We start from the raw sequence: 121,896 nt of genomic DNA, 5'->3' as shown, positions 1-121,896 counted from the left end.
GAGAAACCGGGTTGCCAAGCGATTGCATCATTTCACATGACTCGACCACGCCCTTTTTTTGTCTTTTGACTGCATCACTTCCTTCACACCCGAGCGACGGAGCCACCAAAGTAAACGCCCACCTCCATCCCTTCCAGACTCCTTCGTCCACTCCATTGGATATCACTAAGCGAAATCGCGTTCTAATCGGCCTCTCAATGGTCAACTTACTTGTCTATCATAGCTCTCGATACTAGGTTGATTTTTTTTGCCCCCGCCCCCCTCTAACAGTCTCGAGCATTAAGTTAGGTTGATCCGAGTATATATTCAGCGCCGGGAATTTCCGACCCTCATCTGTGTCTTAACTCAACGATGTTTAACATGAAAGATATCTGCTCTCCAAAAAATAGAAACACCGTGAAGCCCAGGCAGTTGAGAAAGCGTCTAAGTAAACGAAAGAGGGTAAGTCTTATTTCTAGTGAGCTGTTTTATTAATGTATTAATTTATAATTAGCCCTGTCAAAAGCACCGGCACGTCTTGAAATAAATCAATAATTCTACTCGGGGTTGAGGTAAAAATGTTACTGTACGTATTCTGTTATCTTAAAGACGTCTTGGTTTTTATTTTTTTTATTAGTATGTTTTCTTTATGCAGGGTATTGGTTTTAGCTTTTTCGTCCTCAGCTTCTCTGTCCGAAGAATTTATTGACAGCCACCCATGTTACGCACAGTTGAACAAATCAGTGTTTGTATAACGATAGTCTGCTTTTCATTGATATAAAAGTAATATTACAGTAAAATGTTACCTTTGTTTTAAAAAAAGAAACAACTACATGCGTTTTATATCTGAATATACTTCTATTTTGTTTTTGTTTTTGATTGTGACTGTACAGCTAAAGTCGACATTTTGATATTTGAAGCGTCAGTCCTGTCAGCTTCGTACGCGCTGCGTGACAGGAAGTTTATATTATTCTTTGTTGTGTTCCTCAAGTCATTAATGTACGCAAAGGAGTATCACAAATAAAACACGTATTTATGTAAATTGTTATATGTAACCTAGTGATTTTGTTTTTAAGTATGTGCAGTAAGTCATTTTAAATGCCACTGCCTTTGCATTCTTCGTATTACTTAGTACCACTTTGTGTTTACGTGTAGTGCTGAAAAAAATAAATAAATACGATCACAGCAGCATTTGAGCACCCTTGTTATCTGCCATTAACTCGAGTAGCATCGGAAATAGGATTGACCCGATTGACTCGATTTCCCCGGAAAATATTAGATTTACTAGCGTGTAATGTCTGCAAGACGCCTGTAGGGAGCGTCGGGTTTTTACAGCGAGGCCACTGACCTACATTTCACAGTTAATTAAACCGACAGACGGGTATAACTTGTATTGAGCAGGTTATAAAACAAAACATTGCTCATTTGTGCATTTTATGCGCGCATGCATTTTCTGGTTCACAGCTATGTACTTGAAGGACTGATGGGTCTGGCTGTAGACATGCCTTACTTACGTGTACTATGTTCTATGCATTCCCTTAGTATACTATAATACTATGCAAGATTACTCTACAAAACTCAGCCAATACACCTCAGTGGTTTTATCGGGACTACTAAATTGAGCCCATTGTGTTGGCTTGTGACCAATTTTTAACGTGGATTCGAACCCAGGACAGATAGTTAGCATCCACAGTGCCACCTAGCCTCAAACAGTTTCTGCTCAGACATCCAGCTGAGTTAGTGACGAGGTCATGTCCAAAGAGAACAGATGCAGCCGACAGACCCTACTAACGGGTATTAACGCGATTTCCCTTTTTTTGAATCTTCTAGATTTGTAGGGGCAAGCTGCCGACTCATCGCCAGACGTGATAATCAGCAGGTGAGTTGTTCCTCATCTGAACCAACCGCACAGTCATGATGTGGGCTAGAGAGAGCATGAATCCGACTTTAAGCGGGCAAGAGCTTGTATGAGTTTGTAAGTCCGCCACTGCCGCTGCTAACGTCTTACTTTCAGGGTTACAGAAAATCTAAGTGCACTCTTCACGCTAGCCTGTGACCTATGATGGCTGTCATTTTGGGGGTCATGTTTAGATTTCAAGATGATAAAGACCTAGCACGTCGAGATACTGGCTACAAATCAGTTTTGTGTTGTGTGTTTTTTTTTTTGTTTTTTTTTCCTTGGTCGAGTTGGTGTCATGGAAGAAAAACAATTACAACCTTTTGTGTTTTGCCGTCGCCTGTGTCAGAACATCATATCTCAAAGTGTGTTGCTTCCGATTATTATTGATTTCTTAGCAGACTCCCTTATCCAGGGCGACTTACAATTATTACAAGATGTCGCTATTTTTTACATACAATTACCCATTTATACAGTTGGGTTTTTACTGGAGCAATCTAGGTAAAGTACCTTGCTCAAGGGTACAGCAGCAGTGTCCCCCACCTGGGATTGAACCCACGACCCTCCGGTCAAGAGTCCAGAGCCCTAACCACTACTCCACACTGCTGATCTAACATGGCTGACCTATTGAGATCATGTGTATTTATTTTTCTTCAGTACACTGGAGATTGTCAATGATTATTGCATCAGCTGTATTTATTACTTTTTTACTGCCCTGTTTTTAACTTGTCCCGTTCTCTCCTCCAGTGGGACAATGACCGCAGAGTCGATAGCATTCCCCTCATACCCCCCGGGGCAGGGGCCTCTGTACGGGGCTGAGCTGGAGGCCTGGTACGAGGACCTGCAGGACATCCTGTACTCTGACACCTTCAAGTGCAGCCCACTGCCGGAATGCACACAGGTCAGTGAGAACATTTCAGAGTAGTTTTTATTTATTTTGAAGTATTGAATTTCTTTAATTATGTAAATGATTCAAGCAAAGAATTGTGTATGAGAGAACTAAATACAAAATACATATATATAATATAAATTTTATAACTTGTTGGTAATAAATAAATTCACAAATTGTTCTGCAGAAGGAGCCAGAATTCCTAGATGTCCTGGAAACCTGCTCCCTCTCCTGGCTGTCCGGCGGTGGGGAGGATGCTGGTACGGAGGTGGCAGATTTCAGTGTGGAGGCCCCCAAACAGCAGAGCGTGCTGGGCGATCTCTTCCTGCCTGAATTCTACGAGCTGCTGGGTGCGGATGGGGAGGACCACCAGCAGCAAGAACCAGAGCCAGAGAGCAGCTTCACTGTGTCCTCCAGCGAAGAAGAGGCCTGGACTGCTGAATCTGCCCCCAGCAGCCCTTTCAAACCCAGCCACCATCCGAGCCCCGGCAACGAATTGATGAGCTCCGTCCCGAGCCAGGGGACGAAACGCAAGAAGAGCGGAAGCCCAGCCAGGAACGAGGAGAGCAGCTGCAAGAAGAGCAGGAAGTACAAGGATCTGGAGAACGAGAAGAAGGTAACAGAGCTGAGAGAGCAGAACGAGAGGCTGAAGAAGGAGATCGACAGGCTGAGCGAAGAGGTGCAGAGGACCCGGAGAGCACTAATCGACAAACTTGTGAACGTGAAAAAATCCTGAATTAAAAAATGTACAAAGGTTTACTGAAGCCTCTTAGGGAGGTTTGTATTGGCCCCTTTGCTAGCATTATCGGCTACTGTTCTAGCAGTTGTGTCCCTGTAAGGACAATAGCCTGTTCAATGCCTGCAACCGTCTGTCCCGACTATTTGATTAGCTTGTGGGCAATGCGATCTGTGTGGTCACTGCAGTCAGAATTCAAATGTGCAGTAGCACTTAATAGGTCTGTGGTAGTGGCTTGCAAACTAGATTGCATTTTTGCCCAGATCTTTTTTTTAAATCCAGGATTTTGAATACAGTAAAACTTCTTTTAACGTGAATCTAAAATTATTTGACAGAATTTGCTTTCGTTCACATAGCCAATGTAACATCAAAGGCTGGTTTCCCAGACCCTGATTAGCACCAATCTTGGACTACCTGATATTATAGGTCCAGTAATCTTGAGTGTTTTGAGTTCCCAAAGCTTTAGTAAAGGAAGTTTTACTGTATCAGTGTTTACTCCTTTGTGCCCTATTGATCCAAGCGATATTGACAGGTCCAAGCACAGCTCCACTCAAATCATTTGACTGGTCAGGAGTAGGTTATGAAATGGAAGGGGAAATGGAATTTAAAAACTAGAAGGTTGTGAAAGGTTACTGGGTGGTATGATAATAAATCATATATGTACATAGACGTGTATTGCTATAAAGTTTACTTAAGCCATATTGAATTTTCTAGAAGACGTCCAGTTCACATTCTTCCCAATGTGGAACTGCTGTTTCACACTTGAATTGTTTCTTCAATTTTGAGTTGAAGAACTTTAATGGAATTTAATTCTAGATGTCTAGATTGTGGCCTTGCAGTGCTCCCATTTCTCCAGTAGGGGGTGCCAGTAAGCCACAATTGTAGGCTTCCACCACATCATTCTAAATCATGGTATACAGTCCTGAATAATGGCTTTCAATTGTTAGTCCTAAAATATGAATCCTTTATTGGCTAATTTAATAGTTGAATTTTTTATTTTTTTTTACTGCATGCAAAGTGTAACGTACTGTACACACCAACGATGTTTAGTGTATTTTATTATGTAAAGGTAACGTTGGTATTTTAATCTATTTTAATCTCTTTATGTATGCATGCATATATTGTGTTCTAGTTTGGTATACACTGTAACATGCTTGTTTATTTTAATAAAAATATGTTTGACAGTCTTTAAAATGTGTTCACATTAATCTATGAATAATCAAAACAGATCTACAGCGGTTGAAGCCAAAAATGCAGTTTTGCTGAAAGAAACTAGACAGAATTAAAGACAATGGACTTTATTTTAAATGCTTACTAGTGTACCGTTTACATTTTTTTTTTTAACCCTGTACTGTCCAACTATTTCTATATAACTCTACCCCATTCCTTAACCCAAACACACAATCCTACATCCCACTGTCAACCCAATGTATTGTGAATAAAAATGTAGGCTTCAGAAAGTATTCTATAAAAGTATTTTAAATAATGATGGACACAGTAAGGTATTGGATACACAGGGTGATTAGAAAGTAAGTTTACCACATCAACGCACCATATCATTGACGTTACTTTCCAATCACCCTGTAGTTGGAGAACAATGAAGATGTAGTTTCTCTTTTACACACTTTCATGATTATCTTAAATCATGTTTTAACTTTCACGCCAAGAAACAGTTTGGCAGTCTCTGAAATAGACTTTTATTGATCGCACTCAAATGTCACAACGCTACAACCCATCACATACACACACACACACAGAAAGAGGTTCGTGTTTCAGCAGAGCGGGGCTGTTCTCGCTGCGGTACTGATGTTTAAAATCTTGAAGCCGGGAGAGTCTGGCTCTCACTTCTTCTTTTTCCCTTTCTGTGCTGGGGCTTCGGGGGTCTTTCCTTCAACCAGGACCAGCTGCTTCTTCAGCTCCAGCAGTTTGGTCACCGCAGCCCCAATCACTGCCTTCTCCGCCTTCTGTGCCTTTAGCTGGCGCACCACCTCCCCCTGGAACACCAGCCAAATTATTATTACGAATGAATTATCCACCCGAAGGACGGAGCACAAGGAGGTTCAGTGACTTGCTCAGGGTCCCACACAGTGAGTCAGTGTCTGAGCCGGGAAACTCCTGGTATCAAGCTCTTTAACCACAACCGAGCCTCTGTGGATCTCATACAACAAGAAATGTATCTAGTATATACAGGGATGGAAACAAGACTCATTGCACAGCAGTTTGATCCATTCCTGTTTTTACTATGAGTTTAATAAGACTCACTGTAGCTAATCAGGCTTGTAGTAAAATCTGGAATAGGTGAAACTGCTATGCAATAAGAGTTCCATCCCTGTATCAACACCATACATATCTCACCAGTAAATGCAACGTTAGCGCAATCTGGGTTGTTAAAAAGTATATATGTCCTGATATTCTGATAATCTTAACTGAATAAAAATGGCCGTACAAAGTTTAATAAGAATTGGATAAATGGTAATTTAGATATATGCAACATGTAAGGATTATTTATGTATCTACAGTAAGTTTATACAGACGTATTAAGAGGTAACTTTTTTAGATTGTAGTTATTCTCTGTGGTTCTTACAGCAGTTTCTCAAATACAGAAGCTGCTCTTCTAATTGCCTGCCATAGACATACGTAATGAAGGCTAGATCTGTGTATCTTTATAGAACTAGGAGCCAGCGCCATCTAGTGTTCTGCCACTTTGGCTCAAGTTTCCGTTTGCTTTGCTCTGACTCGCCTGTTTCGTCACTTCCTCTGCCAGCTGCTTCGCTCTCTGTGGATCTGCGTCTTTCCCAGCATCCTCAGCGACAGCAGCTTTCGTCTCAGCGGCTGGCTTGGCTTCAGTCTTTGACTAAATACAAGAAGAAAAAACAACTGTCAGAAACATACATCCCCGCCACGTCTGTAAAATCAAAATTAGAGCGAACAGTATGAAGCTGAGGGCCATATCATCAGTATGAACAGAATAAGAAGTATGCAGTGAATAGCTGAAAGCTGAAGAAGTGATATTAAGAGCTAAATGTAATTAGGCATCATGGGAAAGGTATTTAAAATGACTGATTTACAGTCTGTGGAATAGCTATGCATGCAGGATACATTTAAAAATGTAAGTATGACATACAGACGGACAGACACCTTCATATATAATCACGATCCGATACCATTTAGCTTGACCATTGATAGCAAGTTTTGTCACAATTTTAAAAAGTTGTTTTTCCAGATATCTGGAAATATTTTTAAATGTTAATACCACGACTGATCACAATTCAATAAGCAGTACTGCAGACACATGCAAAATCAGAACACACACACACAAAAGTTAATAGTGTTTAGCGTTAATTGGCCAATCCAAAAACAGAGCAAAGGACAGGCAATAAGAACACAGTGTAGGACCGAGCAGTTTACCTGGTTTGCAGAGCCTTCATCTGGCTAGAAACAGAGCAGAGAAAGAGGAGGGTGAGAGGAACAGTACTGGGGCAGCTCAAGAGAATTGTGTAGCCTCTTTACAAAGAACTGCAGGGAAACAAAGCAGGCGTATCCCATAAAAACGAAACAAGAGCTGCTTTACCTGCTGCCCTCCAAAACGCTTCCTCCAAGACTCAATCTGGTCTGTCTCCAGCTTTTGGAACAGAGGGCTAACCTGCGAAGTGAACGGGAGAAATTCAAACAAACAAATCTTCAAAAAAAACCCCAAAAAACGAGGCTTTCGAAATGCATCGGAAAGCAAGCGCGCCACTCACCGCTCCGATCTGGTGCCCGCTGGGCAGGATGCACACAAACTCCTCCGTCAGCACGTTGCACTGCGGCGGTGCCAGCAGCTGCTCCTGGATTGAGGCGCTGACGCTGGGCATGTAGGGCTGCAGCATGATGGACAGCAGGCACGCCATGTTCACTGCCAAGCCAGTCACCGTGCCCGCTCGCTTCCTGTGATTGGAGAACACGGGCATCAGCGCGGCTCAACAATGCCCTGACCGAGTTTCGGCCGCCAGACGCGCTTTACTAGATGCAAGCAAACATTTTAAAAGTAGTGACATCACAGCATAACCGCAACTCTCAATAAACTTTGTACCCACAAGTAGAGACAGTCATTTTTCATTATTACAGGGTGTACCATTAATCATACATCACTGACAATATAATATCACACTCTGATTAGGAGAACTGACCAAGGAATTGCAGCAGTAACAGACTTGTCGAGACATTAAGTATTTAATTACCCAGTTACAGTAGATTCAGCTAAATGATTGATGGGGTATCTAACACCCCCAGGGAATCCATACTTCTGCATACACGGTACACACCCCTTTTGAAATGCATTATGTATTTAGGTAGTTCGTGTCTATTTAACCAGATTCAAATTATTTCGAGAGCCGTCCACAGATCCTCATACCCAAACAGAGGGGTAATCAAGGGCCAGCCTGTTGATGTGCAAATTCCACTTGCCTGTCCGCGTCGGTCCCTTTGATCCGTTTCCAGGGCTCGTTGGCCTGGATGTACTGGTTGCCATGGCGAGAGATGTTCAGGATGCACTTGAGAGCATCGCGGATTCTGAAAACACACGCGAGCGACAGACAGCGCAAGTTTTATTTCATGCCAAAATCAGTTAAAGGAGTTGATCTCGATTTGGATTTCCAAAAAACCATGCCATGTTACCTGAAAATTGTGCTCAAAAGCCCTGCTTGACAACTCCTGGTCTAGTGTCTCTCCTGCCCTGCCTCTTACCTGACTTTCTCCAGCAACTGCAGGTATTGTCTCAGCTCCCAGGTGGCTTGAGCCAGCAGCCTTTTATCATCATCGTTGAGCTCCATCTCGGGGACTCGACCCTCAAAGAATTTGCACACAAACATCCCAGCCCTGGAGAGACACAGAGAGGGAACAAAAGACATCATCCTGATGGAGATTTCAATCCCAAACCTCACGGACCGTCTCAACCAATCATAGTTCCCAGGTCATTATGTATCTTGAAACTTCATCTCAGGACATCCAACTGTGCCTGCAGACCACGACATCAGACACTAATCTTCCTATGTAACTGCTACATGAAAATTGTTAGTATCTTGCATATTTCAGCTGTTATATTTAAACAGAATTGGAAACAATTCCAAGATTAGCTTACTTATATAACGTAGGACCTCATTAAAATACTGCCCAGCACCAAGTCTAGCTCCGGTGCCCCCAGCTCTGTACCTGTTGATAAAGTTGCCCAGGTTGTTGAGCAGCTCCGAGTTGTTCTTCAGCAGCAGGTCGCTCCAGGAGAACGAGCTGTCCTGCCCCTCCGGGCGGATGAACAGCAGGTAGAAGCGCCAGATATCAGCCGGGATCCCCGTCTCCTTCGCCATGTCTCCAAACACACCCACACCGCGGCTCTTTGAGAACTTCCCATCCTCGTAGTTCAGGTATTCTACAAAGCAGAGCAGACACAGAGTCTTGCAATCAGGGGGCTGCACACTGAGGCAGAGCAGACAAACGTTTAGGACTGCGCCTGCTTCAGTGTCAACTCCTAGTATCATCCACTGCCTGGCCATTGTTAGGAACCGGCAATCCGATTGGATTAGAGACTGCGCTGATCACTGGAGCCCTGCAGCACTGGGAGCAGCATAAGAAACTAAAAGACATGAAACACAAGGCAAAACCCGCTGCATGAAGTTTGAGTCTCATTGCTGACGCGGTTGTACCTGTGGCTATGAGGTGGTTGACCAGGGTGTAGTTATCCTCAGCTCCCAGCAGTGAACAGGGGAAGACCACGCTGTGGAATGGGACATTGTCCTTCGCCATGAAGTTATACAGCTGCACCTGTGGAGCAGAGGAACACACACACTCAGTACAGCGCAGACAGAGGCAGGTCAAACTCCAGGGCAGGTACGCATCTCACACACACACACTGGCATGTAGCTTCTCTCTCACCTGCTCGGGGTTTTTCCACCATCTCTCCCATTGGTCGGTGTAGTTGGCAGTGATGGACAGGTACCCGATTGGGGCGTCAAACCAGACATAAAACACCTGGAGCAGAAAGTAAAGAAGGCATTTGATTTCACAGGGAGCGCTGCACTTGGATCTAGCGCTCCCAGGGGTTGGGGGAAGCACAATTGTCAGGGACCCTACTGGCCATGTGCCCAGAGAGCTCAAGAGGACACCTGCAGGGCTTAGTTTGATCTTAAACGGCAACGAAGAGCCCTAGTCAGGTGACCTCAAGGGTATGCACCGGGTTTGGGAGAGCCATTGTGTGCAGTTCCACTGAGCGGATTAATAGAGGCGTACTTTATCCTTGAATTCCTCCAGGGGCACAGGGATGCCCCACTTGAGGTCTCGGGTGATGCAGCGTGGCTTGAGGCCGTCACGGATCCACGAGCGAGCGATGAAGCGAGCGTTGGGGGTCCAGTTGCCAGAGACCATGGAGTCCTCCAGCCACTTCACCAAGCGGGCTTCCAACTGTGGAGGGGAAGCAGATATTACCATCAGGGATGTCAATAGTTTAACATCACAGTGTAGCATCTCACCCTGATTGGTGGCTTTTCATCAAGACTTTTTGAATGGATTTGCAATATGTTAGATGTTTAGGAAATCAAACAGAAGCCAACATCCCTAGTTACCCTCAGCCCTCAAACCACACAGAGAGGTTCGGACACAACGCTGCATCAGGCGTTTTGCCCGGTGTACCTTTGGTAGGTCAAGGAAGAGATGCTTGGAGGATTTGACAACAGGAGTTCCTTTGCAGATCTTGCACTGAGGATTCTGCGGAAGAAAAGAAAAACAAAAATAGTTGCTAAACAAACACACCATTTCTTCATTCAAGAAGCATTTCTTGAAACGTATCAGAGCACCCCATTGCTTCTGTATCAGAACACCCCATTGCTTCTGTATCAGAACACCCCATTGCTTCTGTATCAGAACACCCCATTGCTTCTGTATTAGAACACCCCATTGCTTCTGTATCAGAACACCCCATTGCTTCTGTATCAGAACACCCCATTGCTTCTGTATCAGAACACCCCATTGCTTCTGTATCAGAACACCCCATTGCTTCTGTGTTAGAACACCCCATTGCTTCTGTATTAGAACACCCCATTGCTTCTGTATCAGAACACCCCATTGCTTCTGTGTTAGAACACCCCATTGCTTCTGTATTAGAACACCCCATTGCTTCTGTATCAGAACACCCCATTGCTTCTGTGTTAGAACACCCCATTGCTTCTGTATTAGAACACCCCATTGCTTCTGTATCAGAACACCCCATTGCTTCTGTGTTAGAATACCCCATTGCTTCTGTATCAGAACACCCCATTGCTTCTGTATTAGAACACCCCATTGCTTCTGTAGTTTTGATTTGTGGTGCGTATGAAATCAAACCACTGGAACTGAAACTCTTGGAAAATTGTCAAAATAGGCAAATTGGTGATGGTCTAATTTAGACTTCAGTAAGCCACACATGCAATTAATTTAACACAGTAAGAGAAAAGGAACACAGAGCCACACATGGTAAAATGCATGAGACTTTTCAGAAGTTGTTTAAGATGCCTAATTAAAAGCACAGAGCGGTCGAACATTTTCACACGTTTCTATATCAGATTTTGAAATACATGCTTCCAAGTACGATACAGTATCTCATGTAAAGATGACAATGGAAAACGGGAGGGATTTGAAAGCCCTACCTTGAGCTCAGTGGCGTTGATGAGTTTGCCACACTTGTCACACTGGTCTCCGCGCGCCTCCTCATAGTTACAGAAGGGACAGGTTCCCTCCACGAAGCGGTCAGCCAGGAACTTCTGACAGCTTTCACACCGCAGCTGCTCCACTGTGTCCTGCAGCAGGAAGTCCCTGTCCAGCAACCTCCGGAAGATATCCTGAGAGATCCTGAACACAAACACCCCGGTCAGGGCATGGCTTTTACAGGGGCTGCATTTTGTAGGGTCCTCCTTCCAAACAATGGGCACCCTGATGCACAGATCATGCCTGTCTATCTGTCACATACTACAGGGATGGAAATAAGACTCCTATTGCATAGCTTGATTAGCCAGTGTATAGGTAACCAGCTCAGGTGTCTCTTAATAAACTTGGAAAGGATCAAACTGCTAGGCAATGGGAGTGTTCCCTGAATCATGATCCGATATATTAGATAAGTAAGAATTTCACTTCTAAAAGAGGGCTCCCCGAATTAAACCGGGCACCAGGTTTGGGACCCCCTCTGGTGCAGCCCCTCCTCACTCTGTCTGCCGCTGGGTGGTGGTCCTGCCAAAGTGGTCGAAAGAGATGCCGAACCACTGGTAGATGTGCGCGTGGACGGCGTGGTACTTGTCACAGATCTGCTGGGGGCTCAGCCCCTCCTCCAGGGCCTTGGTCTCTGTGGCAGTGCCGTACTCGTCCGTGCCGCACACAAACAGCGTGGTCCAGTTCCGCAGCCGACAGAACCTGCGGAGCAACAGACAGACAGACAGACAGACAGCTCTGTGAAGAAACCAGCCACTGCTTCACCAGCGTCAGCACCCAATACTGTTCATGAACAGGACCTGGGTGGTACCAGCGTTCAAGTCAATGTCAAGTTATGATTGGCTTAGCAGTTGAAAAACAAGGTTTAGGGTTTTCGTAGGCTTTTGATTATTGTATAGACTGGCATTGCACCTATCCAGATCTATCCATAACTTTAAACACAGATTCTAATGAAAATGAAGCCGAGATACAGCACTGGAGAGTCCCCCTGGATTGCATCAACCACCTATCCATGGATACCCCCGGGATTAGTCGGAAAAATAAGTCTTTGATGCAATCCAATGCTGGAGTGTTTCACCCTGCAGGTGCCCTAGGGTGTGCAACACTACCTAAAAAGCATTTCTTGAAGTTTTGTAAAATAAGAATATGTGTTTCTTTCAAAACTCCACATCTGAGCCCTCTACGGACGGCAGTAAGAGCTGTGGGATGATCAGGGCAGGGTCCCCACCTTGCGAAGACGTCGGCACTCAGCACGCAGCCGATGATGTTCCCCAGGTGAGGCACGTTGTTGACGTAGGGCAGGGCACTGGTGATCAGAACGTTCTTCTCGTTGGGCTGAGGGAGGCTGGAGGCAAAACCAGCAGGTCAGGCTTAGACACCAAAGCACACTAAGAACTAGAGCTGCAAGAAGAGACTATTCAAATCAAGCTCTCCACAGGTGAGGGTCGCCGGTGTGGACTGGGCTAATTTACCATTCCAAGTGAAACGGAGAAACAGCTGCTTGGGTTTGTGTGGATCGCTGTTCTCCACAGAGTCTAAGAAAAGCAGCGATCGCCACAGATTCCTGCAGCCGTTTCTTCACTCTAAAAGGTAAATCAGTCACATCCACACCCGAGTCCCTCACCTGACTGTCAGCGCCTGATTTCTTTGAATAATCGGTTTAGTTAAAACAGTGTTTTCATTTGAAAACAGCGTCCAAATAGACAGACAGACAGACAGACAGACTCACACAGGGTGCTCGATTGGTTTGGGCTTGGGCCAGGCAGACAGTCCTTTACTCCAGGATTCAGCGGCAGCTCCAATCTCCTCTTCGGTCAGGACTCTATCCGCTGACTCACCCCCCTGGCAGACAAAACACAAGGGGGCGCTCTTGTTAATGCTCTAGAAGGAAGTACCCCCCTGACACAATGCAATCCTTTTCCGTTAGCTAGTAAGAGCTAAAGGCAGGGGGGTAGCATTGGTTGGCCCTCCTCTATCTCTGGACTGGCTCAGTCTGCATTGCGGTGTTGCTGGCTATGGTCCGGCAGTACCTCTGGCTCGTTGCTGGCTGGTGTTTCTGCTCTTTGGGAGGGGGCTGGCTGTTTCTGGAGGTACGGTTTCAAAGCCTGCAGCCCTTTCCCCTTCAGGATTAACTCCACTGCTTTCCTGCAGGCTGCCACTGCACACACACGCTCAAACCAGCTCCTGAGCGCCTTCAGATCTCCTGAAACCACAGAGACACAGGGCTGCCAGGCAAGAGGACAACTAAGGACTGCAGTAATTATCCAGAGGTGGAAAGAAGACTCCCACTGCATAGCAGTTTGATCCGTTCCTGGTTTTACTATGAGTTTAATAATAAGACTAATAATTGGAATTTTAAAAAGGAATTGGAATTGAAAAAAACAGGATTTGATCCCCAACCCTGATCCTCTTACCAGGCAGGAAAGTAGAATCAGACAGGAGAGGATAGAGCGCCCCCCACAGGACAATGTCTGCAACTGTTATTGCATCCTGTAAGGAAACATAAAAGCGTTGACACAAACTGATTGGTGTAAAATGATCTAAATTCTGGGTTTATCGAATTTTTCGTAAATTTGTTTTTTTTTGTTTTTTTTTAACATTGTTGTGTGAACTCTATGGCGTTTGAGAAGTTGAAAAAAATCTAGGCATTATAAAATAGATACACAAAAAGGGAAAAATAAGAAAGTTAGCATCATTGCGGGGACACACATTATTATTATTATTTATTTCTTAGCAGACGTCCTTATCCAGGGCGACTTACAATTGTTACAAGATAACACATTATTTTTACATACAATTCCCCATTTATACAGTTGGGTTTTTACTGGAGCAATCTAGGTAAAGTACCTTGCTCAAGGGTACAGCAGCAGTGTCCCCCCCACCTGGGATTGAACCCACGACCCTCCGGTCAAGAGTCCAGAGCCCTAACCACTACTCCACACTGCTGCACACATGTGTCCCTTGTACCTTATTGGGTTGCAGGATAAAGACCAGTTTCTTTTTATTGATCAGAAGCTCAAATCAGAAACTCTTAATACATGTTAGTCGACTCACTGCAGCCAGGAAAGGGCATGATCTTTTCATCAAGCTCTGGTCGATGTAAGCACATTTTTTCTGAAGGGCGCCGGCAGCTTCTTCTCTCTTTCCCTGGACCACCGCCATGTACAGAGCCCCTGAGAGTGCAGTCTGGACAGGACACAGGACAACACATCAGGGCTGCATCGTACACCATGCAAACTAGCACCCAGAGCTCTGGTAACTGCAGCCACTAACCCAGCACTATTAGCACAGCATCTGCACTGTGCCTTGCAATAGATGCGGGACATGACCCACTTCTGCTTAACAAATGACCTTGTGAATGCTTTATAATTAACTACTGGGACTAAACAAGCACAGGGATGGGAAGCAGACTGTTAGTTAGTCGAGGAGCTGCAGTTTATTAAACTGGTATTTTAAAATGTTTTTAGTTGCTGCATCTCGGTATCCCAGGCAGCACTGTTGCAGAGGACTCCCTACCTGAAGTTCAGTTCCTTCCCATTCTAGCCACTGATTGGTTAAGTCGCTGGGTTCCTTTCCACGAAGGGTAAACAGGTACCTAAAAACACGTTATTAAAGATGAGTGTAATTCTAACCGACTTTGTGTACTGTACACTTCAACAACACGAATGAATGAAATGAATGAGCCCACGTTTGACAGCTCAAACTAAAGCAAGCGTGTGTTTTGCACAAAGCGAGTTACGGGTGTCTCATTTGGAAGCCTCTTCGGAGGGGTTGGTTGTGTTCAGCTGGGAGGGTAATCTGGTTTGACTTACTGACAGATGGCATTGGTTGAAAACAGGTAGTTCCCGTTGTCGAGTTGAAGACACGGCAGCTTTGAATGAGCGAGGAATGGCACAACTCGTTCTGTAAGTCAAAAAACAAAACAAAAACGTTTTTCATTTCAAGCTTTTAAGCTACTGGCAGCATCTTGTGGGGCTTCTTACTGGCTGTAGAACCTGTACTGGTAATAGGAAGCCCCAAATAGGCTACTGGTTTTCTACTGGTTCTAAGTTTACACCTACCTTCAAGACCGACAAACTGCAGTTCGCATCTGCTTCCCGTCAGCTCCACAGCAGCCACGACTTTCAAACAGTGAGGATTGCCCTCAGTCAAATACAACCTCATTTTAATATCAAACTGCGTAAAATACAAACACGATCCCAATTAAAAACACAAAACTAAAGAAAGTGCTTGAGCATGCAGCATGCCAGGAACCCACTTCGCTGATGCAATGAATACTCAACATCCTCTCTGCGGAGAGGATCGTGGGAGAGAGTTGTAGTTTTTAAAGTAGGGCTCGTTCGTGTATCCTAATGAAAACGTGACATGAATGGACTACAATTCCCATCACCCCATCTGTCAAGCGCCCAGCCGGTAAGGACGCGTCTGTTTTCATCGTGGACGCCGACAGGAACACAACCCTCGTCATGTGACAAGGGAGCAGCCTCTGTGTAAAAATATACACCCTGGTCACATGGTAGCAAAAGGTGACGTATTGGCCCTCGCTTGTAACCTAGCGGAGCAGCGGCACATAGCAAGCTGGCTCTATAGTAGCTGTGTCTGTGAGTAAGAGGCGCATCGCTGGAGCGTTATCTGGATAAATGAATTACAACCGAAAGCGTTTTAAACAGTAACCAAACTGAGGTGAGTTGCAAAACATACATTCGAGTTCTGTGTATTTTGCACGGGTTTAAATTGGAGAGTTTTCATTGAAAGTTGAGATTGCTGATTAAAACTTCCCCCCCTGGTGTGGCAAACGTAGCGCATTATCTATTTAATGCAAATTGAGGGTAACGTAATTCTTGGCTTCCAAGTGCAAGGGAAATGCATTCGCTAGGTGTGATATTATATTGCACAGCGCTGGCATCAGCAAAGAAATACAACGCGTTCTTTTATAATAATAATAAAAATAATAATAATAATAATAATAATAATAATAATATTGTTTACGTTTTATCCCAGTTCTGTATCTTTGTTGTAGTAGCAAGGTGCTAAAAAGTTCCACATGTTCATTTTTTAAAATAAATTATTTTAATACATGTGTTACGCTAAGTTCTAGAGGATGTTCAGCAGGTAGCTTTTTTTTATCGGGTTTTAATTTTAAATGTTTTATTTTGCTGATATTGCTGCTGTAGGGAGCATAATTGTCTGAATAAATTAAAACTTTTGTTTTACGTTTTGCATATCCAGGCATAATCTATGTACCCTGGACGTATGCTTGTAAAATATAGGCTAAATATCGAGGAAATGTTTTGTTTAATACGATACATTACATAGGCGTGCAGTTTACTATGTGTTTACAGCAGATACAGAATTTTGTAGGATAAAAGCGATATTTCTGGTAACTTAATCCGATGCAACCCGCACAGGGAAAAGGGAGGGAAGGTCTGCGAGGGGAGGGGAGGGGAGGGGAGGGGGGGGGGGGGGGGGGGGGGGGGGAAGTGTGCTGTTTTAAGATTTGCTGACAAATAATACTTTTTATTTTGCAGTACGGTAACATTTTTTAAGCACGAGTGGTTCTGTCATATAGATCATGCTGGCTACCATTGCTTGCGGGTTCAGCAGATCAGGGTGCAGTAACCATCATCAGCAACACAGCTAGTCAATGCAGTCTCGTATGGAAAAGAAGGCGGGTTCGAAAACGACACTTTATTAATTTATAGCTAGTAAGAGCAAATGTACACACATAGGTACCGGTAGTTTTTTTTTTTTTTTTTGCATCCAAAACACTGTAGTTTCTTTGCATGGTCCAGCTTTGCTGGGTGACGCACACTTTGCGGCTCGAATGAACTGAAGAAAGAAACGAAAAAAGAGACATTTACAAATAACAGTTCTCTGTATTCATTCTCTCTCATTCTCTCTCTCTCTCTCTCTCTCTCTCTCTCTCTCTCTCTCTCTCTCTCTCTCTCTCTCTCTCTCTCGTTTCTTTGAGCCTGCATGTTCACTGAGTGAAAGCCGGATGTGCAGTTGAAAGTTAATTTCATAATTTTCAATTAAGTGCTCGTTCGTTTTGTGGAGAGAATGGCATTGGGCAAACCTTTCACGAGTAAGAAACGAAAATATGAGGCTCTAAGCCAGACTGGGAGGAAGAGTTTGCTTTTCACTTTAAAACAGTGCAACAAATCGCTTGCACACTGTAGTCTGTACTACGGCGGCCCTGACGTGTAAAACACAAATGCAAATCAAAAACAGAAAATGCAAAAAGCCCACAACACAACGTCATTAGGAGGCTATGAGATATCCCAGCCACCTGTTACTGGAGACGCTGGAGCTGTAGAGCGCGCAAGCTGTGTCGTTACCTAGTTTGCCTTGGTATATTTTTCTGTCAGTGTTGTTGATCATTTCGTAGGCATCGAAGCCAAAGTTTTCATAAATTTAAATGAAATTATAGCTTTGCAGGACGAATTAAATGTAAAAAGTACACGATATTAGGGTTTACAGCTTTAAAGGCCTGTAACAAATATGGTTTAACAGGTGTTGCTATATATTGCAACGTAAAATGTACAGAATTATCACAAAATGCAAGAGACCGAGCTAGTACTTGATAAAGTTCAGTTAATGGTTACTTTTTACAATCGAAAACGACTATTTCTACGGCTACTAACAAGAATACTAATAATGAGCTTAGTTGTTAGTTCATGTCTTTGTGCACCAAAGCCAATGCGTTTAACGTTGTCAGTGTTTTTGCTTTGCTGTGGAGGGTGGCTCCTGCAGGAATCGTTTTAATATGTTTTATTTTCATTTTTGGTCGCGGTGACATTTAAGATTGTCGCTGCTTCAGCCACAATAGTATCGCCTTCTAAAAGCGTTCATTGTTCCATTCTTTAATTATCCAAGTTCTCTGTGTACTTCCTGCCACCGAACAGGGTGACCGTGTCCCTCTCCCACAGTCCTATTAAGTCTGTGATCTCACACATTTTGAAACCATGAAGAAACATTATTTTGGGTTCTCTAGATGCGGGAGCACCGGTTATTCCGGTCACAGTGACCGCGACTAAACTCTGTGCTCTATACAAAAAGGGAAGGGGTTTTTAAAAATAATTACAAAAATATGTCTTGTGGTGGTGAAATCAGAGTTGTTATAATATTTTGCTATATAATAACTGAATGTATGTTATTTATTTAACGTGCATATGTACAGTATAAACAAAACCACTGTACTGCACAGGGTTTAAGTGCAATTTTCCTTTATAATGTTTGAGCGAATTCAAAACAATGCTAGTATTTCATTTTTCACAGTATGTGTTTTGCGGCTCTCTCGCAGGGTCAGGGAGTTTGTCCACCCCTGTTATAGCCTATTGAATTTCACATTACCAAAATAACTAACTAGTTGCAAATCAATGGTTTTAATTACGACTGCATCCCCAGATTAATCTCAGCATTATAAATGTCCTAGATAATAAATTGTATTCCCGGTTTACGCCTACTTCTGTAATTGCCTCAATCCTGCATCTACTGTACTAGGAAATCTAAAGAGCTCCATACTGACCCCTACAGCTAAAGACCCGCCAGTGCACAACTTTGTTAAGAGGGTGTGCAGCAGATCAGACAACAATTCTGCAATTAGATTTAATTAAAACAGGCGAACAACAGCAAAGCATCCCTTTTTAATGACCTGAACGGTTTGTAAACACGAAATAGAACGGAAATGTGCAAAAGATCTGGATCATTGATCCCTCCAGAGGTTAAAAACAATGTGGCTGTGAAAAGGTACATTTTCTTCTGGACACTGTCTACACTGGAACATTATTGAGAGAATCATAGAATACAGCTTGTGAGGACGCTGGCTGAAAGCCAGTGGTCTGCAGCCATAATATGGTTAACGTAGTGTGGCACTGAAAAGGTTAACGTTCGCCTAATGAGAGAATCATAGAATGCTGCTGTGTACTGACTAACTACAAATACCCCATGTTGTGTGGTCTTTATCATTAAAAATAACACCGTGGGGATATCTTTGACTGGATGAGAAAGGGAACTAAGAAAACTATAGAATGCAACTGCATACAAACCATTAGAACAGCCACTCAATGTTATATCTCTGTACAGAAGAAAACAAAAAAAGTAGTCATGTGACCACAATAGGCCAGTACAGTAGCACGTTTTAACATGCAATTTAGATTTTTAGTGTTAGACCCAAGATGACTGTAGTTTGACTGCATTTTACAGTGGTAGAAACGATCAATCATTCACGCTTTACAATTACATTTGAGTCACAACCTGAGCTCTTTAGACATGGAGATTATAATGCTGTTTTGCGTTTTGGAGGAACACAGGCACACATCTCGCATAGCCCTTCATTACAGGGTTCATTAAAACGCAGAGCAGTGTTGCTAATTAAGATTTCACTGCCCATTTCCCTATTGAAACCATTATATAGCCTGTGGCGTGTCTGCGTTTTCTCATAACCCTGAAGCAGAGGCTTAGCACAGTACCAGAGAACCATTGTTCATGCTTACGCGGAGTCCTGCACTATGAGCTTGTCAGCGGTGTTGTTTTTACTAAGGGGTCCCTGGCTTCAGTTGGCCATGTACAGCTATGGCAGACAGTTTTGCATCACCTAGAATTACCCTATTTGAACATAATTACAATATTTTATTTCACATCATGTAATCAAAAAAACGACAAAATTATATCAAGTCTCCCATTTAAGTTTTGTACATTTCCCGTTAACTACAAAGCGACATGTAATTCAACATGTTAACGTAACATTATCCACTATAATGGAAACTAGTGACCAAGTGCAGTTCTATTTTAACACAGTAAGCAAGGCTTTTTTTGTATTTTAATCAATGCAATAGTGGAGTACGTCTTCTGTGTTTGTTAGACTACACTGTCTGGAACAGAGCAGTCTTTTCACTGGTAGAAAGTCACAGTTTCCAATGTCGTTGAAGAAGAGTACTGAAGCCAGAGCCTCTTCGAGTCGTTCTGCTCACACCCTGACCTTGCTAACAGACTCTTGCTTGCTATTTTTAAACCACGATGACTTTGCTATAAAGACATAAAGAGCAGATTTAGTTTGTGGATACATTTGAGATTTTTCTAGCTGAAGTCGTTTTGGATTGGTTTTTTTAAACCTCCCTGCTGCTGTGTTATGTTGCTATCATTCTGAGTGGCTCTAGGTTTTCACGTTCCAATATTGAGGCATCATTTGTCTCAAAATTTGCCTTTGTCTGTCTTTGAGCTGCTTTGAGCTTCACATGTCATTGTCTTAGTTCTTTTATGAGTGTGGTTCTTTCAGTGTTCAGGAGCTGCTATTTAGTTCTAGTTATTATTATTATTATTATTATTATTTATTTCTTAGCAGACGCCCTTATCCAGGGCGACTTACAGTTGTTACAAGATATCACATTATACAGATATCACATTATTTTTTTTACATACAATTACCATTTATACAGCTGGGTTTTTTACTGGAGCAATCTAGGTAAAGTACCTTGCTCAAGGGTACAACAGCAGTGTCCCCCACTGGGAACCCACAACCCTCCGGTCAAGAGTCCAGAGCCCTAACCACTACTCCACACTGCTGCCCCTACTATTAGTTGCATGGCACTGTAACCTAGGCTAGATCACGCTTTCTTTTCAGAGGAGACAGCGCCGTCTAGTGATCTGCCACTTGATACAAGTTTTTAGTTTACTGCTTGCAATACACTGCTGTGCACTAGATGGCGCTGGCACTTACTAGTATAAAGAAGCTCCAATTACAATAAGAATAATTGCAAACATCAAAGTAAGACAGAAAAAAAAAATAATTGAATGCTAATTACTGTACAGTATGGAAGTCTGTGTCTATTGTGGACCGCAATGCAGGTGTTGAAAGAGGTCAAATTCTGTAACAATAAGAATTCGCTGCTAGCATGTGCAGTCGTCGACTACTGAACATACCGCGGGTTTCTGCTTCCTGTTTACAGAAGTATTGCGCTCCAGTTTTCTGAGTTTAAAAGGACTTTTGACAGACCCATTGCCGATACAAGATAGACTCAGAGAGTCTAAATTGCTCAATCCTCCAGTTTTGATGTGACCTAGTCCCCTCCTCCAACCCCCACCCTACTTGGTGAGCTAAAGGTCCCTAAGCCAGTTTCGCATATAGCTCTGCGGCCTACATTTGAGGTGCTTTAAGACTGATTCTTAACAAGCAGCAACACGATCAAGTTCATTACAGATCCTGGGATTTTAATTGTGGCACCAGAGTCCTTATGTAACAGATTTTAAGAGGTACCAAATAGCAAAACAAAGAAGAGCAAATTCCTTTCTTTTCAGATTTACAGTGAAATCCATTGAAATTTGTTATTTAAAATACCAGTGAACATTTTTTTTTTCTGCACCATTTTTAGGATGAGTAGGATTTAACCCTAATTTAAAACATACAAGAATGTTTTATTCAGGGCTGTTCTTTCTCCTCTCTCTCTCTCTCTCTCTCTCTCTCTCTCTCTCTCTCTCTCTCTCGGCTGTTTAATCCAAGTAAGAAGGAAAAAAAAATACTTAAAACACAGTGTATCATTTTTTTTTTATAAATAGCACCCACAAAACTGAATTGAGGGAAAATGATTTGAATTCACCTCCCCCAATTGTGTTGGAATTGAGAATTTAGTTTTAAACAGCAAGGGAAGAACCGAGAAATAATTTGATGCGGGAGAACTAAAGTCACAAATAACTGATCACTATCTTGCATCAAAAGTTTTCAACAAGAAGCAGGATTTCCTGCAAAATACTCCTCGTCTGTATCTGAACTGGTCTTTTAAGATGCCTGTGTGTGTGAGTCAGAGAGAGAAAGCCCAGCTATCCTGTCTCTCCCCTTTATGTATGCTGCCCTTAAACCTGCAGAGTGTCACAATCATGTTCAAGTATTGCTAACAATTGCCCTGGGCATTTTTATTTATTTAATGTAGAGTGCCCAATTCTTTTACCCCTGACTTTCTCTCCAATTCAGAATGTCCATTTCCGTTCAGTTCGGAATGCCAACAGTTCAAAAGAACTGAAGGACAGTGGGTGTCCTCTGATCACACGACCAATGCCAATTCAAGTCCCAGGAACTTCAGAGCAGATGTCGGCGGACTGCCGGCCGCTTGAGCTCACCAGCCGCCTGGCCAGTAGGGTGCGCTGTTGTGTGATAAAAGAGAAACAGTCCCTGTCGGTTTTGCCTCCCTAACCCGCAGGTGCTCCAGAGCCAATGCTTCTTGTGGAATCCTCCACAAAGACTGGCAACTTCGCACAGTCAGGAACCTGCGCTCCCCTGACTATCTCCCCCTGCACACTGTGGTTGTGCCTTTACCAGTGGAGACACCTAGGGACTCTTTGGTAAGGACGTGGCTTAAACCCACTGGGCAGCAGTGTGGAGTAGTGGTTAGGGCTCTGGACTCTTGACTGGAGGGTTGTGGGTTCAATCCCCAGTGGGGACTCTGCTGCTGTACCCTTGAGCAAGGTACTTTACCTAGATTGCTCTAGTAAAAACCCAACTGTATAAATGGGGAATTGTATGTAAAAATAATGTGATATCTTGTAACAATTGTAAGTCGCCCTGGATAAGGGCGTCAGCTAAGAAATAAATAAATAATAATAATAATAATAATAATAATAATAATAATAATAATTTGTGAAGGTGTGCCGGAGGATAAATGGAGGCACCTGTCCGAGTGTCACATTGTTGAATACACCTGCTGTGGATAAAAAGCAAAATACTTTAACACCATAGTAAAACATCACCAGTTTTACTGAATATGATTGAGGGACACTGCAGCTCTGAGATTCAACAACATCCGTGGCAATATTCAGCAGTCCTCTGTACTGTTGAAAAATAAGTAAATGCTAATCGAATCGGTATAGCAAGGCTGTGGCTCTGGCTTGGTTTGCTGGTAGAGGTTAAAGGCAGCGGGGTGGAATGTGTTCCAGTTGACTGGTCCTGACAGTCAATAATCACCCGTCCGAAAAACCAATTACTAGTGCAGCTCGTTACTGGAGAAACATCGATATGAGGCACTACAGTTAATAGAACAGGGAGGAAAATGATGGTCTTTATCTGATACAATCATGTGGAACAAAATCTGTGCAGCTTACTGAGCATTCGAAACAAATGCTGTGTAAGAATGTGTTGCTCGCACAGGATTATACATTCTGTGGTATCTTAGTCCCCGAATATTGCTTTTATTAAACATTAAGGAAGTGTAGCAAAGCTTAGCGACAGCATGGCAAAGCGTCGGTAAGCATTGTAAAGCCGAGAGAGGCATGGTAAAACGTGGCAAACCATGGGACACTATGGGAAATAGATGGCATATGAGGTCTGTATATCATATTCTTGTCTTGGGCCCGTTAATGCTGTTTCTATCAACACAATTATATCATATTATAAAATTATATTAGACCTACATTGTGTTTCTACTGTCCTCTGACTGCCAGCCTGCTTGACTCGGGTGGCATTCGCTGAACCAGCACAAAATCACATGCCCTGCCACATCATCCTCTCTCTCTCTCTCTCTCTCTCTCTCTCTCTCTCTCTCTCTCTCTCTCTCTCTCTCTCTCTCTCTCTCTCTCTCTCTCTCTCGTAGTCTAGGCATGATGCAGTACCCTCCACTACTATCTGGACTACTGTACTGTTGCTAAGGTCAAGTTTGTGGGAGACCACCAATTGCTCGGCCCGACCGCCACTAACCCTTAGTTTACCTGTTTGTGATTGGCTCTGGCTGACATGCAGCTGTTTGTGATTGGCTCTGGCTGACATGCAGAGATGTCATTGGTTCTTCTGGGTTCCATGTAGGCAGGAGACTTTAAAACACAGCAGGGGGACCACTGTAGTGCCCTGCCCCGCTCTCATAAATCACCTGTTGACCGGAGTGTTTTACATAGACATACATTCTTTATGAAGCTTTTAAGAATGCATAACCAGGTTTGCCTTGAAGGTGCAAAGGTAAGGAGCTTTGGAGTTTGCTATTGCGATCACTGGTATTTAATGCAGTGATCACAATAGCAAAGTGAGGCACAAAAATGAAATATTTTCTATGGAAGTTGTTTTGCCTTTAATTGAACTACCATATGGTATATTTGCAGAAATGACTTTGCCACATTCTGTTTCTGTTCATGTGCATCAAATCCTATGCAAACCTACTTGTGCAAATTTGCTTATTTGCTTTGCATCCATTGTTTTATGTGCGTCCGCTCCTTTTAATATTTATATATAGTCAACATACTGATAGTTTAAAGATATCTTGAGCTAATTGTGATTCAACTTGGTGCATGTCTTTCTGTGCAGTACATACAGCACCAGTATGTCACACATACTCTATATTGCTATTTGTACTAGTGGGGAATGCATTAGAACTGTTGCTTGGTTATACAATAGAACATGTGCCATTTTATGCATTGGTTTTCAATTGCACATTATAGTTTTTGATACAATCATTTAAAAATTCAGGGACGTGACCAGATACAAATACATTTTCAAGCAGTGTTTATCCACATTTCTGAATGTTTGTCCTGCGGTAACACTGCAAATTATAAATTTTTAAAGCTAAAGGGACACATTTCTCCTCCTTGATTTTAGTGTATAAACAACACATACATCACCCTGCAGCCTTTAAATATAGACCTGTTAATTAAACCCCTGACTGGAAGATTAACTAGTGCTGTATGTTATTTTTATTGCTATTGAGCCAGTCCTTCAATTGCTGAGTACAGCATTTGAATGATATCCTGGCTGAAAGTAATGAGATATGTTCTACTGTACAGAAGTCTTCCTCTCCTTTCTTTATTATATATATATATATATATATATAATATATATTATTATATAAACATTTTTTTGTAATTGCATAAGGCAGCCATATTATTAGCAATGGGAAAAATATTGAATGCTGTTCAGAACTGATCAAGCCAAGAGGCTGGGATCTTCTTTGTGTGTTGAGTTGTAGATTAATGGCTTAGGAGCGTTTCTTATCCTGGGCTCGTCAGCCTGTGCCACAGAGCTCCACTGCTCAGGACTAGGCACCGATTCAAATCCCCCACTTCAAAACAAGTCCCTTTCCTGGCAAATTGGTGCCATCTGCTACTGCCATCCAGCGACTAATGCCGCTCTTAGGAACAATTTGAATGGAAAGCGCCAAGCACAGAGCTGAAACACTGGGCAATTTCAGAGCTCAGATCCAGGCTTCCTGCTGCCAAAGGCTTCTTCAGGGAGCTCGCTTACAGTAAACGAATCACCCCCTGTCCATTAAAAGTGGTTAGATGAAATATTGGGAGCAATTTAGTAATCTGAAATCTCTTAAAGGGGTTGCAGCAGCTCGTGATTGCGTAACTCGTGTGCTCTTTCGTTTGCTGTGTACTTCATTTCGAAATGTGCGGTTCCTGCTAGGTTGAAGAAAGATCTCGGTCCCTTGCTGGCTTGTAGGTAGTGTTTTCACTTCTGAGGTCATTTCGCCTTGGGCAGTCTCTTCAGTGGTCAAAGCACGTCAGTCGTTAGCGGAAGCAACTCATTGGTTAACTTTCCGTTTCCAAGGTGACCAAGGAAGTGCAAGACTACCTGAAATGTTATGAAACTTTAGCATTGGTATGGTACCAGTATGCCTAATATCTTTTAATTTTAAAAAAAGATCCCTATAACACCTTTCTTTTAAAACTGCACAGGAGATTTACAAAGCGAATGGAACTGCATATTTATGGATTATAATTTAATAATCGTATTTACTGATTAAGTACAGAGATTGATTATTAATAAATTTGTTCAATTAAGATGTTATAAACATGTATACCTCAATAGTTATAGTACGGAGTTCTTTATAAATCTACACGTTTGTTTCTGCATCATTTATACTGTTGTACCCATGCATACCTCATTTTAATAATGCCAATGAATTTGGAACAAATAATAAATATGACAGCGACCCTGATACTAAAGCACACTGTCGATCTGTATTTAGATAAAGAAACTTCAATTGAATGGCAATCGTTTCCTTGAAAGACTTCTAATTCTATTCACCTGAATTTAAATTTATTTTACCTTAAGCAATATTGAGTGTTTGAGAGTTATGGATGACGCTGCCGTCTGCTACTGATAAACTACTGTGATACTACAGTGAATTACCATCAGCGTGCATGGCTTTCTACCATCAACTCTATAATTCTTGCTAGAACACCAGTGGCATCATCCTAGCTTGTGCTATCATAGCGTCAAACCACTGCAATGCCATCGAGGCTAGTGCTGTAACAAGGTAGAACATTTTGCTGCAGTATAGATTGATTGATTAGATGATCAATCTGAAACTTTTAGTGCAAAAGTATTGGCAGAACTGAATTCACTAAACTGGAGTGGATGTGTCTCGTGGAGCCTGACCCTGTGCTGGGGGAGGTCATGGCTGTAAATCCCAGCTTAGTCTCTCAACAGGGGTGCTGATTCGCCACAGAGCTGACCCAAGCCCCCAGTGGGGGGCAACTGCACTGACACAATCACATATCAGAGCTGAGCTACCCTGCCAGCTGAGAGAGCCAAGCCAAAGACCAAGTCTTAAAACAGCGCTGAGCAGTGCTTTCAAGGAATACCTGCTGAATAGTTTCGGTTAATTGATCACCTGGCTTTTAGTTACTTTTGAGCTTGTCTGGAAAGTTTTAAGTGTCAGGATGTCATAGCCTTCCGGATTCCATTCCATTCCGGATTCCATGTGACAATGACTTTTCAACTCTGCTACTCTGTGTATATAGACAGAGAGAGTACAGTAGGAGGGGCTGACAGTTGGAAGGTTACACTGTCGTTGAACATTGAACCCAGAACCATTGCAAACACCATAAAACAGGAAGGAGAATACAAAAGGCAATTAAAATAAGATTTGAAGCCACTTCCTCTTGAAACTTTAAGCAAGGCAGAATTCCTGTAACGAGACCTGTAAAAAATGACCACAGAGACGCGCACCAATAATTCTGCCCACCCCCTGAAACAGTGAGTTTGTTAAACATTTGCAATGAAAAATATCTAACAAACTCACTGTTTCCGGGTGGAAGAAAATACAGGAGCTGACTACTGGTGGTCATTATTTTTTTTTTTATATACGCTGGGCTCATTCTACAATATTGCTCAGAGATACGCCAAATTTCCATGAGTCTAATATTTAATAAGAATCACGCGGTATGACTTGAAACACCATACAGATGTAATTTACTGTACTTGCGCTATAATATTGAATTATTAGAGCTGCAGAACACCAACTGGCTCAAATCCTGGCTTGTTTAGTGCATGTGAGCCGAGTCTGGTTCAATGTGTTGATTTCCTGTTTCATGCTCTGTTTCAGGAATCCGGAGACTCTTGGCCAGGAGGGACGCAATGACAGATGGTTGTTTTAGTCTCTTCTGGTTGGGTTGACTGGCCTTGGGGATTGCAGTGAGTTGCCAGTGGAAGATGGTGGGTGGTTGGTTTTTTTATTTTTTATTTTTGCATGTTTTACTAGCTGGAGGAGAAATGATTTTCGCTGAATTAATTAAATGTGACAGAGTCCGTGCTTATTGGTGAAAACTATCTTGATAAGTCATGCAGCGTGTTCATTGTGGGGCTATGCGTTAAGATTAATAAGCCTAAATTATTGGAATTTTCAAATGTTAAACTTGCATCTTGAGTGCACAAGACATTTTTCCCACATACATTATAAAAGACTTTACCATAATAACTTATTTCATTACCTAATGACATCTAGGTCTTCATCCCTTCACTGCCATTTCTTATTCTATACTATTCTGTACCTACTGGCGATTAAACATTGTGGTCATCAACGTTTTTGTGATACTGCTCTTGCTAGTTGCTGGTTTGCAAATTGGAGCCCAATGTGTTTTTCCAGAAAGGGTGCAGTTTTGTGTGCAAGCCTCAGCATTGCACCAGCAGTCAAGAGGTTAGTTCTGGGAGTGTCACTCTCTCCACTCTCTGCAGTCCCCCTTGTGTTGTCTGCTGACGCTGAGTTACATCACCCACACTATCTCAACAGGAACTCTTTTCTGTGTGGCCTGAGCAGTGGAAACAATGGGCTCCACAGCAGACAAACCTACACAGTGTGGAGATACTGTGATAACTCTGCTTCATCAGAACCCAGACGTTGTTAGCTGACTAGTTTGTTTACATCCCCCTAAGGTAGTTCATGGCTGCAGGAAACAATCTTCCTGCTGCCTTGAAGCCTACTGCCAGTGGTTCTGTTGGTCCAATATTGCGGTGTTGCCATTTTTCTCTAAACTTTCCCTTTATCTGGCTTTGAGCTTGTCCGGAGAATCCTAAGTGACTGAACAGCTTTCCTCACTCCATAAAACCATGTGACAAAGTTGTGAAGTCACATGATTTCAATGGAATGAAGAAGCTGGTTCTGTATGCAGCTTGAAGCCAGGTAAAGAACCACTCAAAAATAGCAAGGGGGGTTGGTGAATATGTAATTAGATCCGAAGCGGCTCTTACTGATTCGAAACGGATATTTAAAAGGAAAAGGTGACAAGTGGAAATTGTGAGCTTTGCATGGTCTTGTTGCGTTTGGTGAGACAGCGAGGATAGTTCGGTTAGCGCTGTGGTGTGACGTTCTGGAGGTTATTTCCTGTGGCAGGAAGTCGAACCTTCTCTCTCTGTCTGCTCGCTGCATGTTCTTTTGTTCTCCCTGCAGCTTTAACACTTTCAGTCCTGACGGGACCTCAAGGTGTTAACACTACCCGCTCACCCCCTAAGAGAAAGGGTGCTCCCTCCAGTCCAGGGCAGGCTTGAGGCATGGAGACTGAACTGCTCCCTCCCTCACCCCCTAAGAGAAAGGGTGCTTCCTCCAGTCCAGGGCAGGCTTGAGGCATGGAGACTGATCTGCTCCCTCACCCCCTATGAGAAAGGGTGCTCCCTTCAGTCCAGTCCAGGGCAGGCTTGAGGCATGATTACTAGAGCATAGCATACTGGAGATCTGTTTTATATTGAATATCTAGTTTCTATCCATGCACTCTGGATTAGTTTTGCAGACCTGTTGCTCGCATTTTGGATCAATGCATAGCGAGTAGCCATGGCACTAACTCAACCAAGCCATCGTAACCAGCTAATTACAGCTTTCATGAATTATCTGAGAAGTGCGATTTGTTCTTTTGTGTGGTCGTTATATAAACGGCAAGCTTGGTGCTGGGTGGCACTGCAGTAGATACTGAATAGGGAATAGTGTTAAACACTGTTTTCTTTGTTCTTGGTGAATCCGTTTCTGTTACAGTACCTTTTTAATGTGCTGGCTTATGCCCTCTGATAGGAGTATTTCTTAAAGGAGCTGCTCTACAAGGCTTGAACTCAATTTCCCTTCTCTTGTCTTATAAAGGTTTACTGTGGTGTACATGGTATCAAATCATAGCAATGGGTATTGGAGCTTAGTACAAGGACATGTGAAGTGTAGCAATCGATGACCGTGATATTCTGGTATGTGAATGGTTTGAATCAAAACTACATGTTTTATTTTTTTTTGTCATGGCACGGTGTGTCATACTACACTTTTTAGCTTGTCCCATCGTGTCTGTTGTGAATAGACCTTGTAGCTAAAAAGAATTGCCGCCTCTCTCTCACGGAACAGATCTGAAGTTGCATGGAAATAAAATGGGCATCAATAAATATTGACTTTTTTTTATATGCATTTTGTTATTCTATAACATTTAAAATAAAGATTAAAAGAAAGATACTCCCACATGCGAGCCATACAACCATTTTCTACAGTTACTGCACATTTTTAGATTTTAAAATGTCCCCGTTCTACCGTCGGTCAGTGATCTGCAGACCCATAAGTCAGGACAAAAGCAAACCACAAAACAGATTATTTGTAACACCCCTGTTCTTTAGCCATTCCATTTGCGTTGAGCATCAGCAAATTGCTTTAATTCAGCCCCCTCTATTGGGAGCGTGCCATGGCAGGGATTTATTTTAATAAGCCAACAAACAAACAGAAGATAAACCAGGGAGAAGACTGTGATTTAATACGAGTAAAAACATGAGTCAAGATAATTGATTATTGCCAGCCTTGTAAACCATAGTAAATGTTTAGTATAATCAAATTGGAATTACTGTGCAAAATGTACCATTACAAGTATTACAGCCAGCTGCCCCCTTTTCTTGCTCTAAAGATATTTCGTTTTTTTTCCTTTCTTAGAGTTTTGCAATGCAGTATTTCCAGTTTGATTGGCATGTTAACTAACTGTGTTACTGTGAAGAAATAACTCTGTGTGATTGATATCTGTGCTTTCAAACTAGTGAAGGTCGCTTGTGCAGTGTTTTGGTGTTGAACACTGTCTAGCGCTTTTGGGAAGTTAAATTAATAAAAAGCCTGAAGGAAAGAGCACGGTTTGTTAATTCTACACCGCTGGCAGTTATTGTTTCGTACAAGTCGTTGAGTTCAGTCAAAGATTTCCGGTCTTCGGTTAAAATATACCAGAATTGGCTGACATCCACAGCAACACGTCGGAGTGTGGTTTTACAAAAGAAAAAAGCACTACATTGATACACAGACACACAGACAGACACACTGACGGGTAGATACACAGACACGCACTCGCGCGCGCACACACACACACACAGTTTTAAAAAGAATGTGGTTTTAGAAAAACTAAAATAATAAGCTAGTTTGTAGAAATAGAATAATTAAACAGTATTAAACAAATGTAAATAATTTTTTTAAAAGGGAAAGGGGTCCGAGCGCATTGTGCGACACCCAAGATCGGTAACTTATAGGAAACCATAAGGCTACCGTTCCCCAATTTGTCATGCACGAAATATTGAATTTCCCCAGGCAACGCCAGGTACTCCAGCTAGTAAACTGTAGAACTCTAAAATGAATGCACATTTTTACACAACTGTACCCTTCCTGAAATAGACTAATTTATTTCCTATTTAAGACGGATCTTGGTTGCTCTCTCTAGTCCCTCACTCACACTAACGCACATTGGGATGATCTAATTTTGTCACTGGCCATTCTGTTTTTAAAAGGGACGCACGTAATTGCTGTCTCGCTGTGTGTGTGTGTGTGTGTGTGTGTGTGTGTGTGTGTGTGTGTGTGTGTGCGCATCTGACCCAATTACAGGTAGAGCCATCAAGAAGAACCTCAATCTATCTCTCTCTCTCTCTCTCTCTCTCTCTCTCTCTCTTTCTCAGTGAATATTTCCCATGTCTGGTCTAGTTGCCTTGCTGTCATTATGATGCCTGCTTGGTTATTTATCTTTTGCAAGAGAGCTCAGCTGTTTAGTTTGGAAGCTTGTGGTTCATTGGCTATGCGATAGGCAGCCTTAGACCGATGGTGAGATTCTTGTACTTTTGAGGTCATGAGAAATCAATTTTACCAACAAAAAAGCCCCAGGACAACTAAATCTAGGTCAAAGCTGGTTCTAGACTTCAGTGTGGAGAATGGTTAGTAAAGAATTGTCAGGGCAGGTTGAGTGAGCAAAAAACATCCCAGGTAAGAGATCAAACATATTTATAATTGTGTTTTATCTGTTATGTTAATAGCATATCACAGTGCTAGTATACAATAGGCAAGGTTCTCAAAGCTACAGTATTTACTCCTATTCGTCATTAGCACAATTTGTGTCAAAGGAAAAAAATAAATAAAATTCACAATTCTAAAATGAATAACAAAAAAATACTACCCACAAGACCACAAATTAAATGTCTGGTTTCATAAGTTCTTCAGTGTGTTTCAACTGTATGAAACATGGCTATTTACTCCAGATCATCATTAGAACAATTTTTATTTCGGAAAGGAAACGCCCAATAAAACCACCAAACCAGAAATAAACAAATCAAACATTTAATTTTAGGGGCTTGTAAACAGTCTCAGGTTATTCTCTGTTCGAATTGTAATCTCTCTCTCTCTCTCTCTCTTCCCCCCCCTCTCTCTCTTCCTCCTCTCCTTTCTCCCTCTCTCGCTCTCTCTCTCTCTTCCTCCTCTCTCTCTTCCTCCTTTCCTCTCCTTTCTCCCTCTCTCTCGCTCTCTCTTCTCCCTCTCCCTCCCTCTCTCTCTCTCCCTCTCCCTCTCCCTCTCTTCCCCTCTCTCTCGCTCTCTTCCTCCTTTCCTCTCCTTTCTCCCTCTCTCTCGCTCTCTCTCCCTCTCCCTCTCTTCCCCTCTCTCTCTCTCTCCCCTCTCTCTCGCTCTCTCTCTCTCTCCTCCCTCTCCCTCCCTCTCTCTCTCCCCTCTCTCTCGCTCTCTCTCTCTCTCCTCCCTCTCCCTCCCTCTCTCTCTCCTCTCTCTCTCTCTTCCTCCTCTCCTTTCTCCCCCTCCCCCTCTCCCTCTCCTCTCCTCTCCCCTCTCTCTCGCTCTCTCTCTTCTCCCTCTCCCTCCCTCCCTCTCTCTCAGTGTACGCCGGTGGACGGATCCTGCTTGCTGTGTGTGAGCCTCTCTGGCCGCTCCTCCCTCCCTGCCCGGCTCTGAGATGTTGTCAGGCAGTTGGCGGAAGGCTGCAGTCCCCCCAGCGGGCTCCAGGGGCAGCAGCGTGCTGGTGGAGGCTCAGTATGACTACGAGTACCGCGCCACGGACGGCAAGATGGTGTCGATCCGCGAGGGCGAGCGTTTTGTGCTCCTGTGCAAGTCCACTGAGGACTGGTGGCAGGTGCGACGCCTGGGGGACCCCCCCAAAGCGAAGCCCTTCTATGTGCCTGCTACCTACGTGACTGAGGTGGCTTCCACGGTCAAACTGGTGCCACGCACTACCCTCTCCCCCTGCTCACAGAGCCACTGCACAGGTGAGGGTGCCGTATACAATATCATGGGAGTCAATGAAGAGTAATCAGAAGGCTGGGGTCTGTTAGATGGAAATTTGGTCATAAAGTGAAATATTTACTATTTATTTCTCACCTTTAACAGATCGGCAAAGGTTCTTTATTTGCAAAAATTCTTTGTCTATTGCCACATTATTTTATCGTCTGTGTTGAATCCTGGGTGTGCCCACTTGTGCTCATTTTAGATCATTTTTGCTACTTTGTATCCATTTAACTTGAGCCCCAAGTTGCTATTCATGGCATAGCATGATGCCGAACCACATGCTGTTTGTATAAAGATGGTGCTCGCATTAGTCTGTGCAAGTCTGAATTCAGGTGTTTCATCTGAGTTCAGGAGCTGCTGTATCTGTGTAACCTAGGCTAGATCTGGCAAAGCATCTATAGAAGAGCCAGTCCCATCTAGTAAAGGTGCTGGCTCTTAACTCCTATAAAGACACTGGAAGTGAAAGCACCCTGAAATTCTAATTGGAATGTTGCTCCTCCTCCTCGCCCCGTTCAGGTTCTAAAGCATTCTGCCGTTCCATGGAGGATCTGAACTCCAACAGCACGTTCCGTAGCGGTGGTGGGGCTCGCTTCCCCACCCTGCCCCTTCAAGACCCCCACACGGGGCACCAGGGGGGCTCCTTCCTGCTGCTCCCCTCAAGAAGCGATGCCCCCATAACTCGCAGCAGGAGCTCCAGCGTGCTGCCCCAGAACCCCTACCGGGAGGTGACGGAACAGGGGCCCTGCCAGCCCAAGCAGAAGTCCTACTCTCAGGGAGATATTCTAAATGAAGAACCATCACAGAAACACATCCTGGAGGTAACGCTGCATGTTTTGCAAAACTGACCTATTTTGTTAGCTGCAATTCTGTTTAAACCCTCTCTGTTACTTCACACAGAACCCTTGTGCAGCACATTGGGAATTACACGATTTTAGCAAGTGTTTTCTCAAGGTTAAATTCTGAATCTTCGCACGGAAGGATCTGAATAAAGCATGTGCTGTCGCTTGCGCTCCCTGTAATGCCCTGGGTTCCACACAGAAGCGCAGGACTGCTGGTCTCGAGACCTTTTTGCTGCTTTAAGCTTTAAAGCAGGGATTAGGATTGGATTCAGGTCACAAGCTCTTGGTTGATCAAACCTGCAACAATGTGCTTTTTATTGAATTGGGGGCCGGGGGGCAGTGTGGAGCGGGAAGCTGTTCCCACGGCAGGGAGATTTCCAGCCGTTGTGCCCAAGCGCTCCTAGTGGCTAGTGAAGGTACTGCTGTAGAAATGCAGCATGAGTCATTTACTTTCTTAATTGGAGTTTATCCATTTTAGAATTAATCTTTAGACATCAGACAAGTTGCTAAACCTTTAACCGTTGTCAAATATGCAGGTCAGATGCAGGCTAATTTATTCCTGTACAGTGCAGGTGAATTTATTTCTCAGTATTTCTACTGTCGTTTCCATATCCCCTTGTATTGACGATTTTTTAAATGTAAATTTTTTAGAAGTTTTAAAACACTTTATGTAAACTCTATGGAGTTTAAGTTGCCCTGCCATAACTTTGAAAAAAACAAACATGCATGCATTATAAAAGAGATACATAGCTTGGAAACATAAGGCAGTACAATTATACAAGCAGGGACTGATGGGATATACTATTAAAAGCTACATACATAATCTTATACATAAATAGTCATTTACAAATAAAAAGAGATAGAGGGCTTCTTTTGTGATGGCTTTTCTGATTTTGGTTACAAACATTCCCAACTTAATCCCAAATGTGTCTTTATTTCAAGTCTGTCAAGGGGCTTCATCTGATTTACCTTATTAGTTATAGATGCCTGTCTACATCCGCACCATAGTCATATACAGCTGTGCATCACCCTATAGCATTACCTCATTTTGCTTCATAAAGTCGAATGAAACCTGCTGATAATGTCACGTTAACATATTGAATTACACACGGCTTTGTAGCTGTCCTACATACATAATGAAAAACTTAAATAAAAAATGGTGACATTTTGAAATCTAACATATACTGTACTGCTATATAATCATATAGGTTTGAGTAATTGAGTAGTAATAATAAAAAAAAAAAACGTGCGATTTTGCAAGCATCATATAAATGTCAGGGAAAAGTGAAAAAAAACAAAATGAACATGCCATCGGAAGTGACTCCTCTTTTCACATATTGATTCAGACTTTACCCTTCTTATCAAGCTGCTTAGAAAATCTGTCCTTTTTATCTTAGACTGTTTGCCCTGAGCAATACTGAAAGCCTGATAACCAACAATTCGTATCAATCCAGCCCACAACATTTCCTCTGAGCACAGCAGCCTGGTTCTATCTGCAGCCTTTTCTCCACACTGTGATCTTTATGAGCCTACAAAAAGCTGACATGGGGCTTTGAACTAGGCAATGCCACCATAGCATAAAACCAGCAAATTCGAACTACAGTCAAGCATGGGAAAGCACAGAAATAGCAGATCCAGTATCCTAGGAGTCTATGAAGACGTGGTTCATATCGAAGCTGCAGAAACTCACCCCATGTGATGTCACTCTAAACCACATGGGCCTATTAGAAGTTATGTCTGTTTTACAGTTAGGGTGTTGCCCTTACATTGCTTTTTATAGGAAATAGTGCTGAGGTACAGTACTGAAATGTTCTCATAAATGCTGAAGTACAGTATAGAATGCAGTTGGTTTGTGCGTTATGCATGGCAAGTTTTAATAGTACAAGTCATAAAAACGCTATTGTAAACACGGTGATTACTGGACTGTACAGTACTTGTATGTGGAGTTTTACAGTCATGCTTTTAGCATTGCAATGTAAAGTGTTGTACCTACTTTCATTAATCTTACTTGTCGTGAACTTCTATTCACTACCTAGCTCTCAAATGTGCAGTATTGAAAGAAACACATTACAGCAAACTTTTTTTTTTTTTCATCTGAAACGCTGGGTGCTCGCTGGGTAAGGCTAGTTACATTTGCCCTTCCTGCGTGGCACAGAAGGTTCATGAAATGATCTTGTTATCTACCATCCCCTCTATTTGTCTGATGTGTTTGTTGAACTGTGAGTCAACTTCCCGTTTTTTGCACAGTCCCTTTTTGAAGTGATATTAACAGAGCTGGCCTGCAGCAGCACTAACCGCCTTTCACGTGTCCTGCAGCTCTCGCACAACCTTCAACAAACTAGCGTTGCATTGCACGCGTTTATCATTGCATCCCACACGTGGGAGGATTTTATTTTCCATAATAAAGCCATGTCTGGAATTCATTGGTTTTAAAGCCATTCCCTTGTATTTGTCGGTGTGCGTCGACTGCTTGGCCCAGAATTTAGCTGCAAGTGGTAGATTGGAGTGTAGCTGAGACTGTTTATTACATAGTAACGACTCCAGATTCTCTTCCTAGTGGTTCTTTTAATAACGCAACTTCTCACACGCTATGTTTTATGGTAATTCTTTGCTGCTACGTCTGTCTTTTAGCAGTAAGAGCCAGTGCCAGCTAGTGATCTGCCACTTTGGATCAGGCTTCCTTTTGTTTTGCTAGCAGTGCTTACTGATATAAAGATAGTGATCAGGCCGGCCTGGTCTAATGCATTGCTCAAGCTGCTGTAGTGTGTTCAGTTTTAGCAGAAAAGGCTGCATGTTTGATTTTGAGTAAGATAAACCTCTGATGTGAAGAAAAATCACAACCACTCTTGACGAGAACTTTATTAGCATTTTTTTATAAAAAAAAAAAAAAGAAAAACACAGAAAAACAAGTTATTGTATGCATTCTTTTTCATACAATAACTTGTTCTCCAGCTGATACTGTAAGGAAGATTATATTCATCCATCATGGCAATGTGAGGATCCAGTTTGAGCTGCCAGGAGTGAATTAAAGCTGCCCTCTTGTGGTAACTGTAGGAACTCCTCGGTGTGTTTTCAGCATGGCATGTAATCCAGCTGGAATTCAATTCAGCCTCACATTAGGGAAAATTCTGTCTGCTCTCCCAATCAGCCTAAATACCCTAGAACAATCAGCTATGTTTTCACCTACTGTTTAATTATCAAAGTGGGAATTTGATTTACAGAACTGATATAAAAGCAATCTCATAGCTGTCAGAATTAGATATTAAATCAAATCGGGTTTATTACAAGTTTTAACAAGGGAGACAAAAACACATTAAAAACATTTAATGAACCGCCGACGGATAGTTTATGAACACGTAAGGACCTGAGCCGCTTCCTACATGTCTCTTCTGATTGATGCTGGTGTTAGTCATGATCGACAGTCAGCTTGTCTGCTTACCCTCTTCGATGCTCCCTGCTACCCTCGATACAGGCTGTGTCTCAGCTGGTCAGACGCAGCAATGAAGCATTCGGTGTATTTGCATGAAGCAGCAAAACATCTCCCTTTTACCACTAGCCTGCTGCACAGTTAGTCCGTATTGTGAGCTCCTGAAAAAAAATTAACACTGAGAACAAACACAACCCTCTTCATGCAAAATCCCAGCAAGAGTTGGGAATAGAAACCCACTTCTACTGGTTTCTTACTGGAAACCCAGCAGGGATAGAAAACCACAGCACCAAATTCCCCAATTGATGTTAACAGGATATACGCACAGTCACACATACACACACACAGAAGATATTGTGAAAGTTAAAACTGAATTTCGGAAAGTCTAAAAGCATTGCTCGATATCCTGTTTTGAACTCACAGGATGTGGACAGATGAGATGCAGAGCAATGGTGTTTGGGTGTAAACTGACAAAGAGACTACTTCTGAAAATATACTACATAAAAACCAGTAAAGACCATTGTGTGCCTTTTAGAACCCTGTTCGATTTGTATTCATCTCGCATTCAAGTGCAATTCCTTGGTGTCTGTTGTTTATTAGTCAAACCAGCTCAAGATCACTGTGTAGTAGACTGTGTACTGCACAAAACGAAATTTGACAAATGAACACTATGTACACTTGTAGTCAATGCAATACCTCGTACTGTAATTCTACTGCAAAAATAAGACATATTTGCTGTATCAGCCATTGTGTTTTAATGCTTTGCCTGGTGAACTTGCTTATTGTCACTGTTCTTGCTCAACCCTTCTGAAGTTCTATTGAAAGGGTTCAACATTTTCAATGGTTTTAGATATCGTACACTTTCCTACAAATCAGACAGTCTAGAACAATGCCATGAATAACCGTAGTCCACGTTGAGTTAAATCTTTTATGAACAGGGCCTCTCTCTCTTACAACTCCAAAGAAATATTAACCAAAACCTTTGCTAGTTGACTGGTTTTATTATAGATTCTATGCTTTCTGATTGTCTGTCATTTCAGCTGCTGAATAGTCTTTCTGTAACTCCTGATGGTAGAAAGCGTTTTAAGTGGCGACCGATATCACTTCCGACACTGAAAACGGATATTGGCAAAACCCTTTGCCCACTTGCCTGTAGTGTGTTGTTCTGTGGCGTTGTCGTTTCAGCTGGTGACTCAGTCCTACATCCCGCGCCATTCCCTGCAGGAATCCCCTCTCTACAGTAACCAGGAGAAGTTGAAACGCATGCAGACCCTGCCTCCCAGCCCCACACAGCGCCCCCTGCAGGTCCTGGATCTCTGGGAGCAGCACATGGACCCTGCCTCAGGACGCTGCTTCTACGTGAACAGCGTGACCCGCGAGCGGTCCTGGAAACCGCCGCGCCGAGCCCGAGACAGAACATCGGCCCGGGTGAGAACTGCAGACAAACCACAAACATTTAAACCTTTAAATGTCTAGGTCAGGGGTGTCAAACTGCAAGGCCGCAGGGTCTTCTGGTTTACACTACCTATAAAACATTGTGAGGTCTGGAAAGAAGTGTTACATGTGTCCAGATCATTTAAGTAATTAGACCAATGAAGTAATTGAGAGCTCGGGTGGAACGAAAGCCAGAAGACACTGCCTGGCCCTTCAGTTTGACACCGCTGGTCTAGGTGGTAACTAATATTAAAACGGGTTCCTGAGTAGCTTTTCTGTGTGGTGAACAAGGTGAGTCATACAGTCAGGGGTCCACAAGTTAGCATCCTGGCAGTTGCTTAACTTTGGGATTTCTCAGGGAACCCCTGTGAGTTCGGGAGAGCAAAATCACCAGGGACCGTTTCACACAGCGTACCCTGCTGGCCAGGTGTCTGGTGAGCTCAAAGCGGTCACCTGCAGGGCTGGCCTGCTTTCTGGGAAAAAAAAAGATGTTTCAAAATTAGCGTTAGTGATTTGTCTTGTTAAATGGTATTCATGCACACGCACACGCAAGGGAGTGAGAATGTGTTTCATGTGGTTTGCAGGCTGTTGAAATAGGAGAGGTGAAACAAGCGTGTGTCATCAGTGAAACCATCCTCCCTCACTGTAGACTAATTATCACCTGTTGATACTACTGAACTACATACAATCCTGACCTGTTTTGTCATCAACAACCAAGTACTTCAAACGGACTATAAAACACACTACTATTTAGAAGTACAATGACATACATTTGAAGTCTTCCTCTCTAAGCCCTGAGGAAAAAAAAATTTGTATTCAGTGCAAATGGAAACGAACACAGTGTGTATTGTAGGTATCTGTTGTGTCTTCTCATGTCAAGTGGATCTTGCAAAGCTGTAGATATTGCAATCATATTGCAACGATTTAGAAATGCTGATATAACCTTAAATTCAATGGCAAACATTTCAATGTCTTCCAAGGACTGTGGTATAGTGAGCACCTTGCAATGCTATCCTGGGTATATGATGTGCTCCTCGTGTTAACTGACTTAGTAAATATATCATATGTTCTACTATTCTGTATTGTATATGAAGTATAATTTGAGCTTTCTGCCACTGTATAGCTCCCATGCTTTCTTTTACAGTTGTGTGCAGTATACTGTAACAATTGCAATATGCAAAATAGTTCAGATGCAAATTCTCCCATTTTGATGCTGAAATTTGATGCTGTGTTGGCTACCAAATTCCTTCTGTAGTTGAAGTTGACAGGGGTTTCCAGTATTTTAATATTTATTTGTATTTATTTTTTAAATAAGATTCCTCAATGGTCTTCTTATTACTAAATTGAATGTAGTAACTTTAGATTTAGATTTGATAAAGCTGTTCTACCCAACAACATTACAGTTTTTTTTTTATAAAAAGCTAAAACTATCAAATAAATGAACTAAAAAGAGTTTAAAGCTATTTTTTGAGTACATTTTCAAAGTTTTTCCTCCTTCCAGTTAATTTTTATAAAAGTCAACATTAATGTTACAAAATGAGAAACAAACAACTCAAGCTTAAACCTTGAATGTTTTAACACAGACATTCGGTTCTAATTCGAATGTAAAATTGTAAAGTTTTTTGCTAATTAAAGGTAATTAGGCAGAAGGTTACAAACTGTGTTGTTCTCTGCTTTTAAAAATGCAGGACTTCTCAAATACTTGCGTTCAATTTCTAGTCTAGTATACCAAAAGCTTTCTTGTAAAGTGAGTCTCCCTACAGTTTTTATATGCAACGTGAAATTAATTCAAATTTATTTCTGAAGAGTTGTCCCCAGAGATGGTTATAAAGCGGAAAGAACCTTTTAGTAGTTAGTAATTAGTTCCTCTTTTGTTTAGATTTGTAAATGTTACTCAGAGTGGTGCTATCACCACTTCTCTGTCTGTATTATTAGGCCTGTTATTGTCCTGCTCTCAGTTCTGTCTTTTTAGTTTTTTTTTTTGTTTTTATCTGGTGGGGTTTAACAAACCCTGTATAAACAGTAAATGGCTTCTAGTCCGATCTGAACCACAGCCGTACAATTCTAGGGGTTTGTGGTCTAGCAGTATTAGCTCACAGCTAGGAAAGTCAGACCTATTTATTTCTTAGCGACTTCCAGTTTACAAAATATCACAATACAAAGGGCCTCATTTACGAAGCGTTTAATATACGCAAAACGTGATAATGGGTCGCAGTTCTGTCCCCGTCATATTTATTTACTATTCCCGTTTCCGTGCGGGAAATCTAGGATTTAGCGGTTGCACAACGAAAGGGGCGGAATAGCGCCGCCGCCTCGTTTGCATTGAATTAATGGTGTTTACGTATGCAAAGCAGCATGCTAAACACAGATAATGAGCTGCCATACATTCATGAGCAGTAGTTTTTTCCCGCAATGTGGAGCAGTGGTTAGGGCTCTGGACTGCTGACCGGAAGGTGGTGGGTTTAATACCAGGACACTGCTGTTTTATTTAAAATAACATATTATTATTATAAATAGTTCTGACGAAAAACCCGTCTGAGCCGACCTTTATTCATACCGTACCATAAATACCTGCCTTTTTTCATAAAACCGCCCGGAACACTCGGTTCCGAAGTTCCGTTTGGGATGAAAATGATGCACGTAATAAAACTAAGATAATATAATAACATAATACCACTGAAAAAACCTACCCAACCGACCTTTTAAATACCTTTATTGATCAAACAGAGTTGGAAGCAAATTTCAACTGTTTGACACAATGTTACAAGATTCACCACAGTTGTAATTAAACATAGTTACTAAAATTGTAACTAAACACAGTTACGATGTATGTATTTTCTGTAGGTTCTTTCTGGTTTTAACAAAGTTGGGAGGTTACGTTGTAACAAGGAATCATGATGAGTCTTTTAACATTGTGTCAAACAGTTGAATTGAGTTTAAATTCTAGTACCTATTTATACAGCTCTCTCTCTCTCTCTCTCTCTCTCTCTCTCTCTCTCTCTCTCTCTCTCTCTCTCAACAATTCCATGTTGTTTTTGTTTTATTTTTTGGTGAGGGATCTGTATTTCTTATTGGTTAGATCTTTCCAGTTTCACTCCTTCAATTTCAATCTGCTCATTTATTTATTCAAATAGTGTTGTTTTTTCAGTTTCAGAATTAAACAAATTAAGCAGTCATCTGAAACCAAGATTGTTGGTTCGTGTCAAAGTTTGTGCTTCATATTTCCAATGGAAACACCAACAATATTCTAGAAACAAAACAATCTGTAATACCACCCAAGTCCTTATTCTCATCAAATGCAATATTCTACTTCATGTGTCAAGGTACTGCACTTAATATAGCAAAGAATTAACAATAAAAAATATGATTTAACACATTATTAATGAGCATTTAAGTTTAAATACAGATACCTCTGTGGTTTACTGCATGAGTTTAAGTCACCCTTTTAATACAATTTTAAAAGGACCGAGTAAAAACGACAGCAAGCAGAGTTAATATCAGGAGTTCATCAATAACCAGGCAAAAAAAACCCATAAAACACAAGTTGGTACGACAAATAGATCTGTTTTGCTGTGTAACTCAAAATATACAGGAGTACCATGTAGTGTGCAGTAATGCCATGTCTTATCTTTGCTGGCTAATCGGCAGACTCAAAGTACAGTTAAATCAGTCAACATCTTGCTGTTGAGTCATTTCTACACCACACAGGTATGCTGGCATGCTGGTAGTCTCTCCAGGCAGTGATAAGTGGTGTAGAGAGAGGGGGAAGGGATTAGATGAACCACACTCAGAGCCTCGGGGAAGGCTGCAATTATTTACACACACAAACACAGCAGGAAGTGATAGCGTTCTTTCTCCTTTCCTCGTCTCGCTGGGACAGTCCAGCACTCGTCCAGGGAGAACGTTTCCTCGTGACACCAACAGCCTTTCACCCCTGTCCCCCAAGAGCAATGGAAACCTGCGCAAGGTAATGACAAATTGGCAAAAGAAAGTTTCTTTAGTAATTCTATTAATTGGTGTTTTTTTATTCTGATAGTTCAGCAACTTACAGAAAAGTACCAGAAAATAACAAAGTTTCAATGTCTTCTAGTGGAAAAATGTAATCTAGATGTATTGGTATATTGGATCAATTGGGTCTGTAGTTTTGAATGGAGTTCTCTTTCCTATACTACTAGAGCGCCCTGCAGTGTTGAGAGTGGAGTTCTCTTTCCTATACTGCTAGAGCGCTCTGCAGTGTTGAGAGTGGAGTTCTCTTTCCTATACTACTAGAGCGCTCTGCAGTGTTGAGAGTGGCGTTCTCTTTCCTATACTACTAGAGCGCTCTGCAGTGTTGAGAGTGGCGTTCTCTTTCCTATACTACTAGAGCGCTCTGCAGTGTTGAGAGTGGCGTTCTCTTTCCTATACTACTAGAGCGCTCTGCAGTGTTGAGAGTGGAGTTCTCTTTCCTATACTACTAGAGCGCTCCGCAGTGTTGAGAGTGGAGTTCTCTTTCCTATACTACTAGAGCGCTCTGCAGTGTTGAGAGTGGAGTTCTCTTTCCTATACTACTAGAGCGCTCTGCAGTGTTGAGAGGAGTTCTCTTTCCTATACTACTAGAGCGCTCTGCAGTGTTGAGAGGGGAGTTCTCTTTCCTATACTGCTAGAGCGCTCTGCAGTGTTGAGAGGAGTTCTCTTTCCTATACTACTAGAGCGCTCTGCAGTGTTGAGAGTGGAGTTCTTTTTCCTATACTACTAGAGCACTCTGCAGTGTTGAGGGGAGTTCTCTTTCCTATACTACTAGAGCGCTCTGCAGTGTTGAGAGTGGAGTTCTCTTTCCTATAATACTAGAGCGCTCTGCAGTGTTTAGAGTGGAGTTCTCTTTCCTGTACTACAGCGCAGTTTTGAGTTATCTTTCCTAGATGTGTGTACAGTTCTGCAGTGTGGATTTAAACTCTTCTGGCCACAGGGGTGCTTTAAACTTCTGAATTTGTGATGATTGAAACAGAAAATGACACCTCGTAAAGAACAAGAAAAATACAAGTGAAACCAGTTGTAATTATGCTGTGTGTGTGTGTGTGTGTGTGTGTGTGTGTGTATATACTAGTGTTGGAATGCTAGTGGTATGTATTGTTGAGATCATGGTTAATGGCGCTAGAGAGTGTCAAGGCAGTGGTTAAAAGATAATGGCATGTTAAGCAGTGCTTTATTTTTAGTCCGTCCCACATGTTAAAACTTGTAGTTTTCACTGTGCAGACCTGGGGTCAAACACAATGATGCTGCAGTAATTATAATTCCAGCTACACTAAAGTAGCATAAACAACAACACACATTTAACATGTTTACAGTTCAGTTATGCATTTGTCATTCAATCATTCTTATATTTTCAGCTACTTTTTTGGTGACCCCATTTGTCTGAAAAAAAAAGTTTAATATATTATGTTTGAACGTGTGATTTATTGCTGGGTTATTTAAAATAGAGTAAGCGTGTTAATGTGTGGAGCTGTTTGTTACTTTAGAGTAATTCATAATTGTAATTACTGCAGCATATTTCTAACTAATTGAACAAAATAGCATTGTAATTGCAATTTCAGCAAACAATGGTGTCATTGTAATTAGAATGATCATTTATATGAGATTCCTTCTTTCATTAACCTTCCTCACAAAAAAAAAAACAGGACCTGATCATGCAAAATCAATACAAAAAAAAAAAGCAATTCTGAAACAGCCTGGGCTTAAGGAAGGCTAAGAGTAATCCCTGATTTAATAAACACTCTGCATTGCAGTGCATTTAAAAAAGATGACTTCCCTCTGTGGAAACCCCAGGGTCTTCCACTGAGAGAAGTAAGCAGTGAATTGAAGGTCAGTGAAACTAAGGCAGATGAAGCAGAACCATCTTCATCACAGCTGAAAATGAATGGCCGGTGACACTGCGATACAGTAATCGCCCTCTCTCAAACAATGCATCTCGGTGTGAACTCACTAAAGCAAAACAACGCTTGTGTTTTCAATGTCTCTCCCTTCCTTGACGTGACTTCTGTTTTTCGTGCAGGATTGAAATTTGTTCACTAATTGCCAAGAAAAATACTATTACAAAACCCAATACTATAACGTGTGATAGTAATGCATATTGGGTAACAGCTGTTTTTTAAAATGGTTTTCTGTTGTCTTTCTGAATCGCAATAACGTACAGTAAAGACACGTGGGCAGATGCCTGTGTTACACAATGCCTGTGGCTGGTAACAAGAACCGAAGAGAGCAACAAGTCGGAGCATCTAAAACACAGGCTTCAAAGCACAGTGTTTGAATACTTGCAGACCCACCCGATGATTGCAAACATCATGTAAGTTTGGATACTGTAGTGTAAAACTGCACCGGATTGTCAGACGCTGCCTCTCTGTAGGAAGCTGTTTTTATCAGCTTCTGCATCTTGTTCATTTTGCTCAACTTCCTTAATTTTCAAAGACACCAACTATTTCACCAGTGCTGGTGTTGTGCAGTTGCTTCCTCGTTCTGTGAGGGGTAACGTGACTGTTTGAAACCTAGAGCTCTCCTGTGCAGCTACGAGCCTGAGAAATAAACTCGCCAGTGGAATGTATCCTCACTCCTTCACTGATTTTTAAATCTGTGCTGAAATACATGAACCAGTTCACCGTGAGTATCTGTTTCTTCTTTTCTGTTCCGTTTTATATCTTAATAAAGAGCTTATCAGAGAAAGACAGAAGTCCTCGGCTGGTGGGAGCACCCTTTCTCTTAAGAGGTGAGGGAGGGAGCAGTTCAATCTCCATGCCTCAAGCTTGCCCTGGACTGGAGGGAGCACCCTTTCTTTTAGGGTGTAAGGGAGGGAGCAGTACAGTCTCCATACCTCAAGCCTGCCAGCACCCTTTCTCTTAGGGGGTGAGGGAGCAGTTCAGTCTCCATGCCTCAAGCCTGCCCTGGACTGGTGGTAGCACCCTTTCTCTTAGGGGTGAGGGAGAGAGCAGTTCAGAGTCTATGGTCATATAAACACAACTGTTGCCCTTTACCCCTCTGTAGTCTATAAAAATGAAAGTCTTTTCATTTTAATTCGTTTCAACTGGCAGGAACACTAGAAGCTGCCAACTTGTTAATGTGAGAGGGAGAGAGAGGTGTGTGTGTGTGTGTGCTTGGTGTCGCAGTTTGCTGAATGTTATAAAGCTCTGAGTTTTAAACCGATTGCTGGTAACGCTTTCCTTTTGAGGATTTTCTTTGTGTGACCACAGTTGTGTACCTCTGTCATAGTGGAACATTGTGAAGTTATTCATACTGAAACCTTAAACAGTTTGAATGAGTAACAGCACATCGGAGGATGAATTCAGTTACAGGGCAGCATATTTTCACGCAGACCGCTGTCAGCAAAAGACCTAAATATACACACTTGTAACGGATATGCAAATCATACAAGCTGACATTTTATGCTCCTGAAAAAATTGGTGTTCTTTCCAATAGATCTAATTGGTGTTGGGTCTAAATATATGGACTTTGTCATTCAGCATCTCTAACAGTGTGTGGGAGTCTCAAGTCAATTGTATTGTCTTTTGAAAGGAAGTCAAATGCCCTATATATATATATATATATATATATATATATATAATGGTTTTAGATACTGTGATTACTGTGTATTAAATGAAATGCTCTCCTATATGCCTTATATCAAGTGTAATATAGTGTGGAGTAGTGGTTAGGGCTCTGGACTCTTGACCGGTGGGTCGCGGGTTCAATCCCAAGTGGGGGACACAGCTGCTGTACCCTTGAGCAAGGTACTTTACCTAGATTGCTCCAGTAAAAACCCAACTGTATAAATGGGTAATTGTATGTAAAAAAATAATGTAATTGTATGTAAAAAAAATAATGTGATATCTTGTAACAATTGTAAGTCGCCCTGTATAAGGGCGTCTGCTAAGAAATAATAATAATAATAATAATAATAATATAATGTGCCTATTCTTCCAGAATTCATCTGAAGCCAGTCCAGGGAGCTACATATACAGTGTGCATGATGGCGACTCAGCCTGGGAACTGATGCAGGTACGATTTCAATCCAAACCTCTCCGAAATTATCGATGGCATTGCAGTCAACATCCTGGTAGCATTGGTACAACGGTATCACAGTGGGAACCTACTACTGTATTCACAATGTTATTACAGTGCTATGGATAACCAATACACACGGTCTGGCTATGCGTTGTGGTACCCTATCAGCAGCAGACTGACTGTGTGCTGCTGTACCAAGAATACTGTCTGTACAGTCTTCCAAATCCCTATGTAGGATTGAAGCCAACGATGCTATTGAAACTGCGAAAAATGCATATGAATTGGTGCCTGTGATGGGAGTTTCAGCGCTGAATGATTGATATTTTGATACACTTCAGCTCAGTACAGGGGTACAGTCATAATGTTGTGGATATTAGTAAGAGGGATCAATTAAAATCTTGCTTACAATGCACAGTTCCAAGCTGTGAAAGTTCTAAATGTACATATTCAGATGATCCTATTAAAAGCTATCGCCAACATTTGTTTTTTAAATAAAAATAGTTTTTTGGTAGTAATTCTTCTATGTAGATCAACATGGCTTATCCAGAGATTTGAAAAGCCAATAAGAATAAAAAAGGTAATGAAGTCATTTATTAGTCAACTTTTAAGCCACAGCAAAAACAAACTCGATATACCATGCAGATCACATAGCACATGAATTGTTATAAGAGTTACGGTTTTCTCCTTATGTTTTTTAACTTCTTTCCTGTAACAGAATATCCAGCGCACTGCCTCCATTGACGGGCTCAATACAGCTCCTTTCAGTCCCAGCCAGGCCCAGATCAGAAACAGCAGCATTCTCCACAATGCAGACAGACTCAGCCACGCCAGATCCATGATCCTGACTGAGCTGAGCAACAAGGTACCCCGCTGCCACAGAAACTCGGTCGAGCTGAAAATTGTTCCGGCCTGTGCCTTGTTCAGCGTGCGGTCTTTTAGTACAGTCCTTCACTTCTCATTGTTTTACCTGACGTTACCACAGGACCATACGCCAAGCCCACATTTTATATGCAGTACGGTACTCCGCTTCGTTGACGTGCTAAAATAGTCACATTTCAATAAGGTGCTGCAGTAAATATTGCAATGATCTAATGTGTTGTGGTTTAGATTCACTTTGCATGCGATTTCAGCCTCCATAGAGCCCCTCAAACATGTCTTTTCACTCAGTTCAGCTACTGCATCACAGTATAACTATTTACCTGCCCCCTTGCAACATCATCCAGAGTTGATGTAAGAAACTCCACATTTGTCCTTTGTGTTTTCTCTTACTGATTGGGACACTGGGGGCTGCAGGGAGACAGTTAATGGTTACATTCTGGTGTACCAGCTGTACTTAGAGAGAGGGCATTCGTGGAAGCTTCATAAAAGCTACAGGAGAGTTGGCAGCTTTTAAAAAGTATCCTGGATATACAGTAATGATTGATACAGATCGATATACAGTACTGTGCAAAAGTTTTAGGCAGGTGTGAAAAAACGCTGTAAAGTAAGAATGCTTTCAAAAATAGACATGTTAATAGATTATATTTATCAATTAACTAAATGTAAAGTGAGTGAACAGAAGAAAAATCTACATCAAATCCATATTTGGTGTGACCACCCTTTGCCTTCAAAACAGCATCAATTCTTCTAGGTACACTTGCACAAAGTCATGGATTTTGTAGGCATATAGTCAGGTGTATGATTAAACAATTATACCAAACAGGTGCTAATGATCATCAATTCAATATGTAGGTTGAAACACAATCATTAACTGAAACAGAAACAGCTGTGTAGGAGGAATAAAACTGGGTGAGGAACAGCCAAACTCAGCTAACAAGGTGAGGTTGCTGAAGACAGTTTACTGTCAAAAGTCATACACCATGGCAAGACTGAGCACAGCAACAAGACACAAGGTAGTTATACTGCATCAGCAACGTCTCTCCCAGGCAGAAATTTCAAGGCAGACAGGGGTTTCCAGATGTGCTGTCCAAGCTCTTTTGAAGAAGCACAAAGAAACGGGCAACGTTGAGGACCGTAGATGCAGTGGTCGGCCAAGGAAACTTACTGCAGCAGATGAAAGACACATCATGCTTACTTCCCTTCGCAATCGGAAGATGTCCAGCAGTGCCATCAGCTCAGAATTGGCAGAAAACAGTGGGACCCTGGTACACCCATCTACTGTCCGGAGAAGTCTGGTCAGAAGTGGCCTTCATGGAAGACTTGCAGCCAAAAAGCCATACCTCCGACGTGGAAACAAGGCCAAGCGACTCAACTATGCACGAAAACACAGGAACTGGGGTACAGAAAAATGGCAGCAGGTGCTCTGGACTGATGAGTCAAAATTTGAAATATTAGGCTGTAGCAGAAGGCAGTTTGTTTGCCGAAGGGCTGGAGAGCGGTACACGAATGAGTGTCTGCAGGCAACAGTGAAGCATGGAGGAGGTTCCTTGCAAGTTTGGGGCTGCATTTCTGCAAATGGAGTTGGGGATTTGGTCAGAATTAATGGTCTCCTCAATGCTGTGAAGTACAGGCAGATACTTATCCATCATGCAATACCATCAGGGAGGCATCTGATTGGCCCCAAATTTATTCTGTAGTATGACAACGACCCCAAACATGCAGCGAAAGTCATTAAGAACTATCTTCAGCGTAAAGAAGAACAAGGAGTCCTGGAAGTGATGGTATGGCCCCCACAGAGCCCTGATCTCAACATCATCGAGTCTGTCTGGGATTACATGAAGAGAGAGAAGCAACTGAGGCTGCCTAAATCCACAGAAGAACTGTGGTTAGTTCTCCAAGATGTTTGGGCCATCCTACCTGCCGAGTTCCTTCAAAAACTGTGTGCAAGTGTACCTAGAAGAATTGATGCTGTTTTGAAGGCAAAGGGTGGTCACACCAAATCTTGATTTGATGTAGATTTTTCTTCTGTTCACTCACTTTGCATATTGTTAATTGATAAATATAAACTATTAACATGTCTATTTTTGAAAGCATTCTTACTTTACAGCATTTTTTCACACCTACCTAAAACTTTTGCACAGTACTGTACAACGAGAACATCACATCTGATCAGAGGACTGATATTCTTGACCAGTCCCAACGCCTGTCTTGTGCTTTTGTTTCCCCTGTTGAAGGTGATCCATCACCGGCGCAATATGTCCTATCACATCCCGAGCAGAGGCATGGAGTTGTCCTCTCCAAACGGCTCTGCTGACAGCTCTGAGAGCAGCACTCCAGTGAGTACCTCCAGTGTGTAGGATAGATCACCCGAGTCAGAGTGAAAATAAAGGAGTCTGGAGAAGGATTTTAAACACGCCATTACATTTTTTTTTTTAAGGAACTTGAAAAATGTGGCTTGCTGAACAAAACCAAAATAGCAGAAGGAGGGAGAAAGTTGAGGTGAGTTAGTTTTTGTCTCTGCCTCAATTGGGCAAGCTTACCAACTGGTCTCAATAACTGATTAATCAATGGAATTGGTGCGCATCTCCAGTATTTCGAGTGCCTGTTGGTTGCTTCACTGCTGTCTTAATCCCCCCGTAATGCTGTTCGTTGGTGTTGCAGGAAGAACTGGAACCCCTCCTGGGTGGTGCTGGTGGGAAACAGCTTGATGTTCTTCAAGGATCCCAAATCACAGACCCTCCAGAGCTGGGTAAGCAGGCGGGCGGGGTTCCCAGCTCGCGCACTGCAGCATTGAGGAGGGCGAGCTGGTGCAGACAGCAGACTTGTGCACTTGTCTGTTCCAGCTTTGCACCTCAATGGCTTCTCACCTGTTAAGTGAAAAGCTCAGTTTGACAAATACATCCTGGCTTTCAATATGTTTGACAATCGTCTTTGCTCAAAATGTATCATGCTGTTTTTCTGCAATGCAACTGTATTTGGTCCCCAGTGGACGTTAGTGTAATCCACATCACTGAGGTCAGGATTGACCTGGTCAGGAAGGAGGTGCACTGTGAAAATCTAGACTCGGCTTTCATTTGGTTTCAAGGGAATTGAATTAAAGGCAGAGCTTGGTACTGGGCAGGTGTCACCCGGCTTCCAAAGATTTAGTTTTGAGATGCCTTCCTTGCATAAAACAAAAATGAAATAATTGAGAAGCAAGTCGTTTATAAGGGGACTTAAATTGTACCATTACACCTTTAACATTTCACCTAAACTCAGTTCATTTGTGCCCCGTTGTGCGTTGAAGCCGCCTCGCCCCTCCGCAGTGCAGTGCAGCCCTGTCTCGGTGCTGTCACTGCTGTGTTGGTAACGCTGGCCTCTGTCTGTGTTTGTAGAAGCCGGGGAACAGTAAGCCGGAGAGCAGCGTGGATCTGAGAGGAGCCCAGCTGCGCTGGGCCAACGACATGTCCAGCAAGAAGAACGTCTTTCGAGTGAGTCTGAGACCACAGGAACGCTGCACAGTGGAAAGACACTGCAGAAGATCTGGGCAGGACAGCGGTTTTTGAAATCTGCAAGATCTAGACAAAGTCAGCATCATTGTAAAGCATGATTTCAAGGGCAAAATGTATTGACACAAGTCAGTGCTAAAGAGGTTGAATAACCCTGTTCGTCCACTTCACACGCAATGACCAAAATGATACTTTTGCAGCTACACTCCATGTCAATGACAAAGCATTTGAAATCTGTAAACCACAGCACATTAAATACATGAATACCAGAGTTTGTATTTAGATTTTAATGTGCAGTACCAGCTTTTTAATTTAGTATAATATGCTCTGATTTTAAGAATAGCATCTGTTCATTGGCTATCTCTAATCCATGTTAAGAGTGTGTTTCTCTTGCAGTCTTTCTGTGACTCTCTTTGCATACACTCTCAACATATTTACTTTTAAATCGGAGCTCTTCAAACACTTCGTCACTAAACTGCTGTGTGTCTCTGCACAGCTCCGGACAGTGACGGGCAATGAGTTTCTGCTGCAGTCTGACACAGACTCTGTGACCAGGGAGTGGTTCAACACCATCCACGATGTCATCGAGAAGCTGGTGAGTGCGATATTAGGATTGAGACATTTCAAGTAAGTAATGTATGCAAGAGGGCCTTATACTGTAACATAACTGATTTGGAAGAAAAGAACTCTTTCAGTACAATGCAGGTATGCAAAAAGGCAGCTCTGCTCTAAGTAATGAATAGTTCCATTCGGGACATTCTAATGATCTGAACCTACAGCTATGGCCAAAAGTTTTGCATCACCTAGAATTTGAGGATTGAGACATTTTAATTTTAGATATTTTAATTTAGTTTAATTTTAATTTAGATATTTTATTTAACAAAATGAACTACAAAATGATACAGCAAAAGTCTACTGGAAGCCGTATAGTAGTCCAGTATTTCTTGCTGGATTTCGAAATGTGTTTAACATTATTCAGCAGGTTTCATTCGCCTTTATGAAACGAAACGAGTTCATTCTATAGGGTGATGCAAAACATTTGCCCACAGCTGTATGAGCTGGGAGAAATCCTCCTAGATATGCACACTGAAGATGAAATAGCCTTGTACAGGGATGTCAATAGTTTAGAGCAGTGTAAGATTATTTCATGTTTATTGTTTCATATACACACAACAGGCAGAAAATTTTAATTGAACTCCTAAACAAGTACAAACTTTTAGTTTGAGAGACATGACCATTGCCTACAACCTGAGGAGACGACACTTGAAGCTAGTGTGTGTCTGTCTATCTATCTTGCTATCTATCATACAATGTTGTTAGTATTTTAGCTGATCCTATTAAATGTAGCCTTGTATATTTACAGGTTTTCTAGTGTTTGAATGTGGCTTGTGTGTTTCAGGACCGGGATAACCCTCTGGACAATGTCCTGCTCTACTCTCTGCGCCGCTCAGGAAGCATGGAGATGCTTGATGGGAGTGGAGACGAGGAGGAGGAGGAGGAAGAGGGGCGATCGGGAAGGAAGTCCTCCTGTAGGTTCCGCTCTGATGTCACAATTCGTCCGGAATCCTTGTCGTCGTTGTTGTTTTTCAGCTGTGAACAAATGCCGGTAAAGCTGCACTTTCTTTCTTTCTCCTCAGTGCCACGCTCGACCTCCAACGTAGAGAACTCTGAGAAGAAGAGAGTGAAGAGTCGCTTGAGAAAGCTGATTCAGAAGAGGCCTCCCCTGCAGACGCTGCAAGAGAAGGGGCTTATTAAAGGTGCGAGACAGAAAGATAGATGTACTTCAAATTCTAATAGCTGGTAATCTCGTAAACAAAAAGAAAGCCCCATTGTACAGCCTGCTGGTACACTGTGGTATTGACAGTGTGTCATACAGTACTGTAGAACCAATTTGTCTGTGTAGTCATATACTGTGAACCAACTGTATGATGATGATGGCTGACTCCCAGGACAGTTGGCCACACTGCTGCGTGTGTTTTTCTCTGTTGTTTATTACGGATGTGTTTGGTAAGCCAGTCTCTCCTCTCCCCAGATCAAGTGTTCGGCTGTCGCCTGGATGCTCTGTGCGAGCGGGAAAAGACCACGGTGCCCAAGTTTGTGCGTCTGTGCGTCGAGGCTGTGGAGAGGAGAGGTACGACCCTGAGGGATTCCCCTGGGTACCCTGCCGGAACATGGATTAGCCTGTTAATCTCACATACTCTTATAGGAAAGAGGCACACGCTGTGGTAAACGCATTGGATTTTGAGAGGTGTTTTTCATAGCTGTTGGTGTATAAAAAAAATTGCTGGATACCTTCTGTTTCCGTCACGAAGGAACACAGTTGGCGTGCAAGTTGCTTCTCCGTTTATTTTTTTTTATCGCGGTTCACCGTAGCAACCCCCCGGCGACTCGGGGAAACGGAGGCTGAAACACGCATCCTCTGAAACGTGTTCCTGCCAAGCCGTCATTTTTCACACTGCGGATCCACAGCGAAGCCACCAGACCCATAGTGCCGGAGGACAACACAGATCTGAATGGCTGCACTGCAGACCCGCAGGCGCCCTATCAGCCACAGCGTCTTTACTGGATGCGCCACTCGGGAGCCCCCTATTCAACGTATTTCTTTGCGTTTCCTTTGACTTTTTTCAGCATCACACATTAAGTAGCATTAAAATATCTGCAAGGAGCAATCAATACATTTTCTTCAATAATTGAAAAAATCTGCGTCACACAGTGTTGTCTTTCGTCTAGGAAAATGTGAGACTTACAAAGTAAGATTTAGTGGAATTATTTTGTTAGATGTACTTATGGAGAACAATCCTCTGGCTCTAAGCCCCTGGTTTAGTCCTGGCACACTCGCTGGTAATCTCCACCTGCTGTTGCTGAGATTTCACCCCTTGCGTTCCAGGCCTCGAGACAGATGGCATCTATCGAGTGAGTGGAAATCTGTCCGTCATTCAGAGACTGAGGTTCATCGTCGATCACGGTGAGTAAACGGTGTGTCTTGAAGGAGATTGTAGAAATCTTACCCTCATGTCAGCACTAGCACCTCCTCTTTTTTTTTTTTTTCTTCTGTTGAAGATCTTTTTGTTCTCTGCTCCTATTTTTATACTTTTGAATTTGGAGTGTGCAGGTACAACGCTATTGATAAAGTTGCTTCCTGGTACATAACCATGTGTTGTAGTTTAACCCTTTCAGTGCTGGCAGGATCTCAAGGTCCCGCCTTATTTTTCGCCGCGTAAATGTGGAATTGTATCCTTTTTTTAAATAATTAAAAACATGTTCTTTTAAAGACTGGAGGAATGGGCACTGGGTTAGTCCCCTGGAGGAATGGGCACTGGGTTAGTCCCCTGGAGGAATGGGCACTGGGTTAGTCCCCTGGAGGAATGGGCACTGGGTTAGTCCCCTGGAGGAATGGGCACTGGGTTAGTCCCCTGGAGGAATGGGCACTGGGTTAGTCCCCTGGAGGAATGGGCACTGGGTTAGTCCCCTGGAGGAATGGGCACTGGGTTAGTCCCCTGGAGGAATGGGCACTGGGTTAGTCCCCTGGAGGAATGGGCACTGGGTTAGTCCCCTGGAGGAATGGGCACTGGGTTAGTCCCCTGGAGGAATGGGCACTGGGTTAGTCCCCTGGAGGAATGGGCACTGGGTTAGTCCCCTGGAGGAATGGGCACTGGGTTAGTCCCCTGGAGGAATGGGCACTGGGTTAGTCCCCTGGAGGAATGGGCACTGGGTTAGTCCCCTGGAGGAATGGGCACTGGGTTAGTCCCCTGGAGGAATGGGCACTGGGTTCTCTTTTGTGGGCTGGGATTCCTTTGAGTGAACAGGCTGTCCTGTTGCATGGTGGAGGGTCATCAGCAGATACTAAGCTGTGTAAATGAATATTGCTTTTTCCAGAGAGAGCCGTGACAACCGATGGCCGTTATTTATTCCCTGAAGAGCTGGTTCAAGGTAGAAGAATGCAGAAACCTGCAGCGTGACGCAGCTTGAGCTCAGAGCCCTCTCTGCATAGCACTTTACCATAAGGATCCATGCATCTAGACATGCAGAAACCTGCAGCTTGAGCTCAGAGCCCTCTCTGCATAGCACTTTACCATAAGGATCCATGCATCTAGACATGCAATTAAACAACAAAAAAAGCAGTACCTTTTTAAGTAATATAATAATAAACAGTATAGCCAACATGATGTATAATCTTAACATGATCTAGTTTCTGATACAAACTGTCTGCTACAAAGACATTTCAAATGGCTGTATCACATCAATATCCTCTTACGTTCAATGGTACTGCATAAGCATGCAATATATGTCAGTGAAACAGGATATCCTCGGTTATATTCAGTGTTACTGCATAAGCCTTCAACCAGTGTTCATCAAATGGCTTAACACTGGGGTAGACACATCAGTAGTCCTTACACCAGACTGATCTGGTGAGCATCAAAAGATACCCCAATAATAAAATGAATCTCCAATTATTACAATAAGCAATGTGACGCTGTCGCTGTATTTTCCATGGGTACCATGGCATATATTCCCTGTACCTGGGTATTCTTCACTATTGTTTCCAACATGGTTTTGTGTAGGTTTAGTTTGATTTCTAATGGATCCTTAAAATAAAGTGCTATCTCTCCTTCTCTCTCTCTCTCTCTCTCTCTGTGCTCGGAGGCAGCATTGTGTTAACCAGCTTGCCAGCCTCGTCTCGGCCGTGTATGTCTATCTGTGGTTTATTTGAACAGAACTATCCTTCGTGTTAATTTAGGATGCAGTAAAGCAAACTCGGTCCTGGGGACCCCCTGTGTCGTCTGGTTTTCATTCCAGCTGAGCTCCCGATTACTTAACTGAACTAATAATTTGCTTAATTGGATCTTTTTAATTGTTTTCAGCTCTAAACAGTTGCAGAGTTCAAGTTAGTTTAAAATGTTATAGCTAACTTGAAATGTGCAACTGTTTAAGAGCTGAAAAGAAGTTAAAAGGTCCAATTAAGCAAATTATCAATTGGTTCAATTAAGAGTTAAGTTAAGTAATTGAGAGCTCAGCTGGAATGTAAACCAGCAGACACAGGGGGTCCCCAGGACCGAGGTTTGAGAAGCCCAGTGGTAAAGGATGTAGTAAATATTCATCAAGGAGTCCTGTAACAGTGTAAAATTGAACAGGATGGTGTGACACTTGCTGTAGGTTTAAAGTATTGCATCTGATTTATATTGTGCCTTTTTCACCCAAGGTAATGTGGTCCTGGTGGAGTTTTATTTGAACAACTGAGGTTTTTCTCGACAAATACAACGTGCTCTATGCTCTATACCAGGGGTCTCCAGCCCTGATCCTGGAGAGCCCCTATCCTGCAGGTCTTATAGGTGTCTTTACATCATCAGTGGCTAAAGATCTGGAACACCTGTTAATCCTGACTAATTAAGCCAATAATTAGCTCAATTAACTAACAGAGCTCGGCTGAAATGAAAACCAGCAGCCACAGTAGCTCTCCAGGACCAGGGTTGCAGACCCCTGCTCTATATTGTGCACGGAGTTTCTCACCACTGTACTAATTATTTGTAGTCTTTGTAGCCAGTTGTTTTTTGCAAGCTTCCTGCTCGTGTTTTGTCAAAATGTCTTTTTGCTTGACTAATAAATGTAAGTAAATAAAATGTATATATATATATATATATATATATATATATATATATATATATATATATATATATATATATATATATATATATATATATATATATAACAATACTATCTCCTACCACCCTCCCTCTGCATCTCCCCTCCATCTCTCTCCCTTCTCTACCTACTCTTGCTCTCTACCCTGCCTGCCTCCCTTCTCTCTCCATCTCTTCTCCCCTCTCTCTCTCCCTTCTCTCCCCTTTCTCTTGCGCTCTCTCTCGTGCTCTCTCCCTCCCTCCCTCCCTTCTCTCCTCTGCCTCCCCCTCGTTCGTTCTCTCTCTCTCTCCCCCTCCCTCCTTTCTCTCTCTCTCTCAGAGGAGAAGCTGAACCTGGATCACAGTCAGTGGGAGGATATCCACGTCATCACTGGGGCTCTCAAGTTGTTTTTCCGGGAGCTGCCTGAGCCCCTGGTCCCCTACAGCTTCTTTGACGAGTTTGTGGAGACTGTCAGTGAGTGTCTGTCCCTGCTTACTGTTAATGCCCACTGTGTGCCGTGCACTGCACTGCTGCACATTTATATTGAGCTCTTAACTGTGCAGAACAGACTACTGAAGGATTATTCAATGCAGTTTTGAGAGGAGTCGTAGACTTCTATATGTCTGCAGTGTTGAAAGACAATACTAAAAACCAATGCATACACTAATGTTGCTTCCTGTGGCTTTTCAGGGATGTTTTATCGACTTGATAACCAATACCTTCATCTATTTCCTTCCTTCACGATTATTTCAAGCACCACTGTACTGTAGCCACATTTTCTTGTTTCTTCCTGGTACCACATCACTTCCTGTGATAAAGAAGTGACCTCACTCACGCTTACTAAAATAACAAAAATCCATCCCAAGCCAGTGATAATGCTGTGCATGCTAAGAGGTCACAAACTGATTTTAAAGCCTTGGGTTTTTTTTTCTCATTTTTCCATTTGCTCGATTTCAGGTACCCTAGAATGAGGTAGTCTGCTTGACTTTTTTCTTGTGTCCTGCAGAAATGTCTGACAACGCAGAGAAAGTGGCCAAGCTGAAACTGTTGGTGGAGAATCTGCCCCCGGCTAACCATGATACCATGAAGTACATGTTCAGACACCTCAAAAGGCAAGTCAAGTACTGTTTAGGAAGAGTTCAAAAGGAGATGTGTTATTTTATTTGCCTTCAATGATGCAAATGAAAACTCTAAAGAATGCATCAACTCCACTTGACTGTGTGTCCTCTGGTCCTGGTTTCTGTGCTCTGCTAGTGGTTCGAGTTAACATCATAAGCCCCATTCCTTTGATTTGACTATATACCCCAGCATTCTGTTTGCCCAATATTTTGTACCATCTACATTTTCTTGTTCTGTTTTATTAATTTTTTTTTCATTTACTAATTGCTTGAAAAGACAAATCACTGCACAGTAAGGCTTGTATCTGAGATTTGACTCACTATGCTGTTCTGAACAATAGTTGCAGTATGATAAGACACACCTACTGCAGCTCTGATACGAATAAGGGATACTGCATTGATTCAACTTGCAGTTGACTTCAATCCGCAATACCAGCATTCCCCTGAAGGTGGCACTCTTGTTGTGAATTAGTCAAAATATCAGTACAAAGTGGTTGAGCATAAACAGAGACATGGCAGTGCTGTACTTGAAAACAGTTTACTTTTAAGTTCCCTATCTTATTACAGTCAACGCCAAAAGTGTAAACCGCGTCAAAACAATGTGACAGCTCCAGTGGGTTAGCTCTAATTGCATTTACTGGAACGGCTTTCTTTGTGTTTTAGAGTTTGAATTGAAGTTCATGTTAATTCCGTATTGTATAACACGCGTCGGGCACCATGAGCAAGGCCATATATAGGCTACACCCTCTTGACTATCTGCACCACACATGGATCTGAAATCACCCCTTTTTGATCGCATGCTTTGATTATTTATCAAAATAAATACAAATAAAACCTTAATATAGCCCAACCCTTTTAATCGCTCCGAAGGGACTGAGCAAGAATGACACTAAGCAGAGTGTCCACCCAGAGCCTGGCAAAATAACCATTAAAAATCTATACAACGAATCTGCCTATCTTGATGTGGAAATCACTGTACAGCGGCACTTTGTAGTGTTTTATTAATCAAATGTATTTGATTAATATCTATACTGTACAAGTACAGCACATGGTAATGGTGTAAAACATAAGCTGTAAATGTATACACTGTATGCTGTATTGTGTTCAACATATCGGTACTGTACAGCCATTTACTTCCATGTAAACTTTGTACTCGTGTGTTTTTCTTTAAGTGATATTAAGCAGGGAGGAAATCAGCTGTATGATGGATGTGAGTGATTTTGACCACAGTGCGACACTCAGTGAAGTGCTTAGGAGCTTGTCCATATTGACTTGCTATTGTATTCTGGCCAGGACATTTCAATGTAATTACATGAACAGGATGGCTCCATTTAATACAGTTTGCTATGATCCATGATCTGTATCGCACTTTACAATGCTTACCTATGCTTTACCATGCTGTCACTGTGCTTTATTACACTTTGCTATGTTTTTTTACTATGGCAAATTTAGGGATATTAAGCAGTTTTGACTGTATTTACATAGTGTTAAAAGGGAGGAAATCACTAGCTAACAGGGTTAGAAAGTTGCGATATATTTTTTTAGGCTCAATAATTCAGCTCGGTTGACTTGTGGCGTGTTTTTTTTTTTTTTTTTTTTTTTTGGATGAAAGTATCCCCCCTCCCCCTTTATGTGGAAGTTGTGAGTAATTGCTGGGTCTCTGTGGCTCTCGTCTTTTAGCGTCACATCTTTAACTGCTTCCTTCCGCACTTTAGTAATCTCAGTCTGCCCTGGACTGGACGGAGCAACCTTTCTCTTTGGGGGTGAGGGAGCAGTTCAGTCTCCATGCCTCAAGCCTGCCCTGGACTGGAGGGAGCACCCTTTCTCTTAGGGGGTGAGGGAGCAGTTCAGTCTCCATGCCTCAAGCCTGCCCTGGACTGGAGGGAGCACCCTTTCTCTTTGGGGGTGAGGGAGCATATTATAAATGAACATTTTATAAACCCCAAAAGCAGTGGAGCTACTGTAAGAGTTAAATAAAACGCTCTTCAGTATATTTTCCCAGGAGATCAGAAGAGCTTGTATTTAAAGCCTTGCCACATGTGTCTTCTCAGCTTTCTTCTCAGGGCTTTGTCGCCTCCAAGCCACACCCCGGCTTGGCAGCGCAGTCTAATGCAGTCCATGTGTCTGTGGGTTGGCATGGGTGCCAGTTCTGTGGTTGCAATGCTTGGGGGGGGGGGGGGGGCGGGGGGTGTCGCCAGAGTCGTCAGAATGGAGACAAGCAGCCTCACACACGTACCGCTTTTAAGAAGTGTGTGTGTTCATTCTTGAAAAATAACAAGTTTACTTTTCTTTATACACAGCTGAAACATCACAAAATATATAGATTTTTGTAATTCTTTAAATCTTTTGTGCACATCCAAATAAAAACCTTTTCAAACCTATACAGACAGAATTCAAAAGCAGTAAAGAACCTTCATCTGCCATCCTTCTAAAGGAGGAAACATTGCAGCTATTAATTAATTTTAGTTGTCTATCAATTCCTCTTCACCTTTTTTATATATGATTTTTATAGACCGTGAACATTCACAGAGTACTGTAGTTAGTCTGTTAATATAACACGTACAATGTATGTAAAAGAGCGTATGTTTAAATCTAAATTAAACAGCTGAATTCAGCTGAGATGCTTGCTCGCCCGGTCATTCTGTCATTGGATTTGAATGAATGCAAGACCGGTTCCAATATGATAGTAAAAAAATGATTCAATTCCAGATCTCTTAACACCTACAATATTGAAATGCATAGCACTGCAGTGGAATCATCTTTTGCTTTCTTAGTGAAACTAACCAGAAAAAGTTTCAATGTGTGTGTGGATGATGGCATTAGCTTGAAACATTAGTCTAATTGACAGTACAAAGCCAAAGTTTGGCGAGATCAACGGGTTAAAACTAACGGCTTAATTCCAGGTAGGAGGCTGTGGAGTACCTTTCAAAGTAACTCTTAACTTGGCTACATCCAGCAGTTTTTTTTATTGGAGCTGACTGTATCAAACCACTTGAAGCTGGAGACGGGAAAGAGGGTTGAAACCGTCACCTTGATCCTCTGTGAGGTCACCACCTCCAGCCCTGCCTACGCACAGGAACGGCGAATCACTGCTGAGGAATTCGGGTGAGGCCACCTTGCCTCAGTCTGGCAGGAAGCTGGCACTGTCGTCGTCAAATCTGGAAATAATTACCGACTTTGTTTGGTACCCTGAGCTGTCACATAACTAAGGCCTGCCACCTTTTGTAAAGCTAGATCCATTCATCTGTGTCCTAATGGGGGTTTCAGGCTTGCGTTGCTTGCCAGGAAAAGGCCTTAGAAGGTTTAAACTATTCTAAGTATTATTGCAGTGCCATATGGAATGGGCATGCTTCAACTTTATTTATACCAGCTGCATTTTCAGAATATTGTATTTGTTTAATAACCTGCTATGTGCATTTTGTAGAATTCTCTATTGCAGGGGTTTGCTTAGATTGTACTTGTTCAAGCACAGGCTTCTGAAAAGACTCCCCTTTTTTTAGATCATCTGCATCTTCCTAATCCGTTCCTTGTTTAAAATAGTTTTCAAATGACATTTTTTCTGATCCTTTACCGTTTCATGATGTTGACAATCAATCTGTGGTTCTTATTGCAATGATTTATTGTGTTGATATTGTCTGTCCAGTGCTTTGAACTGAGATGCTCTTCTGTTGACAGTTGCTTTTCCCAATGCAGAAATCTGTCCCCTTTTTTTTAAACGCGATGCCCATGTGTTTCCTTCCAGGGTGAATGAGCGATCGGATTTGAACCGCATGTCCCCTCAAAACATCAGCATTGTCTTCGGTCCCACCCTGATGAGACCCGAAAAGGATTTCGCCAACATCGCCATCAACATGGTCTACCAGAACCAGGTGGTGGAGGACATCCTGAGCGAATGTGACACCATCTTCGGGCAGGGCAGAGACTACCTCTGACCTTCCACAAGCTTACCTGAACACTGCACTCGACTGAGCCAGGGGGCATCTGAAACTGCTTCAAAAGAATCTATTCACCAACGACCAGAGGCATCAGAAACACAGCGGCTATACTATTGGGGTACCCATCCCAATACTGTCGGGTGGTGGGGGAGAAATACCTCAATGGATTTCTTTGGGAGGAAAACTCCTGATCTTTATTGTGTAATGTATATAAAGGCTACATCTTCCTTTGTCAGGATGGGCAAGACTTTACTGTATGGGTGGATGCTATCCCAGACTGCCATTCTGAAGACTTTGCTACAATACAATTTACCTGAGGGAATAATAAGCTGATAATCCATTGAGGGAATTGTCATGCATTCCTCCAGAACTCTTGTCACGTCGAATCAGTGCCATCCTAGCTGTGGTCCTACATTCTATTGACAGTGTTATCCAGCTCCTGTATGGTACTATATTTAAATGTTACTAATTCCTCTGGATGTTGGTTGGCGCTTTTTTTGTTAAAAACAAATTAACTTTTGAACTGAGTTAATAAGACGTCAAAAAATGCCAATGAAGGCTGCTTTGTAGTCATTTCTGCCACTGAATTTTTATTTATTTTCCCCCCCCAGAGGCAACCTACATTTTATTTTAAAGAAAAGCTACTTGACTTTTAGAAACAGAACAAGCATATAGACTCTTGTTTATAACCCTGATTCATCTATTTTCAGTACGCTGCAGCCCTATTCTGTTGAACAGGATGATGAAGACCCCAGCAATTTTATAAGTTGCTAACAATATAGTCAGGACACTGGTGGAATGAAAATTAAGTAAATACTTGCTTATACCTATTTCTTTGAAGCACTGGAGAATACAGCATCTCTTACTGTAGACAATTATATTTTTTTGTATTATGAATTGTGTGGCATTAGTTTGCCAGTATTGCAAAGTCTGTTTTTGCATGCTTTGGTCTTTGCTAAGGAAGGAACGCAGGCTTCATGACCAGGCTGTTACACCTGGAATATTGTCCAGCATGTATCAAGTATCCTTTTAAACCAATGCTAATCAAGCATTTTGAATCTCATTGTCTTGCCTCGTATGAGCTCCATTGTCACTTATTCCTGTGTTCTGATTGGCTGCTGGCATTCCAAAGCCATACGGGTACAAGCAGCGGTTCAGACCTCTCTTCATGTCATGCATTAAGATCATAGTGCATCTTGGTCAACAGGTTTTTAAAGTGAAATTCACCACCAGTACAGAGCTTCAGGCCACAGATATAAATCTTTTCTCCTAATTATTCGTCCGTCTAACGCTTAAGAAAATAAACAATCATACACGTTTTAAATGTCAATCAATCTCCTTCTCGGGTGGTACAATTTGGCCACACTCCTTCACTCGTGGAGAGAAGAGTGAGCTTGACCTGCATAACAGGAAGTAGTGTTGAAGCACCCGCATGCAACTTTTAAAACCATTTTCCAAACCATTTTCAGGTGTTGCTTAGCACTCCTAGAATCACATGCTACAGTGCCCATACATTCCAATATGAAGTTCTACTGAACATTTACAATTAGTTTCAATTGTGTCATAAAACAAAGTTCCCAGCAGGGAAAAGCACCTTGCATTCAGTATTGACGGTAAATAAAATCATAAAGGAAGTGACTAACAATATTAACACAACAATAATTGTTTTGAGTAGGGGTGTATCACTGATGGGCAGTAAATATTGGTCAGTAACATTGTCTGTATCCGGTCCGCAGTGTGGTGTTCCAGTTCCCCCGAGCTAGCTGCAAAATCTGCCAATTAAAAATCTAGACCATATTCCAAACAATTTGCACGCGCAAGGAAAAGCCTAATGAAGTGTCGTCCTTCCTTATTCTTGGAAATGGCTAACCCCAGTGTCGTTCTCCTGCAATGACAAAGTAAATGGCTGTATTGCTTTTATTGGGATCAGGAGGTAAATATTGACCCTGCGTTATCTCTACTGTCACAGATCTCCAAGAATCTGCTGGATGAAAACACACACTTTTTGTTTACACAGTTGAATTCTAATATGCCACGTGAAGCTATGAATATAAAAATGTAGGCTAGCTACAGCTGTCAGAATAATTTCTGGTGCCACTGTATAATTACCACATTCTCAGGGTGTTTTTCACCTTACTGTTTCTTTGCTTATTAAATTTAATATTCACTTAGTCTGTAAATAGTGATTGATTTTAACTGTATAGTGTTTTTTACATGCAAATACCTATCTAAAAAGCGTGCTTTACTTTTTAAACCTTTTTATTATTTTTTTTAGGCTAGTTCTTTTTGTTTTGAACAGTATCGGCCAAAACAAAAATGCATTTGGAGAATTATGATTTTTTTTTTTTTTTTTAAAGAACCCAAAAGGCAGCTATAGCTGGTTAACCAAGTCAAAAGTGAATTACTGGTGACCTAAACTCTTTTGATGGTCTGAACAGACCTCATTTCTGAATGCAGTAATGGTAATAAGAGGCATAATATAGGAATAAAGAGCGGTGATATATGGATCCGCCACTGTTTAGATCATTAAAATTGATCACCTAGACTATAAAGGTTTTCAGTTCAACACTTACTAAGAGTCAACTTAACGTTCTTTCTCTGCAACTAGCAAACTGATTAAAAAAAAACTTTAGGAAAGATTACATGAACGTATGTTTTGAGATGCATGTAACTTCAGAAATTCTTTTTTTGATAATGATAATGGCAAACACAGTGCATGTTCCAGAACCCTTGCGGCTTCGTAACTTTATATTGTGGGTTGGCTGAAGGGGAAGAATATATACATATATATATTTATTTTATTTTTTCCCCCAAAAAAAAATTTCTGGAGAGCATTTTGCGTTTGCGAAGTCACGAGTTCATCAAATGGAAAATATATGCTTTTTGTTCGGTTAACTAATCGAGATATCTCGCAATTAAAATGTCTGTAGAAAGTTAGACCGCTGACGCCACCACTGAAGCACAGCTTGTGTTTAATTTGGTTGTAAATAACCATTATGCCGATGTCTGTTTTCCAATGAAATGTGGAGAAGATTTTTTTTTTTTGTAGTTTTGGGGGGATTTCCTACTGCATTTAAAAACAATAAATTATTCTTGAATTAAACGCATTCATAAAATGGTCTTATTTTCAATATGTTTGTGTGCCAGATGTATGACTGTCATTTTTTTTATTCCCCATAATGACATACCACCCTAATCCTGTATGCCAAATTAAGTGTTTAGATTTTAGATGTAGTATGCAGCCAATATTTTATTTGATCCTCATTTCCAATTGTATGCCTTTGCTTTATTGTTGGATCAGTGGTTTAAGAGGATAACAGCAACTGTATGTAGCACATACTTGTGTCTTTAAACAGACTGTCCCTGCTGTGTTTATTCACCGCAGTGGATGAAATCCCTGGTAACAGGGATATAGTGGAGGTGTGCATCCATATGTTACACTTTATATTTTTATATAATGAGAGTCGGTCTGTACTGTCTCTGTCTCTGTCTATCTAGACTAAGTTAATCACATTCTTTTAAATTGCTTAAATTTGCTCACCTAGGTGTTTAAATAGCACTTATCCAATTTTCGTTAAACTATTGATTCATCATCTCTTCTATACTGTTCTGTACGGATACAAACCGAGGCAGGGTCATCAACTTTGACATACTGATTTTGAATTTACAGCGGGGGATGTACAGAATGCTGCTGACATGTTTGCTATGCCAATGGGATCCCGGTCAGTTTCAGTCAAGATGGGCAAGAGAGACGGACTGATAGAAGACTTGATTGGAACGCGGTTCTGTGTAAATGCTTAACTAAACAATTATACATTTATATAAAGATATAATTTATATAAAGATATAATCACGTGGGCTTGTAAGGTATATACTAAAAGGGCTTTTATTCACAGAACGCCTACCTTAACCAGAGCTTCTCAGTAAAGCGCATACATTACTGTCGATGATAAATTCCACAGCTGACCACCTCGCCGCGCCTATAACGTGTGTCACGCAGTTGCAAGGTATGTATCAACCGCTGGTCTAGAATAGCATTATCATTTCACCTCTAGATACAGAAGGAACAAATGTAGCCCCCCTCTTCGCTTTTGATAAAGGCTCCAGCCTTCCTCCCACCTCGTGGTTATCGTTTTTTTTTTTTTTTTTTAATAATGTCTCCTTTCATCTCTCGCTGGCTGGCGGTGGTGGTGTTTCAAGCTCTAGCTAGTTTTTTGACGTGCAGGAAATGATGTGGTCAAAGGTATGGCCTGAAGTGAAAATGTCGCTTGCTAACAGGATGCACCTTTTATAAAATCATTTTGTGTTAAGTGCTTGGTTGAGATCAACAGGTGAACTGTGAGCGTCCCGTCACGTCTTTAGTTTGCAGACCTAGCTTAGCTGTCTTGAAAGTTGCACGACTGCTGTAACAAACTGCACGGATCTGCAAGAATCTGTGACTAGATGGTTTATGATTTAGCCTACTAAACCATAATACACCATATAAAGAGATGTATATTCAAACGAAACTAAATCCTAGAAATATTCTTTGGTGTCACTGTACGATGAACATATTGTCTCATTCCTCTCATTGAAACAATTCATATTCACAGTCCATCTTCACTCTCAGTCCTTACCTGAAATCCACCTGCCTTCCATTCAGTCTTGGTCCTCTCTCAAGTGTGACTGGGCAGAACTGTGCCACAGAGCACTAGGCTGCAACCACTTGTGACCAGAGAAACCAGATTCAGCCTCCAGAGGTCAAAAGGTTGTGCTCCCCCCACCAAGCAATACATGTAAACTATTCAGCTGAAACTCTTGGGTGTGAAGTTTAAGGCACTGGCCAACTGAGCTGATAGTGGCAGCATGCGTGGCAAGAATCTTACACTGTTAACATCTCCTTTCATTTCTATTTCAAATGGCAAGCCAGGGTTTCTGTTGGAGGACTTGGAAGGTAATGTTACAGCGTGTTACATGACGTAAACATTGCGTACGGAACACAGCGGTCCTGATATGATAGGTTTCCAGACTGTTTGTTTGCCATTGTTGTGTCTGCGGCCACTTGTTATTAAAACCGCGCTTCTTGAAACGAGACGTGATTTAGATTTACAGAAACGAACGACCGCTTTAATTTTCAGCCACAATGTATTACGATGTATCTGTAGCTTTAAGTACTAGAAATCGTAGATCCTTCTATTACAAATGTATAAGGTACGTGCAGTTTTCTATTGTGTACAGTAAATATAAGGCCGTTATTTATTTTTGATTGACGTACTTTTAAATTTGCTGTGATTCTTCATTGAAAATCAGTAAATCTGTTGTTCAATATGTCTGTTGCTCAGCTAAATAATGCGACATCTTTAAGTTTCTCAACACCTGTAACCTCAGCGTTGCGACCAGGTATATGTGGGAAAAAAAAAGTTGTGTTTTTTTTTTTTTTTTTTTTTTAAGTTTTTAACGCCCGCCTTAGTTGACGTGTTTAGCGAATCAGAAAGTTGAAGACGCCCCCAGGACCCTTCCTATTGGATAGTTGGGCGACAGTGCGAATAATACAGATAAAACGGTAGTGAATTAAAACAATACCGAACATATAATACTGAAGTTAGGGATTTTAACTGTTTTTTTTTTTTGCATTTAACGCGAATCATATGTATAATAATTACACAGAATGAATAGCGTTACGCGAGGGCGTCATTTGATAGATGAATAATGTTTTAACTTTGGGTGTCTCCGGCCTTTACCCATGTGGAAAATTGCACACACGGTGCATGGGTGTTAGGAGAAAGTTTCGCAAAGACTTAGGTTACCCGAAAAGGTGAGTCGTTTTATTATGCTTAGATTTACACTGGAGAAAAAAAACGCCCTTAACAAAACTGTCTACTCCATTAACCTCGTGGAGTACTTCTGTTAATATTGGTGACCCCTGAAGTGAGTTAGGGAAATAAACACGCATTCTGTTTTTATAAACAAGTATCACACCTAGAACAGAACGAATAAATTAAATAACTGAATTCAGGAAAATGATTTCTTTATCTTTTGCATTTGCCTCGCGGCCTAATTTGGCACCCCACCCAGTCATTCTGTTGTTGGATTTCAATACAAGAACACTTCAAAAACTACGTTCGGTAAAACGTATTGATTGCCAATAAACTGTATGCTTGTGTAGCTGTTTCCCTCCATAACCAGTGCATCTCATCATAGTCTCAAGCATATCCTGCCCTAGGGTTACCAGAGTTCTAGAGTAATTTATTGCAGATCATAACAATTTATTGTTTTCCCTGTATTGTCATCTGACCAGAACAGCATGTTACAAAAAGCCAGATTTGATCTATCCATCTCTGTATATCCAGCATGTTTTTGTGCCCTCCAGTACTTAATCTCGGTGAATTGCTGACCCATATAAGGCAATTGTATATTGAAAAAGAGTCTGTAACGATTAAACAAATCCATAAAATTGTCTTATTTCTGAATGGTGTTAACACAACCAAATAAATTACTCAGCTGGTAACTTGCAGATCACACCACTATAGTTTTGTAATTAAAAAATAAATACATAAATAAAGGGAATTCAATAGCAAAACTAGGACAATGTAACAATTTTACTGTTTCTGACCAGGACAAAAACTTAAGGCTGAAAACGGGGACAATCCCATTCCAGGGACGTCTGGAAACCCTATATGACCCATTTTCTGAATGATTGACGTTTCCGTGGCATCTTAAAGGGGGCGCACTGTCATTACAAAAAAACAACAAAGGAAGTGAATATAACCAAAAGGGTGAGTGAGAGAAAATTATTTCATTCGAGGATTGTGACAGCACGACCTTTTACACCACCAGCCGAAGCCCCCATTCCACTTGATGACAGAGAGGCGCCGGAGGGGGGTTAGCTGCTGTTCTCATTTCGAAAGCACAGTGAAATTTCACTGAATCACTATGCAAATGAGGGATAAGCAGAAAGCCGGTGCGGGGAAAATCATAAACAAACGAGGCAATTTATGGTAAAGGAAATTGACTTAATAGTGAGTGTGTAATATTGCAAGAAGTGGTTCATTGAAAAGAAATCAAGCACAGTCTTACTAACAGTCTTGGTCATTTTTGGAGCAATTCTGGTTTCTTTACAGTTTATGTCGCTTCATGCTTTCATGTGTGTTTGTCCAGTGATAATGTAGGCAGTTCATTCATAACCATGTACCATACTAAAATTAGAACAGCCAGGATAACAATAAGCAGCCACTATGCACAATATAGGGCAGCAGTGTGGAGTAGTGGTTAGGGCTCTGGACTCTTGACTGGAGGGTCGTGGGTTCAATCCCAGGTGGGGGACACTGCTGCTGTACCCTTGAGCAAGGTACTTTACCTAGATTGCTCCAGTACAAACCTAGCTGTATAAATGGGTAATTGTATGTGAAAATAATCTTGTATCAATTGTATCTTGTATCTATCTTGTAACAATTGTAAGTCGCCTTGGATAAGGGCATCTGCTAAGAAATAAATAAGAGTTTCTAAAAACAAAAAATGGTGGGGTCTATGTTATAGACCAAGTACACACACACCTATGTTTCAATGGCAAGTGTTACTATGGTAACAAAGGGTGCTGTGCAATTAGATGAGGATGCCATTGGTATCCCAATGGAATGAGCAAACCAATGCACACTGTACATACACACTGTACTGCTACTATGATTTCCCAAGGCCATAGCCCGCTATGAGGCACAGGCCTCGGTTAAAAGCATACTAATAATTATTTGGGCTCTTTTACACGTTGCTTTGCTGCACCATAAAATGTGTTTCATCCCTCTTTGTGTGCATACATTAAAAGTCCAGCTTCTGCTCTTCAGAATCTTTTCTGTCATTACAGACTACAGCGACACCGGGTCAGTTCATAACACCTTAGCTGTTAGGTCAACATGTTCAAATAGCTTCAAAACAACCAAAGATTATTGGAGACTTTTTTCAAGGCGAGGCAAAGTAATAATGTTTATTATAAACAAGTACATTTCGGCCTAATAAGGAATAATAGGTGCATGATGTTAAATAAAAGATCAAAATGATGTTCATATAGTTTTATTGTTATGTCTCAATTGTGAAATTGTAGGTGATGGAAAACTTTGGCCATAGCTGTAGATATCGCTTCTTGTGATTGGAGATTTAATTTAGTTTTCTCAGGATAACAACATGCTGTTAATTTTTTTTTTACAGAAAATAATAACCAAAACTGCTGTTGGGATGCATATTTATTTTAATTTTTTTTTTTTTTTTTTAAGAAAGTTATTTACAAAAAATAGTTTGTTTTAAGAACTAAAATTACAAAACCTTTTTTTTTTCATATATATATAAAAAAAAACACAGAAAAAGTGACGTTATTGCATAATACATTATTTGGTCGTTAAAATAAAAATAACAATTTCAAAGTATCTTACAAAAAAAAATAGCTGGTCAAAAAGATATGAAGCAATAATATAAGTTAACTTTACATGCAGCTATAGTGTGCTTTTGAACAAGTATTTTAAGCCCTTCTGTGAATCGGAAGGGTTTAAAATGGAATTCTACTTCAATCTGCAACATGCTGCTATTTAAAAAACGCTATAGATGTGAATTTACTACTGCTTCCTGGTACCTATTCACTTTGTGTTGCAGTTCAAACTCAATAGCCTAGCGGCACTCAGACCATGTGACCTACAGCTACCAGGATGCTGAAGTTATTCTACAGCGTTGTAAACAGCTGCATAACAAAGACACTAGTCAAGGATCAAAAGGGGGAGCAGTTCAAACCTTGGATACCACTTCTTGGTGTAATAATTCAAGCGAACCACAGTATCTTAAAGAATCTTTGCAAAGAATGCCCCCGTGTGATATCAAACATTCAAAGAAATGTGAGGATTACCATACTTTGCAGAATGCAGAATCGTGTAGTTTTACTATGAGCTTGATCTGCATTTTATTTTTCACCCTTTGCTGACAGTAAAGGGAATTACAATAACAATGTATTAAACTTTGATGTGGGTACTAATATACATTGTAATTCATTCAAATATATTTTTAAATGGATAATAACTCATCAACACAACACTAGAAAAGCTAATGGCGGTCCCTTGACTACTGTGACAGGAACTTTTGGTTTGAGTAACCAACAATCAGATTATAAATCGAAGGCACCAAGTTTGTTCAATTAACAGTTAATACTTATTACACCTTTAAAGGTGTTATCTGGTTTGCGGAAATAGAGAGGGCCAGGTTGTTTTTACATCTTGTTGAGTTTCCTGTGAATTCAGTTTTGTATGCTTTTTATCAATTGATAGATCTATATTCTGTATCAGATTGGATGCACACTGGCTACTGTATAGTGGTTTATAAGGCTAGATTATGTAAGTACCCAGGGAGGCATTATTTAGTGCTTCCCCCCCCGCCACCTCCTGTCCTTATCACAGGCACTCAGTTCTATAAAAATATGTCTGGTCTCTACAGAGTGCTTTGCAAATAAGAACATTTGACAATCATACTGTTATAATACAAAAGCAATTGCACTTAAAAATTATATTGCAGTATTCTCAATTAAATGAAACAGAAAAATCAATAGTAACAAAGGAATTTATATATATATATATATATATATATATATATATATATATATATATATATATATATATATATAATATATATATATATATAAACGGTGTAAAGTATCCAGAATTTGGTCCACAGATTGAAAATAAATAAATAAATGAAACTTGTACTTGTTGAATAATCCAAGGGGGAGCAGTTCACTCTCCACGCCTCAAGCCTGCTCTAGACTGGAGGGAGCACCCTTACTCTTAGGGGGTGAGGGAGCAGTTCAGTCTCCATGCCTCAGTCTGCTCTAGACTGGAGGGAGCACCCTTTCTCTTAGGGGGTGAGGAAGCAGATCTACGCCACTCTAAGCCTTGTCCTCCCTTTGCCAATTGCTGAAATGTGTGTTTGTGTTGTAAGCTGGATATCCATAGATATAATGTGAATAAGCCACATGGATTGCTTACTTTTCTATGAAAAGCTTTGACTTTTAATTATGAAAAAAAAAATGGTCACATTCTATTAACCATACTGTGTAGCTTGAACGTATAGCACCAATATGCTTGGAGATAATTTATAATAATAAAAAAAAAACTAAAATCTCCTATAAATAAATTAAAACCAGTAAAATAAAACAATCAAATGTTCCTCCTCGGATATGCGTTTTATTTTATAGGAGGCAGTGGGTCTAGTGTTTGGAACAAAGGGATGAAAGCCCAAAAGATGCGAGGAGCATTGACCAACATTGACAAAATACTACTTTTCATAGTATCTGCAAGGAGCAGTTCTCACCAGCGTGATCAATGTGCAGTTTTATAATTTTATTTCATTAAACAGGATCTCGTGTGCAAGATCTTTTTTTACAGATGGTGATGCAACGTGAATGACTGGATGGCTCCTGAAAACTATCAGAGAGAGATCCAGGGGTGAAAGAAAGTTTCTGTTGACAGATACAGTCTTTACTTTTTTCTGTGATTGTGCCCCTAAGAGATTTAAAGAGACTCAACCCTATACATTTGTGTTACATTCTGGTTTAATGGTTTTAAACCCATTTTGAAAAGACACATGAACATGGAGGGAGGGCTTAGGTTGGCAGGGGAATCCACGGGGTAAAACATTGGCGTGGAACATTTTTGGACTGTCTTTTAATGCATCATAATGCCATTGTATCTGTAATGAAATAATTGGTAATATCTCCCCGTTTTATAGGGGTTAGTCTCCCTTCTTTAAGGAATATGTTTATAAATTCTGTGACACAGAAAGCCACTTTTAGGGATTTGGCAACTCGCTGTAGGAGACTTTTCCCGGGGCAACAGCATGAGATGAATGTGTATATCTTGACAATATCCCATTCAACAAGTTGCTTAACAGCTGCCAGCAATAGTTACCTGCTGAAGGCTCGGACTAGGATACCTTTTATACTGCTAATCAAACGTCGTGTGACACGTGAAATGTTTCTATGCCTGCCGTTTAACCAACTTGCTCGTAAGGCTTTGATGACTCAAGACCGTAGTTGTGGTCTTCAATTTGAGTTCCATTATATTTAGATCGGATAAATCCTAATCAGAATGACTATGCAGTATTGGGTATACTGCAGGAGAAGGCACTATTCCGTTATCTCTGCTGTATCGCCCTGCTCTTCTGTGGGGTCCTTCACATTGTGATCAAGCCTCTGGTCTGCGTCAGTATTGTCCGTTGGGATGCCCTCTTCATCATCCTCTCCACCTTCGTGGTTGTCCACTATGCCCGCTGGTTCATCGTGCTCTAGGTTATGACCGTTTCCCTCCCAATCCTCGCTCCTGAAGTCCCCGTCTTCCGTGTAGGAGGATTCATCAGTGGGGGTGGGCTCCTGCCTCAACTCGGCCCCTTCGGAGTTGGGGTCCAGGTCTTTCCTGCAGTAGGCGTAGCGGTGGTTCATGTGCTGGGAGTAGGATCCAGAGTGGGAGAAGCGCTTGCCACACTTGTCGCATTGGTAGGGTTTTTCTCCAGAGTGAAGGCGGGAGTGCTCGATCAAGTGGTGCTTGTGCTTGAAGGCTTTCTTGCAGATCTTGCACTGGTGCGGCCGTTTCCCTGGGGGGGAAAAAAATAAGAGCTATTTCAAATAGTGTCCTGGTTTTTCAATGGTGATGATTGGAAGTGAATAGATGCTGGGGGTCAGTTTTCCCACTGTGGGCAAATTGTACAGGTCATACATTTAACATGGCGTGGGCAATCCGCAGTGGAAAATATAGGCCCTTATACTTTCGTTTTACAGTGTATGTGATTGTGTTGGACCTGGGTCTAATGATTGGTTACAGGTGTTAGAAGTTACAAGGGTTTCTTTCCTACCTGTATGTTCGTACTTGTGGCGAAGGAGTGAGCTGCTCTTCTGGAATGTTTTATCACATAGGTCGCAGGCGTAAAGGCCATCTTCTGTCTTCCTGAGGCGCTTTCTTCCTGGGCCGCAATCCACATCTATCCCATCATCTAGCAAGGATAAGTAGTCTAGGCAACCTCTGTTTAGCACCTCTCCCTGTTTGTGACAAAACAAAAACGTTTCATGTCTTTAAGGGTGTCACAGATTCCATGTAATTCTACAGATGCATCAGCCGATATTAGAAAACATCAACGCAACTTAAATGATCTCCCTTCTACTCCCTTATTGAGTTTTTTTTACGGTTTTGGAATTTCCCATTTATCACCTTTTAAATAAATAGTTAAAAATAAATAAACAGTGAGAAGTCACACTTAAGATCCCACGATACACTAGGGAATACCCATATGGGTGATTATTTAATCAAGCTGCACTGTTACATCCTGTAGGCAGATCAAAGCATTCTCATGTAACCAAATGTTTGGCAATGTGACGGCAGAGAGTTGACCAATGGACAACTCACTAGTACAAACTACAATGCTCATTTTATACTATAAACCATATTCTGATTATTTAATGGTCTCGCTACTTTTGAAGGCACTACGTGGCAATTATTTTGAAATAACACTCGATTTAGTTGCTGTGGTCTTACCATAGCGGCTTGTCTCTCCTGGTGTATCCTTTTCAAAAGAGCTTCCGGATCTGCTTCAAACATATAAGCCATCGGAGGGAGAAAAGCCATTCCGGCAACTGCTGGGTTTAAGCCAACTCCCGGAAGACCCTCATGGCCTGTGTTCACCAAGCCACCGGGCAGCATAGAGTTAATAAAAGGAAAGGCACTGTAGACAGAGTTACGATAGAGAGAGTTCATTCCGAAAGAATGGGGCTGTAGTATTGGCGTTCTCTGTCCTGGGGATACGGTTCTCTCCTTCTCAGTAATGGGGGACATACTGTTTGTGCTTCCATTTGTGTCTGATCCTTCGCTGGCTTCCTCTCTGGGTTTGGGTAAAGATAAGTCCAAGGGCTCCATCTGAGGTCCTCTTGAGGCAGGTCTCTCTCGAGCAGGCCTGCCCTTCTTTTGAGGTGGGCAAGTAGACAGATCCAGACACGAGGCCTCCTCGTAGATGGCAGCCGGACGTCTTTTCTCAAGGTAGGAAGGAGAGCCACCAGCAAGCCTTTGCAGGGGATCTAGGTTCCGCAATTCCTTCATCGGAGTGCTTGTGGAAGTGGAATTTTCCGGGGAAGATTCTGCCTGGAAACAAAGAAGGTTGGGCCTGGGTACATTCGGAGACGAGATGCGGGATGGGAATTGGCGGTGAGGCAGTCTTTTGGGGTCTTCTGAAGAACCGTTTACCACGATGGTGCTATTGAAGCCTTTCTGGCTGTCTTGAACTAGGTTGCTTTTGATGGAGAAGTTCAAAGCATGAGAGTCCTCCTTTTCCCTACTTTCCCGGGGGCCCTCAAATGCCTCCACAGCCTCCCTATTCATCTTACAGAGGTACTTCTCATGCTGATACAGCACGGCTCTGTTGGGGAACGGCTGAGAACACCATCTGCAGGTGATGACACTTAGCTGGGGCTTGTCTGGGTCTGATGGCTTCTCCATGTGCATTTGCTCCCGGCACTCTTGTAAAACCTTTTCCATCCCTCTGGAGGTAAAATCTGCTGATTGACCATAGCCACTCCCCTGTAGCATTGCACTGACCATGTGTTCATATTCTCTCCCTGGATTTAGAAAAGGCAAGAGCGGTGCACAGTGTGGGAGTTTCTGGAGTGTAGGGATTTCTAGACCCATATCCCTGCTCATCAGTAAGTCTGCATTGTCCTTTGGAGAGTCCTCAACGTGCTTGTAATCTAAGCATCTGTCTTGTATCCTGAAAGGGTAGGATGGGTCCAAGAGGGACTCCTTTAAGCCTCTTTTGGCCCCTCCTGTGGGTGTCAGGCTCAGGGGCAAAGAGGGAGATTTGGGCGATAAGCTGGCTGTCAATCCACCATAGGCCCCGCCGTTGGTGCTCCCCCCACTCAGGCATTTCTTACTGCTGAGATGGGAGCTGTACGATCCAGAATGTGAAAATCTTTTCTTGCAGTTGGAGCATTCATAAGGTTTCTCCCCTGTAAGACAACAAGAAATAACTTTTCAGGCGCCGTTTCAGAATGTAAAGTCAATCCAATTTCACAACTTGAAAGTCAAGTACCGTCACTTATTCCAAACACAAGTGAAATATTTGACAGGCTTTCAAAATAAGTCCAGTTGTAACTTCTAATACACCAACCACAAATTCTGAGGGAGAAAAAAAACTAATTGAAGTAGACGTCATTGTGTTTAGTCAAATGCCTATCACTGTTCAAGTTAGTTGACTTGTCTTGCGTTTGTTATTCTCAAAGACTCAAAGATTAAACCATCCATGTCAAAGTGCACATGGCCAATACTGTGCTTGTGTCTAATTTTATATTTATTTACTTTACTGCTCGGAGGGGTTTGTTACTTGACACACGACACTTCAGGAACCCCACACACACGCACAATAATCCTTGACGAGACTGTGTTATAAAGCAGTCGGAGGTCTATTCATCCTTTTGGAAAATGAGGTTCTGTAGTAATATTGTGCAACTCTCCTGTAGACTTACCGCTGTGAATGCGGAGGTGCTCTTTTAGATGATGCTTGTACTTGAAAGCCTTGCCACACTGCGAGCATTTAAACTTCCTGTTCTCTGTAGGTTGTTCAAGTCCTGGATGCTGAGGGGGAAAAGGGCCAAGCTTTAAATGAATTCAGTCTTGTTTCTACAAGCTGTATAACATGCACTGAAGAGCCTTGTCTGTCTGTGCAGTGCAAGTGGTGAATACAGAGAAAGTGGATGCTGGCGAATGAAACTTAAAAAGGAAGGACTGATTTGGTATATTAGTGTTCTGCTAATACCAAAAAAGGCCAAATCTAAATATGCTCTTTCTCTATTCTTGAAGTGAACTAGCAGGATGCAATATTGAGATTTATTCTTCGCTCTTTGAAATCTGATCATATTGTAACGTTAACAGAGTTGAAACAATACACATTGCAAATGAACAGGTCCCCTTACCTGGTTTTGTGCTTGGCTGTGTAACTCCATATGCCTCTCCATCTGTGTATGGTAGGAGGCACTGTAGCCACACAGTGAGCAAACCAGACTGCTGTCCTCTCTCTTGTGGCAGAACCTAATGTGCTCTCGTAGTGAGCCGTCCCTCCGGTATCCACGGTTACAGTATGGGCAAATCAGAATACTTTCAGGGGTCCTTGGCGCGGCTTCTGAAAGAATAACACAGGAGACTAAATTAGTGAAATATGTTTGTGAATATGTATGGTAGAATTTGCCATATGTACATTATTGAACCTGTACTGTATAGTGAACGGATAGGGCTTTATTACATATTGCGATACGACATCCCACTGTGTTGTGTTGCTTTCATTTCAGCTGCATTATCTGCAGAGCAATGGGTGGGGTTCAACCACACTCAAAACCGAACTTCAAACACCTCCCCAGAAAGTACTTAAGGTGTTTTTCATTCAGTTATGGATACAGTATGTGGTGAGATTTTTTTTCTGTCATCTCCGACGTGGGTCAGAACATCTGTCTCATTCGCTTGAGAAGGGAGGGGCGGAAAACGATAAGATCAATTTTATATAAAGGTGTTAAAATACATGTCTTGCCTTCGACGCAAAAAATGACCTTGACCAAAAAAAATCTAATACACGTTTGCCATAAGGTGTGCCTCTTTCACATGGGGAAAATGTGAGTTCCGTGGAGTGATACATGTTTGGTAAGATTTACTGAGACTATTTTGTTAGTTACGTGTAGTTTAAGTATCCTTCATAATTTATTGTTGGGGGAGGAGGGAGGAGTCCGCATCACCCAGTGATGTAAGTGTGTGAATCAGAATTGGTTTCAACATTGCAGGCATTGACACAGACTGAATGTATGACGTTTCTTTTGAGAAACCTTTATAATTGTAGCTGGAAGGCTCTGGCTGCACTGGTACGTTACCTTTGCCCTCAGAGACGTCTCTCACAGGGGTTCTGCAAGGGAGGGGCTCATCCTCTGGAGCCTCAGGGTAGATTATGGGGGTTCCGTTCTGTTGCAGACACTCCGGTAAGCTGGCCGGACTGAGCGAGTCTCTCTCCAGCCCTTTCAGATAGTAGAGCCCCTCCAGCTCCGACTCCGGTGCCTGGTCTTCACATGGACCTAAAAAGCAAAGATCATTTAAAGCATCATTCAGGCACTTGAAGGGGTCTTCAAAGGCTAACTGTATATTGTATTTTTGTCTGCAGTGCCAGTATCTGTTATAGGGCAGCAGTGTGGAGTAGTGGTTAGGGCTCTGGACTCTTGACCGGAGGGTCGTGGGTTCAATCCCAGATGGGGGACACTGCAGCTGTACCTTTGAGCAAGGTACTTTACCTAGATTGCTCCAGTAAAAACCCAACTGTATAAATGGGTAATTGTATGTAAAAAATAATGTGATATTTGTATAATGTATAATGTGATATCTTGTAACAATTGTAAGTCGTCCTGGATAAGGGCGTCTGCTAAGAAATAAATAATAATAATAATAATAATGAAACTACTAGGGCTGTGCTGATACTCATAATCGTCATTCGTGCACAAAAAGTTTAACGTGTCGTGGTGCTTACCACAAAGGAATCGATAATTAAATATGATTGTCTCTGATACAGTTGGTTGTAGTATCCACGTGTCCAGAGAAACAGAAACCGGTATGGCAGCAACACTTTAATAATGTGTTGATTTTAAAACAAGAACAGCTGTCCTTACCTCATCTTTTAAAAGTGAGTACCAGTCAATGGCAATTAACTTCATTAAAAGTGTTTTAAGAGCCGATTTGGAAGCGAATTGCTTGCTGCCATACTGGGGTCATAAACTGACAATGAAAATATATCAGCAAACCCCCTTGAAACTGCAGGTGGAACTAGAAATTTCTGCTATGAAGATATGTTAAAAATTACCACTAGAGGGGGTGCAGCTCGAATTTCTGCCCCCCTCTGAAATTGTGGCAACCAAGTTAGTAAATGCAAAATTACTTGTTGCAGAGGGGAGAGAAATTACAGCTGCACACCTATCATATTTCAAACCGCCCTCACTTCAGAGTCTTGTGAATAATTATTTATGTAGAAACGGCAATAGAGAATGATAGAGAACCCACATAATAAGATTATGAAAATGTAGATAATATACTGTGTTTTTAGCTTGGATCCCTTGCTTGATAGCATGGCATGGTACCATTGCATTGAAAATGAATTGCAGCTATATTTCTATACACATAACAGGTGGTGTTAATTTTATTAACCCTAAGCCGTGGCGGATCTTGATATCATGCTTTTATGTTAATAGCGATGGTGCTTTCCCCTGGTGTTGATTTCCGGACTCACTCAACATTACTGCATACAGTAAAATACTTTCAAATGAACCAGGTTTAGACAGTCGTTATTTAGAAATGCCACTCTTCAGATCATTCAAATAGACCCTAAGCCATCTCAAGCGTATACTGAGAAGGCACTAGCCAAAAGCATTGTCTACTTAGTAACCTTCCACTTTTCTAAGCTTTGTGAGTTAAGTAAACAGTCAGAATATACGTCCCTTTGTGTCCTACAGCTTCAGCCATGCAGGAGGCAGAGTAAGTGTTCTGCTGTAATATTCATGGTTCTGTGTTTACCGTGAAGTTGTCGGGTCATGTGTTCATCCTTCTCTGGCCAGTCCTGCTCCTGCTCTCCTGCACTGGGCTCTGAGCTCAGGCTCCGGGGGCGAGGATACTCAGATGGGCTGACTGGCTCTCCACCGTCAATGGGATTGAAGCTACCAGGATCCTGACTGTCTTTCTCCTCCATAACAGACTGGGTTTCCTCATCTTCCCCCTCAGATCCCAAGGCTGGCAGCTTCTCGAAAGTGACTGCGGAAAGCAGGAAGAAAACAAAGGTTCTGTTATGGGGAATCTCCTGGTGGATAGCACTGCTGTATTTTTAAGCATTCACATTTGCTCGTGGCTTTACATTGTGTTATACACTGCACGAGCATCTGAATAGAATCTGTTTAATATATCCTGACACTTTGAGACTTCAGCTTGCATATGACATAAAGCATGTGATTTCGATTTTGAAGCCTTTAGGTTCAAAATGCACGATTTCTCCCATATGTTCTACTAAGGTAAACCTATATGAAAAAAAAAAAACTCCTTGTAATATAAAATAATGAATTATCACTTTCATATTATTTTTTGTATTTCGCTTTTTCAAATTAGTATTTGTCCTAGATAATACTTGACAATAAGTGATTGAATAAGGGTTGAAAATTGACTTTTTAAAATGCACAGACACATTTTCTGAGAGGAAAAAAAGAGCTGTACTACTAGAAATCTAGTAAGAAGCTGCTTAGGAGCAGGGAGCAGACGTTTAATTAGTGTTCTTATGGCTAGTTTCACACACCCTGATCGGCACTAACCTAACCGTGCTAAACAGGGTCTGTGAAACCACACTTTTGTTTTATACCATTAAACTTATTTTATTCCTCTTTAAAAGTGGAATACAAGTCGAGAGAGGTTATGCTAAGATTATACAATGTCCTAGTTAGAGCCTACCTAGAATACTGTGTTCAGTTTTAATGACCTCACTACAAGAAATACATCCTATCGCCTTTCATAGTGGACCACCATCACAAAGCGCTTTACAGAGGTAGGCTGTAAACTGTGCATTATATGCAGAGTCACTTACAATTGGACATTGATTTAACATCTCATCCGCAGGACGGAGCACAAGGAGGTTAAGTGACTTGCTCAGGGACACACACAGTGAGTCAGTGAGTGGCAGAGGTGGGATTTGAACCAGTGGCCTTCTGGTTACAAGCCCTGGACTTTAACCACTAGACCACCTCTGTGCTTTTAAATTTAGTTCCCTCCTCTAGGGGAGAATGGTGTGCTAACAAGGGACGAGCCTTGATGGGCAGAATGGCCTTTTCTCGTTCTCAAATTTTTCTTATGTTTTAAAAAATACCCAGTAGACTATCATACAGTATACTGAAAATACTTCATACTGCACAGTATGTCATTTGTAATTTAAATTCACGCTTTTGCTGTGTTACCAATTTTAGTGTCGGAATCACATTAAGCATTAAGCCCTTAATGCTTTGGAAACATTTCAGTATGTGAGGTAACAGAGCGGCCTACAGTGCCAGCAAACCCCTATGATTTTGCTTTTAGGTTTTTCCTGCCACTGGTTTACATGACTCATTCAGTGGTGTCAGTCTTTCTAAAAGAGGCAACTGTATCCAAAACCTCACATCATGGATCCCTGAGGGCGAAGCACTACCATCTCCTACCCACATGCAGAAGAAATGAAAAGTGCAGCATCAAACTCTGGGTTGCAAGCCTTCCTTCCATCGCTAGAGCTCCACACCCACACTGTCTCGCTCTCTTATCTCTAATCTACCCAACACAGAGACATGAGCATGGAGGTGCTTTGTCATCTTCTGCATATAGAAAGATGACAAAGATTATTATTTAATTTAGAGAGAATTTCTTAAAATAGAACTTCTAATAATGTTCCCTCGCCGCAGAAACTCCACACAGCAGTGAAGGAGAACTAAAAGTCTTGGTTGTCCTCCAAGCTCCAAGCCGATCAGCTCTTTCTACCCAGGACTCAGGAGCTCCACAGTGGATGTCAGCAAGCGTTCGGCCCCTTGAGGTCAAAAGCCAGCCCTGCAGACTTCGGTTTTGATCTCTTAGGGCGTCTGGCCAGTAGAGTCCTCTAGTGCTGATGATTTTCCCTCCCTAACCTAGCCCCAGAGCAAATACAGCACCCTGTGCAATCCTTAGCCAAGGTGATTTTGAACAAGCAGCTAACCACACAGTCGCGTCTTTACCAGGTGAGCCCCCCTTTATGAGAAAGAAGTAAAAACGGGTACCGAAAGTCTGAATGCATTGATATTTATTTGTTTCATGTACAGAGCCTTTATCGTGCCAACAAAAGCTGTCAGACTGGACTGTCTCGTGGGTAGTTAAAAATGACGTGTTTTAAAGTAACCTGGATTTACACAACACTGAAAGATTACATTCACAGTTTGATAAAACCCAAGAAGGATATTCACAATCCACAGTGACACCTTATTTCTTCATTTTATCCCAGTTGTGTCAATATTGTGCAACTGAAGGGACCACAAAATGCACACTATTGCACAAGTAACAAAAACACTACAGTTGTTTTTTCCTGGCAGACCGAACTATTTCCAACTCTTCCTTTTACAGCTTTTAAAGAATCCTTTTCATTTTCTTGGTGTCTGTTTCCTCCATTCTCCCACAGTTTAGACACCTGTCTACGATATAATTATTTCATAAAATATGCACGGCTTTATTGCTCACGAAATGAGAGTGAAAATGGCAAGGGGCTAGGAGCTGTTTCTGACCTGCCTGCCATTCAGTTATGGGCCTCTCTCAAGCAGAGACTGACAATTGTGCTGAAGTGTGTGGTGTTTGTTCAGTGGTGTTGAATACACTCCACTACTATAGAAATCTGCAAATAAGACGCCCATTGCATAGCAGTTGAATCCACTCCTAGTTTTACTATGAGTTTAATAAGACACACCTGAGTGTGTTACCTATACACTGGGGCTAACCAAGCACATACTAAAACCTTGAATAGGTGAAACTGCTATGCACTAGGAGCCTTATTTCCATCCCTGTATGTGTGTGTATATATATATATATATATATATATATATATATGTATATATATATATATATATATATATATATATATATATATATATATATATGGTAGGCGATTTTGACCTTTGCATTGTAGATTGCAGATGGAGCTGGCAGCAGATAGGAAACCACAGTCTGCTATTAAAACAAGATGAGAAGCAGTGCAGACATCATGCATATGATGGCAATAATCCATAATTGTTCCTGTATGACCCAAATATTTTGAAAGTATGGAGGAGCAGACACAGCTGAATAACCACTTCATTGCCAAAGCGTTGCAAGTTTACTTGCACGCAGTTTCACTATGAATGTGGTTCAATATAGGCTTTTGTGACTGAAAATATCGACCGGGTCGTTGCCTTGCTCTGGGTTTGCATGCCAGCCTGTTGTCAGAATTTTCCGAAGCGCAACCTCATTGTGGTACCCAAGAATTACTTGGAGCGGCCGGGTTTATGCGCGGTGGAAAGTTGTGGGTTTAGACCCCATCTTCAGTCACTTTGCAGAAAGCTGTGTTTTTTTTGTGCTTTGTTTTGCTGTGGGGCTGTGAACCGTGTCAATTCAGGAACGTCAGTGGTGGTCGGCATAGGTTCACTATGACGCATAAGATATCATCACCCCTGTTTAGTGCTGAAGCCACAAGATCAAGACCAAACATGTTTTCCAGTGCTGGTCCTGTAATGTAGTCATGGGAAAGCAAGTGTGTCATATTTCCATTAGCCCACATACAGTGCAACTAGTACAGTACCATGATTTCATGAAAACACGTCTGTTTATTTGTAGATGTGGGCCCTATTCAAAAAGCTGTAGCTCACTTAAAGAACTCTTTTGAAATGCTCTTCAAGAAATTGGTATAGAGCCCTGTTAGTTAGTTTATTAACAACCTAGAAAAGCCATATCAATGTGCATATACAATACAAAAAGTATCATTTAAATCATCAAATTGTATTTTTTTTTAAAGACACTGCTGTGCATATTTTTCGTAACTTTTAATAAAGTCTTAGACATTTTATTTGAATACAATAAAAGTACTATACAGTGCAGGCCACTGTTTGCAGTCGTATTAAAATTGACCTCTGTGGAAATTCATTATTATAATGACACGGTTGGAATTTTAGGTTGATTCGGATTAGGTTGATAAGCGAGAAATTGTTTCAAATTAGATTAGCGTTAGATACAGTGTATATAATGTAACGTATCCAGGACGCTCTTGTAAATGAGAGTCTGTCCTGGCTAAAGAATTTTAAATAAATAAATATAAAATAAATAAATAAATACATTAATAAATAAGCAGGGCACTCATAATCGCATTTTGTAATTATCGAATTTGTTAAAATCAACACTAATCAAATTGTAGGGGAGACTGGAGACGGCTGTAACATTTTTCTCCATTACACACAGATGATTTGAGCTAGTTTGACCAGACTTTGATACACACAACTTACATCTGTCCTCTACCAATCCCAATAGCTATCCTGTTTTAAGAGCTGATATGCATATGGCAAATGAGAATTGAATGTTTTATTGAGTAAGATCAGTTTTCACATGAAGCAAATATGTTTGTTTTATTTAACTCAAAAACTGTCTATTGAAAAATAAAAATGTTCACATAAGGCAATTTTTGTTGTTGTCCTACTTTTTAAACGTTTTAAAATTATAGGCCTTATCAAGCAAGACTGTCGCTCTGAGTCACAATTGTGATATATGAACATTTTGTTTCCTTCAGTGCGTGATTCATGTGCCTAAATATAGTTTAGCTAATGGTGTATGGGGTTAATTGTAACACGTGCTACAACTGGCCCCAACCCAGGGAGCCATTACTAAACCCCAGCAAGAAACAACAAAACTAAGAGCAATCAATTGTGTCAATAATAAGTACAGAGATCAGGGATGAGAATACTAAAAGCCTGGATCCATAAACTGGATAACACAGGTATATATCACAAAAAGAAGATTGGGGATAAAATGTACTCTACTAGGTCAAAAATCGATTATTGTAGATAAAATCTCAGGGCTTTGGCACAGACCGCTCCTCTTCTACAGGCACACAGAGACTTGAACTGAGCATGTGTCACTCTAGCTTGCTTCTGATTGGAGAAATTCAAGGTCTTACAAACGTCCCGTGTTACAATCGTCCCCAGTGTCCACTACCCAAACGCAATCCGAAAAGAGGCTATAATATAAGATTCACCATGTTGAGTGTGACGGACGCGCAGACAGACGGACACAATCGACGCTGAAGGCTCCACATAATGAGAGAGAAAGAGCCCTCGTCGAAACGTTCTTTAGATTATTAATGATAATGATACCATAGTTCAAGAATCACAAAAGTCATTTGTAATCGTAAGCCAGTTGTTTAAAAAAAAATCACAGAAACATTGACTAATTGTTTTAAAGTTCATCAAGATTCAAATATTAGTAAACTGAAACTAAGATAGCAAACCGTGACAGTTCAAAGACAGACTGTGTAATTTGTTAAAAAAACAGAGTGTAGCAAAAGAGTGATAACTCAATTACGAATATAATCCTGCGACACTGAAGAGCAAAAACTACGTTATATAAGGAAAGCACGGACCTAATTTACAACGTAGTTGCGTAGCCCTTTTGTGAAACCAATCATGAGTAATATAACAAATCTTCTGATGACATTTTGTTTAGTCAGGAAACGTTTATTATTATTATTATTATTATTATTATTATTATTATTATTATTATTTACCTTGCTGGCACAAAAAGCGAGATTTTATAAATGGCAGAAAGGGTGACATTTTCTCCAACAAAATGGCGGCTCATTTTCAGCACACAGAGATATTGTGAGTTTTTACAGTGTGCAGTCCTCTGCTCCCTTTCGACCTTTGCTAGCACTCCACTGTGGTGGTGTTGGTGGCATCCTGCATTGCTGTCTGAAATCGTTTCTGTCTCACTGAAACTACATACAAATCACAAGCTACCAGCAACACGTTCCTCTCACTTACAAAAATAAAAAGTAGGCCCGGATATCTTGCTACTGTTTCTACAGTATTGCACAGAACAGCTTTTCATCAGCTTTTCTATCTAGTTTGTGAGACATGCTGTACAAGTGGACAATCCCTAATTTGCAGTGTGAAATTAGCCCCTATTATTTGTGAAAGGAAACTAAATCATCTGTGTTATAATACTAGCAACCAGGAGAAGGCCAATTATTGTTCTGTGATGTCTTTATTTTATTGTTTTAATAATTAAGAAAATTGTTATTGACAAGTGAAACAAGTTAGCCCCATAATATATATATATATATATATATATATATATATATATATATATATATATATATACTGTATATACTGTATATTTTTCCTCCTTATGGTTTATTATTTAGGAAAGTGATTTCTGCTTTCAAATAAACCCGAATGTTTGACCGCTATCAAAAATACCACATCAAAAGTTATTTGTATAATTATAAAAGGATAAAAGATGCTATGACGAAATTGCACTATTATATAATTACTACCGATACTAAGCAAAGGACGGTGTTAGGCACTAAATTAATCAATTGCACTGAAGTGGTCTTTTTTGTGGTGCGAGCCTAAATGAAAGCATTTTAAAATTATTTGCTGAAGAAAACATTGCTGCTGTTGCGGTATAATGTTATTAAAATGTTCTCAATGTTGGTACACACTGATAAAAAAATAAATACAGAATATCTCTAGAGAAATGCTTTGAAATGTAGAACAGTAGAGATGTTATTTACAAGCTTTGATAATTCATGATAACCAATTCCTATGTGCTGTACAAAGAACTAGCATATGATTTTAATTCAAACCACATGTATATGAAGATAACAACACTCCGTGTCAAGAGACATCACAGTTTTTAAAAAAATAAAAAAGCATACGAATATTAGGTTTTGTGATAGCGTTTTACAATATCGAATAGATTTCGATGACGGGTTTCACCGACACAGAATAGCATTAATCTCTGACCAGTTTACCTTGGGTAAGGTTAGTCAGTCCGAGATTAGTGCTAATCGGGGTCTGTGAAACCAGCCATTGATGCTTAAAAAACATCCAAAGCATAAAAACTTCACAATTTAGTGGAAGGCGTAATCTTCACATATTTGTGTGTGATTACGGATAGTATGACATGAGGGTTAATATTGAAATATTTTGTCTGGTTTTTTTTTTTTTTTTTTGCTTTGGGCTTAGATAAGCAATTAGTACAGGCTATATATACACAGATATAAACCATAGGCTTTGAATTACAGTGAGTAAGGTCTTTACACTTGCATTGAAAGAGAAGTGTGCCATTTAAAATTAGCAATCCTACACCACAGCACACCTACACCAGCAGGTTCAACATGCATGTTTAAATAAAGCGTTACACACTCACCAAATACAAGGCTCAGCATGACTAAAGATGACCTACACATAATGACTGTACAACAATTAGCCATGTCAATTTCTAAGCACTTGAAATAAAATAGATAGGGGTGTTTTCAATATGTGTTTTACATATTTTTCATATATATATATATATATATATATATATATATATATATATATATATATATATATATAAAGAGACAACTTCCCAGTGTTTTGGTATGTTTAAGATACCAAAAAAGCTTTTGATGCCATGGCAACTACACTCACTTATTTCTATTAAAATCCATTATATATAATTTCATGCAACTACATTTCAAAAGCTTTTACAGCAATTTCCTCTCTCTTGAATGAAGAACTAATTTGACAGACATCGTTATATATATATATATATATATTTAACCTCAAAAAACATGTACCACATTTCTCAGAAAAAAAAACAACACTGTTTTTACTTGCTAAAAAAAGTTCATGAATGTTATTGAGTGTTTGCAAACCAGAAACTCGAGAACAGATTGCAAAACTTCCTTAGAAAGATATGGGAAAAGAGTACCTAGCCTTATTTAATAATAAAACAGGATTTAACATTACATTATTATTATTTATTTCTTAGCAGGTGCCCTTATCCAGGGAGACTTACAATTGTTACAAGATATCACATTATACAGATATCACATTATTTTTACATACAATTACCCATTTATACAGTTGAGTTTTTACTGGAGCAATCTAGGTAAAGTACCTTGCTCAAGGGTACAACAGCAATGTCCCCCACCTGGGATTGAACCCACGACCCGCCGGTCAAGAGTCCAGAGCCCTAACCACTACTCCACACTGCTGCCCTATGTAGTAAACTATTATAGTAGACTCTCACTTCTAAGATCCTGTGCAGTGCTACTTGAAATGTATAAAAAGTTTGTAGTCTTCCATTTCTGATACACTCATAACCTTTTTAATTAAACAGTATATAGAGACTATTGTAAATGTTTTGGATTCACTTTGAAATATAGGTGGGTTAATTACAGATAACATACAGGTACATTAGCTGATTCTACAACGTGCTTACTATTTATGTTAGATTATTTATAGTACCTGATCGAGGGAAAATGACTTTGTGTGAATGGAACTTCATTAACACATTATTAGTAAAACGGTAACAGTAACTAAAGAGTTTACTGTCATTTTTCAATTAACCTGTCTTGATATTTAGTTCATACAGCTGCTGTCTGCATGCAGGTCGTTATAATGGTGAGGTTTAGGGTTATAGAGCAATTGTGTGTGACTGCCGGCACTTGGATTAGTGAGAGTCTGCTGGTATTGCTATATCCATGTTCAAAGACAATAGCATGAGAAGACAGTAGCTTTTTGTTGAATATGATGCGTCCACAATGTCAGCCTAGAAATTCCAGCTTTTCAACAAAACTTTTGCGGTATGTTATTGATGCACAAAAAACTCCTATAACATTTACCTAAAAAAAAAAAGGAAACACGAAAATAAAAGTTTTGACCCATTTAAAAAAAAAAAAAAAAAAACCGGGGACATTTTAAAATGAATGAATGAAATCTCAATACTCACAACAGACGATATAAAAAACAAAACTAGCAATAGCTTGACAGCAGTGACTTATTTCTTCAGTTTAACCCACTCAATATTCTAACTGCGGGGCCACAAAAGGCAAAATATTATGCAACCCGAGCACCACAGAAGGGTCCCATCACTTTAAAACAACCACATCACACAATTACCTGAACAAACTAGGTATGCTCTGGAATCCGATCTGTAGGTTTGTACTGGCATGTGACTTTCCCAAACGTCGGGAGCTGAAAAGCTCAAAGGCCTACTTTACATTCTGTTCGTTGATCACTGTGGCCACTGTAATGAATACGCTTGCTTTCCATATCGTTTGTAATTGGATTCTGTTGCAACTGCTGTACGAGTACCACAGTTGTAACAGTAAAACAACTAGCCCGAAAAAAAAAATACTGAGGAGCAGGTAAAGGTACTTGGAGGTAGGCCTGGGATCCTGTTTTGAAAGTACGCCAGCTTGTACTCGGTCATAAGTGGTTTTATTAAACAAATCATGTTATAATATATACTGTAATATTCCCATAAAATGCTATTGCAAAATGGCAATTGTAATATCATAAACCATAACTGTTAACATGATCATTATTAACAAGTTCATATATTGTATTGTAACAGATGCCAAAAGTGTTACCAAATTAAAGTTACCCGGGTATTGTCCTGGGTAACAGATTCCTATTTTCTTTTATTAAAAACTAAATAAATTCAGTGACAAACATTTTGACTTGGAAGACCTTGAAAAAGAAACATTTGTCATTGAATGCAATCCATTTGTTTGACTAGTTCCAAATTCAGTACTAGTGTTTTACAGTTGAGGATGACTGGGTAGTTTTTTTTTTCGTTCCAAATATTTGCCTTCAAAATAGTTACCGAAAAATCTAACCCTAATGAAAATGTATTGTATGTAACGTGTGTGTGCGTGTGTGTGTGATGCATATGGTATTCAAATGCTGTTTGTAATCCTGTAATCAACATTCACTAATTCAACAGGTTCATCAAAGACACAAAAATAGCTGTGAGCTGCGCAATGGAGAGCTTTGAGGATTTAAAATATATTTAAAAAATACGAATAGGGAACTACTCTTTTCGACTTTCACAATGAGTGTTTGCATTCAGTTTTGGTTTGCTTTTGTCTTCCCATCAAGTGGTTTTCCTGGCCCTGATGTTGTTTGTTCAGAAAACATTTAACCCAGTACATTTCGCTTACCTCAAAAAGCTAGACAACAGGACGTCAACTAGCAAATTTTTATTTATAACCCTGTAATATTGCAATTAATAAGTTACCATAAACCACCACATATTACAACTTGTGTTAACATTTGTATTAACCTTTATTAAGCATTATGTTATCCACCTAATTTAAAGTGTGACTAACACTCTTTCTTGTCTTTTGTGGTCATCTGAGGGTAGCATATACTGTAGACGCATATGGCTGGAGTTTACTGTAAATGACATTAATTGTGCAAAAAGTGCATTTGAATTTACTGTATATGCAAATCATGCAGCTGGCACTATGTAATATGTGTCAACATATAATCAGAATTAACAGATCTGAAGTTGAACACTCATAACAGATTCATAACACATTTGGATGAATTCTTAATATAACTGAATTATCTTTAAAAGAAGTTAATTGTCCCGCAAACCATTTATCCAGCAGGATTAAACATTTTAAATATCCAACATGTTTTTATGTATATTTAATATGTAATATTTAATGTATTACTAAGGGATGAACTTACTTGAATCTGACTTTTAGCAACAAAAGCGCTAGTCATATATGTAATGAAATTGAAAATACTGTACTACCCATCTTATGTACTAAATCTACAGCTATGGCCAAAAGTTTTGCATCACCTAGAATTTTAGGATTGAGACATAATTTAAAAAAAAAAAAAAAAAAACTATATGAAGATAATTTAGATCTTTTTATTTAACAAAGAAACTACAAAATGATATCGCAAAAGTCAACCAAAAGCCATAGTAGTACAGTATGTCATGTTAGATTTTGAAATGTCACATTTTTCAATTTGTCAGTTTTTCGTAAAGTATATGGAAAACTACAAAGCGGTATGTAATTCAATATGTTAATGTAACATTATTCAGCAAGTTTCATTTGACTTTAAGAAGCAAAATGTGTTAATTCTATAGGGTGATGCACAACTTTCAGCCATAGTTGTAGATACAATGTAATAACATATATATATATATATATATATATATATATATATATATATATATATATATATTTTTTTTTCTGTAATAAACTTTCTTTATTTAGATATATCAGAGAGAGTAAAGAATCACTTACAATTGGATATAAATTGAAATTCAGATTCCGATAATTAATGTAATAAAATAAGCAGTTATAACCACAACATAAAACCAAAACCTATTTTTCAATTTGCCCTTCAATTCATTCCAAATTCTATCTGCTATACTTGTACACATGTGCGTTACAAATAGACCTGCTTTAGAAGTCTAGCTACACACACCACTCAACAGTAACATCAGGAAGAAGAATTTGGTATTACCTTTTAAGGAAGTACAAAGTGAACAACAAATCTTATTATTTTGCCTTTCTGGTCTTCTCCAACCTGCATCGATCCATTTTTTTAAGTATATATCAAAAAAAAAAAAACAGAATTACTTGAAGTCGCTGCTTGAAATTCTGCCTATGAGTCAAAGCTACCACATCTGTCAGAAGAAGAAAAAAATAAACGCCTCCTACTCACACCAAACGATCACAGACCCCACCTCCCCTTGATATGTCCTCGTTAACTCAAGACGTGTAGCATGTGTCTGAGTGTAAGCCTAGGAAAGCCCCAAGAGGAGAGGGTGGGAGGCAGAGAGAGAATTGAGAACTCTCTAGGTGCACCAGAAGCAAAACGACTCCCTTGTGCAAAATCTGTTTCAAGGGTTAAGAACTGGGACACAATTGCATGACCCAGTCGGGCTCATTTATTTATTTCGCTGTTGCCAGAGCTAGGATTTATTATGACAGAGCCATGATGTAACCCAGGCCTCGGCATGTCACAAGCAAAATAACTATGCTTTACATTGTTCACTTTTTCAACATCAGTATAAAAAGTTAGCAGCAATTGCAGTTGGGTTTTTGCTAGGCAGGAACTGAAAACTTGCCCTTGTATTAGAGCAAGTATAAAAGCAATCTCCCTAGCAGAAGCTGGTGCTACAGGTAAGCATTTGATCTGTACACCTCTATATTGACAACACTTTTAACTGTGCTGCATTTAAAGATTATTATTATTATTATTATAATAAATGCTTTTTTGTGTGTAAATGATTCTTAGGCTGACTGGTATGATTTGATAGAAACAGCTGTATTTTTGTAGCATTATTTTGAGCATTTTACAGCACTGGGAGTCTCCCAGGATTGCATCAACCACCTATGCTGGGTATCCCAGGATAAAAGATCGAAGTTCATTGAGTCCCTTTTTTTATTTTGGTTTATTAACAAGCTTACTAACCTATTAATAACCGTGTTTCATGGTTTGGTAATAGTTAATCTATTTGTACACTGTTATAAAGTACTGTTTACAGGAAACACTGCCTTTTTCCATGAATGCAGAATATGAGAAGGATCTAATCTTGATTTTAGACTACTGACTATTTTCTAAACGGAATTTAGATGTTTTATTCATGTTCCAAAGCTTATCAAATCTTATCAGATCTAACTCTTAACCAGTGATCTTGCACATGGCTTGAAAGGGGGTTATTAATATTGGACTATTTCACTGTTAATTAGGATCATTGACCCTATTTCTAAGAATCGCATTATGTTTGCAGAGTGTGCCGCTATATATTATATATTTGTAACTTCGTAAGTGCAAAAAAATACATCAAGAGGTATATTTAACATGATTCTGTAGTCTTACTAAATATTTATTACAAGGATACAGTGGCGATACATTAAAATATTTTGGCGATTTTAAATGCACTGGGTGGTTATCTTTGAAACGGGACTCTCCAAATGCAATTTCAATTATGGTTTCAACAGAAAAACAAAACTGAAATAATAAAAACCAAAATGAACCCACGGATTTCCAGATTCTTTACAGACGCAGTCCCGCAGTTTGCAGTGATCCAGAAAACACATTTTTCTGCCTACACAGCAACCAAAACCTAGTGAAAGTGAACACTTAAGAGACTTTGCAACCTTCTTAATGAAAAGGCATTTACAGTGTCTCTTGCATTGAATGTTGCATAGTTTGCTGTGCTTGTGCTTTTTGAAATCTTAATAACAGCTACATGCATTGTAGCTTATCACGATCAGTGTTCATTTTTGATTTGCAAAAATTGTGATATCTTTGGCACATGCCTGACCAAGATGTCCAAACCACTTCATTTCTTGCCACGTAGCTGATGCATCTGCACATGCATCCAAATGCATCTTTTTATCAACCTGTATTAAAACTGTATTACCCCAGTGCTGCAAAACCAAACAGGATCAGTGTGTGTACATGTGGTCTGCACAGTGACACGGCTTCATAGCAAGCCCGCTGCCTCTTCAGGGTTTGACTGGCTTTTTATATGGTGCAAGCACAACGATATCTTTATAATTCGTAATAAACTGCAGAATTCAAATGCAAGGTGTAGTTTGACTTTTATCTCTTATTGATCTGAGAGATCTTGTGCATTGTAGATTCTGTCTGGTCAAACTGCGCAGAATCGTCTATGTCATATTAAGAGACACGCTACAATGTAGAACTGTCCTCCATGTTCTATGCACAAGGTGGCATATCTACTGGATGCACAAGACTGACAAATCCTAGGGCTGATTCCTTAATACAGTCAGCAGTCACATATCCGACCCTATAACATTTTGACTTCAGTGACGGTTAAACGCGTGTGACGCATATCTGATTATTTCATTTTGGCCCGTTCCAACCCTTGTCCATTTTTCAGGGAACACAAGAGATACAATGTCAAAAAAATATAGCTGAAAGGACTGTGTACTGTAGGCTGTGTGACTTAGATGTACTGTAGGCTGTGTGGTCCAGTGGTTAAAGAAAAGGGCTTGTAACTAGGAGGTCCCCGGTTCAAATCCCACCTCAGCCACTGACTCATTGTGTGACCCTGAGCAAGTCACTTAACCTCCTTGTGCTCTGTCTTTGGGGTGAGACGTTGTTGTAAGTGACTGCAGCTGATGCACAGTTCACACACCCTAGTCTCTGTAAGTCGCCTTGGATAAAGGTGTCCGATAAATAAACAAATAATACTTGGTTTTGTTGGTACGGTACTATGTTTTCAACAGAAAAAGTATTTTCATTCGGAGTGATATGATTGTGAAAATGTCACTTGCCAAAAGAGAGGACACGTGGCCTGTAGTGCAGTACATACTGTAATTTTAAATCCAGTACGTATTGTAGCAGTGTGTAAAATTCCCCATCAACGACCCAACAGCAGAATTAAATCAAAATGTTACCCATGCACGAAACTTCATAAAACGTAAAAGGCAATGCAATTTAGCAAAAGATTAAAAAAACTGTATCTAAAACTGTTTAATGATTAACTGTTTTCCATTAAGTTCGCTTTGTTTTGGCTGCATTTTCGTCAGGTGAAACTGGAGGAAGCGCTGTGTAACTGCACAATAATGAGACTGACCTGCGCATGCAAGAAAAAAAAAAACACGGGCTGTGACGGATAATCAAATAAATTGTAACATTGAAGAGATGAGCTGTGACGGGTAAGTGCATTCATTTGTTAATTTGGAATTGATTTGTTTCTTAATACAAGGACGGTAAAACGTGACTGATGTGTATCTGAGTATCATATATCTGAGTGCTGACTGTACATAAGAAGAGTCCTTATAAGCCCTTGCTAAAATGATACAATCTCCACGCTGTTGCTGCTTCATGTGAATCACTATACCATTCCAATGCGTCAGCAGAAACATTCACAGCAGTCTCAGCACAATGAAATTGGAACCCAGGATTGCACATAGAGAGAGTGGTTCTGAAACTCTAGTGGGTAAAAATCAGGTTTTAACCCCAAACCCTGGACGAAAGTTCCAAATAAATCTACAGTATTCAATACAAATCTTTTTATCAGTGACAAATTTTGTGTTGTTTTTTTTATGACGTGGACCAAATGGAGCTAAGGACCAAACTCATGATTACTTGAGCCCAGCAGTGATAGGCTGAGTGAATTAGCCCACTGTAAATATAAACCCGATCTTGGATGAGTAACAGCCTGCTTCACTGCCTGCCACTCAGCCAGTGACTACCCTGGTTGCTGAAACACCTCCTACAGGTACTGAAATGACACAGTACAGAGGAAAAAACAAACAGGGGAAACCCCTTGTGTGGAAACTGAACAGTGCAGCTACAAGCCTCTGAAGTGGCTTCGTACAAAATTCAACTGAACTCAGCCTGGAGGCTTTGTGTACTTCTAAAACAAGCAGAACACTTGGTTTTCACAACCAAAGAAAAAGGGGAAAAAAAAACCAACCTGTCTAGGATTCTGCATCCTTACTGCACTGTGATGACTCTGCGTATGTTTGTAATGAGACGGCCCTTGTGAAAGTTTGCTGTGGTCAATATTTATTATTTGCATGATTCGCCTGGATGCTTTCACACACTTTGCCGCGTTTTTACCATGCTTTATCGTGCCCCCCCCACCCTCCCAATGTTGCTCCCCAGTGCTGTACCCTGCTCCTCTGTGCTGTACCCTGCTCCCCTGTGCTGTACCCTGCTCCCCTGTGCTGTACCCTGCTCCCTGTGCTGTACCCTGCTCCCTGTGCTGTGTGCTGTACCCTGTTCCCTGTGCTGTACCCTGCTCCTCTGTGCTGTACCCTGCTCCCTGTGCTGTGTGCTGTACCCTGCTCCCCTGTGCTGTGCCTTGCTTCCCTGTGCTGTACCCTGCTCCCTGTGCTGTACCCTGCTCCCCTGTGCTGTACCCTGCTCCGTGCTGTGCCTTGCTCCCCTGTGCTGTACCCTGCTCCCTGTGCTGTGCCTTGCTTTCCTGTGCTGTACCCTGCTCCCTGTGCTGTACCCTGCTCCCCTGTGCTGTACCCTGCTCCCTGTGCTGTGCCTTGCTTTCCTGTGCTGTACCCTGCTCCCTGTGCTGTACCCTGCTCCCCTGTGCTGTACCCTGCTCCCTGTGCTGTGCCTTGATCCCCTGTGCTGTACCCTGCTCCCTGTGCTGTACCCTGCTCCCCTGTGCTGTACCCTGCTCCCTGTGCTGTGCCTTGCTCCCCTGTGCTGTACCCTGCTCCCTGTGCTGTGTGCTGTACCCTGTTCCCTGTGCTGTACCCTGCTCCCCTGTGCTGTACCCTGCACCCTGTGCTGTACCCTGCGCCCTGTGCTGTGTGCTGTACCCTGCTCCCCTGTGCTGTACCCTGCTCCCTGTGCTGTGCCTTGCTCCCCTGTGCTGTACCCTGCTCTCTGTGCTGTGCCTTGCTTCCCTGTGCTGTACCCTGCTCCCTGTGCTGTGCCTTGCTCCCCTGTGCTGTACCCTGCTCCCTGTGCTGTGCCTTGCTTCCCTGTACTGTGCCTTGCTTCCCTGTACTGTACCCTGCTCCCTGTGCTGTGCCTTGCTTCCCTGTGCTGTACCCTGCTCCCTGTGCTGTACCCTGCTCCCCTGTGATGTACCCTGCTCCCTGTGCTGTACTCTGCTCCCCTGTGCTGTACCCTGCTCCCTGTGCTGTACCCTATTCTCAAAAAGATGCCACACTTTTACCCTTACAAAAGAGAAACTTGATAAAGACATGAGGGATCCACAACCCTGTTTTAATTGTATTATTTGAAACAGGACACTTCTTGAAGTTATTACGCGGTACAGTACTGAAAAAAAAAGATTTTCGCAAGCCAGCATTCTCCTTTGCAGCCACATAACACACGGGGCCATATTTCCAAAGTGTTTACTCCCAGTCTTAAATTAATTTCCTATGTTTTGAAAGGAGAAAAAAAAGGAATGTTAATGTTACATCATGAAAAACAAAACCTCTTGAGAGTGGCTTTAAAGGGCTTGTAAAATATAACTTAGCTATTTGATTCTTTGTCCAAAAAAAGGTGTTAATTAAAGACTGGAGTAAACACTCACGAATCTCACGAAAAAAGGTTGTTTTTGCTGATAAAGAAACCAGGCACCTTATCGAAACAAGAATCAAAAAGTTATTTTTGTTTTTAATGAGGAAATGTCAAGAAGAAAAAAAAAGGTTGATCGGAGAGAGAAAAGGAGATAATATTTTAGCCACAATTGACAACAAAGTCAGTTTCATTTCCTGTAAAATGCTGTGCTGGCGAATCAGCCCAGCCTAGGTGCATGTAGCAGCTGGGGCAGAGACTCTAATCTTACTCTAATTAATGTCATTTACCGTCACTGAGCCTCATTAACCCTTCTTTATTTGTGATACATTTTGTTTAAGCTTCTGGATCATCAGCACTTGAGACTGAGAGAGAAACTGTTCAATCTCGGTGATAATCACCCTTTCTCTTCGGGGGTGAGGGAGCAGTTCAGTCTCAATGCCTCAAGCCTGCCCTGGACTGGAGGGAGCACCCTTTCTCTTAGGCGGTGAGGGAGCAGTTCAGTCTCAATGCCTCAAGCCTGCCCTGGACTGGAGGGAGCACCCTTTCTCTTAGGGGGTGAGGGATCAGTTCAGTCTCAATGCCTCAAGCCAGCACTGGACAAACTTTAAAGGCCTTGGTTTTAAACCGTAGTTTCTGTTGCACCCACCTGAGATTAAAAAAATATATATATATATATGATTTGTTGTGGGTTCTTAGCGTTCTTTAAACCCACGATTGAAAACTTTTCAAAACCATTACATATACACACAGCATAGACATTCAGTGTAATTTGTATTTTCCATTGCCGATGGTTTCCACACCTCCAGAGTGCTGTGTCACCGTTTGCAGAAAAGAAAGACAGAGAAAGAGAGAGTCGCTAATACTAGGGAAGCACAAACCACAACACACCACCCACCCTTACATTAACTTTCCAATATACACAGAGACCGGCAGGGGAATTCACTTGACTCAGTCAGACCACTACAGACTGCCCACTGAAATCTGATATAATCGCACCTCCACCCTTCTCCACTATGAGCGCTGTCGCACTGCCCACAGATAACAATCTAGCATCAATCTATAACAGTATAAACTTCTTGTTTGGACTTTTATACAGCTATTTTATCGTGTGTAATACGAGGAACGCAATTAATAAAGTACTGACGTCTTCTATGTCTAGTGGAGAATTAAAAACAGTTGCATGTTGCATGCATCACATCATTTTGACTAGGTTTTGGTGACTGGCCTTTGGACAGGCAAGGAGGCAGTTCGACAGCCCACTCCCCTGGAGAGGATGAAAATGAGGTGGAGGCTGAGGAGAAGGGAGGTAAACTCAAAGCACGGCACAGACTGTGTAAGACAGGGGTGGCCAATCACGGTCCTGGAGGGCCATTCCACTCCTGGTCTTTGTTCCAACCCTGTTCAAGATTGTTTAATTAAACCTCCATGCAGATCCTAGTTCATTATATTCGTTACCTGTTAAACCTGGGGTGGCATAATGGCCCTCCAGGACTGTGATTGGTCACCCTTGGCATAAGAAGCAACCTGAAATTGACCTGGCTTGAATACTATTGGTAGCTGCCACTGATTAGTTGCCTCCTTAGCAAACCTTAGGACTTTGGGCAGTACAACAGCACACCTTCATGCATTTTCTTATTATGGCTCAATTGATCAACCTTTCAGACTTTAAAATGCTGGCAGAAAAGAGCAGTAGACTAGAGGCAGGACCACATGCTCGTAAAGCCAAAACTGGCAACCCCAGACACACAGCATGAGACTGTCGGAAGGATTGTCACAGGATGGCGAACCATGATTTATGCCCCTGTGGGGAAAACTGGGCTTCAAATATAAAGACACTCTGGTCTGAAGGACTTGGAAGCGCTACAGAAAATTCCATCTGACTCTGCAGCTCGGCTCTCAAGCCCTTCTTTAATGCAACAGTTTGATACCATCTACATTTTTGACATGTGAAATGTCTTAGCTGTTTAAAATCCATTTATAAATACTTTGCATCATTTTCTACTGCTGTGCCTGATCATTGTATACCAAACTTTTTTTTTTCAGCTTCTCCTTTTGGAAAGCCTCTGAAAACGTTTTTTTTAAATGACCACTAGGAGGCGTGAAGGAGTACATTCTATCCCCCCAGGCTGCAACTGTGGCAACTGGGAGTTAGTAAAACTGAATATAGTATAGTTACTGTGCAAACTCTCCTTTTGTGTATTAATTACATTCGCCAGCGTGCTAGTCAGCTTCTTCTGACCATTGTTCTCCGAGTCCCTTTGAAGTGGTGATAACATGTGGCGTATTTGTATTATTGCATTTACTGTTGTTTGTGGTAATGACGTTTGAGGGCACGCTTATTCCTGAAATAAGACAACGGCTCCGTTTTTTGATGACGTTTGGAGTAATATCTGCAGAATATATGTGTGATCGAACAGAGTGACACAGCATGAATCACAGATTGTAATTGTGATTAGCTCCTGGGTGAATTTTTGCAATTCTTCATAGTTATATGAAAACCTTCCAAAGATTCAAATATGTTTGAATGGGCAGCAGTGTGGAGTAGTGGTTAGGGCTCTGGATTCTGGACTGGAGGGTTGTGGGTTCAATCCCCAGTGGGGGACACTGCTGTTGTACCCTTGAGCAAGGTACTTTACCTAGATTGCTCCAGTAAAAACCCAACTGTATAAATGGGTAATTGTATGTAAAATAATGTGATATCTGTATAATGTGAAATAATGTATAATGTGATATCTTGTAACAATTGTAAGTCGCCCTGGATAAGGGCGTCTGCTAAGAAATAAATAATAATAATGTTTCATATTGATTTCAGCCACGAAAGCGTCCTGTTCATTCTACTAAACTTAACGTGAGACTTTATTGTCATCATGGTAACATTTGAACCAAAATTTTTTTTGCAGGTACATTTTTCCACATAGCTGGTAAACCGTTTATTAAATTGTAAAGAAAAATGGTATTAACATTATTTAGCACAAGCTATTGTATCAGATTGTGAATATAATGTAATTGACATTGTTTTCTTATAAGCGCTGTACCAATTTCTTTTTGTATACATTTTTAATTAAGACTTTTTTTTTCATTTTACAAGAAGGCGGTCTATTTTTAACACACGATTCCTCCTGATAATCTCTCTGGTTTCAGGTCAGGCTTTTGTTTTCCTGTCATCAACACCTCTATATATTTATTAAGATATGTTAAAACACATTAAATTAGACCTGGAGACAACTTTCAGCAGAGATAAAAGGCATGTATTTGCAGTGTGAAGAAAGTCATTTATAAAACAATTCTCTGAGGGCTTAGAAGCACAGGGAATGACAATATATTTGACTTACTCATTTCATGCCTTCATGGGAATTGTTGAAGCAAAGTGAAATCATATTTTTCAATACATGGATACAGCTTGGACAAAAAATTAGGAACACCTGCCATAACACTGTCAATTAGGTGTACAGGGTGCGATCGGGGAAAAACAACAACTTTATAATAAAGAAGTGCCGGGAAAGCAAGAGCCTACAATCATTCCTCTGTTTGTCAAATCCGAGGCTGTCTTGCCCATTGTGACTGAAACTGGGTTGCAACAGGGAGATGCACTTATATTACAGAGCTGCAAATAGGGATCACAAAAGTGTTTGCTCCATATCCGATCTCATTGAAATGAATCACAGTATGGCTTTTTTCAAACACAGTTCGGCTTCATGAGGTTCCATGGTACCGAACGGGTTAAAATGAAAACACAGACCAGACCAGAAGTTTTTAAGAAGTTTCTTTTAAGAGGAATGTCAGCAACAGTCGTTTGCTGGCTGGATTAGACTTCCACTTTCTCGTGGTTTTCTGCACTGTGTTCACATCAAGGTTTTACGTTATGATCTTAAATGCTTGTGACAGACCTTCTGACGTCAATGCATTTTACAGTTTTGCCCACTTCAAATCTATAAACATTTTTTTTTATATATATATAAAATATATTTTTTACAAGGATGGGTGCGACATGAAATACAATTATTAAGAACAGATTCCGTTTTAGTAGAAGTAAAAAACATTTTGAAACATTTACACATGATTTTGATAGCCATGATTACAGACTTCGGGAGAGGAGACTAATTATTCAGGAATGGAAAAACATATTTTTGGCTTTGCTGGTAGGCTAATGTTTCTATTTTGGAGAGCTTGTTTTGTCAAAATCTGGTTTCGTTGCAAGTTAAACCAGACTGGTCCCTTGCAGGCTTGTGCGTATTGTAAAACCACTGCCCGATACATATTTAATACAACTGTACAGATCCGCACAATAGCCACATGATATTCATTAGTGCCTGTTAATTCCTACAACTAGGGCCATCTACAAATAAATACAAGCAGGGTTTTTTTTTTTTATCATTTCTGAATTGGAAAACAAAAGTTTACATGCTTCAGTACTTCTGAACCTACAGCTATGACCAAAGGTTTTGCATAACATAGAATTTTAAGATTGAGACATAATTTTAATATATATATATATATATATATATATATATATATATATATATATATATATATATATATATATATATATATATATTACATTCGACTTTATGAAGCAAAATGAGTTCCTTCTATAGGATGATGCAACACTTTTGACCACGGCTGTACAGTATGCATTCTGATTCCAGCTCAATACTGGTTTACATGCAGAATATATAGAGGATTTGGGAAGCTTTTCCTCAAACAGGTAGCTTTAACTGCCTGGTGATCAATTTTAAGTCCACTGAGCTGCCATTGGGATCTGTTTGTTGTCTCTGTACGGGTTTCTCCAGGAGAATAAACTGGCACTGAAATGATATCTCAGTGTCATCTACCTCAATGGCACAATGGTGCCCTAATGCTAAACTTGAAGGTGTCATTTATCCAATACTACTGCACAAAGTATTGTTAGACGCATCTCTGTTTGGCCTTGTTAAAGGAAGCCATTCCTAAAGCTACCACTGGAACTACTGGAAAAGTATCACAATCCAATTGAGCATGTTTGGGATGAACTTTAACAATGCAATCGTCTTCACAACCCTCAGCCTAACTCTCTGTGCCACTTGCAGGACATATTAATCTCTGAATGGCTCTCTTCGAGACACCTTCCAGCACCTTGTGGAGTCCATGTGCCACGTTGTGTCAAGGCTGTGATCAGTTATTTGCATGTAAAACTGAGCACGGTTGTGGAACACTTCAATATTCTCTGACTGAGGGACACAAGCGCTGTCTTCATTACCGATACTGTTTCCAATTATCACACATTCTCACCTGTTCTGTTTTTTTTTATTTTAAGCTGACTTGAAACCGTGTGCTAACCTTACTTCCTGTTCTGCAACCCTTGAAGTGGTTTCTGCAACATGCTGTGTCACAATAAAACAACAACCGGGCTGTTCACCTAGCCAGCCTTCATCTTATCTGAACAACAAACCTGGAGCCTAGTGACAGGGCCTAGCGCTCTACATGAAGCCTGGGACTAGTAGTGCAGTCAAGTCTGAACTATTTTCTGTAGGCACCGGTGGTGTAGTCGAGCTTGAACTCGCATAATAGGCAAGCTAAGTCACATGACTCTCATCTCCCGCACACAACTGTCTGATTCGGTCAGTCATCCTGATGATGCAATGGAAAGAGCATTAAGAACTATTGTGAATCTTTAAGAAAGCTAAAAATGCTGACAGAGACGACAGCAGCAGTGTGTCGACTCCGACTGTGGACACAAATAAAGCTCTTCCTGGAATGGCATTCAGTGAAGTGGCTAATGTAGTGACAGTGAACCGCGAAGATAATGACCAAGTGGCGTTCTGGTTCCTTCAGAGTTAGGACTACACCACTGCCTAGCACTTGGGTTCAAGTCAGACCCAGACTAGGGGCTAGAACGGTATGAAGTGGAACAGATGGATACCATTCAGTATACAGAACCTTTCATGGCTCTTTCTGTATTGTAGCTTTAAGGTGGTTGTCTTATAAAACTTTACCAAGGTAAACGTGCACAGTAATTTTGCAGTTTTCCCATGCATTCCCCAATCTATGCATTTACGATAGTTTACCATGGTTTGACATCCCTCTCTGAGCTTTACAACGCTTACCTATGCTTTATTACACTTTGTAATGCCTTTACTATCATAAACTTTACAAGGTCACTGGAGCGTGTTGCCATTGAAGATTGGGTGGGGTGGCAAGCCTAGTCATATATCACAGAATTCAAATCTCAGTACTGCCCAATCTCTGAAGTACCTAATGTGTTCCACACCTAAAAAAAAAAAAAAAAAAAAAATACTGAGAAATTTGCAATCCCAGAACAGCAATTAGAATGCGAAAGTCACCCTTTTAACACAAAGAAAGAAGACATGTGATTCTTAAATGAGAAAATTCATATATTTTCAGCTTTCGTGCCGGTCATTCCAGTAAATGTTTTGGGTCTCGTTTTGTAAAAGTGAAAGTCCTGCTATGAGTTAATGTGTTTTGGGGTGCTCTCCCTCTGTGCTGATGTCTCAACAGCAGCAGCACTGACACCAGGCACAGATTAGTGACAGCTCCATTCCTAGAACAGACCATATCCGTTATAACTAAATAGAAACAATGGCAAATGTGTAATGATAATAGTCTGATTATTCATAATCATATTCTAAAATTGCAGCATTTTTTTTTTTTAAAGACGCGTTCCATTTTAAATATCTAAACCAGGGGGGTCAAACTCCAGTCCTCGAGGGCTGCAGGGTCTTCTGGTTTTCATTCCAACTTCAGCTCTCAATTAACTTAAATCATCTAATTATTTGTTCAATTGGACACGTTTAATATTTTGTGAAGGTCTTTTACTACCGTCTAGTAGTCTCCTGTCCAGTCAACGCCAGTTTTATAGTGGTATTCTTGCTGGGCTGGCTACTTTGAGTTTCTGCACAGGTGGGTATTTGGGTCCAGGAGACACGTGGATAATATTTAATTGACTTTTTAGTTTGTTGTGTAGTAGTTACGGGTTAAAGGTAAGACCGCGGAATGAGTTTCAGTATCGCTAGTGCTAATAAGAGGTAAGAAAATAGCTCTCCTTTAAAACACTGTGGAAACATGGTAAACTGCACATGCCAATTGCCTTCATAAAGCCACCCCACTAAAGGTACAAACCAGTTGTTATTAAAAGGCCATGAAGACTGCAACCTGCAAAGAACTGTGAAAACAGGTGCCACCTACTGGCTGAAGAGAGTATAACGTCCTTGTCAGTGAAACAAGCAAAACTCTTGCAGTACGAGTTCATTTTATAATAAAGCTATATTCATGTTTTCTTTTACCATTTATTAAAATACTTCCTCACACAGGTATTGTTATAATTGTAACAAGAAAAAATAAAATAAAAAGGCCCCCTTTTTTTGCACTCAACAGGAGTTTAAGAGCTTCAAGTATCTCTCTCTACTTTAAATATGTGTATTTTACAGCCCAAAGCCTTGATTGGATGATCAATTAATCAATTAAAGGCTTGTCTGATGCTGGTTAGGTGTGTGTCTGGAGAGAGGAAACAGAACCCAGAAATGGTGGTCTCTTGAACTGGTTTGCTGCTGTGGTTCGAGAGGAGGTTTGGAATAGCGACAGGAAAGGAGATGTTAGGAAAGACGTCTAGACCAAGGTAAGTGCCGTTAGTTATTTACTTATCTGCTGTTAATAAAGGTTGGAGAAGTTTTGCTTGTTTTTTTGCTTAGTGGTCATTAGATGTCTGTGTTGGTTTGGTGGTTGAGTTTAAGAAAGATGAGGTTTCCCACGAGGAGTATATCAGCCTCTCACAGTAACAGACTGCTTCAGACTGACTGGTTTCCTTATAAAACACGAGGCAGCACTTTTTCACAGCGAATATGTATGTTTTTATTTTTGAATTTTATTAGGCCTGCAGTTGCGTTGCTCCGCCCCTTCCTGTCACATGGGTTAATGTTTTGGGCTTGGTTGAGCTAAGTGTGATTTTAAAAAAATAATTATAATTTGAACGATGGATAACACGACTCTTGGTTAGGGTAAAAGACACCAAGCTTTCCTGGGAGGCCTTTTAACACACTTACCTCTCAAATTCAGGGTAATATACGTTAAAATGAACTGTACAGGCCAGCGAACTGACCACCTCAATTCAGGGAGTCTCTAAACCCAGTCACTGTGAGTTTAAGAATGCTGTGCAGGGTTTATTAAGTTATAATTATCTGGACCACCTGTTGTGAATAAAACACTTTTTACTTTAACATGTCCTTGAGATTAACTCTTGAGAAGTTTCATGAGAGTGCTGCTTTTTTTTTTTTTTTTTTTAAAAGCAGACAGAGCTAGGCTCTTGCTGTAGATTAGCACTACGCCCATCTTCCTTCTGGGTTGTGAGCTTTCAACAAACCAGCTGTTTAAAGAATCGCTGGGCTAACCTAATAACTAATTCAGCCTCTGCGGGGAATAAGACTGATACACAGAGTCGTTTGCAGTGAGATTTTGAAAACTATCAGGAAGCAGCATTGTGCCCCTGCGCTAGCCCCCCATTGATCACCAGGTCATCCACAGTTAGCACACTGCTTCTCGTTCCATTTACTGTTTTGGATTGCTGCTGACTCTAAATGCACACACAAGGCAAAGTGAGCTTCGGCATGCGGCTGGTGCTGATTTATATCAAAGAAAGAAAAGCAAAGCAAAAAGAGAAATCTAAATTTTAAAGAGCGTCTTTGATGTGTATCACAAAAGGCAGCCTGGCCTTGGGACTGGGGATTGGAGGAGAGTTAAGTTGAACCAGAACCCTGTGCTGTTGGATGGGACTTTGATGGCATCTTTTGAAGTGGTTTGGAGTGGATTGGAACAATCTGCGTCGTCAGCAGTGACACCAAATGAGTTTTAACCCAGAGACTGGCAGCGGGAGAGAGGGAGAGGGAGACAGGCTTTGGTAACATTGCCAGTGTTTGTCAACTGAAAACTGACAGCCGCAAAGAGACAGAGTCACTTAGTTTTTTAACAAGACTGAATTCTTTTTTTTTTCAGCCAGTCAACCCCTTTTAATATGATCAGGGCACAAACATTATTTTATCAAGCGTTGGCCAATAAGGTGGTAACATATCAAAGAAATGCATTAATTACATCGTCCAATACTGTTTAACACTCCAATTTATAAATGCTAAAAGGATCGTAGTAAATTCAATTAGGTACAATGTTCCGGCTTCTGCCCTCTTCAGATAGCATGGTAGAAATAGCCGGGTAGGCTGATGCTGTTTAGGTTTGAAAGCTGCTCAGTGGCTTACAGGTGAATGTTTTAAGGACACTGAGACACAGACAGTTCTAAGGTGAAGTTCCAATCCTAAAAGATGCATTTGTCTTCCAGGTTCAGTCCACGGGGGAATAGTTTTAAGTCTGAATCCACAAGTTTTCCCTTTTATTCATGGATATAATAATATCTGTGTTTGTGTATAATATGGAATTAGTGTATTTACATGGTCATTTCTTGTATATACAGAGTAATATATAGTATTTACCATTAAAATTGATTATTTTCTTTATAGTAGACAGCAATAGGTTCCAGAGATTTACTAATTAGAGAGTTCAATTAAAGGGCACAGTGTATAGACAGTGGTACGGCGTCAGTATTATAGAAATCTGAGAAGTGCTATCGTTGTGATTCAATATCCCACACCTTGCTCTTTTATCGCCACGGTAACCTGCTCACTTATGGTAAATTTGTAAGGCAAAGATCCAAATGATAAGCTCTAAATGCCATCAAGAGTCATTTTCTCTTATCAAGAATGCAGGAGAGGATGCTCAGCTATCTATAAAGACCTCCCTTGAAAAAAAACAACACAAACACCCACCTAATCAGATCAGAAGACTGATTCTTACATAAACTCAAAGGTCTTCTCCCTTGACTTTTTTTTTTATTATTATTTCTTGCCAGTAACTGAAGAAATTGCCTGACATTACATTTTATAGCATTACAATGTGCTTCGTGCAATCTGACCTTTTTGCAATCTGACCTTTTTGCTTTAGTGTGTGTGTATGAAAGTATTGGAAATCGATCATCAATAGGATGTGTACCAGCGTGTTCTTTTTTATTTTTTTTTTATTTGTTGAAAAATAGTTAGGGGTGGCTATAGAAAAAAGTTCTGTACTATTTAAATAACTCTTGTGGCAGAAAGATACAGCTACCCTTAACTGAATAAGGACAGGAAGCAAAATTGATAAGCTGTAAACAGATAGACTTACTGTAGCTTTTCTTCCAACTTGTCTTTTGTTAACTATTCGTTGTGATGATAAACATATTTTGGGTCTTTTTAATGTGTGTGTATATATCTCAATTATAGCTAATTATATATACCAATAATAGCTCATGTATTAAGTTTTCACATTCTGTATCTCAATCTCTGTCTTAAGTGACACATCCTACACAATCCTTAGCAGTCATTTTTTCACATGTGATTTATCATATCTTTTTTAAATAAGCCTTATTTAAATCTGTGTGATGCACAGTGACTCAAACGTCACTCTGGGTACATTTCTCTTCATGCACTGCAGCTCTCGCCCTTTCCTATGTTAATGAGAAGTTTCACTGAGGAAGGTGATGTATTTGCATGTTTGAAGAGACAGCAGAATCCGCTGTGCTATTCAAGGCTCTTCCAACCAGGACTGCCACAGCCTCCTGTGGATTCAGAGGCACCTTTTGATGGGCATAAGAAAAGGCTTTGGAACTGGAAATAAGCTGACCAAACATGATTCAACTGGCAGGCAAACGCTTTGATTTGTTATAGGTCACAACCCCGAAATAATAATAAAATAATAATCAACCCTTTTTTTCTTTATCGGCTGGTTTCGCAGGAACTTATGTTGCAATGAGCAAGTTTTTAGTAAGATTTCAAAAGCACTAGCACAGCAAACTGGACTTCAATACCAAAACACTGTAAAAGTCGCAATACTGAGTCAAACATAAAAACACTAGAAGGATCCACAATGACGTCTTCACTCTTCATCAACCCGTTTGAACTATGCATCCACAACATTGAATATTTATTCAGATAGATAAAAACAAGATCAATCCATACCCGGAGAATCTGTAAATTGATTTTTAGAGCATCTTACAGCACTGGGCAATTATCCTGGATTGTTGCATCAAGTGCTTATTTTAGGGGTAATCTTTGGACTGACCACAGAGAGGTGCTTGCAATCTGCTAGTTCTGTAAAATGTTCTAAAAAAATAATAATTTGGCTAAATAGGTTGATTTAATCAACTCAGCAGTTTAAAATATATATATATATATTTGTTTATTTAGCAGACGCCTTTATCCAAGGCGACTTACAGAGACTAGGGTGTGTGAACTATGCATCAGCTGCAGAGTCACTTACAATTACGTCTCACCCGAAAGACGGAGCACAAGGAGGTTAAGTGACTTGCTCAGGGTCACACAATGAGTCAGTGGCTGAGGTGGGATTTGAACCAGGGACCTCCTGATTACATGCCCTTTGAATTTAACCACTGGACCACACAGCCTCCTCCAGTTTCTTAAGAGTAACATGCAGTAAAATAACACGCAGTAAAATTGATTTACAAAACATGAAATTATTAAGGGAACCCAAGTTCTGTTTTTTCTGTCTTTCTCTGACAAAAAAAGGAGGGTGTGTTTTTACAAGCCCTGCTTTTTAAATGCTTCTCGTCAGAACTCTTAAAACCACTTTCCCAGCTCCTGCCGTTGCTTTCAGTTCCTCAAAAGAAACGGCCATTTGAGGACGTGCAATTCGCTGAGTGGATACCACTGTCTTTGTCACCATCAGTAAAGGTGTTAAATACAACTTTTCATACAGTGTACTTAAGAAAAAAATACTTGCGTGCTAGCAACCCTTCAAATATTTCATTATCCCCGATAGGTACATAGGGGTATATAGTGGAGGCAGCCGTCTGTATTAAATAGACCATCAGCTTATTTTACTATTTAGATTCTTCACACTGTAACATTAAAATGGAAGAATGTAGAGAACATTCACCCTTGTAAAACAGAATGTAATAGGGGGCTTTTGAAGGTCATGTGGTCTTTACAGCTTGACCACACAAGATAAGGAACCAGGAAGCAGCTGCTGGTCATACAGCGATCCACAATATCTTCAACACAGAAGGATATCATTGCTCATCAGACCTGGGGACAATGACCAGTGTAATTCGTAATTAACTACAATTACAGTTCAATTACACATTTGTCATTCGATCATTATTCTTGTATTTTCGACCACAGCTGGTGACCCCTTTTTGTTTGAATAGATGTTATGTTTCTGTATTCTGTGATTATTGCTGGGATATTTAGAATAGAGGAAGCATGTTAATGTGTGGAGCTGTTTGTTACTTTAGTGTAATTGTAATTCATAATTGTAATTACTGCAGCATAATTGGAATTGAACAAAATAGCCCTGTAATTGTAATTGCAATTTCAGCAAATGTCTGCTGTAATTAATTATAATTGACCCCAGGTCTGTTACTCGTGCTAATGAGATGTAAGAGATCCTAAAGCGGCTTACAGAGACCTGGGGGGGGTGCACTATGCATCACAACTGCTGCTGCAGAGTCGCTTCCAATAGGACCTTGTTTATTTTACGTCTCCTCTGAAGGACGGCGCACAAGGAGGTGAAGTGACTAGCTCAGGGTCACACACAGTGAGTCCGTGGCTGAGCTGGGAACCTCCTAGACCTTTTGCTAACCACTAGACCACCAAGCCTCCTTCATTAGCGCTCCTTTTAAATGCTAGAAGTCAGTGGAAGGGGAGACGGCACTCTGCTGGCAGTGGAATGTGATTTCTCTTGCTCAGGTAACGAGGGGGAGGTTGCTGGGAGTGCCGTACCTGAATTCCACAGGTACGGAGGGAGGCAGACTTGACGTCCGAGAGCCCAGTACTCCCACACAAGGGATGTGTGCGGCTTTGAACCTTCACTGGAGAGACTGTCCCATACATGCTGTGCCTTTCAACTGCATAGAAAAAAACACTGGAGCTCAAACAGGGTGTGTAGAGAGACTTCATACATACATACATACATACACCCTGCTTAATGTCACTTCTATTAACGTAATATTATTAAATCATAACTTCTTTAAAACCACCTTGAAGAAAACCCTAACACAGCTGTTTCATATTCATGCATACACAGTGGTGTGGAGCATACAGTATAGGTTACAGAACACTGCAGTCTGCCTGTGTACAATGTTTTGTACATGCACAGTATTGTGTACCTTACTGAAAAATGTATTGCAACAGTACTGCAATGCAATAATGCCAGTGCTGTCTGTGCACTTGTATCTATCAACTGGTTTTATGTATTAGTTTTTATGCTGTTTCACCAGGTTAGTGTTGAACTCAAGATACAGCCAACATGCTTCTTATGATAGCAATGGTGATTGATTGGTTGTTAATTAACTTTATTATTAATTGTTAATTATGTTAATGTGTATATTGTAAATATTATACCTTCTTTTGTAAATATTATACCACCTTTCTGTATTTTGGTTGTACCGGTAATAGTTTGTATGAGATATTGCTGGAAATAAAAAAAATTCTTAAATAATGTAGATCTCTGTCCCTTGGGGAGGTCCCAGTTGTTGGAGAACTCCAACATTATCAGGGGAAAACCAAGTGACCTTGTTAGAAAACGCTGTGACTGATTTTATTTATTTATTTACGTGTTTTCCGATAAACAAGAGAAACAGAGAAAGAAAGCCACCATATAAACGTCCGCATTACAGGCGATACCTTTTAAAATGACGAGGCGAAAAAAATGGTCAAACGTTTATCAGATCTTGTTTGAATTCGGTGAAAAGCTGCCAGCAGACATCCGTTTGTCACAACCCCCCCCCCTCCCCCCTCCCCCCTCCCCCCTCTCCTTTACATCTTGGTAGAAGCCCAGGTAGAAGTCCCTTAGGGTCATTCCAAAGTGAACAAAGCGGGGGGTGGAATTAACTATTCTTTTCTTCGAATACTCTTGAAATGAGCTTTAAATAAACAAAGTGAGGTCAAAAGTAACCACAATGGGTTTCTCCTCTTTTTGCATTCCACCACCTAGCCTGGATCCCCTTTCTCCCTCGCACGTGGTCTGTGTATCAACCACTAAAAGGGAGGAAACCCCTCCCAGAATTTGGTTTATTTAGCGGGAATCGGCTGATGGCAAATTTGCAAGTAGTGTTTCTATGCATATACTGTGTCTGCTGCTGCTTCTCGTCCTCAGCTGTGCTTTACCATGCTTTCTTATGCAAACCATGATGGGAGAAAGAGAGAATTTCTCTAATAAGCGTCGTTGTGTATCCAGATCATGCTCCCTCCTGCAACAATGCTGGCTGAAAAGAGTTCCGTACTGTGGGAACAGAAAACGAGCAGTTTTGCAGGAGGGAGCATGATCTAGATACACAACAACACTTATTAGACAAATTCTCTTTCTGCTTGTGAGCTAGTTGAAGTGTATTCCCCGGGTAAATTTCTGACCCATGATGTGTGAACAGAAAATATCAAGACTTGAGGATTCTGTTGCAAAACCTGTTGCTGCTTCTTGTAAGCACTGCTGGGGTTAACAGTTAAAAGTACTGACCTACTGGCTCTTGCTAATTGAAAGTGTTAGATTATTTTTAAATGTTTAACTGTTTTTAACAGTTCAGACCACAAAGGACATGAAGAAAACCAACTCAAACACATTGCTCCAAAAGGTGTTTGTGCGTCTTATTCTGAAATACATTTCTGTATTTTTTTTTAAGGTGGTCTGTGGCTGATTTGCTCCTCATGAAGGATATTATGAATATCAGAAAATCGATATGGGCCAACTAATGTTAATGTTTGTCATGAAAAAAAAACTTTAAGCCTAAACTGGAATACTAGAGGAAAAAGTAGCTCCAATGCACAGGTAGAAATTAACAGAATTCAAAAGCCTTTCCTTGATTTCACCTCCAATAGTCAGAGCCCCCACGCAGTGTGTCAGCTGTAAGGTGTCTTTTCCATGGGTGGTGGAAGTACAAAGGTAGCCCTGGCTGTAGGGAGATGCCCAGTATAAACACCCCGGCTTCACTCGCAGGATGATTGCTGGTCATCCCCGTTTTATGTGACATTTATTTCACTGCTTACGGACTACATACATGTTAAATACATACATACATGTTAAATACATGGTTCCTTAACGCTGGGCAACCTCCAACAGGTAAACCAGCAAACAACTGAAAGATCAGGCTGTGAGTTAGCACTCCGATGATAAGTGTGATTTTAGCAGGGGCCTGAGAGCTCAGATCTCTGGCACCTGGTCTTTTAAATCGTGTCTCTGAAACCCAGACTGGGTGTCAGGAGCTAATTTCTAAGCCACAGACTTTCTTAGATGCTTGTTCTGGTACCCCTGCAGTACAAGAGAAAGCCAGGCTATGGAAATTTAAAAAGATTCGGCTGTGCAGTGCTTCTGGTCAGGCATGCTGCTATGTAAATGGAAGCCTATCTGCTCTTCTAGATAGTAAGCATGTGTTATCCTAAGTTTTGATCAATGCATGTATCTCTACAGTGAGGGAGGGTGGGATGATCAATTGCTAACCTGCTAACAGGATGTGTGTTGTGAGCCTCCTATCTCGAAAGATCTGTATCATTAATTGTGTTAGTCGACCAGATACCTTGATAAAAGTCCAGACACCCCTTTCTGAAGTGCTGGTGGTCTACGGTCTCATGTCTACAGGAAAATAAATGCCTTTTTAAGCTTTTTGTTCTGTATCTCACAGGTCATGAAGCACATCGCGGATTTTGAAGTGAGCTGAAGTACAGATTCATAAACAGATTAGCAATTCAGTTGAAAAAGTATTTGTTTTGTGGTGGAAAAATCTTTTTTTGTATGTTTCCAGTTGCCATTTATGTTGTACGGCTTACTGCATGCAAATGAGAACATTTGCCAATAAATATTGGCAGTAACCCTTTTTATTTTATTCATATACAAAATCTAGTCAATCCGATGTTCGTGTGATTCAATTAAAGGGGTCTAAATATCGCTGCTGTTAAAATTGATATATATTATTGCCTTTTAAAAGCAGTAACAGACGTTAAAGGCATGGTTTTCTGTTTAACCAAAATTGGTATGCGGAATATATAAAATACTGCACACAGGCACACACACACAGAAACATCTACCTATTCACTTTGAAGCACCCCTGTAGCCTCTATATAGATGTGTAATCTCAAAGTCCAGCTGGGACACCAGAGTGTAACCATTAACCTGCCCCCTGCAACACTGCCTCCCGTGACTGTAAGCAATAGCACACCAAGGCCAGAGTGTTGCAGGGGGGACAGATTAATGGTTGCACTCTGATGTAATGTTGTTAATAGAAGGTAAGTTGGTTGATTACACAAGCTCGTTAGTACTGGAATAGATTAAACTGCTACAAAATGGAAGTCCTGTTTACACTGAGTCACGCGCCTTACAGGAAAGGAAACATTTCTATACACGTTTTGAGATCTGTGCATGGAGAGATCGATTTAAATGCAGCTTTTATAATTTAAAAAGGCATTAAGCAATTTCCTGTAGTTTAAATTTGTCCACCTCAAATCAACAAGACCTTCACAGCTGTGCAACAGCAGTTCATAACTTATCTCTCTCTTGTCTGCACCGCTCTGTTTTTAAAGGAGAACTGGCGACACAAACCGTTTTTGTTTCGGTTTCAGACCATCCTTTTAGAATACAACTGCATTTAATGGGTTCTAATGAAATAACACCATAAATCTTATCTGTTGTGCACTCGCTATATTAGAAGTCTCACATGTGCCGTTTTATCACAAACAGGTCTTCATTTGAAACAAACAAACAAAAAAAATCTGATGCTTGATTTGAAAGCCTTCCTTTCAGGTTGTCTATTCTACCTCCTAGTTCATCTCGCCTCGGTGGCCGCTAAACATGTCAGACCGCGTTCACACTTGTGATTTTAGGCGGCTCAGGGCCGCCTTTTCTCATATGTGAACGCTCCAAAAAATAAAAGCCAGCTCAGGGCCGGCCTAGATTTTAGGCCGCCGTTTCCATGTGGCCCAGGGCCTGCAAACGCAAAGCAGATTGACCAATGTGGTTACATAGCTCAGTAGACACTCCCACGCTCGAGAAAGGTCAATAGAAAGCTGAATGCTGTGCTAGGCAAGACAGCAGTGGCTCAGTACTGAATGGCAATTATTTCTACACCAAACAACTTTTAATTATAAAAATATTTGAATAAATAATAATCTCGCGGGTTAACGTTCAGGTTTATGCATTCATAATTCTGCTTAACTTGTCACAATTACCTCTTCTTCCTGTTATTTAATAACTAAGCTATAAACATAAAAACTGCAGGATTGTGGATCTCAATAATGATCAATAATGCTGACGACTTGGCATATTCAGCCACCATTGTTTTATTTTGGAGGCAACGATATGCATAGCTACAGAAGTGTGCGTCTTTACATTAAAATGACGATCATTTCTTTAGCTGCTTGCTTTTACACACAAAACAATACTGTTCTCATCCACAAATATTAAGATCTTTGATGCACCATGTGAGGGTGAGACCCTCGCTGTAATATTTCAATGCCTGTTATTGTGATTTACTGTTAATGTTATTCTGCTGGCGATAGAGTCGTGGTTTTTTTATGTATCGTTGAGCAAAGTGTCTTTACTGGTAATGGTTAGGGACTATTATTATTATTATTATTATTTATTTCTTAGCAGACGCCCTTATCCAGGGCGACTTACAATTGTTACAAGATATCACATTATGTTTAATACAATTACCCATTTATACAGTTGGGTTTTTACTGGAGCAATCTAGGTAAAGTACCTTGCTCAAGGGTACAACAGCAGTGTCCCCCACCTGGGACTGAACCCACGACCCTCCAATGATAATAATGAGTAAACGACAGAATAGTTTAACAATCGTGTTTGTAAACAGACGGTATTCATGCCGGTTAAGAAAATACGTAGAAATGAGAAGAAGCGTGTAATGTATTTAATGCCGTGTCTTTCCTTTAGGAGGGAGCAGTCGTACTAGTATTAGCTGGTCAGTTGTGAGCTTGTCTTGTGAATGTCAGTCAATGATAGTCATCTGCAGTCTGTGAAGTATACATTACGAAAAAAAATATTTATACCCGTCCACGCTAGCAAGTTGCTGTTTCCTGCTTTCTAAATACCTGGGTGTTCTTGAGAGAACAATGTGATTGTGGGTGGGGGTAAGCTCGGACCGTCGCCACGTTGCACACCATAACAGCAAGTCAAAATAGTCTCTTTTTTAATATATAATATTGCTACTGTGCTGCATTGAAAACAATATATATTAATAAGAAACATCTGCTACAAATCAAGGATTACTGTAGGCCTATATCCCGGGAGCTCTTCCATTCTGAATGCAGCTGATTGGTTAATGACAGGAAAATAGGCACGAAGAGGTGGAGTCCTATCATAATTTGAACCCAGATTGTCTCAGATTTCAATAGTGGGTTTAGTTCATTGGATGAGACGTAAACCAGTCCTAAGTGACTCTGCAGCAGCTGTTCTGATGCATAGTTCACCTCCAAGTCTCTTAGTCGCTTTGGATAAAAGCATCTGCTAAATGACTAAACAATAATAATAAGCCCAGGTGAAATTTAAAGTCAATACAGTCAAAAAGCCTCCAGAAGCTACAAGACGATCTCAGGGGTCCTAATTGCCCTCCGTCTGCTCCAATGTCGTCTCAACACCCCACCAAACCAAAACCACGGCTTTTAAATTGAGAGCCGGCGTGCCCCATTTTGCGCTTGCCCTGTGACAAAGCGCCGTGCCACTGTTCTGCCAGACATATGGCATGCAGCTGCTTGTGGTGCTGAGGTTTGGAAATCCATGAAGAAAAAGATGAAATAGGCTGAAGAAAAAGAAAAAAAAAAAAAAAAACGGCTCTGGGGGTTTCAAACGTGGAAATATTACCCCCCCCCCCCCCCCCCCCCCCCAGAAAATTGCTATTTATCAGGTTTGTGTGACAACAAGGAGGCACTGTCATTTTGTCTTTGAGCGGGCCCAATGTAACAGCTGTGTACCAACAGTGCTCTATAGTCTGCATCTATAGTGTATGTTTAGAGATTTTGGTAAGAAATCATGATAAAATTGCTAATGATGCGACACCTTTTAGGTACTGTTTGACTTTTGCCGTTTTCAGATTTCATATTCATTGGCTGTATTCAGGTTTGTATGACTTCAGTCAAGCAGGCCTCAAGCCTGCCCTGGACTGGAGGGAGCACCCTTTCTCTTAGAGGATGAGGGAGCAGTTCAGTCTCCATGCCTCAAGCCTGCCCTGGACTGGAGGGAGCACCCTTTCTCTTAGGGGGTGAGGGAGCAGTTCAGTCTCCATGCCTCAAGCCTGCCCTGGACTGGAGGGAGCACCCTTTCTCTTAGAGGGTGAGGGAGCAGTTCAGTCTCCATGCCTCAAGCCTGCCCTGGACTGGAGGGAGCACCCTTTCTCTTAGGGGGTGAGGGAGCAGTTCAGTCTCCATGCCTCAAGCCTGCCCTGGACTGGAGGGAGCACCCTTTCTCTTAGGGGGTGAGGGAGCAGTTCAGTCTCCATGCCTCAAGCCTGCTCTGGACTGGAGGGAGCACCCTTTCTCTTAGGGGGTGAGGGAGCAGTTCAGTCTCCATGCCTCAAGCCTGCCCTGGACTGGAGGGAGCACCCTTTCTCTTAGGGGGTGAGGGAGCAGTTCAGTCTCCATGCCTCAAGCCTGCCCTGGACTGGAGGGAGCACCCCTTCTCTTAGGGGGGGGAGGGAGCAGTTCAGTCTCCATGCCTCAAGCCTGCCCTGGACTGGAGGGAGCACCCTTTCTCTTAGGGGGGGGAGGGAGCAGTTCAGTCTCCATGCCTCAAGCCTGCCCTGGACTGGAGGGAGCACCCTTTCTCTTAGGGGGCCTTTCCTCTTTTTGAAAGTGCCACCCTTCAAAGTCTCTATTCAAGGCTTGTTTTCCGTTTTCAATGTTATTTTTACTTAACACTCCTGTGGAATTTTGTGAGAAGCGATTTTTTTTTATTTATCTCCTGGGCCTCATCGCCTCCTCAAAACTAAACTAAACCTGTCCACCGTCCAGCACCACATTCTCCCTGTGTTCGGCAATCCAGGGAAGGTTTTAGTACAAATTGTCTAATTAATTAAAGGCGCTCCATGCGAGGGATGGTTTTCAAATGTTTTCAAAGGTTTTTCCAGATGCCTCATCATTCATTCGTTATTAATTGCAGGGGAAAATGCTGTACACACATTCAGAAGGTTGGAGCCAGAAAGTTACAATTGCCAATGGGACTGTTTTGAACTTGGTGATGTTTCAAACTCATTCCATGTGTGTGAGGGGTTATGGGCTTTTGAAGATAAAACGCATCACACTGTGGTTTGTACTGTATTCAGGTTTGGCACAGAAGGGTTATTGCACTACCCTAGCACCTCGGAGGGCCTGGGTCCAGTGTAAGTAGTTTGATGGTCTCTGTTTAGCTTACTCAAGTTCATCGGGACAGTTTAGGCACGGGTACCTGTCACAGCAGGACTACATTTACCACAATGCATTGGGGGTGGGAGTTGAAAAGCCTCAACTGACCCAGTGAACATGGTCATATAGAAACCATAACCATATAGCGCAATTGACACTAGCACATCATTTGCAGGTATGCACGTGTCAACGTCTATATTACAATATGTAATGTATGTCTTGCGTTTGAAATGAGAGGTGTGCGATTTACTTACGTCACGTGTGCAGCAATGAGTTTGCACCTTGCTTCACAACGCCAACGATGACTCCTAAGGATAATTTGACCCCCATTGAAACAAAACTCGCGGCCAAGACCTTAGCAATTCGCGTTTCTTTTGCGGGCAGTCTTGTAATAATGTGCAATGCACAGTGTAAGAAAATGCGACGTTGTTCAGCCCGTACTCGAAGAAGGAATTGTTTAAAAGCACCGTAATCTGCTGTACAAGTTTCCATGTATTTGTAACTGTTTAATTTGCTCGTGTGAAATGTACGTGTCTGTGTAGGTTCCAGGTCTTCTGCGAGGGGGCCGTCAGGGCTTCTAAAAACAAACGCCCTTGCAACGCACACTGATTTATTGTTTTGCTGTAGCTTAATTTATTGTTTCGTATTTATCCAAAGCATTCCTGAGCGACCTGTGTGGGCTGGTCAGTGGTTAGATCGAGTGGACACGTATTTAGTGAGTAAACAAATAAATAAATACATAAATAGATTGGTTTAACTTTGGAAAACTTAAGATCCCACGAGGAGGAGGGATAGAAGATAATTTGTAAACGTATTTTGTCCTACATAAGGTGTAACTTCCATAGTGACGCGAAAGGCGCTATTTGGTGTTTTAATTGTTTATAGTAAATTAATGTGATACAATAATATTAGTGTAGAGCGTTTCACCGGAAACATAACGGCGATGTTATAGTCCATGACAGACCACACAAGAAAATGTAGTGTTGGGTTTATTGCATTTTCTTTTCTAGTTGGCAAAACATTCTGAACTAATGTAGGTTATATAAAGTTATATCAGTAATATGTACCGGCAATAAGATGAAGAAAATGGCAACTAAAGTATATTTTTTACATAAAGGTTAGTCTAGTACCCTAATGCAGCGGTTGTCAAACACGGTCCTGGGGACTCCCTGTGTCTGCTGGTTTTTATTCCAACTAAGCTCTCAATTCCTTAATTGAATTTATAATTTGCTGAATTAGACACTTTCAGTTCTTAACATATGCATATTTAAAGTTAGCTATAGCATTTTACAAGTAGCTTGAACTTTGCAACTGTTTAAGAGCTGAAAACAAAGGTCTAATTAAGCAAATGATCAGTTCAATGAAGGGTCCAGTTTAAGTAACGTCGCAATGGAAACCAGCGGACACAGGGAGTCCCCAGGACCGGGTTTGGAAACAGCTACTCTAGGGTATGACGGTCTACAACCACGCGCACACACAATACGCAATCCTCTCCAAGTACAATTCTGGGTCATTCGCCCATTCATTGGTATTCAAAACAGTCATCAAATTAAATCCGCTCTCATGCACTTAGCAACAAACGTGCATTTGTTCTGACAAGCAAGAGGCTTCAGCAGTTTCGCGATGACTTTTTTTGAGTAGGCTAATCCAAAGCGGGAAATGCTGGTTATCTTTTAATATAGATACCATTTGCATTGTGTTTGTTTGCATATATCTAGTACTTTATGCTCGGACCCGTTACTTCACACGTAGCGTATGGTAATATGTGTCTTTTTTTTTTTTTCCTGAATCGATCTTACTGACGTCAGGCATACGCAGAATGCTAACCCCCAAAATAAATAGCAGATATCGAAGTTTCTGAAACAAAACACCTGGGTCGCCTCATTAGGGTATATTGCGCTTGTAAGCCGCTTTACTGAAGATACAGGCTACCGATCAATAAAATAGATTCGTAGATCATTCGCAGAATTTATCTGTTCAGACATCTATTACAGAAATATACAACAGGTTAGAAATGAGCTTGTATAGCCCACCAGTATTGTAATACACTCCTTTTACATAAGATATTTGAATTCCACAAAGATAATTACTGTTAGTCACAAGAAAAGCCTTTTTTAAATAATGTATTACCTTAGGAAAAAAAAACAAAGGTAGAAATACCACAGAAAGCAACTTCAGGAGTTTTTTTTCAAATGGGGAAAGCAGTATAGACTTCTTTTGAAGTCCAACATAACCGCAAGTGCTGTACCCATAGCACAAACTCCCCAACTCCCGACCGAGTTCATAAGGGAACTCGCACATTCTACACTCGCTTCTACAGACAGCGGGGTCCTAGTGGATTTCAGTTTTAAAACACGAGCCACTTACCTTGGTTTCTCTTCGGGTTCGCCTGCTTTCTTCGTTTCCCCCTGCTTTCCTCTGCCATTCTGCTGCGCTATTGACGTCTGTGTCGGTTTAGTGGATAACGGATCTGTGGTAGTATTATAGCACCAGCGCTCCACATTGCTGTTCAGCAGAATCTCCCTGCTCTCTCACGCTGAAACCTAAGCAGCTCACTGCAGAAGATTCATTAAAAGTGATGTCACTGTGGGGGCAGGACTTGTCCGTAAACTAAAGTAGGTACAGTATAATTCTTGTGGTGGTGCAGGAACACGAGATGACAGCTCTGATTAAAAACAGAAAATTACACTTATATATATATTTTAATTATTTATAACCCTCCTTTACGCTTTATGTGTTTTAGTTTGACTTCACAGTTCAATAGGCACGTAGGTGTGAATTTTTAAAGTGCTAACAATGGTTATTTTTGTCTGCTGAAGGTAAAACTTGAGAAAAGCACCCCATCGGTGTACTGTACTTTTGTCTCGCTGTGGTTTCTACTTCCAGGAAACTATTTTTTTTTTTTTCTATTTAGTTTTAACACCTTTTCGCGAATGTGTGATCAATACACAAAGAAAACACAAAACTATTATATATTATTCAGTTTACTGTTCAATTAAATATGATTTACAACCATTTTAAGGAAATATAATTCTACACTATACTGACGTGGCCCTACAGGTATATAATCCTGTTTTATTTTCTTTTTAAAAAATGTATTTTTTTTCATTATTTCCCTTCTGATCCTTTTAATGACCCTTTTTATAGTGTTTTTACGAGTCTTGTGTTTATTTAAATCGTGTTTAGCACGGACAGTGCTACTTTCTTTACTGTTAGATTAACTTCACTTCACCAAAACAAAACATTTTATGTTAAAGGATTAGATTTTCGTGCCACCTCCTGCCCTTTTTTTAATTGATCGTTATTTGTATTATCTCGAGGACGTGCGCGAGCCCCTGCCTCCCCCAGGCTCGTGATGACCTTGTCGTGCAATGGCTCATCCAACAACTAATGCATCGGTATTAAAAGCACCAGGCTGGCGACAAAGATAGACCCCCTTTTCCTCGCTTTAAATCTCACACGCAACCAAAACCGGCACGCCGCAGGACCCTCCCAGCTTCCTTCACAAGCGCACGACGAGCTGTACGGTCTGAAATTTTGCCTTTTAAGAATCACCGCGCAAAACCGTATCAACCCATTATAGCCCACTCAATAATGGCCCTATTCACTGGGCAATCACATTAGGAAGCGCACGTGTGACTGTCCTTTGTGTACCAGAACGGGGATTAGTCGGTTTTGCAACTGTAAACATCCACAGGAGAAATCGTTTTGCAGCTTCTTCCATGGGCAAACTTAAGCTAAGGGACAGATCTACGTGCATTCGACTTTTCATCCAATGCAAAATAAAAGCAATGCTTTCAAACTAGAAACCACATTTACAAATGTGGTGTCCGTTCTATGTATATTACATTTATCGTTGGCAAATGTCTTGATCTATTTTTACAGACATAAATGCAACAGAGACACGCTTCCTGTTAGATGTTTGTCATCGTTTTTATTCACGGCTTTGAATGATTTGGCACTGTTTTATATCATTTGACTTATTTAAGAGCACATTTTTCGCTTTTAGAAAAAAAAATAGCCATGAAAAAGAAAGATATCTGATGCGTTCTAGTTACGATGAAGATTCGAGGCCTCAGAAAACTTGGCTATCGGCCTTTTATAACTGCTTTCAAATAGTCATATTAAGTCCCAATACGTTTATGTTCTTATAGTATTGCTACTGTTATAATTGTGCATTATTATTGTTGTTATTATTATTAGGCTAATAATAGTAGACTACTAGTAATTTTACTAAAACGGGTCAATGAAATTCAAAATGATATTAAATATACGCAGTTGTGCATGTCTGTTTTGCTTTAGCGAAAGCAAACTATAAAAAAGCTTAACGTTTTAAACACAGCTGGTATTTGTTAGTCTAACACTATCTATTTATTTAAATAAAACCAATCTCAAATACACCCTTAAACCATTTTTTCATGTGAGGTAAACTATTCTACGTATTTTCTAGACGTGTGTGTGTGTGTGTGTATTCATGTGCTGGCCGACTGCCCGGTCCCTTTTAAAAGGGTTAATTCTTAAACATTTCGGGTTTCTGTATCCTAATATAAGATACCATCTCTGCAGGTTTGAAGAGCCCCGGCTAGAGTTACTCTGTTATAGGAAAAAACTGGTAACATGCAACAAGTCTTTGTTATGTTATACGGTGGTAATTGATGCCATAAACACAAAAGCAATAATTGTGAAGCAATTTCTTTTAAGAAGTTTTGCAGAAGTTGCTCGTAGCTTTTGCCTAACCAAAACATTCTCCTCCCCCCCCCTAACCTTTACTGGGGAGGGTGTGTGTGTCAAGTGGGAGATAGCCATATTAAATATTCACTGCTAACGCAATAGGGAGAACGAGTCGCATTATTCTATAGCTTTGCAATCGACATAAGGCAGCGTTTAAGTGCGCTTTGGAACACGGCCATAAAAGTTAACCATACATTAAACTACAAACCCGTATTTTCATCAACAGGACACAGCTATAGCCTGCCTCTTCAGAGTCGTTATTTTAAATTGTGTGACTCAAAGTATCAGAAGTATAGGCTATCACGACAGCCGAAAGGTTTATTGAAAAATGAATGACCTATGGTTAGTCTCCAAATTAAGTTTTAAGTTCGTATTTATTTATTCTATTGTGGTTGGCTGTGAAGTTATTTAC

General features: G+C 41.0%; 4 protein-coding genes across 9 annotated transcripts; 2 read left to right on the top strand and 2 right to left on the bottom strand.

Annotated features, from left to right (window-relative positions):
• Positions 1 to 294: 294 nt before the first annotated feature.
• LOC117966972 (DNA damage-inducible transcript 3 protein-like) lies at positions 295 to 4,688 on the top strand. Its single transcript, XM_034913967.2, has 4 exons — positions 295 to 441; positions 1,810 to 1,858; positions 2,624 to 2,777; positions 2,953 to 4,688. The coding sequence occupies exons 3-4, from the start codon at positions 2,631 to 2,633 to the stop codon at positions 3,499 to 3,501; spliced, it is 696 nt and encodes a 231-aa protein (XP_034769858.2). The 5' UTR covers positions 295 to 441; positions 1,810 to 1,858; positions 2,624 to 2,630; the 3' UTR covers positions 3,502 to 4,688.
• A 486-nt stretch (positions 4,689 to 5,174) lies between these two features.
• Positions 5,175 to 15,514, bottom strand: LOC117401062 (methionine--tRNA ligase, cytoplasmic). Of its 2 annotated transcripts, XM_059011369.1 has the most exons (22): positions 15,270 to 15,514; positions 15,021 to 15,111; positions 14,725 to 14,803; positions 14,263 to 14,394; positions 13,623 to 13,698; positions 13,239 to 13,411; positions 12,938 to 13,050; positions 12,437 to 12,553; positions 11,707 to 11,910; positions 11,154 to 11,355; positions 10,162 to 10,236; positions 9,763 to 9,933; positions 9,409 to 9,504; positions 9,180 to 9,297; positions 8,692 to 8,905; positions 8,227 to 8,358; positions 7,944 to 8,052; positions 7,245 to 7,424; positions 7,073 to 7,144; positions 6,910 to 6,933; positions 6,242 to 6,355; positions 5,175 to 5,495 (listed from the first exon to the last, which is right to left on the bottom strand). In XM_059011369.1, exons 1-22 carry the CDS (start codon positions 15,370 to 15,372, stop codon positions 5,343 to 5,345), a joined length of 2,748 nt encoding a protein of 915 aa, XP_058867352.1. In that variant the 5' UTR covers positions 15,373 to 15,514; the 3' UTR covers positions 5,175 to 5,342. The 2 variants fall into 2 exon arrangements, with proteins under 2 accessions (XP_058867352.1, XP_058867353.1); XM_059011370.1 differs by lacking the exon at positions 6,910 to 6,933.
• A 239-nt stretch (positions 15,515 to 15,753) lies between these two features.
• On the top strand, positions 15,754 to 64,821 carry LOC117400871 (rho GTPase-activating protein 15). Of its 5 annotated transcripts, none has more exons than XM_059011462.1 (20): positions 15,754 to 15,891; positions 27,513 to 27,622; positions 32,547 to 32,932; positions 33,468 to 33,769; positions 38,442 to 38,645; positions 46,599 to 46,673; positions 47,395 to 47,541; positions 49,793 to 49,894; positions 49,996 to 50,057; positions 50,220 to 50,307; positions 50,933 to 51,028; positions 51,543 to 51,641; positions 52,446 to 52,575; positions 52,684 to 52,803; positions 53,079 to 53,177; positions 53,934 to 54,011; positions 54,923 to 54,976; positions 57,005 to 57,139; positions 57,672 to 57,777; positions 61,526 to 64,821. In XM_059011462.1, the coding sequence occupies exons 3-20, from the start codon at positions 32,623 to 32,625 to the stop codon at positions 61,713 to 61,715; spliced, it is 2,397 nt and encodes a 798-aa protein (XP_058867445.1). In that variant the 5' UTR covers positions 15,754 to 15,891; positions 27,513 to 27,622; positions 32,547 to 32,622; the 3' UTR covers positions 61,716 to 64,821. The 5 variants fall into 5 exon arrangements, with proteins under 5 accessions (XP_058867445.1, XP_058867443.1, XP_058867444.1 ...); XM_059011460.1 differs by having other exon boundaries at positions 38,403 to 38,645; XM_059011461.1 differs by lacking the exon at positions 27,513 to 27,622 and having other exon boundaries at positions 38,403 to 38,645.
• Positions 64,822 to 71,380: 6,559 nt separating this feature from the next.
• LOC117400996 (zinc finger E-box-binding homeobox 2-like) lies at positions 71,381 to 119,402 on the bottom strand. The gene is made up of 8 exons (XM_034001379.3): positions 119,121 to 119,402; positions 79,295 to 79,528; positions 77,614 to 77,811; positions 76,672 to 76,877; positions 76,225 to 76,333; positions 74,249 to 75,708; positions 73,572 to 73,755; positions 71,381 to 73,313 (listed from the first exon to the last, which is right to left on the bottom strand). The coding sequence occupies exons 1-8, from the start codon at positions 119,176 to 119,178 to the stop codon at positions 72,850 to 72,852; spliced, it is 2,913 nt and encodes a 970-aa protein (XP_033857270.3). The 5' UTR covers positions 119,179 to 119,402; the 3' UTR covers positions 71,381 to 72,849.
• Positions 119,403 to 121,896: the final 2,494 nt, after the last annotated feature.

The sequence above is a fragment of the Acipenser ruthenus genome, chromosome 42, assembly GCF_902713425.1.
Source record: "Acipenser ruthenus chromosome 42, fAciRut3.2 maternal haplotype, whole genome shotgun sequence".
NCBI lineage: Eukaryota > Metazoa > Chordata > Actinopteri > Acipenseriformes > Acipenseridae > Acipenser > Acipenser ruthenus.
This window is presented reverse-complemented; position numbering and strand designations above follow the sequence as displayed.

Bases quoted from the DNA above. Each gene is read 5' to 3' on its own strand.
- LOC117400871 (XM_059011461.1), top strand. From the start codon at position 32,623: ATGTTGTCAGGCAGTTGGCGGAAGGCTGCAGTCCCCCCAGCGGGCTCC. The intron at 49,895-49,995 runs GTGAGTACCTCC...TTTTTTTTTAAG, and splicing joins GCTCTGAGAGCAGCACTCCA to GAACTTGAAAAATGTGGCTT. The intron at 51,029-51,542 runs GTGAGTCTGAGA...GTCTCTGCACAG, and splicing joins GCAAGAAGAACGTCTTTCGA to CTCCGGACAGTGACGGGCAA.
- LOC117401062 (XM_059011369.1), bottom strand. From the start codon at position 15,372: ATGAGGTTGTATTTGACTGAGGGCAATCCTCACTGTTTGAAAGTCGTG. The intron at 9,505-9,762 runs GTACGCCTCTAT...TTTCTGCTCCAG, and splicing joins TGGAGGAATTCAAGGATAAA to GTGTTTTATGTCTGGTTTGA. The intron at 6,934-7,072 runs GTAAAGCAGCTC...CTCTGTTTCTAG, and splicing joins AGCGTTTTGGAGGGCAGCAG to CCAGATGAAGGCTCTGCAAA.
- LOC117400996 (XM_034001379.3), bottom strand. From the start codon at position 119,178: ATGGCAGAGGAAAGCAGGGGGAAACGAAGAAAGCAGGCGAACCCGAAG. The intron at 75,709-76,224 runs GTAAGTCTACAG...GTTGTCTTACAG, and splicing joins GCACCTCCGCATTCACAGCG to GGGAGAAACCTTATGAATGC. The intron at 73,756-74,248 runs GTAAGACCACAG...TGTCACAAACAG, and splicing joins AGGAGAGACAAGCCGCTATG to GGAGAGGTGCTAAACAGAGG.
- LOC117966972 (XM_034913967.2), top strand. From the start codon at position 2,631: ATGACCGCAGAGTCGATAGCATTCCCCTCATACCCCCCGGGGCAGGGG. The intron at 2,778-2,952 runs GTCAGTGAGAAC...ATTGTTCTGCAG, and splicing joins CACTGCCGGAATGCACACAG to AAGGAGCCAGAATTCCTAGA.